Here is a 103,758-nt window from a genome sequence, read left to right as displayed (position 1 = left end):
AAGCAAAATAGTTTCTCCATAATTCTGAGTAGATGGGTTTCCAAGCCCCTTCCTCCTCAGCTCTTGGGCAGAAAGCAGCAGTCTGGTGAAGTGGGCATGGGAGCCTGGCTTGAGAAGTAGCCATTGGAATGCTGGTGAGAGAAAGGGAATCGGATATCCCTTCATGCTGGTTGCTGACCTCGTACTTCTTTCAGCCACACAAGGTGTATGATCACTGGAAAGAGCTCTCTCTTCCGGTTCACCATGCTGGGATAGCATGCCTTCTTCCCAGCCACAAGGAAAGACAGAGCCAAGAGTTGCAGAGGGAGAGAAGAAAAGTTCTGACAATCTGGTTTGGGTCTCTAGAGTCCTTAAGGTCACCTCCACTCCTTCCCTTCCCAGTTTGTTAGGTCAATAAATTCCCTTTTCTGATGAGCCATTTGAGTTGAATTTCTGTCACTTCAACTCAAGGAGTTCCTGACTGATGGAAGGACTTTCTCGCAGCCAGAGCTGTCCAAATGGGGGCTGGGCTGTCTCAGGAGGCAGCTGCTCCCCCCGCAGAGCTGGACAACCTCCTGCCAGGGACACTGGAGAGAAAATTTGGATCCAATGTGCCAGATAACAGAGAACATTTATCAAGTGCCAGGCGCTGACTAACCATTACCTCAGTCAATCCTCATAACACCCCTGTAGGGAGGCATTGTATCCCCCACTTTCTAGGTGAGGAAACAGGGTATCAGAGGGGCTCATTAACATGTCAAGGCAGCAAAGATCCAGGGTGTCATGCAAGAATTTTTTTTGTCTCTAGGACCTGTGCCTCTTCCTGTAGCTCAGAGATTCGAAGGACTTCTGCTCCCACCGAACCTCAAACTCGGCCACATCTGGAGGGGCAGGTGTACATCTGGTGTCTGCAGTCAGCTCAGCAGCTCCTAAGTAGGGCAGTCAATAGAGGCTCGGTGCTGTGTCTAGGTGAGCAGAGAGGCACACAGCTCCAGCAAGCTCTGGGGACAGCTGCCTGCAGAGGCATAGGAGTGGAAGAAACCCAGAGGAGGGAGGGGGCTCTCTCAGGAGGGGGCAGGCGAACATGAAGTTCCTTTCCTCCAAAGACCTGTGAGGGGCTTTTCCTGTGTCAGATGCTTTTGGAAATCTGATGGAGCCCATGGACCTTCTCCTAGACACAAACATATGTGCAGAGAAGTATGTGATGTTCTGTGCACAATTTCAGAATCTTCAGAGAGCCCCCCCCCACCAGAGAAATGCATGGGACCCCAATAGCTCAGCTAAGAACTTCTGATCAAGAAGTATATAAATGGCTCAGGGGACTGCTCCTGGCAAGTGGGCCTCCCTGGTGGAGCAAGAGGTTAAGACCTATGAAACTATCCCCAACCACTGCAGCACGAGTTCGATCCCCAGCCGGCCAGGGAGCAACCCACATGGTACAGCAGACCTATCTTGCAGCCCGCTGCTCCCCTCAGCAGCGCATTTCAGTCAATCTGCCTGTTCTGTTCCCCACTCTGTCTCTGGTGAATTCTCTCACCCCCCGCACCTCTGGCTTGTGCCCCAGCTCTTCTATGCATAAATAAATAAAGCTTTTTTTAAAAATGTGGATTTGCCAAAGCTGATTATTTTAACCAGCAAGCCAGTTTGGGGATTGTGATCAATGTTTTTGTCCCTTTTCCCTTAAGACACTGCCCCCCAGCATTTGCTGACCCACATCTCTCTGACCTTCATGGTGGCTCCTGCTCAGGGGAGGTTGGAGGGGTATCTGATGAACCCCCACAATCTGGGGAGAGGGCAGCTGAACATTCCCACATCACTTCTCAGTTACATCTACCCCAAGCTGCATCCCCATTACCTTGTCAACCAATCCATCCTCCCCCAAGTTTTGTGAGCTGCAGAGTGAGACCCATGGCTATTATTCCCTCCAGGACCCAACAACTAAAAAAAATACTCACAAAGTGAGAGCTAGAACTGTATGGCCAACAGATAAACCATGCGTGGCCATATAAATTAAAGTGAATTAAAGTCAAATAAAATTTAAAACTCAATTCCTCTACCAGTGCACTAGCCACACTTCACACACTCAATAGCTGCATGTGACGAGCAGCCCTGCATTGGACAGGGCAGCGACACATCGTTCCCATCACTGCCGAGAGTTTTGCTGGACAGCACTGGTCTCAACGGACAGATTTCAGACAAAGACATAGAACCACAGCTGGAGTTAGGCTGCCTCCATTCACATCTGTATTCTTCCATTTGCTAGCTGAGGATTTGGGGGAAACTCCTCACTTCTCTGCATTCAGCGTTCTCGTTGAAATAGGAATGAAAACAATGATACCTGCTTCATAGGCCTGCCATGGTCACTAGACAAATGTGCGACACTTCAGTGTGGTGTCTTACACATGAGCCGACAGCTTATAGCTCCAGTTTGCCCCTGCAGATTCACACCCTGCTCTTCACCCTTGTCAGTCCCAGGAGCTAACCTTTGTGGACTGCATCAGTGGCTCCTCGCCCTCTGGCTTCTGGTTGGACCTGCCCATTGGAAGGCATCAGAAAAGACTAGAGGGCAGGGAAGAGAGGTGTGGGTATTTTCTCTGTGAGGCCCCCATTCCAAGGCCCTGAGGGTGAGCTCTGTGCCTCTCTGAAAAGCCACAACTTCTGTGAGGTGGCCTTCTCTGGAGAGCTCCTCACTCCAGTTTCCACTATTTGTCCTATTAGGCCTGGAAGGGTGGGGGGTGGGGTAGCTGCTTTCCCCTGTTTCTCAATGGGGTACTGTTCTGTCCCTATTGAATTCCCTTTTTATATTGTTTTTCGACAGTTTATTGAGATTTCCTCCATGATCTGGTGTGAATGCCCCCTCCCTGTCCAGGTTAGCAATCCTGCTAGTACTAGAAGGAGGAAGAAGAGGCTCCTGGAATGTTCTCTCGCCCTCTCTGTCTCTACCTCTAAACTTCTCCAGAAAAGATTGCATTGCAGAAGCTCTCCAAATGAACAGGCTGGAAGAAATGGCTGTGTGGGCTGAGGAGGCAAGAGGGATGAGTTGTTAAAGAGGTGGCCAGTTGGCAAATAGGAGGCTCTAGAATGAAAAGAACAGAGAGTGGTGCTGGCGAGGATGGGAGGGCCTGCTCCATACCATCCCCGCCCCCCCACACTCCCTCAAAAGGACAGTAGGTCCTTTCCTTCCCAGGGCCTCCTTTCGGAGCCTAACACCCCCTCTTGAGCCTCCCCACCCCATCTGAGCAGCCTGTCACACCTATCTGTCCCCTTGGCCTCTGAGGTGTGACTCTTATCTGGAGGCCTGAGACCCTGGAGCCAGCGGCACTGTCAGGCAAGGAGACTGAGTGGTGAGGGAAAGGTGTTGGGGGTGGGGGATGCCTCTGGAAAGGCTCAAAGAGGGATATGGGGAATGCCTACTTCCCACCCTAAGCTCCCCCCAGGCTTCACCCCGAGTTGGGCTAAGTATTCTCCTCCTCTGGGCACCCAAAACCTCGTTTAATTTCCTGCCTCCTCTTTGGCAAGGCACCATCTAGTGTACCGCTGTGTCACCAGCACCTAGCTACTCACTTGGCACGTGGTAGGTACTAAGCATCGAGTAGGTGCCCAACCAATATTTATTTATGAGATAATTGCCCCCCCCTCAAACACACCCCAGGGCATAAGGTTCCCAACCACACTGGCAAGGAAAGGCTGGGAGGCAAGAGGCCTAAATCTTGCTTTAAATCCACCAACGAGTAGCTTGGGACAATCCCTTCTGTTCTGGGACTTCAGTTTTCTTATCTGAAACTTGGACTCAATTGGACTTGATAATCTGTAGACAGACTTCTGAAGTCATGACTAATACACAAATGATTAATACATAAATGATTAATACATAAAAAATTTGGATCACACTCACAAACCTTGGCATCTCAGCCTTTCATTTTTACTCATGGCCAAGCACCATAGGTATTTTTATCAACATGTCCCTAATCTAAAAGAGTGTTTCATCTCATCCAGTCATGTAGCCTCTGTGCCTACAAAATTAGGTAATTGATTCATTCACTCTCTCACTCCCTCACTCATTTGTTTATTCAACAAATATTTATGGAAGGCCTATCATGAGTCAGAGATGAATCGTATGTTTCTTGCACTGTCTGTGGGAAGCTCAGCAAGAGCTAGCAGAGCCCAGAGATGGCATGGAGTCTGCACATGGGCATGAGGGGGGCATCAAGGGCTCCCTCCCCCCATCACCTACCCTCCTTCACTCCTGCTGTCCAGCAGAGCCTCTGTCCTGGGGTAGATATCCTTTCTGCACTGGGCAGAGGTCTGGATGTCTGACAGGCTTCCCGAGAAGCAGGTGGTGATATCTGATTCAAAAGCTGGAAAGAACTGAGGACAATGGAGTACCCAGACCTTTCCAGGTGACCCAAAGGAGACCCACTCGTAGCTACCAACTACCCCCCACCGCACGTTAGCCCAACCTAGGTAGGAAGCACCATTAGTTTTGTCTGCAGCAGGTTGACCTGGAACAAGTCTTCTGAGCCCAGAAATTGCCCCAAGAGCTTTTCCTGAGTCAGACTCACTGAGACATGGAGGATGGTCCAGGAACCAGGCCGGGATGTGGTGCTCATGATCCAGTTCATCCTGGAACACATCCAGTGCCCTGATTAGAGTGGGAAAGGTCTTCCTCGAAGTGCTAGGTTCTGGTCTAGCCATGTGCCTTTCCCCCAATTAGCCATAGAAGCTGACTCTAGCAGCATCCTCTCTCATCAGCGGATGTGATGAGATGAGATGAGATGAGACTACCCACAGTAGTCTGTGGGTGCAACCACTGATTCGTGCAGAGCAGCAAACAGGTATTCACATAACCAGTCACAGCCACTGCAAACCCTGGGATAGTTCAGCCTTTCTTCATTTGATCTTAGAAATAAATGGGCTCAGGGTAGGCTGCAGGGTCAGGAGGAGAAGGAAGTTTCATTTATGTCATCTGAACTGAAGGTGTCAAGGGTGGAGGGTGGCCAGTGAAGCCCCAGATGTCAATATGCTGGCAGCTCCGCCTGGAAATCTTCCCTGGGTGACCATGGAGCAGCCCTGGGCTAGGTGCTAAATTTGGCCAGGTTGTTTTCCCTTTGCAAAGGGAAGCTACTGAGCACCCTGGAGTGAGTGCACCCTCATGCGTAGGTCCTTTGGTAGACCCTTCCTTCAGGCTCAGGTGGGGCCCCCGGTTGCTTGGCCATCCTTAAAAAAAAAAAAAAAAACTTACTAAAAAAAAATGCAAACACTTCGTAGAAAACTTAGAAAATAAAAGTAAATAAAAAAAACACCCTTAATTCCACATTCTACCACCCAGAAATAGTCACTGCTAACTGCTATATATTCCTACAGTCTTACGTCTGCCCATGTGTAAACACATCACAGTCTTTTTAAAAACCTGAATGAGTTTATACAAGTTGTCCAATTAACACATCCTGAATATTTTTTCATGTCATCAAATTTATGTTTACATTATCATTTTGAATGGCCATATACTCTTTTTTTTTAATTTTTTTCTTTTTTTTTTTATAGAGGCATGTTTTTATTTATTTGTTTGTTTGTTTGTTTTGTTTATACATGCACTGGGTACAGTCAGAAGCGCGGGAGGGTGAGAGAATTCACCAGAGCCAGAGCGGGGAGCAGAGCAGGCAGAAGGACCGAAGTACACTGCTGAGGGGAGCAGCGGGCGGCAGGAGAGGTCTGCGTGCCATGTGGGACCCTCCTCCGGTGGCCGGGGAGCAGCCGGGGATCGAACCGGTGCCCCAGAGGCCGCGGGCAGCTTCGCAACCCAGCGCTCAACCGCTGCGCCACCGGGGAGGCCCTATGGCCATATACTCTTAAATGAACCTGTATTATCAAGTTGGGGCATCAATAAGATAAATATTTCACAAATATTTATAATAACCACTCAAGTCTACCCGAAGTAATAAGAAATATCTCTTTCTTGGATCCTTCCTCCACCCTGGATTGTTGAAGAAGAATCAGGATGGAAGAATCAGGATGGAAGGCACCTGGGCCTCTGATTAGCTGTGGCTTCTGCTGCCACTCCAAGGGGGTCTTTGTAGAACCTGGTCCTGCGCAGTCTCAGCATCTTTGTCCATCACAGCAATGTCCTCACGGATCCACATTTCTAAGGGATTTCTAAGGTAGTTCTATTATGGACCAAGATCCCAAAGTCTTTGCAGCCCCAAACCAATACTAGTCAGAGCCTGCCAGCTACAGGTTGGCACTGAGTGGGGATAATCCCTGTAGGTGACCACCAGCAGACCTCCTTCATAACCATCTCAATCCATCAGAGAGAGCCTAGTCATATAGCTCCCCAAAGGGAACGGATTAAGGGTTTCTAATCCTTTCCTTTTGAGGCTCTCTGCCCCATGCAGATATTCTCCCACGCTTTTCAGTAATCATCCTTGAGATGTTAAATGAGTTCCCTTGTTTGTAACTCAACTTTTCGTTGGTTTATGGTGCATTCTTTGATTTGCCTCTCATATAAGGAAATTTCCTTCTCTTCTAGACTAGAACTTTCCTTCTAGTCTCCTGAAGGTCGTTGATATCACTCTTTTCCACTCCTCTATCCCTCTTTATATTATTTCTTCTGTATCCTATACCTCCAATCTCTCCCTTTTCCTCCCCAGACCATCTCTCAAACCTAGAAAACCAACAGACTAATAAACCCTCCTACAACTTTCATTTCCCTCCAGCTATGATCCGACTCTCTCCTTACGTCTCTGGACAAATTTCTAAAAAATCAACCTACTCTCACTGCCTCGACTCCTCAACACATACACAACCTGGGCACTTTGGCCACTGGCCATTTTCTCAGAGGTCACCGCTAACTTTGGTTACCAGTGTCCTGGTTTGCCATGAATAATCCTGGTTTATCCCTATTGTCCCAGAATCTTCTTCAAGTGACGCCATTTCTACATTTAGTGAAACGGTGTTCTTACCACTCACAGCCACAATCAGCTCAAGCCATGAGTCCATCAAGCCAGTCTTCCCAACCTGGCCTTTAGGCCAGCAACACTGGCCTTTAGGGCTCTGCCTTTCCTCAACTTCCCTCATCCCCCGGCTTACGGAGCCCCTCTCTGCTGATTTCTCACATCTCCCTTCTGCGTGCCCTCGCATCCCTTGTGTTCACAGCCCTCCCCTCAAATGCTGTAGCTTTGCAGGTTTCTGTTCCTCTCATTTAGCATTTACTCTCCCTCTGAATTTCATCCACACCCACTGCTTCAGCTCATCATGCCCGCCTTCGCCCTCAATTCAGTGCAAATCTAAAGACTTCTGGGAATCATGGTGGCTTAAATGCAGGTTTACAAAGCCACCCTCCCCAAACTTGACAGAAATGAACAAAAAGAAACAAAAATGAGAGAAAAGGCTGCACCAGGGCTGAAATCATAGCATGATTCTTCTCAAACACAAAAGAAGACTTAAATAGAGACAGGCTCCTCTTGGAGGGGAAGCTGCCATGCTATAAAGATATCTATTTCCCTTAATTTATAAATTCAGCAAATCCTAATCAAAGTACAAACATGATTTTTAACACAATCAAATAATTTTATAGTTAATCCGGTAAGAAATAACGAGAAGAATTCTAAAAGAGAGAAGCAATAGAGAAGAGAAACTCCATTTTCCTTTTTAAAGAGATGATAGTATGTCACGGTAGTTTTTGTTGGGGGGGAGGGGATGGTATAGGAATAAGAATAAGAAACAAGTTAATGGAATACATATAGAATCTAGAAATGTGTATCTGCATAGAGAGAGAAATTTAGTTAGGAGAAAAGAAGCACGCGCTAATAGAGGACAGATGGATGATATATATAAGTGAAAACTTATTTGCAGACAAGAAAATTTAAGTATTTCTTGAGGTGAGGAAGAGCCCTTTAAGTGTGCTATCTAGGCTGGAAATCATGAAAGAAAAGGTTGATATGCTTTGCTATATAAAATTTTCTGCATGGTAAACACTCTATAACAAAAGTTAAATAACAAACTGGGGGGAAATGAATATTTGTAGCAATAAATGATAGAGAAGGGAATACGCTCCTCAGAACAGAAAATGTGCCTTCAACCATAAAAAAGAGGTAAAAACTGAATGGAAATGGGGAAAGGGGATGAACAGAGCTTGCAAAGCATTATTTGCTTCATCAGCCACTCTGTGTAAAGGCAAGGCAGGGAGTTGTCAGTTAGAGGAGCAACAGAACACAAATGCTATCAGACCCTCCCAGTCTGTGACTATAAATAAAGTTCCGTTGACATCCATAACGCAAAGTTCCTGCTGTTTCTCTTCTTGCACCTACAGGACCTCTGCCCTCCTCCTCCTCCGCCACAAGTATTTCTGGGAGTTCCAAAAAAGGAGCACACATATGCTGAACCATCACCCCGTCAGCCACAATCCCCATATGGCTTCCCTGGAATTCTGCCTTTCTTGTCCTAGTTCAGAGATGGCTGCCAGCAAAGCTACCGGGACGGTGACCTGTGTGTGACTCCTGCTTCGAGGAGGTGTCCCCTTCCACAGCTCCCGAAGCACCTTTCCTTGGAACCAGAGGCTCCAGGTCCTGAGTAGAGGTGCTCAGTGACTGGCCTCTCTGCTACCACTGAGAGAATGAATCCAACTCAAGAGGAAGACAGAGGAGACAGCAAGGAAAGCTGAAAGGGCTGTATTACTTTCCTCTTGTTGCTAAATCTAATTACCACAAACCTGTTGCTTTAAAACAATACACATTTATTCCCTTACAGTTCTGGTGACCAGAAGTCTGAAAGCAGTTTCACTGGGTTGAAATTAAGGTGCCAGCAGGCTGTGCTCCCTTCCAAGGAGGCTCTAGGGGAGAATCTGTTTCCTTGCGCTTTCCGGCTCCTAGAGCTGCGCTCCTCGTATTCCTCGGCTCAAGGCCCCTTTGCTCATCTTTGGAGTCAACAACAGAGCCCCACCCTCCACGGTCACCCTGCCTTCTCACTCTCTGTCACCTTCAGTCTCCTTCTTATAGACACTGTGATGTCTGGAGGACCTACTCAGATAATCCAAAGCAGTCTTCCAAGCTCAGGATCTTTACTCACATCTGTAAACTTCCTGTTGTCATGCAAGGTAACAGTCACAAATTTCAGGGATTAGGACCTGGCCATCTTTGGTGGCCATTGCTCAGACTGCCACAGGGTTAGATATCTTTTCATCATCCTTTCAACTGCTTATCTCCCTTCCTCCTAGCCCCAGGCCCTTCACTGGCTAAAGAAATTATCCCCCCCACATATTTACAGATGCAAATAAATGCTGATATCAGGAAGGGATGTTGTCCACATCAGGAATGTCAGAGTCCAGTCTGGTAAGTCAAGTGCCTGTAACGGGTCAGGTCACCAGTCCTGGGTGTACATGGAGAATTGGTGCCAGGTGAGCGTCACAGAGCTGAGGCTCTGAGAAGCTCAAAGCAGCCCCACCAAGTGATCACTAAGATCACCAGCAAAAAGTGGGTTTGGGGCACCAACTGACTTGAGTCCTCCTTCTCTGGTCCATGGCACCAAGTACTGAGAGCTGCAGCATCTTCTCATTCATCACCTTGACCCTCTATCATCATCACCAGCACTGCTCCTTCACCAACAAGCTGAGCTCAACCAAGGCTGGAAAGAGATGAACATGGGACATAGTTTCAGGTTTATGTCCAAGAATTGACATAAAGAAAATAACCTGGGTCCTGGCCAGAGCATCGGTGGAGATGGTCCCAAGTGGAGAGATGGTCCCAAGATGAGCGTGCATAATCCATCTTCCAGGAGACAGAAGCAAGGAAGTACTGTGGAATGGGGTCTGCCTCTAAGGACTGCCTTTCTAATGCGGGGGTCAGTGTCTGAAAGTTACCTCCACAATCATCAACAACTAACATCTCTATAATTACCATTACAACCATTAACAAGAGTATGGCGGCCACCAAAAGCAGAGAGCCTATGAAATGGCATGTGTGTGGAGTGCAAGGAAGGTGCTGGTGAGAGGGGATGTGGAAGAAGTAATAGCAGTCAGGCCGTACAGCAGCTTATTTGCCAAGTTGGGGAGTTTGAACTTTATCCTATGGTCAGTAGAAGTCGTTAGAGAGCCTTAAGCAGGCATGACCAGATTCACATTTTGGAAAGCCACTCTGGCAGCATCATGGGTAATAGATTACAGTTAGGCAAAACTGGAGGCAGGAAGGCCCATTAGGAGGCTGTTGCTATAGACATATTTGAGAGATATTTATGAAGGAGAAATACCAAGGCTTTTGAGTGGATTGGATGTGAGGGTATGGAGGGAGGAGTCAGGAGTGAGGCTCATGTTTCTGGCTTCAGCCACGGAGAGGATGGAAGTGCTATTCATTTGAGTGGGAAGAACAGAGGGTCTTTGGAGAAGATGATGTGTGTCAGACATCTGGAGTATGAGAGACTTGTAAGACATCCAAGAGAGCTGAACAAATAGATCTGGAACCCAGGGCCTGCATAAAAGTGTACAGGGAGAGAGATGAGAAAAAAAGAAAGCAATGAGAAAAAAAAAGAGCAGGCAACAGAGTCAGGAATAACACCAACAGGTGAGGAAGCAGCAGGGAGGCCCTCTTCCTCATAAAGGAAACCAAAGACCAGTCAGAGAGGTAGAAAGACAGTCAGAAAAGTGTGTATCCCTGGTCAAGGGAAGGTGATGTTTCAAAGAGCAGGGGTCACCAGCAGTGTCACATGATACTCAGAGGCCAAGTGAACAAGGAACCCGAGGTAGATATGGTCTTCTGAAGACACAGTGCAAAGAAAGTCCAGGGGTCAAAGAATGAGTGGGAGGTAGGGAAGAAAGCAAGTTAAACCCTTTGAGAAGTTTAGATGTGATGGGAAGGAGAGAAAGGGCAGGTAGGCTTTCAGAAGGACCTTTTTTGGGGGGGATAAGACAGGTTTGATGAGGTTTAAATGCTGCGGGAAAGGATCCTGTTGGAAAAGGTTGAAAAATTGGGAGAATTGGTAACTGATAGAACAGGATGAAGACAAGGTAGAGAGGGAAAGATAATGGACTTGCCAGCCAGCACTGAGGCAGGTGAGAGAATGAACTTGAAGAAATGCAAATCTGTGTGGCTGTGTGATTTTCTCAGCTGCCACGGGAGGGCCGCTGTAGCCATGAACCTCAGAAAGGGTCAGTAATTGGTTTAATTCAGAGGCTGGTGTTTCTAGGTGGACAAACACTAAGGACCATGAGGTTGAGACAAGGGAGTGGGAAACACTGGCAAGGTGAGGATGCGGTGGTGGATCTTGGAGACTACACTGGAGAAGAAAATGATTAAGCCAGGAGGGGTTGGGGGAAGACAGTTCCCTTTGAAAGCAAGAGTGAAAGGAAGCTTGGGGGGATTCAGAGACTGAGGTCAGACTGGGGAGTCTGCATTTCAGATTTCACTCGTGGAGCAGTTCTTGGTGGTGGCCAAGGGGTTGGGAGGCTGCATTGAGGAGTTGGAAAACCAGAATCAAGGTCCCTCTGTGAGGTCAGACCTGAGTGAGGAGCAAGCCAGGTGAGAAGGATCCCTGGGTGACAGCCTCTCTGTCATGGAGGGGCGGCGGAGGAGATGTAAGGTGATACAGAAGCAATGATCTGTTGGACCCATAGAGAGTAAACACCTCACTTCCTGACTGGGGAGTCTGGAGGAAGAACTGTTTGTGACCCACGTGGGCCCAGGGAGAGCCTGATAGAAAGGTACAAAGACAACCATAGTCCTTGAGATAGTTAGAGCTCTTCTTGGGAAGAAAATCATGTCCAGTACATCCCCAGTTCCTAGAACCCAGCCTAGTGGCTAAGGTAGGGGGCATAGAGCAGATGAATTCCAAAAATGGACTGGAGGGATGCTTCCCTGTAGGTTCTAGCCTATTCCAGTATGTGGACCCTTTTTCACTGAAAAAATGTCCAATTTCAAAACTTGAAAATATATCTGAAACAATATTGATTGTGATTGACAGAGTTGCTAATGGTCAGCAAAGTTAGAGACAGGGTCAGAAGCAACTGCCAGCAAACCCTGGTTCTTCCTTTCACTCTGGGAGCATGGGCAAGTTCCTCAAGCTCTCTGAGCCTCCATTTAATCGTCTATAAAATGGGGATAATACATACCACTTACCTGGCAGGGCCCGAGAGAGGATTACATGAGCTAATCTGTGCTAAGCACTTGGCATGCTGCCTGGCATGAGCTAGCTCTTCATAATGTTAGTTATCATCGTGACTATGAATTCAGTTACACTTTAAAACAAATTTGTGTTTTATTCATCACAATAGCACCCACACATGGGGGAAATGGTTGTTCGTATGTGTGGAAGGCGCATTACTTATTCAGTCAGTAGGCTGTGCTTGAGGAGGCTGTGGAAATGCAGAGACCTCTTTACAAGAACTTGGAGTCTCACAGGGGTTCTTGGTCAGTCCAGCTTGACACCATCTCACTGCATGAACTGACCTCTCCCCAAGGCAGCAATCATCCAGGACACTGAGGTCCAGAGAGGGCCAGGAACTTACCTGTGCCAAAAGGAATCATGGCAGAACTGGGGAACCGGCCTCGCTCACCTCCCTCAGGCTCTCTTCCTCTGGCAGCTCCAGCCTGTTGGCATTTCCACAAATGCCTGGGTCTGGCTGGGCCCGTGTGTTTGCTGTGTTGCTGTTGTCACCGCCAACTGCTCTGTCGACTGTGGGAGCGTGGGCCTAGGCTGCAGGAGCTGTTGTCCCAACTCTGATTGTGGTTCCAGACTTAGCCACATTTCTGTCCTAGCCTCTGTCAGAACCTTTGTCACAGTCTCATCGGTCCCTGTCACAGCCTCTGTCACAGCTCCTGTCCTATCTGTCACAGTGTCTATCATAGCCTCTTCAGCCTCTGTCATAGCCCCTGTCAAAGGTCCTGTCACAGCTTTTGTCATGGTCATTGTCACAACACATTGGCCTCTGTCACAGATGCTATCATAATCTCTTTCACAGTTTCTGTCACATCCCTTATCACAGCCACATCACAGTCTGTCACAGCCTCTGTCACAGCCCTTGTCACAGCCTCATCAGCCTCTATCACAGTCCATCATAGCCTCTGCCACAATATCTGTCACAGCCTCTGTCACAACCTCTATCACAGTCCTTGTCACAGTTTGTCACAATTTCTGTTATAATCTTTGTCAAGCTCTTGTCACAGTCTCATCAGCCTCTATCATACCCTGTCACAGCCTCTATCATAGTCCATCACAGCCTGTCACAGCCTCTGATACAGTCTCATCAGCCTCTATTATACCCTGTCACAGCCTCTATCATAGTCCATCATAGCCTGTCACAGCCTCTGTCATAGCCTCTGTCATAGCTCCTGTCACAATCTCTGTCACAGCCCTTGTCACAGTCTCAGCCTCTACCATACCCCATCACAGCCTCTATCACAGCCTCTATCACAGTGTCTGTCACAACTCCTATCACAGTCTCTGTCACAGCCTCTGCTACAGGCTCTGCTACAGTGTCTATTGCCCTTTCCTTGACTCTGCCTCTGCTCTGGACCCTGCAGGGTGGCCTGTGGGGCACAGCTCTCATTACACAGCGGAACTGTCTCTCTCTGGAAGGCGTCCAGCGGAAGGCTCATGTAATAGCAGGTTATCCTGATGTGCAGGGCTTGTGGGAGGGAGGCTGGGCTGTGGGGCCCCTACAAAAGATACAGTTTGCAGGGAGCTGGAGAGCAGACTCCCAAAGCAGCAGCCCACTCCATGTGCCCGCAGAGGTCAGGGGACAGGTCCCTGGTTCCTGCCTCTGGCAGGATGACTGGCTGGATTCGTAGCATTGCTTTAATCTTCTTGACCCCACTGTGAGCTTTCAAGAACAGATTCTCTGTCTCATTCTTTTCTTGCTCACATATTCAGAGCTGAGCACAAGGCTGGCTGTCCCCAAAGTCCTGGCCTGTCTTAAATGCCTAACCACCAACCCCTCCCAACTGTTGTCACCCACCCAACCCCCTCCTAAGTCCTTGTGCTCTCTGTTGCCCAAACACCAGGGCTGCAGTGTCCTAGGCTGCTCCCTGATCCCAGTGCAGGGGTCCCTCTGCTGTGCTTCCTCTCCCGGTGCCCTTTGCCTGGAGTGTGTGGCCTCTTGCGCCACTTCTCCCAATCACACATGCCTTCCTCAAAGGCGGATTCAACCACAACTGTCTCCCTCACCCCCTCCTCTCTGCTCTTCCTCCTCCTTCCTCTGTTGTCTAGCCACTTGTCTATAGCATGTGACCCTCGACCGTGGCTTATAGGAACTTCTATGTTTGCCTTATTCTTGTCACAGCCTGGAGATTAGGGGAGGGCTCTTTTTGCATCACACGTAGGCACTCCATGAGTTGGCTACATAAATAAACGGGTGAATGATTGAACAAATAAAAAGAATGAGGTAAAATTGGGGGAAGAAGAAAATGTGAATATATGGAAGTTGGACTGAGGGCATAGCAGGGAGGCCAGCATAGGCAAAGTTTGACAGAGGGAAGGCGCTGTGTTAGGGCTGAGCTGGGTCCATTTCCCAGGCCACCCTGGGGTCCCCAGAGTAAGCCCCATATCTCCACCGCTCCCTACTTGCCTCTCCGCACCATTGCTACCACCACCCTGCCCCTTTTGCCAGCCTCTTCCCTCTCTCCTAGTCCTTCCTGTCTCATCCTTCTTTCCCTCCCTACCACCTCCACCCAACTGTTGAAACCACCCCTAAGGCCCCTGTCTGAACTCACTTCAGCCGTGAGCGATGGTGAATTCCAGATTTGGAACAGAGGAGTCTCTGCTACTTATTTCTTGGCAGTCAGCTCAGCCAGCACCTTGGGGGCCTCCCTCTACCCCAAGTGCCTCCCTCTCCCTCCTGGCTCTGATTCCAGGTGGCCCAGACGTCCTGGAGCCCCAGCAGGACACAGAGACACAGTCCAGGCCTGGCTCAGCTGTCAGCACATTTTTCTCCTGCCTCCCTGGGAAGAGGGGGGCATGATGTCCTGGCCAGGGCCTTGGCACAATCCTGCAGCAACAGCCAGGAGTGCAGGAAGGGGCAAGAGAGTGAAGAGAACAAGGGCGATGGAGCAAGGACTGGCCTGCCGATGAAAAGGCCTAGGGCTCTGCTGGGCTCCAGCACCTCACAGGTGGGGTCTTGCACAGAGTGGGGTGGGTAGCAAAGAGGAGAATACACTGCCTAACACATCTAGATCCTGAAGAAACCAGGCAGAACAGAAGAGAAAGCAGGTGGCAAGCCAAATAGGAAATTAAGCCTGAAGAACTTTCTTTCACTAATGCCTTACTGTCATTGGGGGAAGGGCGGGTGTGTTGACTCCCAGTGATTTTTAGAGTCAGAGTCTGGGGGTGGGGATGTTGGGAGAAAGGGGATCAAGGGACATAGTACCTGCCTTCCACAGGGACAGCAGGCTTTCTCCCAGAGCAAACTAAAGGCAGAATTTTGTGGTCCCTAAGGTGGCCCCTTACCTTAGCCCTATTCTCTAGCCCTGCTTTGTTTACCACTGAGAGAATACAGCAGGCCTCATTCCTGCTAGGCTACTCTACTCACTGTTTCTCCATAAGAAACACACACACAGCAAGTGCGCGTGCGAGAGAAGACGGTTCACTTTCTGCATCCTCCAGGAAGCCCACCTTGACCACACTCAGGAGCACCGTTGCTCTTAGCTTCTGAACCACTTACTCTGACCCTCGATGATAAACTTCTAATGATTTTTTGCTGGGCCACCATTCTGGGAACTGCCCGAGCTAAGGCATCTACCTTCTCAGCCTCTATCCATGTGTTTTTGTGCTCATGGATGGTCACCCAAGGGCTTGGCAAAATCTGGTTGCTTCGTTCTTCCCATACATTGACTTCCAACCAGACTTTCTTCCTATGTGCCCCTCCCCCCTTTCTAGTTTCTTCATCAGGAAGCCTTAAGAGAGGAAATTTCAGGGAAAGGAGCTGATTCCATTGTTCCTCCTAGGACTCCCAGGTCCCCAGGCTAGGACTCCCAGCAGAAATTTCTGATTTCTCTGTGTTGCTGATTCAGCACATAGAGGAGGCCTGCCACAGAGCAGAGCAGAAGGTACAGTGGGCAGGACCATATCTACACGAAACAGAAAGGAGAAGTTGCCCCTGTGCGTGGTAGAGGTCTTGAACAGAGGATCGAGGGCATGGCCTTTGAGTCAGTTCCCCTCTGATCCCCCTTAGGCAAGTGCTCATCCCAGAGAAAAGTATGACTGCCTCCCCGGACACTCACCCCTGGGTTTATTAGGGACAGAGAACTCAAAGAAAGCAATCCTGTATAGCAAGACATCCTTTCTGTCTTTTGAAGAAACATTCTTTTGTCAAAAGCAATTTTTAAGATGGATAAGTGACCTAAATCAGATTCCAGAGGTAGTCTCCTCTTCCATTGGCTAATGCAGGGATTATTCAGTACTCCATCTCTCAGTGTTTATTGAGAACTTAGTACAAAAGAGAAACCCTACTAGGCACGTTCATTTTTTCATGTAGTCTTCACAGTAACTTAAGAGGTATGTAGTGTCAAACCCATTTTCCATATGAGCAAGACCGAGGCTTACAAAGACAGTAAATGACAGAGAAGTATTTAATTCTACAGCTTTTGTTTTCTAGTCTCATGATCTATTGTTTACAGCAGGGGCTCCCAGACTTTTGGAATTCACAGACCAGTAACATTTAAAAAATGATTTTTGGGAACAAACACAGCACCCTATGCCAACGTTTTATTTAGCCAAGGACATAAAAAATACCATCTCCTCGCACTATGATTTCATAAAAGGGCATTTTAACACAGAAAGTATGGCAAAGATATAATGTTAGACTAAAAGACTGTCTTCTAAGAAATGACAGTTGGCAACCTTCCCCTGGAACATCTCTATTGTTCTGTCTCTTTTTTGGTTAAATTTCAAGTAGAACTGGCCAAAACCTGGGCGTTGTAGAATGCAGGACCCACTGTCTTACCCCAGTGCTGTCTATTCACGCATAAGCAATGCCCTCAGCCCACAAGCAAATAAACAAGCAAGACTTTCCCATTCCCCTCTGTTCATCCAGGTCTCATTAAATCAGGTCTGAGGTTGATATATAGGATCAGCTACACCCCCACCCCACTCCCAGCAGGTCTTCTGAATCTCATTGATCTTCAGCATCCCTTCCAGGGAAGGAAGCCCATCTGCCAGTCCCTTCTCTCTTAGACCCAGATCGTCTCTTGGTTTGCATTCTAGGAATGTACACACCCTCCAGCAGCCCTGCAAGAAATCCATCTGTTTCCCACCAAAGCTGAGAGCCATAGTTCTTTTCCCTTTCTAGATGCAGAGACAGGGATCCCCCTCATTGAGGTCCCCAGATCCTGTCAATTATGTTAGCAAATAAACTAGAGCTGACCCCAGACCTTGTAGGTAGTGTTGGAAAGGTGAGACCATGAGACCTGGTGGAGAAATGGGGAAAACACCGAGTGTAGGGGCTGTTTCCTTTCCATTCTTTACCATTTCTCTGCCTTTATTAATAAATGAATTATAAATTACAATGTTCTGGATACATGATGCTCACCAAACTTGATGCTCTCCTCCAGGAAGTCCTCCCTAGCTACTCCAAGCTCAGTAAGGTCCTCCTCCTTAAATCTCTCTTTGATTGAGGCATGATTTAGTACACATTGTGCTCTAGTCTGGAGTTTTCTCCTCTTTCCTGAGCCTAGTTTCCCTACAACTTGTAGTCCACCAAAGGCAAGACCTGGGTCTCTTCCTTCTCTGTCCCCCAGACTTCTGGAAGACCATGGCTGTCCATTATACTTTCACATGGAGACAGGAGAGGCCAAGTTGCTGAGTGCCTATTTTATTTAATAGCCACTTCTACACCCAAGGGTGGTCCTAGATGGTCCTGATTGGGTGCTGCTAACCAAATTGAAGGTAGAGAAGTAATAGAGGGGGAGGAATTAAGCGGCCCTGACCTGTGACCACAGTATCCCAGGAAGCAGAACTTTGGTATTCCCCTCCATTTTCTTCCAGGGTCCCAGTCACTAGCTGACTTCCAGGGTCCCCCACTAGCTGACTTCCAGGGTCCCCCACTCATTGGCAGAATTGACACTTATTGCCCTGCTCTCTATCCACCCTTGTGTTGATGCCGAGGACTCTGAGATGAGTTGGACTTGTCTTACCATCAGGGAGTTCAGTCTTGTAGAGGTTGCACTAAGTAATCAAAGATCAGGTTGACAGGAGATTGTGGGTCATGACAAATCAAAGGGGGTCATGGCCAAGGAGAGGGTTCCGAAAGGAGGGGATGCCTCTACCACGGCTACTGGAAAGTCTGTTTAGGCTGGCTTCTTGAAGCTGTATTAGGACAGACTAGCTCCCAGCCAGATACAGAAGAAACCCTAAGAAGTGGTTTCATGGAGGTCTTCTTCCTGTGGCTGGCAAACAAGGGCAGGCAGAGCTCACAGACGGTTAAGAACACTCCTTCTCAAGGATACCCAAGGACATTCAGGGATTAGGCCTTCCAGCATCTGTGCAGAGAACTGTCAGCTCAGAACTGCTCAAAAGTAGAAATGCCAGCTAGCGGTGATGTCATATCCCAGCCATTCCCTCCCCCCATGGGAGGTCCTGTGGTTCAGTGGATAGAGAGGAAAAGTCCTGCTACCTCCTCCACCCACCCTGCTCTCAAAATTTCTGCTCTGATTGGAGATAGTCACAAGTGGGCTAAGAATGCAATTTAAAAAAAATCCTCTGAAGAAAAAACTTCATTTAATCCTCATAGCAAAGCTAAGGGACCTTTCTGACTCCCTCCTATCAGATTTTGCTCAGCCTCCAGTTCAACATTAATCCAAAGCCCAATCTTCCCTCTAATGCCTCCTACCCATTTCAGAGCTTATCTGGGGCACTGGTCCTGGCAGCATCTGGGTACCCTCTGAGCCACCTTGTTGACCCTCAGTTGAGAAGCAAAACCACCAGGGCAGGGAGGAGGGTGGGTGTCTGGCAACCTGGCCTGTGTGGATTGGGGTAGGGGGAGTATCAGGCAGTCTTAGGGTGCTGAAGAGGAACAGAGTTCTAGCTTACGCTGACTTGGTGGAATATATCCAAAAGCCCAGAGTCTGCACTCAGACAGAGGGGACACACAGCTGGCCTGAGGGAGGTGGGGAAGGACAGACACATAGGGAGTGGGGGATGTGCAGTCCCTCGGGGGTAGGCGAAGGCAGGGTGGGACAGGAACTCACCTAGTTTTGGCCCATACAGGGTTGTCACATTTTGGAATAAAAACTCACGGGCTAGTGCTAGCTAGTTTTAGAGTGCCAGCTCATCAGAGCAACCGGTCCACTGGCTCCCGTTTGTTGCCCACTGGTCTCAGAACACCCGTTTTGGATTCATCCCTGGAGAGGTGCGTGCCAGGAACGTACTCGGCATGTGGGGATGCTGCAGGCACATTTTCCTCGAAGTCTTCCATCGAAGGGCTGGGTCCCACCCGAGTGCCCTGGACGTCTCCGAACGAGTGCCCCCCCACCCCCCCCCCCAAGCCCTCTTTGCCAGGTCACTGCGACGCTTGGCAGAAAAAAGATCATCGGGGGATTTGCTCCCAGCAGATGTCACAGGAAAACCCTGGGAGCAGCCCCGACGCAGCGCATTTCTCAGAAACCCCCTCTCCAGGCGCGGTGCGGGAAGGCCCGCGGCTCCGCGTCCAGACGACCCGCCCGCCTCCCTGGTGGAGGGTTGGAGACTCAGCTGAGAAGCAAAACCACCAGAGAGAAAGGCTAGACCTGAGCTCAGAGAACGCGATCAGGAAACCCCCCGCCCCTGCCACCCTCCACTATCTCCCACTACCCCCTCATCTTGGGGTGGGGGATTCACAGCAAAGAGGCAGCCCTGGACTTGGGGCGCGCTCCCAGCCCTCGGTCCATGGAAGGCATCTGCGGGCCTCAGATGAAGGGCGCCTCTCCGCCCAACTCCCAAAGTCGGGCGAGAGTCCCCCCGGGGCTCGCCGCGGGGCCCGCCCCCTCGCCCCCTCGCGGGCCCCCACGCCCGCGCCGCTGCCCCTTTAAGAAGCCCAGGTAGGCAGGCCGGGCTGCGGGCGCCGCTCCTATGGCAACCCGCGAGCTGCGGCGCTTCATGAATATTCCGGGGCGCGGGAGCCCGGGCGCTGCCGGAGGGCGCTCCGGGGGAGGCGGCCGCTGATGTAAGCCCGGCGGGCCGCTGGGCTCCGCTCGGCTGCGGCGGGAGCCCCGGGACGGGCCGGCCGGGCTCGGCCAGAGTCCGCGGGGCGAGCTCGCGAGCGCCGGCCGCGCGGCCGGGACGGCGGGACAGACGGACAGTCCGCCGCCCGCGAGACGCACGCCCCGGAGGCGCGCGGGCTGCGCGCCCGGCCATCCCGAGGGGCTCTCGGAGCGCAGCGGCCGCCGCGCCGCGGCTCCCCGCGCCCATTGTTCCCCGCGGGGGCGGGGCGCCCGGAGCCCGGCCGCGCGCCGCGCCCCTGAGCGCGGGAGGAGGGAGCGCGGGCGGGACCGCGGGGTCCCCGCGCCCAGCCCGGCTCTGGGAGGAGGCGCCGCGCGCCGCGCCCGGGCACCCGCAGCCGGACGGGAGACTCCGGGGGCGCGCCCCGGCATGGGCGCCTGAGGCGGCCCCGCGGCGGCGAAGGACGCGTCCTCGCGGGCGGACAGACCGACGCGCGGACCTGGAGCGGGTCCGCGGCGCCGCCCCCGCTGCTCGGCCCCCGGCGCGGCCCCGGCCCCTGGAGCGATGGACAAGCTGCCGCCGTCCATGCGCAAGCGGCTCTACAGCCTCCCGCAGCAGGTGGGGGCCAAGGCGTGGATCATGGACGAGGAGGAGGACCCCGAGGAGGACGGGGCCGGAGGCCGCCAGGACCCGAGCCGCCGGAGCATCCGGCTGCGGCCGCTGCCCTCGCCCTCGCCCTCGGCGGCCGCGGGCGGCGCGGAGCCCCGGGGCGCGGCCCTCGGGGCGGCGGACGGCGAGGGGCCCGGCCGCGGCGCGGGCAAGTCCAGCACCAACGGCGACTGCCGGCGCTTCCGCGGGAGCCTGGCCTCGCTGGGCAGCCGGGGCGCCGGCGCCGGCGGCGGGGCGGGGGGCGGCGGCGGCCACGGGCACCTGCATGACTCCGCCGAGGAGCGGCGGCTCATCGCCGAGGGCGACGCGTCCCCCGGCGAGGACAGGACGCCCCCGGGCCTGGCGGCCGAGCCCGAGCGCCCCGGCGCCCCGGTCCCGCCCGCCGCCTCGCCGCCGCCGCCCGCCGCCTCCTGCGAGCCGCCCGCGATGGACACGGCGATCAAAGTGGAAGGAGGCGCGGCCGCCGGCGACCAGATCCTGCCCGAGGCCGAGGTGCGCCTGGGCCAGGCCGGCTTCATGCAGCGCCAGTTCGGGGCCATGCTCCAGCCCGGGGTGAACAAATTTTCTCTGAGGATGTTCGGCAGCCAGAAAGCCGTGGAGCGTGAGCAGGAGCGGGTTAAGTCGGCGGGGTTTTGGATAATCCACCCCTACAGCGACTTCAGGTAAGGGGGCCCGGCGGCGGGGATGTGATGTGGGTGCCCCGAGTGGAGTGGAGTGGCGGCAGGCGTGCTTCCTCTCTCGGCCCTGCCTCTCAGCCGGAGTTAACTTTCCTTCCTCGGAGCTGGGCGCTCTGGGAAAAGTGGGGCGCTGCTAGGCTCGGTGGCACCCCCAGATCTGCTCCATCAGCGCCGGGAACTTTGCTCAGTTTCTGTCCTCATCTTCTAGGTCCGGGCCACCGTAGAGACATGCTGAAAAGGTGTTCTGAGCCTGGCCTAGTCCCACCGCCTGCAGCCAGACTAAGGCTTTGCCACCTTCAGCCATACATCCACCTCCCTCTTCTGGGCTGCCGGGTTAGGATGGCCATCTGAGAGGCAGCTCCAGATCATTCAGCCTGCAGAGCAGGGCCACAGCGGGAGACAGACCTCTGAGCAGCGGGGCCAACTCCTACAGTGCTGACCCCAGACATTAAGATCTGCCTTCTGGTGCCCTGGAGAGCTACAGCTGGGGAGGGAAAATTGGGCCCCTGAAGGGCTGAGGTCCCCAGGCCCAGTGTAAAAGTCCTGTGCCCCCCACCTTGTCCCTGGGCCAGCACCACATGCCCAGTGGTGGGCCAAAACTAGGCACCCTGGGCAACCGGCATTGGGACTGACATGACATGATGACCTTGCTAATAATAGTGGTCAGTGAAGATACCTGGTGTCTGGACTGATGAGCTGCTGTCCTGTAACCCCAGCCTCATCCAGTGCTCCATCCTCACTCCGGGGACCCAAGCTCCAGCAGCTGCTAGGTTTCTCCTGGGTCATCCATTGGTTCCCAAACAGTGTGACTGCATGTGGTTAGGAGGGACGTTGCCCCCTCCCCCATCACCTGAGTCAGATGCCACTGAACAGCAGATACCACTCTAGGTCATGGGGATTTCTGTGCAAAGTGAGAGATGGTGATTGCCTATGAAGTTGGGATCAGGGATCCCCCTAAATCAGGTCTAGGGGTTTCCCAGTCCCCCCTGGACTTTCCTGATTGAAGTGAGGGTCTGGAAAACATTTACCTTTTTAAACTGGGTTTCATTCATCCATTCATATTCTCTCTCTCCCTCTCTCTCTCTCTCTCTCTCTCTCTCGCTCTCTCTCTTTCTCTCCCTATATATAGATATGTATACACCTTGGCCCCTATTTAGCCCCCTTCTCTGCTGGTCTGCCAATATAAATAAGCATTTTGCAACCCAGAGCCCTCCTTGCAAACTCCCGGGAAGCTAGATTGGTAATGAGAGCAAAACCATTTTCTATCCAATGAGCGATTTCATGTGCTGGGCATGACCAGTCAGGCAACACTCAATGGCTTAAAATAGGTGGTGAACAGAGGCACCCCCCCCCTTTTCTTTTTCAAAGGGACTTCTCTTTCTAACCCTAATATTCAGGGTTCCCATTCCCAGAAGGTGGAGGAGACCAGAGATTAGGCCAAATAAGGCCATAGTCTTCAAGTTATGTGAGCAAATGTGGACCCTGCCCTCAGGAGTTGTGGCTAGTTCCCTAGGTCAGGGAACATCTCTTCCAGTCTTCTCTGGGGACCGAGGATCCCAGCCTGAACTAGAACAGAGTTGTGTCTCCTTCACTGCCCTGGAGGTTCTGGGCTTCTCTTTTTCCCTCTGAATTCCTTGGGGGTGGCTGTAGGTAGAATGCCATGTCAATCACCTGAGACTGTTTGAGGGACCCGCCCTTCCCATGCTCAGTACCCCTGTCTTTGTTGTCTGAAAGCCTCTGTTCAGGGTTCTCATCACCAACTCCATTGCATGGGCTGGGGTGGGGTACTGCAAAGCCCTAACCCCGGGCAGGCCTTAGCCTCCATCCACAACAGGTATTGATCAAGCACCTACCGGGAGTGGGACCCTACCTTCCAGGTCTCCCCTTACTTTGGATAGTAAAGGGCAATGACTGGGATAATTGCATCAACAGGGACCTTCCCACCTTCCTGACTCTGTCCAACTTGGCATGTCTGTCTGCGGTTCCCCTGCTGCAGAATCCCCCACTAACTGCAGGCTTCCCGGGACACAGCAAGAGGGAGGATGGTGGGAATAAAAAGGGGTAGATGCTGCAGGATTGATAGATGGGCAACAGGAGAGAGTCATGGGCTTTGAATTTCAGGTTGTACCACAAGCAACAGGGACTGGTAGGTGGAAGCACACGTCCTTATGCACAGCCTTGTCTGGTGCCGGGTGGGGTGTAAGGAATGAAATCCAAGAAAGACCACCTGAGTGTGTGTGTCTGGAGGGGCAGTGGTCCTTGCCTCTTCTGTCTCAAGGCCAAAACAACTGGCCTCATCTTCAGAAGGTCAAAAAGACAAGGACCTGGCTAAGGCTTCGATGCTTTGAAAATCCAGCCTCACCCATTCCCCGCTTACCCACCATCCCAAGCCTCAGACCCTGGAGTTTCAGTCCCTGGCCTTGGGGCTCTATATGGAGCCAATCCCCACTGCTCATCTCAGTTTCACAAGAGCTTCTGCAAGCTTTGCTCAGGCCAGTTGAAGATTTATTCATCATTTTGACGGGCAGGAAGCATTGATCCAGCAGAATTGGTTTAATAAAGAATCGCCAGCAAACCATGATAGATTGAGTTTGTGGTTTGGAGTTCAGGACTCGCTGTCATGGGCTGCTTCCGGCCTCTCCGTCCCTGGGGGAGGAAGGCTGGGTGCCTTTTTCAAGGGCTTGGGGTGTGCTGTGCTCTAAAGGACCTGAACACTGTGGACCACGTCTAATAATAGGCTCTTCTTGACTGCCTCTGCTTCTCGGCACCCCTCCATCCCTTCCCTCATACCATGCCTGACTACCCCAGGGGCTGCTCGTTTGCCTTTTGAAACTTGTGTTTAAATTTTGGTGAGGGAGGAGGTCAGGACACAGAGCCCTTTGGGACATTGCCCCTGGGCTCCCACCTAAAGCTGGGTGGGCTCTTGGGTCCTGGGTGGGCCCTTTCTTTCTAATGAACCCTGTCCTGGGAGCCGAGCTTTGCAGTGGGGAACTGGAACAAATAAAATGTAGTATCTCTGTGATCCTGTTTTCCCAAGAAGAGAGAAGGGGGAAGGAATGAGGACCCCCAGTAAAGATGTCGCTGATTCTGTTCCCAGAAACTGGTGCGGCTGTCAAGCATCAGGCTCAGGGGGGTGGCCTGCATGTGCGTGTCCAGGGATCTGCCTGAGCAGGTGTCTTGGGACTGTGTAAATGGACATGGGGACTGGCAGGGAAGTCCTTGTGTGGGGTGTCAGTTCTGAGAATACTCCTGTGACCCAAACTCTTGCTTGGCCTTGGGAGGAGGCAGACAGAAGCTTGGCTCTTCTTAGCCCTCTGCCCTTTTCCTTTCCTAACCCGAACCTTCTGAATCTGCACAAAGGGAAGGGTCCTTTCCTTCGGGAGAGACAGCTGGGCTTTGAAATCCTAGGAAGTGGACCAATGGCTTCACTGCTGCTAGGGGTCACCCGAAGTTCTGCTTCTCCTTGCGCCCAGGCACTGCCGCTGTTCATCGCATGTCACTCCCCAGTCCAGTGTGCTACGGGGCAGTGGGCCTTCTGGAGCCTTCTCTGAGCTTTGGTTTCCCCACCTAGAGCGTGGAATCCTGCGGCTCTCACCATGTTAGGCACGGATCATACAGTGTGGTCACCCGTGAGGTGAGAGACCCTGTGAGCTGGCAGAGACCATTTGTGACCCCTACCGCCCCTGCCCCCACTGCTTCCTTCCCTGGGCCCTGGGCAGACCAGGCTCTGTTCCTGTTCAGTGGTTCTGAACCTGTTTTGCATCAGAGACCTCACTGAAAACCTGCTGGAAATTCTAGTCTCTGTCTTGAAAAATACACGGTTATCCAGACACACACATCATGCCACTCAATTTCTGAGGGTGGTGGTTCCCGCATTTGAAGATCAGCTGGGGGCTCTAGGTTGTGAACCTCATTCTAGACCATTCCAGAAGAGAATCTTGGCCTGGTAGACAGGTGCTAGTCTTCCATGAAGACTGACCGGGGATCCATCTGAAATCTGTGGCTCTACCTCCCATTGCCAGCAAGATGGAAATGAAAACAGGGACAGGGGGCTGGCGGAAGGGGTGCAGAGTTAGCCACCTAAAGAAGGAAAGGAGCTCAGCTTGTGGACTAATATTCTCAGTTTCCTCAGTCCTGCTTCCATCTCTTCTCCTTCCAGCCCTATGTGGGAAGGACTATTCAGGTAAGAGGTGCGAAGAGAAAGAAGACTACAGTTCGGCTGTGGGCCTGGGGGTTCTGGGGCTTCTCCTTGGATGAACCTTCTGGGGGCCTTGGCCCAGGAACACTGCTTTTGCTGTCAGTGTGGATAGCCAGGCTAAAAGGAGCTGCAGGCCGCAGAGCCAGGAGAGGGGGAAGGGTGCCTTGGTGCAGAGGGGAATTCCAAGGTGAGCTGCCTGGGCGGTGCTGTCAGCTGGCACAGTGGGCAGTGAGATTCTCCACTGAGAAGGACTCGCCCAACCTGACAAGTTTAGGGCCGGCGGGCGGAGCGTGTGCTGCAAAGACCAGCACCCTCCCATGTCCAGGTGCTCTGGGCACAGAAACCCAAAGGGGTGGCGGGAGGTGCTTGGGAGCGAGGGTAGGAGGGCAGGACCATACATTACCTGGGTAGGGAGGCTTGGAATCCCGTTCTCCCTGTTGCAAGCCCTGACGAGGATGGAGACAGCTTTCTCCCCTGCCTGGCTCTGCCCCATTTATTCCCTTAGCTGTTGTGAGAGGCAAGGCTTTCGGGCTGTCGGGTCGTCTGGCTCACACAGTGCCTGTGTCTGCCTGTGCATCTGCTCTCCTTCCCGGGCGTTAGGGCCACCTGGGTCTTCTGGGATGTCTGTCTCGGGCCACTCCACTCCGCCAGCATCATCCTTCTCTCCCTTCTGGCCACCTCCAGGCATTTGGCCGGAGCTCTGCGTTCGCTGTAACGTAGTGCTTCTCACACCATCCTGCCTCGGCCTCACCTGGGATCTTGTTAAAATACAGATTCAGGGTCATGGATCCGGCAAGGAGGGGGCGGTCTGAGAGTCTGCATTTCTGATCAGCGCCCAGGTGATGCCAAAACTGCTGGTGCCTAGCCCAGGGCTGTGCTCAGAGTGCTGAAGTCCAAATCACGTGCTTGATCCATGCTTCGCCCTGAGCTCCGGAGGGCAGAGGCTCTGTCTTCCCTTGGCCTACTGTGCTGAGCCCCAGAGGTCAACTTACAGACTTGAGGGGTGTCAGATTCACAGTTCCTCCCTCCCTGCGTTGCTGCTTGAACCCTGCTGACCCTGGATGCTGGAGTTCGGTGGGCAAGGGGAGGACGGGAAGCCAGAAGAGCCTCATGAATCCGTCCCAGCCCACTGCCTCGGCAGCTGCTTTCCCATTCGAAGGGCCTGAGGGGCAGGCCTGACCGAGCAGAAGGGGCAGGAGGTGAAGTGACCACTGTGCTGCAGTGAGATTTCCTGGAAGAAACAGATGTTGCCAGTGAGAGAATGCAGCAGTGACGGGGGCTGGCTGGGAGCAGGACAGAGGATTCCCAAAGGAGTAGTGCTTTGGCACCTCAGTGGAGGTCAGGGTGTCTGAATCTTAACAACCCCCTTCCTCACTCCAGACCCTACCTGGCAGCCTCCCTTGTGTGCTGAACTTCCTTGTCACCTCTCTCTGTCCCCTCTCACCCTGGAAGGCACCAGCCTACATACTGATGACAGGGCTGAGAAGTGTCATAGCAGCCCGAGTGGCCTTATGCCTGCCATGACACTGGCTACCATGGGGGATTTCATCCAGAGCAGAAGGTCCAGCCCCAGTTCCTGGGGGTTTGTCATATAACTGAGGAGACAACCAGCTTCTCTCTCCCGCCCCTCCCCAGCTCAAGGTCTCTCACAAAACTGCTGCCAGTTGTTAATTAATGAAAGGGCTACTGAGGCCGGCCAGACAGTCCTGCTTGGGCCCAGGCAATGTTGAAGAATCCGCATTTCCCGGCCAGATCGAGCCATGGGGAGGGCAGGGGCATTGCCTTGGCTTCTGAGAGGATGTTCTCTGCCAGCAGGGTTTCTTTACTGGAAAAGCATTGCCAGGGCCCAGAAAATGCGATCAGCACCCACCCAGCACTCAAGCAGGAGGCAGCAGAGAGGTGGTGAGCTCCCCGTCTCCGAGAGTACACAAGATGAGACAGCAGTACTTAGACCAGAGGTTGCTAAGCAGCATCCCATGGACGAAAAACAGCACCAGGTGTGTCCTGTTTGGTCAGCATAGTGTGTCATAGCAAACCTGAGACAATGTTTTAAAATGGAAAGCTGTAACATAAAAGCATGGCTTTGGGGATTCTCCAGAAAAATGGTAAATTCTGATAGCCCCATATTCCTACCTTGCCGTAGGGGGCTAGAGCAGGCTAGAAGATGTCTCCTTTTAGTCTCGTTGCCTGCAGCCCCTACCTGGCCCTATACCCAGACACATCACTCAGGCACATTTAGCTGCCTGGCCCCTGTAGGCTTCTGAGTTTACATCTCAAAACTCAAAGCAAGGGACATGAAGACTAGGTGGACTCAGTCCAATAACCACCACGCATGAGCTGTCTGCTATGTGCAAAAGATGTTGCACCTTGTATTTAATTTACTCTTCACAATGGCCTGAAAATTAGATTCTATTATCAGTTGACAGATAAGGAAACTGAGGCTCTGACAGGGAAAAAAAAAGATTTCTCCCAAACTGCACAGCTGTGAAGTATCAGAACTGGGACTTAAACCTGGTGTCAAGAACTCTAAATTCACGCTTTTGTCCCTGCTCTTTCCTTCCTCTGCCTCCTTTTTTTCCTCCTCCCCCCACCTTAGTTAGCTTTCAAAAGTTAAATTATAAAAGTAATTCAAGAAAACTATAAAATGATTTGAGTAATTCAAGAAAAATTCTTGAAAATGAGAGCTTTACTGATGATGTTTGACCACACGTAATCTGGGAAAAGAGCTCAGAAAGAGAGGCAGCCGGCCAGGGCACATCTATGGGGTCTCAGAGCACCAGATCTGGAGAGGTCCTGGTGAGTTCCTGGCTGAAAGCCTTTATTTATAAACGGGGAGCAGAGGCGCCGAGAGGGGACAGGACTCCCGCAAAGTCATAGAATAAGTCCATGTCAGAGGCTAAGCCAGCGCCCAAGAGGCGCTGCAAAGGTGTTAAAGCTCTGTAGGGAGCCCGTTTGCTCCCTACCCAGAGGGCTTCCATGGAAGGTTTTCCCGAGTGGTCTTGTCACTGGAACTTTTTCTAGTCTCCCAGGCCCACGCTTGCATTTTGAGTGGTATGTACAGTAGTCCCCCTTTAGCCATGGGGCTATGTACCCCAGTGGGTGCCTGAAACCACTGATAACACTAGACTCTGCATAGTGTTTTTTCCATATATATATATATATATACACACACACATACATACATGTAATAAAATTTAGCTGATTAATTATGGACAGTAAGGAATTAGCAATAATAATACAGTAGAACAATTATAACGGTATATATTCTCTCAAAATATTTTATATAATGTTTTGGAACCATGGTTGACTTCGGGTAACTGAAACTGCAGAAAGCAAGACAATGGATGGAGGAAGACTACTGTATTTTTAGAATACTGTCTTAATTTAAGCACATCCAATGAAAGTCAGCGTCTGAGGGTACAGACCCCCAGTGTGGGGCTGCCACTCCTGAGGACACGAGATCTCGTCTTGCTGCTGCTTTTCCCCATGGGGTCCTGGTAGCGTGGAATCACATCTAGGTGCCAGTGGTGCTCCTGTTCCGAGAGGGGTGATTAAGGTTCAGAGGAGAAGGGGACAAAGAATCGGCGACCCCTCGTTCTGTTCTCTAGAGAAATAGGTGGCCATGCGGTCTATTCGTGACATCCTCCAGGGAAGTGAGAACGTGGAGTCTGTTGTTTAGGCTGGGGTATGAGCAGGATCAGCACTCAGTGTGTGAACAGGGTCAGGCCTAATGTGTTCTAGGGTTGAGGTTCAGTGTGCGGTTAGGGTCAGAGGTCAGTATGTGAGCAGGATCAGAGCCAGTGTGTTTCCAGGGTCATGGCACAATGTGGGAAGGCGCAATCTGAGGCCATGATCTGGGCTCAGTCTATGTTCAGAGTTTAGCCTAGGCCTATGGGAAGTTCTTGGTCTGCGGTCAAGAACTGGAGTCCTTGAGCAAAGCCTGCAGGTCAACCTTCGTGCCTCCCGAGGCACCAGGCCTTGGGCCAGGGTGGCGGTGCTGCCCACTCCCAATGTGGCGCCCTCCCCTTTAGGAAGCCCTCGCTGCCTTTAAGCTCCTTGAGCTCCTACACCTCTTAGCATCTGAGCCAGCTGCCTGTGGTCCTCTCCGGGAGGTAAAGTACAAATTATAAATAAACAACGGTGCCACCACCTCCGAAGCCAGAGCCGCCAAATCCCCCACGTGACCACTCCCGCAGCTCTGCTTTCCCATTGTTTGGGGCTGGAGTCTGTCTCTCAGGCAGGCAGCGAGCCCGTGGCTTGGTGGGGCAGCCATGGGAGCTGGGCAGAGAGGTGTGCTGACTTGGTAGAGGGACACCCAGTACCCCAGTGTACCCCCAGCTCTGGGCTCCCACAGATTGCAGAACAAGCAGTAGGGCCTTTAGGTCTGCTCACAGCAGCGGTGGGGGCCTGATAATTGGCTGCTGATGATTTTGTGTCTGTCTAAGCATTTAGCCGTGTGGGTGGACGTGTTATGTCTGTGTGAACGAGGCTTTCAGAAATTAATACATACGCAGGGTTGGCTAATAATTTGTCTTCTGGGCTTGGGGAGGGGCACATAAAGTGGGTTGTGCCCCTGTGAGACTATATGGGCCATTCCAAGACTGCTTTCACCCATTATGGAGGATGGGGTGGGGGGCGGTGTCACTACCCACCGGCAAAGAGGAGAGTAGGATTTCAGCTCTTTTGAGGGTCTCAGGTCTGGTTTGGGGGAGGGCAGACAAAGGGTAGAGCAGTGTAGATTGTTGTTTAGGGAGGGCTTCTTGGAGGAAATAGATCTGAGCTGGATCTGAAGGAGAAAGCTGGTCTGTACAATTTCTTGGAAGCAGGTGTCGGGGAGCTTGAGCTAAGGGGTCTCCTTGATGGTTGGGTTTTGGCAGCCACTGAGGCAGCTTATTTAGAATCTGCCTCTTGTGACCTGCATGCCTTAATTTCTGCCCTTCACTGCTGGGGACTCTGACCGTGCTGCCCTGGGCCTTGCACCCATGCTTCTGGGGATGCGCGCATGAGAGTGTGTGTGTGTGTGTGTGTGTGTGTGTGTTTCTCTCTGGCTCTCATTCTGGGTCCTCGCAGCCCAGGGGAGCTCTCCCGGTCCCTGGGCTCTGCTGCACAACCTCTGGGAAGACTCCCTTTTGCAGAATGAGGCCGGAAGGCAGGTGTTGCCGCTGCAATAATGTCACTGAGCGTGTGGCCTGGAGCCCAGAAGTAATTACCCTGCAGTTCCCCGTTGGAGGCTAGAGCAGCCCCTGTCGATGATTAACGTGAGTCCCCAGCCACTGAACGCCAAAGCGAGCCATGGGCTTCTCCCACCCATAGTTCATCAGAGGACACGAGGCTCTTATTCCCTTTCCCAGGAACAGAAAAGACCCTCAGCCCCCAGTTCTCATCAGTGCCATTGGCACCTTTTAGAGGAAACTGGGAGCAGCTGGGCTCTATCTGTGCAGCACCCAGGCTGGCCCATCCTGAGCTTTCCTGTCTTGTAACTGCCCACCCCGCCCTCTCTGAGTTTGCCCTCCCGACCCTTACCCTGTTCTGCTATGTGACCTCAACAGAGTCTTTTCCTTCTCAGCGTCCAGGCTCAGAACTCAGTCTGAGGCTGCAATGAGAGCAAAACTAATTGGCCAAATAGGTATTGAACCTGCAATCCTGACCCCATTAGTACAAATTGAGCCGGCGGGGCAGGGATGGCGCTGCTGACAATCGCAGAGTGATGAGAATCTCCCTCCCTCTTCCCTGAGACTGTGGAGACCCAACCAGGTGTGTGATCCTGGAGTTAGGCAGCTCCTGTGGTCAGGGATTCCTTCCCTATGTGCCTCTTTCTGCTGAGGCTTTGCTAACCCTTAATCCAGGAAGGGGACAGGGGTCCTGAGCATGCGTGTGGTATTGGTGGCGTCTATTGAGCACCCCTCCCCCGCACACACGTCAGCTCAGGGCCTCTGCAGGAGTGGGTTTCTTTTCTTTATTCCTGCGCATTGTGCCTAAGGACTTACACACAGAAAATGAGCTACAGTGTCACTTTCCTGCAAAGGGCCTCTCCCCTGTTGTCCTCTAACCACCTCTCCCAGGTGGTACCCGTTCCCCCTCCTGGAAGCTCAGACCTGGCCTTAGAAATGTTCAGATGTATGGATCCATGTCCACGGGTCACACTGGACACTATGCTTGGAGGAGTCCCAAGGGACAGATGATTGACTTTGGCATTGGCAGGGGGAGGAAATGTGGCTCGCTGTGACATCCTGGCCCAGGGGCTCTGAGGAGCCATCATCCTGCCGTGTTGTTCCGCAGTATCTGGGACAGAGCCGAGGGGACTGGCTATGAGTAAGAAGCCAGCTGAAGACCCTGCTCTGTCCTGTCTAGCTGCGTGGGCTGAGTCAAGGACTTGCGACCCTGGGCCTTGCTTTTCTCATCTGAGTGTGCAACTAGAGAAGGGCTGGGTTTTAGCAACACCCAAAGTCACAATTTGTGGTCCCAGAGTGACCTGGGAGATTATGTAATTACGAATGACTGGGCCTGCCTGGCCCTGGGTGAGGATCCAGGTAGCTGTAATTTTGGGGAGCCCCTAGATGATTCTGCTTCTGGCACTTAGAAGCCAATGAGCTTGGATGCCCCTAGGCCCCTTCTGCATAAACCGCCTGCAGTTTTCTGATTGCATTACATTTGCCTTAGCCTGTCGGTGCCCCCCAGAACCTTGGGGTGATATATGGACTCCCCTGCCTCGCATCCACACCTGTTCCTTATCGGCCCCCTCTAGGGAGTCATTCCCCTTTTTTCATAGGTTGTTAGCAATCAGAATCATAAAACTCTGGCGCTCACAGGCCCCCAGGGAACATAGTCCTTGCTCAGTGTCCTTGTCAGACTGTGCATTCCGGAGAGCAGTGATACTGGCTTGTATTCTAGGAGACCCCCATCCAGCAAGAAGGGGCCAAGTAGACCCTCCCCGATCTACGTTTAGCTCCCTCTGGTGGGGCAGCCCTCCCGTAGCCCTCCTCTCGGCCCAATGCTGCTTGGCCTTGTCCAGCCCTGCCCCCAGTCCACCCGGTTTCCTCCTTACCCTGATGCGCCTTCCCGCAGAAGCAGGTGAGCTCTCCTACCTAATTTCCCCTGAGCTTGCACTCAGGTGCTACTCCACAGCAATATTCTATTTTTGTTCCATTCTCCTGAGTGGGGAGAGCCATATTTGAGCCTTTTTCCTTATCTGTAAGCAAAGTTCTCTAACCACTAGTCCCTTCCCCAATTAGCTCCAGCTGGTCTTATCAGCTGAGTGAAGCACAGAGAGGTTAAGCTGCTAGCCTGAAGGAACACAGCATCAAAACAACTTGGAGTATTGTAGGGCAGACATCCCGCTCTGTACAGTTTGTTTGTGCACATCTGTGTTTTTGAGCAGGCTCTTAGACTGGGTGTCACTGTGCATGCACTGACCTCCAGAGGGTCTCAGCCCATCAGCGAAGCAATGGACTGATATCTCAGTGTTCCTTAGGGCCAGCCCCGTGCTCAGTTGTGCCTTTGAGAAGGTGCACTCACAATCTCTTCCTCTACCAGCCTCATGGTTCCCTGTGTCCCTAGAGGAGTCCTTACTACTCCATCTAGCAGTCAAGCTGATCCCCCTAGGTCTGTGGGTAGGGGCTGGGTGCAGAGTTCTCTGAGATGTGCACTCCTCCCTTGGCGAGCTGCCAGCTGGCCTGCTGCCCTTGCCTGGCTTCTTTAGCCTCTGCACTGCAGAGATGCATGCAATCAGCATGTCTTTAGAGATTATCTAGCTCCATCTTCTCATCCTACCATTGGGGAAATTAAGGTAGGGGATGTGAGAGGTACAGACTTTCTCAAGGGCACCTAGCAAGTTAGAGACAGAGATGGGACTAGAACCCATGACTCAGGCTCAACCTAGAATCTTTCCACTATATAGTGTGGACCTCTTTCTGTAACCACGGTGCTGATCTTCCTGAACAGTGGACACATGTAGGCCCCTTCTCTTTGGGACTTTCATTCCCAGTAGGCCATGCACCCCCCTGCTCCTGTGTTCACATTCTCCTTTAGGTATCCCCAGCCCATGGGCTGCAGAGCCAAATGACTCCTCTTTCCCCTGCCCCCCACTGGTTTATGGCCTCATGTGCTCATGGAGCTGGCCTGGATCATCATTTCCCCTCTGGGGTGAGTCTGTTCATCCCCAACATAGGACTCCACAAGGCTAGACCAGGCCATACACCTCAGGGTCCCCAAAACTCAGGCCAGGATGTGAATAGTAGTAGTCACAAGACTAATATGATGGTAAAGACCAGCATGTACCAAATATTTATACTATGTAGAATATTATATTACCTCTTAGAATTTTCCCAGAATCCTGTGAAGTGGGGTTAATGTTCTTATCTGGCACATGAGAAAACTAGTTCAGAGAGGTCAAGTGGTTTGTCCAAAGCCACACAGTCAGGTATTCCAGCACTAGCATATGTACCCACCATACTCTCTGCTATAGCCTGGCAACTCAGAGTGTAGTCCCTGAACCAGCAGCCTGGGCATCACTGGGGAGCCTCCAGATGTCAGGGCCCACCCCACATCCAGGGAATCTGAGTCTGCATCTTGATAAGACCCCCCAGATGATCTGTGTGCATGGTGCAGTTTGAAAAGCACTGTGCCTTGTGACAATGGGCCACAGAAAGGGAAGGGCGGGGAGGGGAGGACAGGACTCCACTGGGCATAGCCGTCAGCCCATCTTCTCCTTGGGGAGTGGCTGAGACTAGCCCCTGTGGTACCGTGAAAGGCTAGGACCTCAGCCCAGATAGAGCCACCTGGAAAGAGGCAGCAGGAACGGGTCATCTTGGTTTGGATCTTCAGAACAGAAATAAACTTTGTTCCTCAAGTAATTGATAATCATTGTAAAAATATTAGAAAATAAACATACACTAAAAATGGCAGCCCCACCACAAACTAAGCACTAGATGCCCTTGGTTCTGAATCTGGCTGCTTGCAAGGCAGCCCCAGGCAGCCGAGGGAGCAGCTACCTGGGAGCCCTGTGATTCTGAGTCAGAGATTTTGAGGTGGGTTAAAAATAGAGCCCTAGTGGCCAGGCGGGGGTGGAAGGAAGAGAGCAATTTATCTATTGTAGGGGGAGACCCTGGGGTCAGGGAGGAGCTATAGGGAAAGTCGGGCAAGAAGAGAGGAGGGGGTGAGTGGGTAGTCCCTTCGGAGACAGAGCTGAAGGCTCAGCCTGGCCCAAGATGATTGAGTGAGGTGCACTGGGAGACTGAATGCCGCCCAGGGCACAGGCAGGGAGGACTTCTGCACACCCCCACCTCGCGCTCCCCCAAGCCAGCAATTCCTTTGCGTAGATGTAGGGTTGTGAGGGGGCTGGGCTCTGCCTCAGAGAATGATAAACAGGAGCCTGGACTGGTGGGGGTGGGGAGAAATGGACGTTTCCAAGCAGCTTTTGTGGTTGTGAGGGAGGGAAGGCAAGGAGGTGTCCACGTGTGTGTTCACACGTGTGTTGTGAGCAGGCATGTGTATGATGCTGAGCTGGTCTTGTTTGCCTGTTACACCTGCCCTTCACACGGCCTCTCTGTCTTCTTCATCGACCTCTGAAAAATCAGCTTGTCCTGACCACCATGCTATGACCCTGGCCTCGTAGGAGCCCCTCATCCCACCACTTAGCAACATCAGTGCTAATATTTTAGTGTCCTTTTTTTTTTTTTGGCAGTTTTTTCCCCCCTAGTGACAGTCTTCAAGTCGCTCATCCACCTAATAAAAAGAATTTTTACAGAGATACCCCCTACCTGACCCTAAGTGATCATGTCTCATAAAAGGAAGAGAAACTTTTTCTGCTCTTTGGAAGCACCCAACAAAGTTCGGGGATACGCCTCACTGCCTGCTTCCTTACCCTTTACCCCTCCACTCCCGACCTCCTGGACCTCTGCTAGGCCTTTTTGGGAGAATCCTTAGAATCCCCACTGAGGGGGCACCCCTAATGAGGGGGCATGGTATGCTCTTCCCCCTGGACCCATGCTAGTCAGGCTGGAAATTATCATGGCTTTGTCGAAGTCCTTCGGCAGAGTGTCCCCCACCAACTTCCCCTCTTATCCCACTCACCCCAGCCCCCATGCTTCTCCTGGCCCATCTGTTGTCCATCTGCCTTCTCCCTCTCTTCCAGCTCCCGTCTTCCTTCATGGAGACTTTTCTACCATTATCTTCAGCACCAAGTCGGGGCCATCTGCTGATGCATGTTGCTGGGAGTCTTAGGGGTTTGAGTGGTTCAGTTCTTCCCCAATCATTGGAGGCCTTGAAAACTGTTGGAGTCAAGGCCTACATTTCATTTAGCTTCGGCTGGGTCTCTGTCCCCTTAACTTTTGGTTACCGTGGCCTTCCTCAGGCATTCACTCATCCCACCCACCCATCTATTCATTCACATGCTTGTTAGGACCTAACATGTCAGAGTCACTATGCCAAGTGCAGAGTGGAGGGACCACAAGAGAAATGGTCAAACATGCAGTTTCATTTAAGTGTGACACACATACTGTGCCTGGAAGCACGTAGGAGAGGCAACTGACCAGATTCCTGTGACACAAACAGGAGAAGTGATGCCTCCTCCCTACCAAGAGGCTGGGGTGGTAGAGGACAGTGTGTGGGGGAGAACGCATGCCATGTTGGAAGCACTGAAAGTTGCTGAGTGTGTGGGGGGCAGGATGTGGGAGGGAAGCAATGATGAGAATCAAGGCAAGAGGAGGAGGCAGAGCCCAGATCAGGAAGGACCTTGAGGATGACAGTGAGGAAGTAGGATTTTGAAAGTGTGGAAGGACTTTGATCTTGGCGAAGCATGGAGAGGTGAGACCCCATCCTGAACCTTGAAGTATGTGGGGTCCTGAGAGAGCCAGGGCCCAGGGGGGAAGCTGCTGGAGTAGGCTGGGTGTGGATGATGAGACTCGCCTTATACCATGTGAGTGAGTATCAATAGGTAAGAGAGATGGAAGAGTTAAGGATAATTCCCAGGTTTCTAGATTAAGCCTTTGAATGGCTGGTGTACCACTGACTGGGACCAGAAGGGTTTGTGGGGGAACTGTTACATATGGTTATGTCAAAAGTAAGGTCCCCATGGGACATCTAGGTATAGAGGGTTAGTTGGAAACAAGGGCGTGTCACTCGAGAGAGGTCAGGTTTGAAAGCCAGCAGAGTGAAGAAGCAATGGGAAGGCGGGGCAGGGGATTCCAGACCAAGGATCTCAAAGTTTATCCTGTAAGTCACTCAGGGAGAGTGCACAGAGGAAAAAACACATTAGCATCACTCAGGGAAAGAGGAGCCCCTCCAAGGGAAGGGTGAGAAGAGATAGAGGGACAGGAGAAGGCCCAGCAGTGTGGGGTGTCTCATGGAACAGATTGCAGCGTTGGAGGATGCTGAGGGTCAGCGAAGAACCAATTGGAAATGTCTATTGCGTTTTGCAGTGGGCGTGCCTTGGGGTTGAGAGGAGTGTGGGGGCAATGGGCGTGAGAGAGCATGGACAGTGACCCCTCTCAGGAATCATGGTTTTAAGGGGAGAAGTGAGAAGACTGGGGGATTTGGGAAGTGATTTTAAATTTTAAGTGTAGAGAGCTTAAAGGCAGAAGCTGACAGGAAAGAACCAGATGAGAGATTGAAGCTACAAAAGGAGAGACTAGATTAAGGTCCCTGGGTAGGAAAAAGGAAATGGTATTGAGGTGGAAGAATGATCGATTCCCTTATGACTAGAGAAGGAAAAGGAGGTGAGGGAGAGGCAAGCAAAGTGGGAGTTTGGGGGCAGAAAGACAAAGGAGACATTCTGATGGCTTCTCTTTCTGTGAAGTGGAAGGAATCTACTGGGAGCGAGAGGGAGGTGGCCATTTCATGGCCTTGAGGAGCTAATTCCAAGTAGCCAGTGTGGAGAAGGGGAGGGAAATTTTAGGAGGGTCTCCTGTAAGGGTAGGCTGGCATAATGGCAGGCTCAGCTGAGTGCAGAGGCATAAGGAGTTAAGGTATTTGAATATTTAGTAGGGCTGGTCTGAAGTCGTGGGATTTGCTGCACAGTCCCATGTAAATATGCAGAGGATAAAAAGGCTGCAATGAAAGGAGGTTAGCACTGCTCATCTGAGATTAGAGATGAAGCAACTGGAGACGGGGACATGGACCAGGGTCTGCTATTGGATGGGCCACAAACGTGGAGAATCAGGGCGTCAGGCCACTGAAAGGCTGGGTGCTGTTGGGTTGATGTGGGGAAGTCGCCCAGAATAGTTAGCAGGATTTAGAGTGGAATGGAAGGTTATGAACCAGTACCAGCAATCACCAAAGTCCCCAAGGGTGGCAGATGGATGCTGGATGGATGGCCGGCAAATGACAGGATGCTCAAAGGATCTTGTAGGCCTTTCTGCTACAAGCAGGAGGTGGCATCAGTGTGGCAGCAGGAGGATGCTGACCCCACTCCTGACCCTGAGCTACGTGGGGCTTCGGGTAGAGGTGTTCTTAGCACACAGCCAAGTTCACTTAAGGGAAGAGGTGGAGTGCCATGGAAGAGAGGAGAAAGGCTAGAGAGTAGGAGGAGGCACAGAGTTTGGGAGAAAGTACCACTGGATTTATATTCCTGTAGAGTGGTTAGATGATCTAAAGTCTTATTAGTTGGGTTTGAGTTCTTGATCCACCACATATAGCAAATTTCTTGAGTTATGCCTCAGTTTCCTCATCTGTAAAATGGGCACATAGTATCGACTTCACAGGGTTTTGTGAGGATTAATTGAGGTAATCCATATAAGGGACTCAGATTAGTGCCAGGCAAGTAGTAATACCAACTGCTACCCTCCATCCTCCATTCTAGTTATTTTCATTAGCGCTTTGGGTAGTCATTTGTACTGGACCTAAAAAACAAAGGGATAGATCAGGAACATGGGGGACACCCAGTTCCCTCCCTTTCTCAGATTTGACTCCTGGATTCTTAGGTTCTAGGATTTTTGTGGGGACTGGAAGGGAGTCAGGTAGTTCGTGATGAGAGGGTGGGATGTGACAACTGCTAACAGATATTCTGCATGGCTAGGCAAAATTAATGGCGAAGGAGGCCATTGAACTGAACCTTGAATGAGGGAAGGGATTTTAAAAGATCGGGGTTCCAAATGCCCAAAAATAGATGACTGGATCAAGAAGATGTGGTACATATACACCATGGAATATTACTCAGCATTCAAAAAAGATAAACACATGCAGTTTGCAGCAACATGGATGGCACTGGAAGGGATCATGCTCAGCGAAATAAGCCAGAAAGAAAAAGAAAAATACTGGATGGTCTCACTCATAGCAGGAATCTAGAAAACTTAAATAAGGGACCAGGAAAATGAATAACTGTAAGAAAGTGAAAATCAAAATCAACAAACAACTATGAACCAGACACACTCTATGGGGAGTGGGGGGTGGGGAGGGGAGGGATTGGGGTCAAAATAAGGGGGTTGCAATTGTATGGGGAATATAAAAATAAAATTAAATAAAAAAAAGATCGGGGTTCAGGAGGCAGGGATGGTTCTCAAGAAGAGAAATAAAGATGTGGATGGAGATGGGGCCAGAGGGTGGGTGCTTTGTTGGCTACTATGGAGAAAGTGGGAGAGTGAGAGGAGGCAGGGGATGACATACCCAATGAGCTCAAACTTTCTTCTGTAGTCAGTGGGGTCCATTAAAAAGGTTCAAACAAGGGCCTCCCTGGTGGTGCAGGCAATTGAGCACCACACTGTGAAGCTGTCTGCAGCCTCTGCAGCGCGGGTTCCATCCCAGCTGGCAAGAATCCCACATGGTGAAGCAGACCTCTCCTGTCTCTCCCGCTGCTCCCCTCAGCAGTGTATTTCATTAGTCTGCCTGTTCTGTTCCCCGCTCTGTCTCTGGTGAATCCTCTCACCCTCCCGTGCATCTGGCCTGTACCCCGGTTCTTGTATAAATAAATAAATCTTTAAAAAAATTATCTTCCTAAAATTAAAAAAAAAAGGTTCAAACAAAGGATGATGTAATCATAATACTGTTTAGAAAGATCACTCAAAAAACATGAGACGAGATGGCAAGAGCAAGAGTCCAGGTGAGGACTGATGAGAAACTGATCAATGTTTGTATTCAGGGCAGATTCAGAAGCCACCACTGAAGGTACCAGGCAAGACTGTCACTGCTTGGGCTGGGGGAGGGGTAGGGGGTGAGGAACAATGCTGGGGCAGGTGGCAGAAAGCAGTTGAGGATAGCTTTGAGGTTCTCAGCTCAAGGGATTGAAATGCTGACTGCCATTCAGCTTTGAGGAGGAAGATGCTGAGTTCAGCCTTGAACTTGTTGGATGTGGGAGACAGAATGCTCCAAGTGGTTAGTGGGAATATGGGTCTGGTGCAAGGAGTGATGTCTGAGTGGGAGTGTGGGGATGGGGAGAGAATACAAGGAAAAGATGGGACCATGGGTGTGCTGCTCACCTGGGAAAAAGCTAGGGACCCTGGCCATTAGTCACTGTAGGGACGCACGTGTGTCTGGGACAGGCACCTGCCCTCAGGGAGCCCAGAGCATTCCATAGCCAGGAGATCCAAAGCCAGGACTCAGGCTGAGATGAGGTTCAATTGGTCAGAGGCTGGAGAGGCAGAAACGCAGGATTTCAGCTGAATCTGGAATACACTTTAATGACAATAAAATGACATTCTCTTTCTTCCAAATGACAGGTGTCCCAGTAGATATCATTTGTGTCAAGTATGTGTCATGTATGCAAATCGGTGTGCAAGGAAGGATGCATATGTGAAAATGAGGGTGAAATTAATGGGAATGCATACATGAGAGACTGAATATAATATATTCATGTGTGTATATGTACAGGTACATGAATGTGCACCCAAGTATAAGAACATGTGTGTTCAAAAATAAGCATGAGTAGATGTGCGCAAAAAGAGGCTGAAGGAGGCCATCCTTGGTCCAGGATCTCCAGTTCTCCTGCCTCCTTTTTATCACCTTCTTTTTCTTAAGTTTCCAGGGAAGGCGAGTACCCTTTGCTGGTCCTTGAGTTTCTGAATTCAGGGTCACAAGCCTCCTATCTTCTCCCTCAGCTCCTTTGAGGCCTTTCTCTCAGACCAAATCCTGAGATGTTCTAGGTATCAGTATAAAAGGGCTGTTTGACTTTTTCCCATCCCTCGTTCCTTCTGCATATGGGACCCACTCCTCCAAAGTTCACCCATGGGTCATGCCTCCTGCTGACAGGCCACTTACCTGCCTGGATGGGACTGTTGGTTCAGGTAGAAGAAGATCCAAGATTGAGAGCAGGCAGACCTGGGCTGTACCTGGGAATGGGCCTCCATAACCGAGCTGGTGTACTGTTGGCCAGGACTTCTCACAGTTGAGAGAACACTGGGGAAGAGGAGAGAACCTGGCATTGGAAAGATGGAGGCTTTTGATTCGGGCATGTGCCAGTTCCAGCATGTCTTAATCTGACTGTCCATTGCTTCCCTGCCAGGGTCTGACACCCACCACCATGGGTAGATACCCTAGATTGTGTGATATATTCATGAATGATTCTAGGGGTAGTAGGTGCTAGGGAGCACTGGACAACCAGCCTGAGGCTTTAGAAGTGTTACTATTCCCTTCTCTGTAGTCCTCAGTTTTCCCTTCTGCAGGATGGGTGCAACTGTGCTTGATTGCTAATGACCAGGGTGCTTTTAGTACTTGCAAGTTGTGCTACTTCCCCAATGCAGGAAGTACTTCAGAAAGTCCAGCATCAGGAGGATAAGTCCCCTCGAAACCTCCATGCAACCTTCTCTTCTCCTCTCTTCTCTCTAGGGTGGGAGACCTGGGTCACATCTGGTATAATAGGGCTACCTCCCCAATGTGATGCAAAGGTGCCAAAAGGGCTTCTCCATCTCTCTATATCCCACTGAAGTGGCTAAAATGCCAAGAGATCAGACTCTGGAACTGCACGGACCTTTCTGAATTTGGGTTCGGCTCCCCACTAGCTGTGTGGTCTTGGGAAGGTACTTCTCTCTGAGCCTCAGTGTCATCACCTGTAAAATACAGACAATAGCAGTCACTTTAGTGCTAAGATGTGAGGGTTAAATGAAGTAATGCATGGAAAGCACAAAGTCATACATGTGAAGTGTTTGGGGGGGAGGGTCTCCATTAATAGTCTTTTAGACACCAAGGAGTCCCTAGTGAAAATGCCAAGGGACGTTAAAGAATCACCTGAGAGGCTTCTGGTCACTAAGATTGGGTGTAGAGAGGAGCCAGGGAGCTGAGGATGCCAGTGGGGAGGTTTCCAACTTCCCCCTGGCTGGGTCAGCAGTATGTGGCTGGCAGGCGCGCCAGGAGCTGTCCGAGGTGCTGAATATCACTTTTCTTATTTTCCTTTTTAACTCTCGCCAGGCCCTGCTTTCAGAAATCTGTGCAACCATCTGGCAAAGAGTAAGGAGGGGTAGTCTGCAAGGCTAAGGGCAGTTCCCAATGCCAGTTCCTCTCACCTCTCTCAGGAGCATGTTCTGGCTTGACCCTGATAGGTCACCAGCAGCCCAGTTACTCAGGCTGCTGCTTGGGACACTTTCTTACAGCGCTGCCCAACTTGACTTCTGTCTAAGCCTTGTCCTTTTACTGGGCCATGGGCTCCCTCATGTCAGGGTATCTGTCTGTGGAGGTAAACAGGTTCTGTTGTCTGATTAGACCTGGAATATCATAGCCCCTGACTTCCATCACTGGCTCTCTTCCTTGGAAGATTTCATTTCCTCCCTTACCTCTTTATTGTGAATTTGTTGACTTTAATTAATTTATTCATTTAATAATTAACTAGGCATGGGTCAGAGCATTTACAAATAATTAATTTAATCCTTATAACAGTTCTGCTAGTTAGGTCTTGTTTTTATCCTTGTTGAGCAGATGAGGAAACAGGCATGGAGAGATTAAGTGACTTGCTAGTAAATGATGGAACCAGAAATTGAACCCATGTTGTCTGATTCTGAGCACCTGTGCTTCTTCCCACCATGTTATGCTGCCATTTGAGCAGCTCTTGGTGGGGGCTGGGATAGTGTTTTACGGGGAGGATTGCTCCAGTGTTCCGACCCCCACCCAGATCAGGCACCAGAAATATCTCTTAGCATCTGGAAACTGATGATGGAGACAATTAGTCAAAATGCAAGGAAATGGGTGTTTTTGCCTCATGCAATTTGGTTTTATGAAGACCACTAAATGCAAACATTCTCCTGTTAATTACTGTCTCAAATTTGGTGTGTAATTGAGGGAAGTAGAAGTGGGGAGAGTGTGGAAACCCGCTGGAGTGGCAGGCCTGCCCAAGTCAGCATTCCCAGCCGCCTTGTGCCTGCTATGTTAATTTTAGAAACTCCTCCAGCCTGAGTATATTATTAGCTTTATGTATATAGGGCCACAGGGCCCCCAGTGGCCTCTCTCTGCCACAATTTTTTTTTTGCTTTGTTTTGTTTTCCCCAAGAGATGAAATGAATAGGGATGACGGCTGTGTGTATACAGGGGTGTTTGCATGCTGTGTGTGTGAATGGGGATACCTGTGTGTGGCATCTAATGAGTGTCCACAGCTGCCTTTGAATGGTGTGCGTGCAACTGAGTAGGAGTGTACACAGCTCAAAAGCACCCCATAGAAACTGAAACCTTCCAGTCATTAGCAGGGTGTGCTGTGTTCTGTGTAGTGGAGTGTGAAGACTGGAGTGGCTCTCAAATCATAGGTTAGACTCTGCCAGATGGCATAGGTGGACTGGGGTTAGTTAGAGAAGGAGCGGTGAGTTGGGAGTAGCTGAAGTTGACTTCTTGGCATCAGCCGTGGAATGAGAAGCCTTAGTCTTTGAGGCCCTGTCTGGAGGTCCTGAAGGGCTTCATTTTCACAGGAGCTGACAGAAGCTGCCTCTCCAAATGCCCTCCCTCCCTGAGCTGTGTGATGTGGGACAGCCTCTCACCCACCTTCAGTGAAGCAGGCCCTATCTGCTCCTGGAAGCTTAGCGCCATTTTGAGTCTGGCAAAGAAAATCATTCGCCTTGATGTGTTTTCAAACCTGTAACACTGCAGGAAAGGGCACTTTGGTTCTGTGGTGGGATCCTCTGGAGGCTCAAGAAAAGCTTGTCTTCCAGTCCCTTCCTCCTGACTTCCTTGCAGTAGAGAAATAGAGATGGCTAAAAGGTTATTTCTCTTGGGAGGAAACATGCTATTTCTGCCTGACTTATTACCTTTATCTATCATAAAATTGTCTAAGTGAATAGCAGAGGGAAACAGCAAGAATTTGGCCTGGAGGTCAGCACTGGGGTGACTGGTGCTTAGGAGTGGTCCCTGGGAATGATTGACAATACTTTCTGCACTGGGGTCTGTGCTACCGTCTGCTGTCTCCATAGTCCCAAAGGGGCCCCCTGTGTAGGAGATAACTCTATGCAGTTGAGTTATCTCACATTGCTCAACCTCTCAGAGCCTTTGCCCTGAGCACCACTCTCCACCTGCCTCAGGAAACACTTGCAGTTGCTTTGAAACTTTAGGAGAAATCATTCTCAAAGCCCCATCTGGTCTCTCTCCACTGCATTGAGTGATACCTTACTGGTGCCTAAAGTCCCACTGGGGCCTGAAATCCCTTCCCCCTTGAAAGATATCACTGCCCTTCCCCAACTCTATTAGTCTGCAAACCTCTGGGGGTGGCGGGAGCTTGCCAGACATTTTCTTATTATTGGGGATAGATTAAAGGGAGAAAGCTGCCCCCCCCAATAGGCTGAGTGGGAGAGGGCTTCAACTCTCACTGCATAAAGGGGAAACTGAGGGCCAGAGTTGGGAGGGCACCCTCCTGATGTCACAATACTTCAGTGACAGAGCTGGGCTAAAAGTGGAGCTTCTCACCTGCTGTTTCTCTGGAGCTTCCCTGCTCTCTGCTCACAATCTGTGACATGTCTACCTGCCAGCCTGTCTCAGGCCACATCTGATCCTTAGGGAGGTTAGGGCAGGCTGGGGTGGGTGGGGGTGGGGTAGAGTAAACTGCTTCTGCCAGTGACACAGCCTTTCACTTCTCTGTATGTCATCATTTGGTTTTCTGTGAAGCTCTACTCTCGTGGGGCATGGGAGTGGGAGTAGGAGACTTGTGATTAGGGAGGTTGTGGAGGGCAGGGAGAGCTTATCCTTTGTGAAGGAAAGCCTCTTTCAGTGTGTGTTCCCTCACACCTGCCAGTCTCTACATCTGCCCTGGTACCTGAGTGCCTGTTTACTGCAATGTCTCAGAACTCCCCAGACTTCTCCCTCCCACCTTGCCTTCTCTCCTAGCATTCTCTTTTAGTCTGTAATTTATTCTCTCCTCTGACAATTGACCCCTGTGTCCCTGGGCAGATTTTACTGGGACCTGACCATGCTGCTGCTGATGGTGGGAAACCTGATCATCATCCCTGTGGGCATCACCTTCTTCAAGGATGAGAACACCACTCCCTGGATAGTCTTCAATGTAGTGTCAGACACATTCTTCCTCATCGACTTGGTCCTCAACTTCCGCACAGGGATTGTGGTGGAAGACAACACAGAGATCATCCTGGACCCACAGCGGATTAAGATGAAGTACCTCAAAAGCTGGTTTGTGGTGGATTTCATCTCCTCCATCCCCGTGGACTACATCTTCCTCATTGTGGAGACACGCATCGACTCAGAGGTTTACAAGACAGCCCGGGCCCTGCGCATCGTTCGCTTCACCAAGATCCTCAGCCTCCTGCGCCTCTTGCGTCTTTCCCGCCTCATTCGATATATTCACCAGTGGGAGGAGGTGAGTGGTCAGACCCAAGCCTCTTGGGGGAGAGGTATCTTCCTCCCAGGGTGAGTGAGAGTAATCTCAGAAACTTGGATAAGGGCTGTTTAACAAAGAATAGTAATTTCTTGATTCTTATGTGCTAGATACTGCACAAAGCACTTCACATGCAGTCCATTTATGTCTATGACACCCACCCAGGATATCGCATAAGCACATTTCAGGTATTTTTACCGGAGGATACCAAGAGAAAGATTAAGTGATTTACACAAGGGCACACAATAGTAGTAGGTGAACCTGGAACGTGAACTTAAGCCAATGACCCTAGAGCCTGCACTGACATTGTAGGGATTGCAAACTCATAATCCTGGAGGGGCCAGAGAGGACTGTGAATGCTGAAAAGAGCAGTGGAAGGCAGTGTGGTGGAGCAGGAAAAACATATCTTCCATCTGTATTAGGAAGCGACTACTCAGCTCTAGCCTGGGAATGGGCCCAGGATTGTGAAATATACAGCCTTATCGTAAGAAGCAGAAATTTGGATTTTTGTACAAATTTTGTTGGCAATCATGTTAGGGTTGTTTTGGAAAAGATCCTGAGATGAGGATTTGCATAAGAGTAACAAGGTTGGAGGGGGGAGCATCTCCAGGAAAATCTGTTATGAGGTTGGGAAAGAGATGGGGAAAGCAAGGGAGTATGACATCAAGCCAAGTCCCAGGGAGGGTGACGCTGAGGACCGTGTATCTCATACTTCAGAGTTGTCCCAATCAGGGCAAAGGAGTTATAATTTTATATCTCGTTACCTGTCAGTCACTGACTCAGGGCACTTCAGCTCAGGTGCCAGCAGGCAGAGGGTTCCCAGAGGGCAGTCTGGGGCAGCCTCTGACAAAGAGCAGCAGGTGGCAGGTGCTGGCCATAGGGAGTGCAAGCACCAGGGAGCCTGGAGTTGGGTGTGCAGAAATGGTAAAGGGATCCTCGGGGCTCTGGGGAGAGCGCTTGCTACAGAAACGACATAGACAATTGCAAAAGAACTGGGCGCCCTAACACTGTTCGGAAAAAAGTAAACTCATCCCTGGGCTTAATGCCGTCTCTGAGGGAGGAGGAGAGGACGGCCATGGGCTGGGGTTTGAAACAAGCTGGTGACCTTGCCAAGCATGCAGTCCACATCCATCTGCCACCACCCAGCTACACCTTTTGGCCACAGTGGCAGGCATGCCAGCCTGGAGGTACATTGGGAAAGGAGAGCACATGCTCTGCCAGAGTGGGCTGTGGTCTGGGGGGAGTGGCTGCACCTTCTGTAGAGGTGCATTTCCCACTGGGACTCTTTGCTGCACTGCTGGTCTCCTGGTCTCCCAGACCTCTATGTGAGTGGGTGAAGTCCCCATGCTCAGGATTCGAAGCTCCTCCACCCTGGATTCCTGCCAGCAGCAGCAGCAGCAGCCTGGATCCTAGCATGCGGCACCCATGGCTGATGGTTGAAGCACTGGCAGATTGAGGTCAGAGGTGTCTTGAGCACCTGTGCCGCAGAAGTGCCTACACCTGCCTGGCAGAATCACTCCATGGCAGAAATTCTCCTTGGCTTGGAAAATGTGCTTTATTCCTGCTGACAGGGAAGGAGCAATGACTTGCCCAAGGTCACGCAGTAGACAGACTGCTGGCAGAGCTAGAACACAACCCAGTTAGTGCTCTGAGCTCCTCCCAGCAATGTGGCAGCCCTGCCTGGAGTAGTGGAATGCTTGGGGCTTTGGAGAGTGAGAATGACACATGTGAGCCCAGTTAATATCTTAGCCCCTCTGTACAGTAGTGGGTCCTCACCTGTCTGAACCTCAGTCTCTGAATCTGCAAAATGGATATAGGTGATACCTTCCTCACTGGGTCATTGTGAGACTGAAATGAGGTGATGTTTGTAAATCCCTTAGTATGAACCCTGGTGCAGAGAATCTTTTCATAAATGCCCCTCCCCCAGCCCAATTGTCTTCATAACCTTCATACTTCCACAGCGTGTCTGCTTTCCTCAAATGCTTTTACCCATTCTCTCATTGGTTCCTTGGACCTACATGGCAAAATAAATAGGGTAGGGCTTATTATCCCCATTTGTCAGGGGAGGAAACTGAGGCTCTGAAGGGTTACCTGCCCTCGTGGTAAACTTTTTGACCTGGGCCTCCTAACTCCTGGCTCCAGGCACTCACACTTTCTCAGAGAGCCTAAAGAACTTTGATTCTACTCTAATTCCCTGTGTGAGGGCTGAGTTCAGATGAGACTGGAAAAGCACGCAAGGACCTGCTGGCAGGTTGGAAAAGCATGCAAGGGCCTGGTGGCAGGTTGGGGTGAGCAGTTCCCTGTGACAGGCTGACTCTGAGGCACCATGGGGCATCTAGCTGCAGAGAGCTGTTGGCATGTGGGTCTGAGCTCAGGGCTGAGCGGGGATGGTGTCTACAGGGACAGTGGTGATGGTTGGGGCCACGCAGAAGAGGAAGAGCGTGTCTTCGTCTCTGTCCCAAGTGGATATGCAGGAGCATTTTTGGCTCCTCAATCCCCCAGAAACCCCCAACCTTCTGTTTGTCTTGGACCCATGACCCATGTCATTTAAAGCAGAGATGGGCCACTCTTCCCTTCTCTGGTATGGTTTGTGTCTCCAGCCCTGGCCCCCTAGGGGACCAGTCCTACCTCCCCCCAACCTTAGGCCTGGGCCCTGACAGCCAGTGTTTGGTGGGACTTGGCAGTGTGGCCAGTGCTGGGCAGGTGGGCCCTGGGGCAGGGCTAAGAGCTTCTCCTTCCGGGCCCACACCATACATCTGGGAAAGGGGTCCTATCCCCTCCAGCCCTCTGGTGTGACTGCCCTCAGAGCTGTCTACAAGTGAAAAAGCAAGCTCCTGTGGTCTTTCCCTGGGGACAGACAGAGGCCCCGGGAGGCTTCAGGTCAGAGAGCTGAACTGAACGTTGCCACCCCATCATGTGGGCAGGAGGGAGATCCCGGGAGGCCAGACAGATTGCTGCCCCTCCCCCCTGCTCTTATCTCATCTAGCAGCTGGGGAGGAAATTGCTCTGAGCTGGTTTCTGCTGGGCACTCCGCCCAGCCAAAGACTCCACTGGACCCCTGGGATTGGATTTGGGGTGTCCAGCTGGCCTCAGGAGCTCTGTCTTCAAATACTTAATGGACTATCCCTGCCCTGGGGCTCCTCCTAACCTCACCTCAGCCTAGAGCAGCAGTAGGGAGGCTACTGTGAGGCCCAGATTCAAGGACAGATAAGGAGGGAAGTATTTAATAGAGAAAACCTGCCCTATCTCCAACTTACTGCGTGAGTCTTTCTTTCTTCAGGGCCTCAGTTTTCCCCCACTGTCAGACTTGTTCCCTGGGCTTCTGTCCCAGCCCCAGCCTCCCTCAAGAGGACACTGTCATGGCCCTGGTTGAGGGCTGCAGAGTCGACCTTACATGGAGAGGACATGCTTGCCCAAAGTCCCCTGGTGACCTAGAGATGCTAAGTTCCTCTCCCCAGCTCCGCCCAGCCTTTCTAGTTCAGTTCCACAGCCTTGGGTGGCAGGTCTCAGGGGTCAGGGTCATGGAGGGTCTCTGCAGGTGTAGACCATCGTCTCGGAGGACACTAGCCTCTGCCTTCATCCTGGGTGATCTAGGTCAGCAACTTCCCTCCCAAGCCTCTCCCAGCCAAGCCTCTTCCCTCCCTCTGAGGTGCGAGCTTGTTATAGGCACGGAGGCTATTGTTAGAAACCTTGGTCGCCCCCCTTCGGATGTTCCCCTGCAGGGCCCAGCACCCCAGCGACCCATCCCACAAGCCTCTTTTTTCCCTCAGCAGCCTGCTGGAGGAGCAGCAGGAGGAAAGCTAGAGATGGGTGCGTAGGCCAGGTGACCCACAGCCCCTCTCGGTCTCCTTCCCCTGTGGGCCTTGGTTTTTCCACCCCTCTCAGAATCAGGATTTGGCATCAGTGGGAAGGGGGGCCAACACAGGAGTGATTCTGTGGGGCAGAGGTTGGCCCTCTTGCCAGGCCTCAGGTAGGGACCCAGCGCAACCTTCAGTCCAGCCCCCTCCAGAATGTGCCCAGGGTCCACATGCACACCCCACTTTCTCAGGCTTTGTTTGGCTTGCTGTCCTCATGGCCGCTCATTTCTGAGACACAGGTAGTAGTTTATTCTTCCCAGAGGAGAAAATGAGGCCCCAGAAGGCCCTTTACCCAGGCCCCAACTCCAGTTTCTGATCTTTCCCCAAGACTGAGAAATCAACTCTTTGTTTTAGGGCTGAGGAAGAGAGGGAAGGAAAGAAAGCAGTGAGCACTTGAGTACCCAAGACAGCCCTGGGAGCTGGCAGTTATTAGACAATGTACAGAAAACTAAGGAAACTAAGGCTCAGAGGGAAGAATCCCCTGCCCTAGGTAGAAGGTATGTCACTTTATGGTCAAGAAACTTCCCGAGGGGTGAGAAGCCAGCTTGCCCGAGCACCATGCAGGGGGCACTAGGCTACCTTGCCAGCAAGGCTTGGGCAGGGGTTGGGGGCCTAGAAATGAAGGTACTCAATCCCCCACAGTCAGAACCACATCATAAAGGGGGGTTTTGATGAGGTATAAAGAGGCAGACAAATATTTGCGCAGCGTAGCTGACTTGCAGTGGCTGGTGGCCCAGCCCACAGCAGGGCATGGTGTTTAGCAACCTCTCCCAGCAACGTCCAGCCTCACTCTCAGCAACCACTGGTGCCAAAGAGCGTTGGGGGAAGGGAAGTACCCTCACTAGCTGGGGTACCTTCCTAGTGTGGATGGATGTGCCCCAGCCACCTTTTCCCTGGGAAGCACAGATTTGGAACTCTTGGTGCCTGTGTCTTGGCAGTACCTGAGCACCACCCACAGCACCCTTCACCGCTGCCCTCCCTGCTCCAACAGGTGTTCCCAGCACCTGCCTCTTCAGCTCAGTGCCAGCTATACCAGCACCACACACTCTGAGGATACCTGAGTCTTCATATTTCTGCCTTTCACACCCAGAGTGATTTGTAGCAAGGAGCAGTGGCTGTAGGACAGGGAAGTCTGGGGCACTTTCTAGAAGTGGCCTGAGTCTTCCTTTAGCTTCATGTCCACTCATTTAGTCAGGCATACATGCATTTTAGTCAGGCAATCAACAAGTGTGTCGGAATGCCCGTGCATGCTAAGCACTGAGGAGTAGAGTGACAACAAAGACCCCTGCTTCATGAAGCAGTAGGAAAGTAAGTGAGTGCCATTTTAGATAGTGCTGAGTCCATGAAGGAAATAAATGGGGGTCTTGGTGGGGGAGGGGAGCACACTAGCTGCTTCACTCAGAGGGGTCAGGAGTCTCTCCGTGGAAGTGGCATTTGAGTCGGGACAGGCTGATGAGTGGGCGCCGGGGAAGGACACAGGCTGCTGGAGTAGCAAGCCCAATACCAAGGCGCCTGGGTAAACACCGACTGGCTGGGAGCGTTCAAAGCCTTCAAGAAGGCCAGGGTGGCCAGAGGTGGTGGCTGGGGACGAGTAGGGAGAGGAGGGGTGAGCAGAACACTGAGGGCCGCAGTCATGGGTTGTGCTCTCAGGGTGATGGAAAGTCATGGAAGCTTTCGGGTGAGGGGGTGTCATGGTCTGACTTTCCTCTTTAAGGGACATTTGCATGTACTTATTTCCAAATGGATTGGATGGGCAGGGAGCTCTGTCTGGTAGGGACATGATGAGGATTCTGTCAAGGTAAGTGAGACAATATTGTATTTAACAATTTGTCACCTTGATTTACAACTCTAAGTATCCAGACCTGTGGCATTCTATTTGTCCTCCTGTCTTGCCTGCCTCCTTTTATCCCCAACTAAGTAAAGGAGAGCATTACTGCTAATACAAATTAATCATAGAGATTAATTATTATTAACAATATCCCAAAATTTGTAATGGTTTGCAGCGAGCACTATTACTGACTATACCCAGGACTAGCATTTTAGATGTATAACTTCATCTTTTTGACAACCCACTCAGGCAAGAATTTTTGTCACCATTTTCCAGATGAGGAAATACGACCAGAGAAGTTCACAGACTTTCTGCAGGTCACACAGCTAGAAACCATGTAGGAACTGGGTCTGGAAGCGTGGTCTTCATGACCTTCGAGCCTGTGGTTTTGTGCTGCTCCGAGGCAAAGCCCTCTGTCCCTGAGTAGGTGCTAAGCGTCTACAGACAGATTTAGAGAAACACAGTGCCCCTGGTGTGACTGCAGACACCACCCACCCCTTGCTCCCCCCTGTCCCCCACCGCCATAGCCTCAGTCTGGCTGACTCTCCTCCCTGTTGTTGCCCTCACACCTGGCAAGCTGACCAAGTGGTTTCTCTGCCCTTTGGGACTACACAGAGCTCCAGATGCCCTTCATCCTGGAAGGCTGGACTTTTCATGGGAGCCCCCCCACTCCATCCACACAGATCCCAGCAGGCATCCCTCTGGGGCCCTACAATCTGTGGTCTGCTTTTCCCAGGGCCTGGCCTGATGCCTTCCTACCTGAGCCACAGCCTGGCCCTGCACTGCTGGGCCTTCTGCCCAAGCGTGTGCAGAGCCACAAGCAGCTGCAGGCGCTGGCTGGGAGGGGGCACCCAGCTATCTGTGCCAACCTTTTCACCTCTGCTGCAGATCTTCCACATGACCTACGACCTGGCCAGTGCTGTGGTGCGCATCGTGAACCTCATCGGCATGATGCTGCTGCTGTGCCACTGGGATGGCTGCCTGCAGTTCCTGGTGCCCATGCTGCAGGACTTCCCGGACGACTGCTGGGTGTCCATCAACGACATGGTGGTGAGCACCAGGATCGCCTCACTTGTGCAGGGAGGGGGCCCTTAGGCACGGCCAGACAGAAAGAGTAGACAGCTTGAAACTCCCCAGTCCCAGCAAGTGGGACCCTGAGATGCCACCCCTGGGGCTCAGGGCTCCTGCTCTATCCAGGGCAGGTCTGTCACAGTCAGAGGAGGTGCTGCTGCCTCCACCTTCTTACAGCCCCCAGTGCCACAGGAAGCCTCCCTATTTGGCCTTAGTTTCACGCAGGGGACTCAAACCTGGAATCCTCAGATTAGAGCAGGCATGGCAAAGTAGGGCTGACAGTTCTGCCCTCCCACTTCTCTCCCTCAAGGCCAGCCAACCCTCACAAGGGACTGCAGATGCTATAGGCACTGCGAGCAGCACAGGTAGCCAGCCAGGTCACACTTGGCTACTTGGGTCACTTTCTGTTCCATCGCAGTGCCCAGCTGTTCCCCTACCTCCCATCTCCTCCCTCCCCCACACCCTTCACCAACCAACCCCCTCACAGGCACATCCTAGTTGCAGGGATGGCAGGGATGGCAGGCAAGATGGAACCTAAGCTCCCTCCTGGCCCCTTCAACCCTGCAGGTGCAGAGAGAATTTGGAATCACAAGCCATAGAGCTGAGCTCCCCAGCTGCATTCTGGACAGGGTGGGATCTAGGAGACTTGCTCTGCGTCGGGAACCCCTGCCTACCTAGTTCTCCCTCCTAGTCAATTTGGTTCAGTCTGAAGGCTAAATCCCAGGACCCCAAGGGAGGAAAAAAGGCTTTGAAAGAGGTGAAGGAGACCCTGAGGCATCTTTCAGCATCAAACAGGCCTTTACCAAACAACCTTTTGATGAGCTAAGTGTAAATGAATCGGCCATATGGATTGAATTTCCGGGTCCCCAGAGGCTCAGCAGTGAGGCTAGAAGCCCTGACTTGAGGCAGCTGAGACTCCCCAGGCCCCCCAGGTGGGGAGCCCTCCCCTGGAGATCATTCCCTCGAATCTCCCGCCCTGTTCCGGACTAAACCACAGGACTAGTTCTGTCTGTGGCTACAGGACATCCTGTCTGTTCAGGATGGTCTGAGTGACCTTTGAACATGGCCTTCCTCCAGGTGCCGAGAACAGCCTGGTGGCCCAGGAAGTGCTTAGGGCCCCTGTGGGTCAGGCATTAGTGTGGTTTCCACATTGCTAATGCACTCCCCATATGAGCAGAGAAGCACTGGGGAAGTGGCCAGCACTAGGGTTCATCTGCGCTCCTGCATTTGGGATGGGTGTGTGAGGTTGAGGGTGGCTGGCTGACAGGTGCACTGAATTCTAGAGCTGGCCCTTGCGAGCCCAGTGAGGGGGCTCCACACTGAGCCTTTCTTGAGACACCTACTGGCTTTGGAGACAAAAATAGCCAGAAGCCTGGCTCCCTCTCTCCATCCTCCTGCCCCCAAGCTTTGTGTGTCCCAGACATTCCATCTCTGGGGAAAGGATAACTAGTGTCCTCAGCCCTGGACAAATGCAAACAGGGATAATGAGGTGAGTTAGCTCCAATGCCTTAACTTTTGCTCGCCCAGAATGAGGACAGTGTGTTTGGCTTGTCTGCCAGAGCTTGTCCCCCCAGGGGGAAGCATATCTGGTTTTATAATTGAGGTCAGTGGGGAAATGGGCTTCACTTGGCAGTAGCTTGGGGGAGGAGGGAGGGAGAGCTATTCCAGAAAGCAAAGGACAGCAGGGTGGCCTCAGCCTGGGATCTTTGCTCCTGAGGAAGCTCCCAGGCTGTTGCCTGGGAGCTGAGAGGTCAGATCAGGGCTAGGTTGCCTCCCATCCATTTGCTGGGGCTTCCTATCTGATTCCTGTCCCCCATTGCAGGAGAAAGTCTCAAATGGGGGATTTACTCTGTCACCACGGGTGGCCAGTGTGACCCTCCCTGCCCTCTACCCAAGGTTTTCAGTCAACAGCAAAGTTGGGAACCCTGGATTCAACCACTGGGAAGGAATTAGGTTGAGGGGTGGGAAGTGGCAGGTGACACGAGTGTTAGTGAGAAGAGCCTACCCTCTCATCGTCCTGAACCCCATTCACACACACCCCTTGGATCTGTCTGTCAACCTGTACATCTGCCCACAGAACAATTCCTGGGGAAAGCAGTATTCCTATGCCCTCTTCAAGGCCATGAGCCACATGCTATGCATCGGGTATGGACGGCAGGCACCCGTGGGCATGTCGGATGTCTGGCTCACCATGCTCAGCATGATCGTGGGCGCCACTTGCTACGCCATGTTCATCGGCCATGCCACTGCCCTCATCCAGTCTCTGGACTCCTCCCGGCGCCAGTACCAGGAAAAGGTAGGGTGGAGAACTGTGATCCACAGGGCTATCTCGCTCTGGAGAACCTTCCCATGGGACCTTACCACAGGGAACACAGCCAGTGGGAACCTGTCCGGCCCTGTGATTGGGATCCGGCTGTGAGAGACAAAGGAAGGGGGGTGCCCTCTAAGGTGTGAACTACTTCACCTCCCTGGCCTTTACTCTATGAATGTCTTTTTATCAGTACCCACCTTGCCCCCTGCTGGTGTGACTCTCTCCTGACAGGGGACTTACTTCTCTTCCCTGCGCACAGTCCTTTCCAGCCTCCTGCCTCCCCCAGTCTACAAGGCTTCCTATGAGCACTGAAACTGAATCAGTCTCGTCCTTCTTAAGAACCTCAAGTCCCTCCATCATTGGGCTTTAGCTATACTTTTTTTTTTTCTGTTGTATTTCTCCTTTCCATCAACAATTTCCTCAAACAAACAATCAAAAGAAAGCCCCAGGCAGCAGCCTTTCTGCCTGCTTGTTTCTATGCTAGTGTCCTTTATTTTTCTCCCCCTTTTTTGTAATAAACCTGCCCTAAAAGGAAAAAAAAAAAACCCACATTATTTATGATTGCCAAATCCACTTCCTTATCTCAGCTGACTAAGTTCAAGTTCACCAAGGCCCTCTGCCCAGCTAAGGCCTCTCAGGCCCTGGTCTAGCTCGTCTCTCAGCACCCATGACAGTTGTCACCGCCATCTGGGCTTTGCCTTGGTACCGTTACTGCACACAGGGTTGTTCTGTTCCTTCTCAGGCCAGCCCTCCCCGCTCCCCTTGGCTGGCTTGTCTTCTCAGAATTCACAGCTGGGTCCCTGGTGGCTTAGACCCGCTCTCTGTTTCTCTGCTCTTCTGCTTAACTAGTTGTTACTGTTCTAGCCCCAGCCCTGCTCTCTATCCATCTCTCGGTGGTGGGGCCCAAATGACATAATCAGCCCCCACCTTCTTTCCTTGGCTATGGACTAAATGAAACCTCCCTGAACACCCCAACCTCATCATGTCCAAAATGAGAACACTCTCCCAAGCTCTGAGCTCCTGCCCAGCTTGTTAGTGGACACAGTAACACAGGCGCCCGGCCAGACATCGGGAGCCATGCCTGGCGTCTCTCGGTCATTAATGCCTCCCTCAGAACATCAACTCTTTCCCTTCATCCAGGCGCCTCTGCCTGGGCCCACAGCAGCTTCCTCACCAGGCCATGACTCGGGCCTGGAGTCAGGCTGCCTGGGTCCCCAGCCCAGCACTTCCATCCACGGGCTCAGTGAGGGGGCGCATCTTGTGTCATGTCCGTGTGCTCCGCTGGCCCATCTGTATGGTGGGGACAGTGTGAGGACTTATATCATGCGGGGTGTGAGGAGTGGGCCATACCTGTCAAACCCTTAGAACTGTGTTGGCACAGAGCAAGCTACTCACTGAGCAGGCTCCACCCTGCCACGCTCTACTCCACTCTCCACAGTTAGGGTTGGCATTTACAAAACATAAATCTAAGACCATTCTTCTACTTGGAGCCTTTGCATTGCTCCTGGGTGTGGATTAACTCCTAAGTGTGCTCTCTCAACCTGATGGTTAAGGGTGTGACCCAGCCCCTGCCCTTCTCATGTACAGGGCATGCCTGGTGCCTCACTGCTTTCTCGCTGCCTTGCCAGACCTCCCACCTCTCCCCTCCTGCCTCACGGCCTTGGCATAGAATCCAGCCTGGAACACTCTTCTCTTCTTTCCCCCTGGCCACCTCTGCATGCCTCAGCCTAAACTCCTCTTTGGTGAAGCCTTCTGGGGTCAGTCAACCTCCTACCTACCGTGTGACCCCGAGGTCCTCTCACTCTCCTTCACCACACCTCACACTCCTGTAATTATGGAATGAATCCTCGGGTCCTGATTGTTTCAGGTCCGTCTTCCCTCTACAGGGCATGGCTCTGTGAGGACAGGACGCTGTCTTGTCCTTTCCGTGTGTTCCCAGTGTCTGGCACACAGTAGGGCTCAGTATATATTAACTGGCTGCCTGCCTGCCCCAGGTGCTGTCCACTGGTGGGGTAGCTGAGAGATGTTGGCCCATGTCCCATGACACTAAGATCCAGAGCCAGGGCAGGCCGAGAAGGTCAGGTAGGGGAGGCAGAGGAGGGAGACCATGGAAGAGAACTCTAGGCCAGCCTTCATGATGAGCATGAGCTAAGGTGTGCAGAAAGGTGGTAAAGAAACCAGCCTGGCTAGAACAAAGGCTTCTGGGCTAGGAGGGAGGGGGCTGCAGTGGGGAGGGAGAGAAAGAGCAGCTTAGAAAGACCAATGTCGGGCTTCAGCATCCAGCCTGTGACCAGGTTAGCATTCCATGTATGAGCAGGGCTGGGCTCAGTGTGTGGGCAGGGTCAGATCTCAGTGTGTGGCCAGGGTCAGATCTCAGTGTGTGGGCAGGGGCAGGGCCAGGGCTCAATGAGTGAGGAGGGCCAGGAGTCAGTGTTGAGCAGGGTGGGCGCTCTGAGACACAGTCAGGGGTTTGTTTAGAAAAAGCATAGGGTTTATTCTAGGGCAGAGTCAAGCTGCTTGTGGCTCCTCATTTGAGACTTGTCTTTATTTTAATCTTTATCTAATATCACTGAGTCTTACTTCACCCATAAATCTCTCTTAAATGTGTTACCTCCCCTCTGCCCTGCTATTACATGTCACTTGAACAACAACCTCTGCCCTGTCACCGGACCCTGCTTCCCTACCCCTGTCGATTCTGCACGCATGAGGAATTCTCTAAATTCCTTCTTCTGGCTGTCCCTGCACAGTGGCTGCCAGCCAGGAAGTCACTGTTTGCTGGGTCCAGGCATAACTAAGCCAGACAGAGACCAGGTGGGCTGGAAGAACTTTAGGAAAATTCACTCCCAGCCTTAGGAAAATTCACTCCCAGCCTTAGTTGCCCATTGGCATCTCTCTGAGCCCTGTGTCTCCATCTCTTGAGGGTGCTAATATATGAAAATCTGTTTGCTTATTTCTGATTATTCCCGCGGTATATGAGTTATGGGAAAATCTCTGTTACTGCCTAACCTGTCCCTCGCCATGCTCCTAAGGTGCCCCATTCTCCCCCCCCCCCCCACCCAATCCAGAGATGGCTGGAGCAATGCCTGCACTTCACTCTTCGGGGGAGGGGAGCAGGAACAGTTTTTATTAGAGCCTGGGCACTTAAGTTCACAAATATCCTGTTCCCAACTTCTGCTTAAGGTCCCAGCTCTACCCAGTGCCTCCCCTGTGCTGGGATTTCTCTCTCCCCCTCCCTCCCTGCCCTCTGCTTCTCTTTCCCTCCCCGCTTCCTTTCCTTCCCTTTCCATTTTCATTTTTTATTCCCCACCCTCTTAACCTCTTAATTGTCAGTGTCTACTAGTTTACAATCATTTGGCTTTGTCAATTCACTTGCTTTGTTTGTTTATATTACTCACATATGTGAAATCTTCCAACATTTGCCTTTAACTTTCTGACTTACTTTGCTTCACATTAATCCCTTCAAGTCCTTACAATTTGCTGTAAATGATATTTCATCTTTCCTTGTGGCTGAGTAGTAGCAATCTACACACATACACCAGGACCTAATTTAATAAAGAAAGGAGCCTCTTTAACAAATAGTCTTGGGAAAATTGAATACCACATCTTCTTTTCCAGTCCTTTATCAGTGAGTACTTAGGTGCCCGTGGCCTACCTACTGTAAGTAAGGCTGCAATGAACACTTTGGAGCATGTAATTTTTTGAGTTGTCTATTTCATGCTCTTTGGATAGATACCAGTGGCATTGCTGGATCATATAGTGTTTCCATTTTTTTTAGCTTTTTTTTTTTTTTTTTTGTGGGACCCTCGCCGGCGGCCCGGGAATGAACCTGCACTGCAGAGGCTGCGGGCAGCCTCGCAGCCCAGTGCTCAACCGCTGCGCCACCAGGGGAGGCCCAACATTTTTTAGCTTTTTAAGTAAGTCCAGAACACGTTCCAAAATGGCTGCACCAATTTTATATTCCTACCAACAATATTTTGGGGTTGCTCTTTCTCCATATCCTCTCCAACACTTGATGTTGGGAGTCTTTTTGATATGTGACATTTTCACAGGTGTGAGATAATCTCTCATTGTGGTTTTGACTGGTATTTCCCTCATTAAAAGTGTTGATGAAAAATTTTTTCATATACTTGTTGACATATGTATCCTCTTTGGATAATTGTCTGATGACATCTGCTGCTCATTTTTAATCGGGTTGCATGTTTCTTTGTTGTTCAGTTGGATGAGTTCTTTGTATACTTTGGATATTGGTTGTGTGATGTGTAAATATCTTCCCCCACACAGTGGGATTTCTTTTTAATCTGCTAAAATGTTCTTTCAAAATATAAAAAGCTTATTAATTTGAAGTTGTCACAATAGCTCATTTTTGTTTTTATTTCCCTTACCATATTTGTTGAATGCCCAGGGACACCTCTATAATTGATGTCATGAAACATATTGCTAATGCTCTCTTCTATGAATTTTATTGCTATAGATCTTATATGTATGTCTTTAATCCATTTTGAATATATTTTGTATGTGAAATTAAAGAGTGGTCCAAATTCATTCTTTTACATGTGGTTGTCCACATTTCCCAATATCATTTGTTAAAGAGACTTTATTAAATTAGGTATTGATGTATGTGTAGATTTATTTCTATGCTTTCAATTCTGTCCCATTGCTCCATGTGTCTATTTTTATTCTAATACCATTTTTTTGTTGTTGCTTTGTAATACAATTTAAAAATCAGGTAACATGCCTCTTTTTTTTTCCCCTCTCAGAGTTGCTTCAGCTATTCAGGATCTTTTATGGTTCCATTTAAGTTTTAGTACTTTTCATTCTATTGAAGAATATCATTGGAATTTTTATGGGGCCTTGCCCCATTATAGGTCAATTAAATCAATATATTGTTTTTAGTAAAATAGTCATTTTCACTATATTAATTCTCCCCATCCATAAACATGGAATATCTGTCTTTTTCTATATCTTTTAGTAGTGTCCATAGTTGTCAATCTATAAATACTTCACCTCCTTATTTAAGCTAATTTTTAGGTATTTATGTGATTGTAAATAGAATTTTTTCTTCTCATTCATTATATGTAAAAATGAAACAGACTTCTTTTGTGCGTTAATTTTGCAACCTCCCATTTACTGTAGTTGTTTATTGTTCCTAGTAGGTTTTCAGTGGAATCTTTAAGTATGTATGTATGTAGGTAGGTATATATGTATATATGTATACATACATAATATTGTCTGTAAATAATGATAGTTTTACTTCTTTTCTACTCTGGATTCCTTTCCTCTGGTTGTCTGTTCTAGCTAAAATCTGGTTGTCTGACTGTTCTAGCTAAATTAAATGGAAGTGGTAGCAGTGGGCATCTTTGCCTTGTTCCTGATCTTAGAGGAAAAACTCTCTGTTGTTCACCATTAAGTATTACACTGACTGTAGTTTTGTGATACGTGTTTAGGTACATATGTTTAGATACATTCTTTCTGTTCCCATCATGTTTAGAGTTTTTGCCATAAATGGGTGCTATATCTTGTCAAATGCTTTATTCTCTTCAATTGATATCATAGGTTTTTGTTCTTTCTTTTGTTCATACAGTGTATTACATTAATTAATTTGCATATGTTAAACCATCTTTAAATTCCTGGAATAAATCCACTTGATTATGACATATGATTCTTATAGGGTATTGTTGAATTCCATTTACTAGTTTGTTGAGCATTTTCACGTCAATATTCATCAAAGCCATTAGTCTGTAGTTTTTGTTTTTGTTATGTCTTTGGTTTTGGTAATTAGGGTAATGTTGGCAACTTATACTGTGTTATGGAGTAGTAGTCCCTCTTGAATAATTTTCAAGTAATTTGAGTAAAATAGGTATAAGTTCTTTAAAGGTTTGATAAAAAAAATTAAAAGATTTATTTAAGATTTATTTATACAAGAACCAGTGTACAGGCCATTTGCGGGGGAGGGTGAGAGGATTCACCAGAGACAGAGTGGGGAACAGAACAGGCAGACTGACTGAAATACACTGCTGAGGGGAGCAGCAGGTGAGGCAGGAGAGGTCTGCTTCGCCATGTGGGATTCTCCTCAGCGGCCGGAATCAAACCCTCACTGCAGAGGCTGTGGACAGCTTTACAGTGTGTCTCTCAACAACCTGTGCCACCAGAGAGGCCCTTAAGAATATTTATTGGGTCTCCCTGGTGGCACAGGCAGTTGAGCGCTGCGCTGTGAAGCTGTCCGCAGCTTCTGCAGTGCCGGTTCAATCCCCGCTGGCCTGGAGCAACCCGCATGGCGAGCGGACCTCACCTGTCTCCCCCGCTGCTCCCCTCAGCAGTGTATTTCAGTCAGTCTGCCTGTTCTGTTCCCCACTCTGTCTCTGGTGAATCCTCTCACCCTCCCATGCATCTGACCTGTATCCCGGCTCTTGTATAAATAAAATAAATCTTTAAAAAAAAAAAAAGACTTATTTATGTATGCAAGCTGGGGTACAGGCCAGAGGTGCAGGGACGGTGAGAGGATTCCCCAGAGCGGGGAGCAGAGCAGGCAGAAGGACCGAGGTACACTGCTGAGGGGAGCAGCGGGCGGCAGGAGAGGTCTGCGCGCCATGTGGGACCCTCCTCTGGTGGCCAGGGAGCAGCCGGAGATCGAACCGGCGCTGCAGAGGCTTCGGGCAGCTTCGCAAGCCAGTGCTCAACCGCTGCGCCACCGGGGAGGCCCCGATTTTATCTTCTTAAAGAACCAACTTTATTTTCATTGATCTCTTACATGGTCTTTTCTATTTTATTTCTGCTCTAGTTTTTTATTATTTGCTTTTACTAACTTTTGATTTTGTTTGTATTTTTTAAAGTTGCTTTAGTTGCAATGTTAACTTGTTTATTTAGGATTTTTCTTGTTTCTTAATGTAGGCTTCTATTGCAATTATCTTCCTTCTTAAAACTGCTTCACACACATTCTAAAAGCTTGTGTCCTTATTTTCATTAGTGTTCAGGTATTTTAATTTCTACATTAATTTCCTTTGTAGCCCAGTGGTTATTGAGCAGCATGTTGTTTAATCTCCATGTGTTTGAAATTTTTTCCCCAGGTGTTTTTTTTTAATTGTTGATTTCTAGCAATATGGTATTATGATTAGCAAGAATGCTTGGTATGGTTTCAGCCTTCAAGAGTTTATTGACAGTTGTCTTATGTCTCAACATATGGTCTATTCTGAAGAATATTCCATGTGCATTTGAGAAAAATGTATAAATTGAGATTTGGGATAGAATGTTCTGTAGATATTAAGCCTATCTGATCTAGCTCATCATTTAAGGCTATTGTTTCTGTATTTATCCTCTACCTTATTGATCTGTCCATAGTTATAAGCAGGGTGTTAAAATCTTTATTACTGTTCTGTTGTTGATTTCTCTCTTTAATTCTATTAATTATTGCATTATCTATCTTTGTGCTAATCATTTGGTGCCTATGTATTTATAAATGTTATTTTTATTGTATTAGGCCCTTAATCATTATATAATGTCCATATCTGTCTCTTACTACCTTTAATTGGAAATCTATTATCTGATATAAGTTGAGCAGTTATTGCTTTTTTTTAACTATCATTTGCTTATAGGATTATCTTTCAGCCTTTTACTTTAAGGCTGTGCTTAGCTTTTGTAGTAAGATGAGTTACCTGTAAACAACAAAGAATTGATTTTGTTTTGTGATACATTTGGCCATTCTATACTTTTTCATTGATGAATTGAAGCCATCTACTCTTAAGGTGATTATTGAAAGTATGTACTTACTGCCATTTTGTTGGATTTGTTTCATTTTCAGTTTGTCTTTTGACACCTTCCTTTTATTGTTTTGTTGTTCATTTTCATTGTCTTATGTGTTACACCTATAGATTTAGGCTTGCAAATTATACTGAGACTTCTGTGTGATGGTCTATACTTGTGACCTATTGCATAGTGTAGAGGCAGGAAGGGGCACTGAGCAGGTTTTCTGATCCAGCAGACCGGGTAAAGGAGGACTCAGAGTCCTCAGTGGCTTTTGCAGGTCTTTCATTTAGATTTACCAGGCATATGGCAGGCAGGGGTGCTGGGGGGCCAGGAGGCTGGCAGTCCTCCCAGCCCCCAGCAAATCCTCACTCTATCTGGGCTCTCTGGCGTTCTCTCTGCTTCTGTTATTCTCTCGGCTTCCCATTTATTCTTGGTTATGCGGGCGTCCCCGCAATGCTGCCCTTATAAACTCAGTCTCTCAGCCCAGGTGTACCCACTCAGATGCCCGCCATCAGGCATGCATTCAGGACCACAGGGTTCCCTCATCTGTCCTAATGGCGGGAGGGGAGAAAAGTCTGATACTTCTTCCCTACCCTACAGTCCACCCCCTCAGGGTTTTCTGCCAGACAGTCTACACAAGTCACATACGATTCTCTTGGCAATAGAACACTGCAGCCATGACCCACAAAAACAAATAATATACATCACAATAGAACAACAAAATACGTAAAATACAACAGAACACAAATAATTCCAGGCAGGGCACCAACCTAGTGGCAAAAGACAATTATTGGCACCAGCAGATGAGCCACCACATCTGCTGCCGAAGGCACTGCTCATACGAGGGAGGGGAGCCACTCACGGCATCTACTATAACATGCCAGGAGCCGTCAGGCTTCCTGGCCTCTGGCTGTAGTCTCGGCTACAAGCCATACACCGCATCCACCCCCAGGATGCACTCACTCTGGGATTGGCGATTCTATTCTGCTGTTGAGGGAAATCGCCAACCCTCAGGGTTTCTGTCTGCGGTTGCTCCAACACTCAGCTTTCATAGCCACCAATGCGACACGCAGACCCCTGCACTCAGGCCAACCCACTGCACAAGCACATGGGTCGGGGATCCAACTCTACATGCGGCCTCTCTTGGGTCCCCTCTTCGGCTTGGGCTCCACCCCAAGCCACGTTCCCCACCCATCCCCCAAGGACGGGTTCCTCAGCTCCTCACCCTCACTCGAGAACGAGCAGGACATCACCCAGAGGTGATTTGATGAGACTCACTGGCCTTCCTCAGCTTACTTAGTGCTTAAAAGCCACTCAGGGCTTCCCAAACTTAGCATCAGTACCAGCTTTTGCCTTCTCAGTTGACTTTCCTCTGTCTGGCTGCTGGGCACACACAGGCTGCTTTTGGCCATCAAGGCATTCTGGGCACCCCCAGATTCCCATCTCCTGGGGTGTATAAGCAATAGCATCCTCCCCCAGGGTCCCAAAAACTTAACTTACCAAAGTTCCTCCCTCTTCTGGCGGGATTGTCAGTCCAAGTCCATCAGTCCATTAGGCCTCTTCCTTGGGTCAGCACTGGCGAGCTCTGAATCGTGGTCCTCTTTCTTTCCCCATCGATTCTGCTGCCTCGGCGGTCTTGGGCTGGTCCTCTCAGGCATCTCCTCCATGCGAGGTCTCGTCCCGCAGCTCCCGGACCGTGTCCATCTCCTGTGCCGCCATGATACCTCCAGCGTCGTCACAGGCAAACAGTCTGTTACTCCTCAGTCCCTCCAGGTCTTTGGAGGGCTCCATACCCGTCTGCATGGATCATCCTGCCGACTTACACCAATTGTAGAGGCAGGAAGGGGCACTGAGCAGGTTTTCTGATCCAGCAGACCGGGTAAAGGAGGAGTCAGAGTCCTCAGTGGCTTTTTCAGGCTTTTATTGGGATTTACCAGGCATGTGGCAGGCAGGGGTGCTGGGGGGCCGGGAGGCTGGCAGTGCTCTCAGCCCCCAGCAAATCCTCACTCTATCTGGGCTCTCTGGGGTTCTCTCTGCTTCTCTCGGCTTCTGCTCATTCTTGGCTTCTGCGGGCGTCCCTGCGACGCCGCCCTTATAAACTCAGTCTCCCAGCCCAGGTGTACCCACTTCAGGTGTGCGCCATCAGGCATGCATTCAGGACCACAGGGTTCCCTCATCTGTCCTAATGGCGGGAGGGCAGAAAAGCCTGATACTTTTTCCTTACCCTACACATAGTTTGTTCTCAAACTTGTTCCAATGGTCCATATTTTTACTCTCCTCCTCCATGTTGTATAATTTTGGTGTCTATAACTTTTAGATGAATTGTGTTATTATAATAGTCCCTTTAGTATTTATTTCAAGACCAGCATTGTGGTGATGTATTCTCTTAAATTTTGTTTTTCTCCCTCCTTGAGTCTGCTGGTAGGAAATCTTTTTTTCTTTTGAGGAATTTAAATATCCCTACCATTCCCTTATTGCTTGTGCTGTTTCCACCAAAAAGTCCACGGTCTGTCTAATAGGTGCCCCCTTATATGATTGTGACTCTTCTTTTTTTTTGGGGGGGGGGTGCTTTTAGTGTCCTTTCCTTGTCACTTATTTTTAGTGATTTTATTAGAATATATCTTGGGATGTGTATGTTTGAATTTAGTTTGTTTCAGACTCCTTGGGCCTCTTGGATCAGGATATCTGATTTATTTCCCAGAATAGAGAGATTCTTAGCTTTAAATAATTTTTCTATGCCCCCCCCATACACACACACACACACACACACACACACACAAATCTCCTTCTAGGAACACCATGGCATGAATATTGTTTCTTTTTAAATTATCCTGAGGAACTGTTGTACTATTTTTGTTCTTTTTTTCTCTCTGCTGGTCTATTTGTGTGTTTTCCACCACTCTACATTTAAGCTTGCCGAGTCTATTAGCTACTTGTGTTTGTCTGCTCTTGAAGCCCTCTGTTGTGTTTTTAGTTCATTTACGGTATTTTGTAAATCCATTAATTCTCTTTGAAATGTTCTCATGTTTTTTCTATTCATGTTGTATTCCTGCTTTTGTTCATCCATTCTTTTTCTTATTTCAACAAACATTGTTATTACCTTAAAACCCTCATCAGGCCAGTTATGCAGTTCTGCTGAATTTGAACTTATGTGGTTTTTTTTTTTTGTTTTTTTTTTTTTGTTCCATCACTGTGATTTGTTCCTCTGTTTCTTCATCTTTAGTTTTTATGGCTTGAGATAAAAAGCTCTCTTTTTGTTTTGGTGGATTGATCTTGTATTACATTTACACGCTGCAGGATATAATTGTAGGTTGTTTACCCAGGATCCTTTTGTATCTATTGCTTCACAGAAGCCTCTGCACGCCTCTGCACCTGTTCAGATGGTCAGAGCCCAGGTACCGGCAGGGGGTAGGAGATAGGAGCTGAGATACCTCCAGGGTTTCTGGAGTTTGCTGCCAGTGAGGACCAAGAGTTCAAACCGCCTGAGAAGTCATGGATGCACAAGTTGGCTTGGGGAATCTTCAGTGACTCCCTCTCTGAGGCCAGTTTCTCAGTTAAAGCATCCTGAATAATTTTGGGCTAGTTTCAACCTCTCAACTAGGGCTGAACTGTGTGTGCATGTTCTGAGATCAATAGGTTTTTTGATTGTTTTTTGTCAGGGGTGTGGGCCAGAGCAGAATGATCTGAGAGATGTTTTTTCACACTGCGGACAAGCTACTGTCCTGCTTCTGATTACAGGCAAATGAGGGGTATGCGTTTCTCGAGGTTTGCATGTACCTTCCATGAAAAACTGCCTTCCCTGCAGGCCCTTCTCAATCCTCTCAATAGCCATAGCACCAGGAGGGGGCTCTCTTTGGGACAGAGTCATGGCTGGGGTTAGTTCTCTTGTCTTTCAAGTATAGAGCCTAGCCCAGGAGTGCTCGCTCTCCCAGGTGATTTGCCAGGACCCAGGTGCTTTGCACACTGGTTGTCAGCAGTATGCATAGTTCGTGGTTGCTTCCCAGATTCATCTGGTAGAGCTGAAGCAGCTGTTTTGCATTGCATAGTTTTCAATGTAGAAAGGTGCCTCTTCTGTAGGAGGAACAAATGTGCCAGCAGCCTTCCCTCTGGGTTTGGGTTCAAGCCAATAATCACCACACCAGCAGTTACCAATACTGTCCACTGCCCTCAGATTCTCCTGTTTAGGGGTACAGGGTGTTTCACCTCCCAGCTCTGGTTGCTGGGTTGCTATCAGGAAGGACAGCATTGACCTTTCAAGTGTTGATCTACTATTGCAGTATTCTATCGCCGGTGTCTGCTTCCTCCCACTCCTGTAGTTCTACAGAAGGAGACCCTCTGTCTTGCACACCAACTGTGCACACCCTCTCCAGTGCAGTCCCTGGGTTCTAAAGTCCCTGATGTGGGCATGAGCCATTCAGTCAACAGTAAGAGAAGCTCCATATCACAGCAACCCTTCCTTCTCTGGGTTGTGCTGCCTTATAAGACTCCAAACACAATTAAATTTCAGTTTTTCCTACCCTCTCTGTCATGAAGTCCCTCTTTATGCATACCTGGTCATCAGGTCATTCTCCTGGGACCGCCATTATCTGTATTTGTGTATAATTTGGTTGTAAATATGTGGAAGAGGTGAGACTGAGACCGGCATCTTCACTCTTCAACCATCCTACTGGACTCTTGTGCTCTTCAACAAAATACCCAGTTGCAACAGGGCCATATTTGAATACATGCCATTAGATAGGCAGGCATTCTGGCTTAGCCTCCAGTCCCTCTAACACACTGCAGCCTAATCCTGCTGCCTAGGCCAGTGTGTCACCACTATTAAGAAATAGCTCCTCCCACAATGGGTGAGGCTCTTTGGTCTGCAGCATAATTTCCATAGATAGGGGAGAAAAGACTGACATTCAGAGGAAACTTGATCAACCTCCTCCTGGCGTTTTGGCCTCCTTTAACCGCTAGCAGGCACAATGAGGAGCCCCCACAGGATCCCCAAACCTGCACACTCTAAATGGGTTCTGCCATCTGCCGAATACAGACAAAGCACACACTTAGTGTGAAAGAACTTTAATAGGATAGTGTGCACAGAGAGAAGAGAAGAGAAAGGATATAGTTTCCCAATGAAACACCAGGTACCCATCCCCTCATGGGTACATGTCCAGCCAACCAGGTTGGCCCAGAGCAGGGCTGCTGAGGCCTATAAGCTGGCCACAAGTCTAAGTCACCTTCTGCTGAGGAACCATAGGAAAAGAGAAGGGGTCAGATACGTTTGGAATGGAAGTTCTCTCACCCATGTCTCTTCCAAGTGTCTCTACATCTCTGTCTTCCATGTATCTCTGCCAAGTCCCTCAAGTTCCTGGTGCATGCCCAGAGCTGAGAAACAAGCAGGCCTTCTTCACACATCTCTCTGTTCCAGTTGTCTCTTCCAAGTCTCCTTCTTGCTGCTTAGCTTCACACTTCATTAGGTGGGGCAGGGAACATGGAACCTCCCTTTTTCATGGAAATTATACCCTGGGATGTAACTGGGCTTTGGACAGTCCCCATTGTCCCCAGCCACCTCCATGATATTCAACACGGAGAGGACTCAATACTCTGATGGAACCCCTCCTTCACCCCAAGCAACTAGGAGTCAGGGTCATTGCTTGGGGTGCAGAGTAACCAAACCCATAACAACAATCTCAGTCTCAAGGAGCCACAGTCGACCAAAAAGATCCACAAAGTTGACTGTGAGCGTGCTCCTCCCAGCAGGACTGAGGCCGGGTGGGGACAGGTCGGGCAGTGGAGTGACTGGCTGGCTTGGAGGTGACAGCCCCCTTCTCTCCTGGGCCTCAGTACAAGCAGGTGGAGCAGTACATGTCCTTCCACAAGCTCCCACCAGACACCCGGCAGCGCATCCATGACTACTATGAGCACCGCTACCAGGGCAAAATGTTTGACGAGGAGAGCATCCTGGGAGAGCTCAGTGAGCCACTGCGTGAGGTGAGCTCTGTGCACCAGGCAGGGAGGGGAGCCAGACTTCCCTGGCTGGTGGCTCCCCTCACTTCCTTCTCTGTTTTCCAATCCCCACTATCTGGGGAGCAGGAAATCATCAACTTTAACTGCCGGAAGCTGGTGGCCTCTATGCCACTGTTTGCCAATGCGGATCCAAACTTTGTGACATCCATGCTGACCAAGCTGCGCTTCGAAGTCTTCCAGCCTGGGGACTACATCATCCGGGAGGGCACCATTGGCAAGAAGATGTATTTCATCCAGCATGGCGTGGTCAGTGTGCTCACTAAGGGCAACAAGGAGACCAAGCTGGCAGATGGCTCCTATTTTGGAGGTGAGGTGGTCATAGAGAGGGGAGGACAGGGGAACATAGGTTGGAGAGACAGGGGGGGCTGACAAGCATTTCTGCCCTTCATGGTCATTCCTGGAGGTGTCCGTGAGCCAGTAAAGGGATATGGTCCCCTAGATGGGAAGGACAGGTTGGCACCCATTTGGCAATAGGGAGATGATGAGGTGGTACCGATTGTAGTTACAGCCCAGGAGTGGGGCCTGGTGAATCTGTCAAGCTTCTGTACCAGGCAGTGGAAACCAGGTCAGGGTGGGGGCAGCAGGCCCTGTGGAGTTTGCAGGGAGCCCCCTACACGCATGCGCACACTCCTGATGTCCTCCGCAGAGATTTGCCTGCTGACCAGGGGTCGGCGAACTGCCAGTGTGAGAGCTGATACCTACTGCCGCCTCTACTCGCTGAGCGTGGACAACTTCAATGAGGTGCTGGAGGAGTATCCCATGATGAGGCGAGCCTTCGAGACCGTGGCGCTGGACCGCCTGGACCGCATCGGTGAGGGGTTAGGCTGGCTAGGGGTGGGCTGGAGGGCAGCTTCCCTGCGGCCCCCTCCCGGGGCTCCCCCTTCTCTGGCCTGAACCCTTGCTTTTTTTTTTAAGATTTATTTATCTCTGTATACAAGAACTGGGGTACAGGCCAGAGGTGTGGGGGGCTGTGAAAGGATTCACCAGAGACAGAGTGGGGGACAGAACTGGAAAATTGACTGACATCCACTGCTGAGGGTGTTATGGGGCAACCCTGATATAAAACCTGTTGCCTGGCTGTGGGTCCTCACCCGCGTGCTTAAGAGGGACTTATTAATACTCCACTACAGGCATACACAAAAGGTTAATAAAAGGTTTATTTACAAGGGAAAAGGAAAGAAGGAAAATGTACAACTCAGGGAGAAGATAGGGAAATAAAGTCTTTAATGCGTCCTACCCGATCCGCTGACCTGGAAATCCAAAGGCACTCTCAGAGCTGGCCTGAGAGCCAAAATGGGGGAACCCCCTCCAAAGCCCACGTGTCTGGCTTTATACCACACCTGGCTGCTTAACCCCAGCCACCTTACCTTTGGTGGGGATGGGATTTGGAGTTCGCAGTGTCTTTGGCTTTGGCCTGGGGTGGGGGTGGAGTCCACAAAGCCTGTATGGAATTAGCTTTAGGACATCCTTTCCCGCTAACAAGGGGAGCAGCGGGTGAGACGGGAGAGGTCTGCCGCGCCATGTGGGTAGCTCCCTGGCTGCAGAGGCCGCGGCCAGCTTCTCAGGTTGCGTCTTAGCCCCCGCGCCACCAGGGAGGCCCCTGAACCCTTGCTTTGTCTGGCGTCTAGGCAAGAAGAACTCCATCCTCCTCCACAAAGTCCAGCACGACCTCAACTCAGGCGTCTTCAACTACCAGGAGAACGAGATCATCCAGCAGATCGTGCAGCACGACCGCGAGATGGCCCACTGCGCTCACCGCGTCCAGGCGGCGGCGGCCGCCACGCCCGCGCCCACGCCCGTCATCTGGACGCCGCTGATCCAGGCGCCGCTGCAGGCGGCCGCGGCCACCACCTCGGTGGCCATCGCGCTGACCCACCACCCGCGCCTGCCCGCCGCCATCTTCCGCCCCACCCCGGGCTCCGGCCTGGGCGGCCTGGGGGCCGGGCAGACGCCCCGGCACCTGAAGCGGCTGCCGTCCCTGATCCCGTCGGCGCCGGGCCCCGCGTCGCCCGCCAGCAGCCCGTCGCAAGCGGACACCCCGTCCTCCTCGTGCTTCCACCTCCAGCAGCTGGCCGGCGGCTCCGCGCCCCCGGGGCTCAGCCCGCTGCGGCCCGCGCCCGGCTCGTCCCCGCCGCCGCCCGGGCTCGGCGGCCCCTCCCCGGCGCCCACGCCCTCCGCCGCGGCGCACGCCGGCTTCGGCCACTTCCACAAGGCGCTGGGGGGCTCCCTGTCCTCGTCCGACTCGCCCCTGCTCACCCCGCTGCAGCCCGGCGCGCGCTCCCCGCAGGCCGGCCCGCCCCCGCCCCCGCCCCTGCCCCTGCCCCTGCCCGGCGGCGCCCGCGGCGGCCTCGGCCTCCTGGAGCACGTCCTGCCGCCCCCGCCCGCCGCGCGCTCCCCGGCCGCCAGCCCCGGGCAGCTGGGCCAGCCTCCGGGGGAGCCGACCCCCGCGCCGGCCGCCGGCCCGCCCGGCACGCCAGGGACACCCCCGCGGCAGCCCGAGCGGCTGTCCTTGAGCGCCGGGGCCTCCGGGGGCGCCTCTCCCGTCGCCGTCCCCCCGCGAGGAGGCCTCAGCCCCCCGGGCCACAGCCCCGGCCCCCCGAGAACTTTCCCGAGCGCCCCACCCCGGGCCTCCGGCTCCCACGGTTCCTTGCTCCTGCCCCCCGCTTCCAGCCCCCCGCCCCCGCAGGTGCCCCAGCGCCGGGGCACGCCCCCCCTCACCCCGGGCCGCCTCACCCAGGACCTCAAGCTCATCTCAGCCTCGCAGCCCGCCCTGCCGCAGGACGGGGCGCAGACTCTCCGCCGGGCCTCGCCGCACTCCTCTGGGGAGTCCGTGGCTGCCTTTTCGCTCCTCCCCAGAGCTGGGGGCGCGAGCGGGGGCAGCGGAGGCCTCGGCCCCCCCGGGAGGCCCTATGGTGCCGTCCCGGGCCAGCACGTCACTCTGCCTCGGAAGACATCCTCAGGTTCTCTGCCGCCCCCTCTTTCTTTGTTTGGGGCAAGAGCCGCCTCTTCTGGGGGTCCCCCTCTGACTGCTGCCCCCCAGAGGGAACCTGGGGCCAGGTCTGAGCCCGTCCGCTCCAAACTGCCGTCCAATCTATGAGGGGGGCTCCCCCCCTCCCTCTTTTCTTTTTTCTCCTCTCTTCCTTCAGGTTTAACTGTGACTAGGAGAGATACCGATACCAATACCAATTATCGTTTAAAAAAAACCCACTCCAGAAAAACAAAAGACAGCAGAAAATAACCAGGTATTCTTAGAGCTATAGATTTTTGGTCACTTGCTTTTATAGACTATTTTAATACTCAGCACCAGAGGGAGGGGGGAGGGGGGCAGGCAGGGCCCAAATGCAGAAGCCGTGGAAGGCAGGTGGGGCCTGGGGCTTGGCAGGGGTGGGATGATCCATGTTTGGGGTTCCTAAAGCAGACCTGTCATTGTATTTGTTTTAGGGCGACAGCCACCACCAAGCCCTGAGCATGAGCTTGAAACCCCACTCCTGGGGGGTCATCTCATACCCTGGCAAGGGCTGCCCTTGGCCCTGTTCCTGAGGAAACTCGGTCTCAGTTACCTGAGTCCTTGGGAGGACAGGCGGCCAGGCCCTGAGAGTCTTGCATTTTTTTCTACTGCAAACTTAGCAAGCTCTTATATGAATATGTATATGTATATGTATGTAAGTTGTGTATATGTATAGCTATGTAGTGCTCTGTAGAGCCGTGTAGACAGCTGCCCACATGTGTGCACATGTGTGTGCAATCTAGTTTAACCCCCTGTTGCCAGGACACCCAGGTCACCTTACATCCAGCAACACGCCTTGGTTTGTAGGCTGAGCTCCAAAGGGTCTGGGGGAAAGAGTTCTCTCTAGTCCTCAGGGAAGAGGACCCAGGACCTCTCACCTCTGATCTCAAAACTAGTCCAGCCCAACCTCTCACCACATGGAAGCAGAAGACTCCAGGCTGTGCCTCTCCTTTCCTGTGGGGCCTCAAGCACATCCCTTCACCTCTGTGTCCTCAGTTTTCCCATCTGTCTCGTGGGAGGTGAGGGGAACTTCAATTTGAGTCTGCTCCGTGCCAAGCACTGGTTTAGCACTTTACACACACTAACTCTTTCAATTTCACAGTGACCATGTGGTGGAGGTACTTTGATTCTTCCCATTTCACAGATGAGGAAACTGAGTTTGGGGTAATTTTCCAGACTCTTAACTAGGAGTGGCAGGGCTGGGACTGAGCTGAGATTGGAACCCTAACCTAAAGCCAAAGCCTGTGTTCCTCCCATCTGAAAACTTGAGATGGACTGAGCCAGAACCCATGCACAGGACAGGGACAGGAGCCCCAATTTGGGAGGCAGTCAGACCTGGACTTGAATCCCAGTACTGTCACTTCTTAGCTGTGTGACCTTGGGTAAGTTACCTGACTTTTCTGTAGAATGGGAATAGTTATGGTACCACCTCACAAGGGTCTATGAGGACCTGATGAGAAAAATAGTATATATGAATCACCCAGCCTGGCACACACACCATATAGTAGGTGCTCAATAAATCATATTTCTTCTTTCCCTTCACGTGCCCAGCCCATTGTTCCAGCAAATTATAGGGAGACCCCAGGGAGTTTTGAGGGCTCTAGGACTTATTATCTCAGGGGTCAGAAGGTAGTCTGGGTCTCCCTAGGGGGTCTAAGGAAGCTGTGGGGTCCATTCTTGAGATGTGGGCAAGAGTTGGAGAGAGGGGACAAGAGGGGAGGAAGGAAAGGCGAGGGAGAGAGCCAGTGGGGTGGAGTACTGAGTGGGAACAAGAGTGAGGTGGGCTGCGAGTGTGGAGTCGGGGTCTTTGGGAGGAGATCTGCAGGCTGGGTGGTGAGGAGGAAGGCCTTGGATGACGGGGTGAGGGAACTGGCCTTGATTCTGAAGGCAGCTAGGAGCCACCAAGCAGTTCCAGAGTGGGGAGCAAGGTGAAAGCAAATGAGCTGCCTCCTGAGGCATAATCATCTCTGACAAGATCCTTCCAAAGCCAAGATTGGTGTCTGTCCCTCTGCCAGTAGGGCCCAAGGAGGGTTGAGTGCCAAGACTTGATTCATGAGGAGGGCTGGTCCCGCCTCATTAATGCAGCATCTTCTCGTACCTCCAAGCCAGAATATTAGCAAGATCCAATTTTATCCTGAGCTGTCCTGCGTGAGGAGCCGATATCTCTATAGATGGGCTACAGAGAGCGGAGGCAATAATCCAGGAGAGAAGGGGACAAAGGGCCCTAGGGTCTTAGAGAAAAACTAGAACCTGTTGCGCCTTGGTATCCACCGGGCAGGAGAAGCCCGTCGGACCCATTCCCTGCACTGGAAGGATTTATACAGATGCTCCTAGCCCCCAGAAGGCAGCAGCACTTGATCCAAAGCCAGTCTAGTTCTTGGAGAGCGGGGAGGGGACCAGTGGAGAGTTCAGAGGTGTGGGGAGTGAGGACCTCCCCTCCTGCCTTCAGGACCTGGCATCATCACCACACACACACACTCTCACACTCACACACATTTTATAAAAGTTCTGGCCCAGCCCAGCCACTCCCCAGAGACTGGGGAAGCCGGGTCTGGGCAGTGGGCCCTCCCATCCACAACCCCCCACAAGCAATTTTGGAATCTTCCACTTTTAAAACAGAAAACGGCAAATGGGCCGTGTTGTATATTTTATTTAAATAAAAAAAATTCCAGCAGACGCTGCCTTCTTCTAGGGACCAGGGGCTGGGAGGGGGAGTGAGCTCAGGGAGGAGGCCTGGACAGGAGTCAGGTTGTGGAGGGTGGGGGACATGGCCCTGGAGCATGTGTGGAACCTGCGAGCTTCAGAAGCCTGTGCCCAGGAGCAGGGGGCAGAGGTGCAGGGTGTGCAGGGGTCTACCTGAGGATGCAGGCGGGCGCTGTTCTTGGGCTGGTAAGAGTCTTTGTGAAGGAGGGTGAAAGGGAGAGCGTGATCGTTTTCTAGGGAGGTACGAGCTCCTGGTTCAGATTCTTCCCACCCCAGCCAGGTCCAGAGGCCCTCCCTAAAGAGGAGGGTCGTCTGCATGCCCATGAACCTCGGCTGGATATTGAGAGATACCACCACAACCTGCTCAGAGGGGCCCCGGAATCTGGAGGGTGGAAGGTTGGGGAACCCACCCTGGCTGCAGAGGGTTCCCACAGGCCCTTGGATATATTGGGGTCGGGAAGCAACGGCCTACCCTTCCCCCTTGCAGTCACGGGCGGGTGTGAAATCCTAGGGGCTCCCTGTGCAGCGCAGGGAGTGCCCTGTCACCCGCCACCCGCCAGAGGAGGGGGAAGTCCTCAGAATAGGACAGGGAACCCAGTCCCCATCACTGATTACAGAAGTGGATGCTGTTTCCATGGTTACTGGCCTGGGAGTCCCGTTGCTAAGAAGGCTGCTTGGCAGGCCTGGCGTCCCCATGACAACTGCCCCCTGCGGCCCAGGCAGTGGAGCTCCCTCGGGGACCTGAGAGGGAGAGCAGGGGCAGCCCCAGCTCTGAAGGCTCTCCCGGCCCTGAGCAGGCTTGGACCTGTCCTTTGGGGCTCTGGGGAGTCCTTTGCAGGCAGTGAATATGATGAAGCACTTCCTGTGGGAAAGATGAGCTACCAGGGTCCAGCCAAACCACCAGGGCTGTGCGGCCACCCACCGCCCTGCCCGCCTCATGCTGGGTCCACACCAGGGTCCTACACAGGGCCTTGCTCTTCCACTGGGGGCAGGGTGGGTGTGCTGGGCAACACCAATCACTATTTTCTCTGTTCTCTAACTCCAAAAGGACACTTAGTGAGCACCTACTGTGTGCTGGGCACTTGGTGCTTTCCTCTTATCTCATTCTATCCCTGTAACAACCCTAAAGGGATCTGAATTAGCCTCCATTAGAGTGAGCCAAAGGGCGTGGAGGTGCAAAGAAGGTAAGGAACTTGCCAGCTAGAATGTGAACAGCCAGATCCTTGAGACTCAAACCCTTCCTGCCCCTTCCCTTCGGTGGCACCAAGGACCAGGTAGTAGGAGCAGTCTGTCCCTGTGCAGGCCAGAAAGGTGTGTTGTCTGTAAAGAATGAAAAAGCAATAAAAATGACTAAGTGTTGGTTTGCTTTCTCTTATCTTTCACCATCACTATGTGCCAGCAATTCTGAACAATGCGATGATAAAGTGTTCCTCCCCACCAGGACAGACAGCCCCCCAAATGCTGCTGCACCCCATGCCCAGCCCCAAGGGAAACCTGCTATGCTTGCTTCTGGCAGAAGACCCCCCTTCTGCCTTAGTAGGGGTAGGCCAGATCATAATTTTTAAAAGAACATTTTAAAAGTTTAATAGTTTCTTCCCAGCTGCTGCTCCTCGCACTTCTCGGCCAGATGGTCTTGTGCTGGTCCCCACTCCCCTCGGATCTCTTCCTCTGAGCCACTTCTTTCTCCACGCAGTCTCCTCCTCCACAGAAGGTGTCACATAAGGTTGTCGATGAACTGGCTGTGACATCCAGGCTGAACAGACCTCCTTGGCTTTGGGGACCCCTTTCCCCTCTGCTCCACCTTTCCACTCAGCCTCCTTATAAATACTCTTTCTCTTTGAAAGTCAGTGCCCCTGGGCCCCCATTTTCTCACTCTGCACACCTGCTTCCTGGAGAAACCCCCCCGGCCATGGCTTCCCTGTCTGGGTGAGTGCCTCCCAGATGTCCCCCCTCATTCAGGATCCTCCATCCCCGGAGCTTCCTCCTGGTCCTGTTGCTGCCCCCGCGTGGTTTTCTCGTCCTTCGCTGGTGGACTGATCCCGTTCCCTCTTCCTGGAGTTTGCAGCGCCCCACGTTCCGTGGCGCGTGCCTTCCCACCCGCTCTGCCCACGGCTGAGCTCGCTCCCTCAGCTGTCTTTCTCTGGACGCTGGGGCATTTCATACATAAGGAAATAGAAACAAACACACAATAAATACATAAGTAAGTATATAATAAAGAAGACGTTGAAATATGACAGTCATTTACCAATCAATCACTCAGCTTAAAAGCTCTCCCAGAAGGAACGTCTTTGCAAGTATCCCTCTCTCGCGCCAAGAAAAAACACTCATCTGAGCTTTCTAGTCATTCCTTTTCTGTTCACCATACTTTTACTACAGAAATAAAATGTGTCTAAACTCTGTGTTCCGTTGGAGACCAGGGCAGGGGGGTGAGGAGTGAGAGTAGCTGCCTTTGTGGGGAGAGGATGTTATCACAATAATGTTCAGAATTGCTGATGCGTGGTGAGAACAAAAGCAGACTAACTTTTTATTGTCTTTTATTATTACTTGAGATTTCCTTATAAATATTGCACCTTTTGTTGCTGGCATCAGGGGTGGGTCATATCCCCCTCCACTGTCACGCACCTTTGAACATATCTGTAAATCGTTGAACTTCACATGAGTAGTACCAGACAGTAGGTATTCTTTAGCAACTTGCCTTTTCATTCAATATTGCAATTCGGAACCCCTGTTGATGCACTGAGCAGCGTTCAGTCATTTTCAGTGCTGTCTGGCATTCCAGTAGATGAACAGGTCGCCATTGCAGATATATTTTTCTGCAGACAGATAGTTCAGTCAATTCCGGATCTCAGTATTACAAACACAGTTACTACCAAACGTTTGTTTTTGTGGCTCCCAATAAGATGAGTAAAAGGATCTCCAGGCTCTGTGTCCAGGAGTGGAATAACTGAGTCCTAAGGTGAATTAATCTTCACTTTATAAGACAACGCCAAACTGTTTTAAGTAGTTCTAACAATTTACACTCCCACCTGCAGAGTCTGAGCTACTCTTGCTCCACATTTTAGCCAATAATTGGTATCATCGGACTTTCTTATTTTTCCCAATCTAGTGATTTCTAATTGTGTTTTAATGTGCAAATCCCTAATGACTCATAAGGTTGAATGTTTTCTCATATATTCATTTGCATTTGTGTTTCCTCTTCTGAGAAATTTATTTCATGTACTTTGATTTCTGACTGTGGTTGTCTTTTTATTGGTTTGTAAAAAATTTACAAACACACATCTGCTGAGAAAGCAAATCCTTTGTTCCTTACATGCATTGCAAATATCTTCTTCCTGTTATTGGCTTATATTTTCACTGTTTTTTTTTTTTTGGTGTTCTTTAATGAATAGACATTTTATATTTTAATGAGGTCAAGTTTAGCAATACTTTAAAAAAATGTCTGATACTTCCTTAGTGCCTTTTTGCTTATTTAAGAAACCTATTTTACTCTGATGTGATAAAGATACTCTTCTATGTTAATGTCTAAAAATGTAAAGTTTATTTCTCATATTTAAGTCCCTAACCTACCTGACCTTAACTTTGGGTATGGTGGCGGGACATAGTTCAATTTCATTTTTGCCCCATCTGGACAACCAATTGTCCTTACTTATTTATAGTGACATATGCCATATCTGGATCTATGTCGAAACTCTCTATTCAGTACCATTAGCTTGTCTATTCTTGTTCAAACAGTATACTGTCTTAGTTACTATAGCTTTACAAAGTATGGATCTATCTAGTACAATAAGTCCATCTTCTTAAGCAATGGCTTGGTTATTCTAGTCTCTTCGTGCCACCATATACCTTGTATAATCAGTTTGTCTAAGATGCTTGAAGAACTCAATGGGCTTCTGATTGAAATTACATGAACATTATCATTAATACTTGTAGTCCTACGGATGAACAGGGTATAACATTTCCTGCATTTGGGTTTTATTTAATGTCTCTTGTCAATATAATCAGCACAGGCTGTTGCAACAGAAAAATTTCAATGATTTAGCACATTGAAGATTTCTTCCAGCTCAGGTAACATCCCCTGCAGGCCAGACAGCTGTGTTCCTTACTGAGATTGCCCTGAACCCGTGGTGTCCCAGATCACTGTGAGAGGAGAGACAACTAGAAGGGAAGACTGATTCTGAACTACTGTTCTCTGGCAACTGACTCACCATTTACTCTTATATTCTATTGGAACATGGCCAAAATGTAACTGCAAAGAAGGCTAACATATGCAGGGGGACACATGGAATATTTGTTGCTGAGGAAAGATAAACTGAGGCATATCAAAAATGTTGAGTTTATTGGAGCAAAAAAAAATTCAAATTAGGCCATGCCCAAACAGAAGTGGTTACAGAGCCCTCCACAGACAGGAACCAAGGGAAGAAATACATAAAGTGGGCACACAAAGAAAGGAAATTATTTGATTGGCCATAGCTTAAAGCTTAGTTGATTCTTTGCAATTGGTTGTTTTTATCATTTTGATTTCATAACCTGAAAGCATTTACAGGCTTGATTTTGGTTCACTTACAAAAACCACCCAGGCTTAGAGCCACATCAGTTTAATAGTTTCCTTGTTTAATTATTTTAACATTCAGTACTGTCTGTCAAATCTTTCAAGATAGTTTTATTGTTTTCATTATGAAGGTTTATACATTTTATTAGATTTACTCCTAATATTCTGTATTTTGTTGCTTTTCCTAATTGTATCTATTTGTCATTATCAAGATATAATTTATATATAACAAAATTCACCAATTTTCAGTATATAGTTCAATGAGTTCTGACTAACTTACATAGTTCTATAACCTCCTCAACAATTAAAATCTAGAACATTTGCATCAACTCTCCAAATTCCCTCCTGTCCCTTTGTAGTCAATCCCCTCCTCCTACTCCTGACCCTTGACAACCCGCTTTCTGTCACTAAAGTTTTGCCTTTTCTAGAATTTCATATAAATGGAATCATAAAGTATGTCATCTTTGGTGTCTGGTTTCTTTCATTTAGTCTAAAGCTCTTAAGGTCAGTCCTTTGTGTGGATATGCCACAATTTATTTATTCACTTACCCACCGATGAACAATTGGACTGCTTCCAGTTTGGGGCTCTTACGAATAAACCTCCTATGAACATTCATCTTCAAGTCTCCATGTGGATGTGGATGTGGATTTTCATATATCTTGAGTAACTATCCAGGAGTGGCACTGTTGGGTTATACGGTAAGTATATATTTAACTTTATAAGAAACGGTCTGATTATTTTCCAAAGCTGGAATTCTCCTGTACATCCCCCCCAGCAACTGTATGAGATTTTCAGTTACTCCATAAACTTGTAACACTTAATACTGTTAGCCTTTTGTTTTTACCATTCAAGAGGGTGTATAACGTTAATTCCGGGTGAAAATTTACATTTCCATAATGAATAAAGATGCTGAGCATCTTTTCTGATGTTTATTTGCTACCCATATGTATTCTTTGGTAAAATGACTGTTCAAATCTTTACACATTTGTTTTCTTTGTATTATTAAATTATAAATAATATATTCAGGACAAGTTCTTTATAAGATATATGTTTTGCAAATATTTTCTCCCAGTTTATGGCTTGCCTTTTTATTTTCTTTTAAAGAGTAAACTCTTAATTTTGATGATGCTCATATATATACATATATACATTTAGCTAGAATGTATTCCAACTATTTTTTGTCAACAAGAAACATGCTTCGTATGCAAAAACATATAAATTGAAAGAATGTGAAAATATTAGCCAAAATAGACTTGAAATACTATCCTAATATCAGAAAAAGTAGACTTTAAGATAAAATTGTTACTAAAGACAAAGGATTTTCTAAATGATAAAAGGGTCAATCTATCAAAATTTAATGATTATAAACATATATGTGCATGTGTACACACACACACACACACACAAACACACACCCTAACAACAGAATCTAAAATTCATAAAGAGGGCCTCCCCAGTGGCGCAGCGGTTGAGCGCTGGGTTGCGAAGCTGCCCGCAGCCTCTGCGGCGCCGGTTCGATCCCCGGCTGCTCCCCGGCCACCAGAGGAGGGTCCCGCATGGCGCGCAGACCTCTCCTGCCGCCCGCTGCTCCCCTCAGCAGTGTACTTCGGTCCTTCTGCCTGCTCTGCTCCCCGCTCTGGCTCTGGTGAATTCTCTCACCCTCCCGTGCTTCTGACTGTACCCAGTGCATGTATAAACAAAACAAACAAACAAACCAGCAAACAAATAAATAAAGCATGCCTCTTTATTTATTTTTTTTTAAATGAGAGTAGTATTTTATTTTATTTTATTATTTTTTTTAAGATTAATAGAGGCATGTTTTATTTATTTATTTGTTTGTTTGTTTTGTTTATACATGCACTGGGTACAGTCAGAAGCGCGGGAGGGTGAGAGAATTCACCAGAGCCAGAGCGGGGAGCAGAGCAGGCAGAAGGACCGAAGTACACTGCTGAGGGGAGCAGCGGGCGGCAGGAGAGGTCTGCGCGCCATGCGGGACCCTCCTCTGGTGGCCGGGGAGCAGCCGGGGATCGAACCGGCGCCGCAGAGGCCGCGGGCAGCTTCGCAACCCAGCGCTCAACCGCTGCGCCACCGGGGAGGCCCAAGCATGCCTCTTTAAAAAAAAAAAAAATAAAATAAAATAAAATTCATAAAGAAAACCTGACATAATAGAAGGGAGAAATAGAGAATTCAATAATAATATATGTAGACTTCAATACTCTACTTTTAAAAATGGTTAGAGCTGAAATAAATGAAATAGAGATCAGAAAAAACAATACAGAAAAACAGCAGAACTGACAGTTAGTTCTTGAAAAGATTCAAAAAACGACAAATTTTAACAACTGATCCCATAGGAGACCAAGAGCTAATTGAGTCCAATTCCAAAATGATGCAAAATAAAATATATATATATATATATATAGGTAGTCTCTTTGCAAAACGCACATTTTCGTATAAAGTGGACATATGCAGTGTTAGAGTGCTATGAAACTCCTAGTTGAGAAAGCATTGTTTTTCTGTGATAATTACAACTGTGGAAGACAACTGCCATTTTGAAACTTCCCAAGTAATTTTTAAATTTCTGTGAACAAACTTGAAGTTGCAATTTCTTTGATTTGACAATCAATAACTTTAACAAATATCAGCATAACTGTTTAGGAAAGCTTTCATACGCAAATGTTGTGAGTGTACTTCATCAAGGGATCAAAATAACCTTGTAAATTCTATGTTAAAGAAAATAAACTGGCTACTTGTGACAACAAAAAGCCACTCTGCTGAAAACCAGAGAGAGAGAGTCAAAATGTCAACATCAGGAATGAAAGAGGGGTTACTACGACCAAACTTTAAGGGGAAAAAAAGGAATATAAGGGAACATTACGACAATTGTATGCTGAAAAATTAGATAATGTAGGTAAAATGGACAAATTCCTACCAAAACCGAATCAAGAAGAACTAAAGGATTTAAATAGACTTGCAACAAGTAAAGAGATTAAATAAGTAATAAAACATCCCACAAAGAAAAGCCCAGGTTCTGGGCTTCCCTGGTGGCGCAAGAGGTTAAGCACAGCACTATGAAGCGACCCAGAGCCTCTCTAGCATGAGTTCAATCCTGGGCCCTCCAGGGAGCTGACCTACATGGCGCAGCAGACCTCTCCTGTCTTGCCCGCTGCTCCCCTCAGCAGTGCATTTCAGTAGATCTGCCTGTTTGTTCCCCACTCTGTCTCTGGTGAATCCTTTCACCCCCCACACCTCTGGCCTGTACCTCAGTTCTTGTATGCATGAATAAATAAATCTTTAAAAGATTATTATTTAATAATAATAATCTTAAAAAATCTTTTAAAGATTTATTTGCAGCGTGGGGCTGTGACATGTGAAACCTTCCTTACCTCCACCCACGACCAAAGTCCAGACAACAACTGAATGCTCTCACTCACTAGAGTTTGACACACCTGCATCTTAATAACAGGAGCAAATGCTGCAGGTTAAGGTTTCATACTAAAAATTCAAGAATAATTCCCTGACTCAATGATAGCCCCACCTGGTATTATACATGTTGCTCAACCACAACAACAGGTTAAGGCTGGCAAGAGACTGTCTAAGACATGTTGGCTGAGGAGTTGGCCTAGGGGAGATCACTGTGGATCAACCCCACGTGACTTGGGTACACAGCGCTGTAGAAAGCTTGAACCCTTGAAGCTCACTGGAGACAAACAGTATCCCACTGCCCTAGTTCACCAGGCAAGTTTTTGAGTGAACACAGACAGTGTGCTTGGCCGTGGGAGGGAGTGTCCAAACAGCAGCATGCTTGTTTTCCTTAAGGAGCTCATGGTGTATTGGAAGAGACAGAAATAGGAGCAAGAACAATCAGGGGCCTGGATAGTGAGGCTGGGTCTTCAAAGATGAATAGAAATGTACCAGGTAGAGAAGGCAATAGTGAGAGGAGGCAGGGAGGCAATTTGAAGCAAGGGGAATAAATAGTACAGCTCTGACAACATGGCTTATTCTGCAAGTGCAAATTGCTCTTGTTAGGGCCGAATTTGGGTAAAAGTGCAAGTTATGTGGCAAATGAAAGCAAAAAGGCAGACAGGACCACCTGGAGCTCTACTCTGCAGATGGGGCGGGGGAGTTAATGCACAAGGTTGAGCAGGGGGAGAGATCTCAGATTTGAGATAGAAATCTCCATAGTTGTGGAGGCTGCTGGTGAGGTTACGACAGGGATGGGGAGGGGGAGAGTGGGGGAAGCTCATTGTGTTTGAACGAAGGAGTTTGCCCAACAGAGGACAAAAAGGAGCCACCTTGGCATTTGAGAGAGAGAGCTGCAGGGTTTGCTGAGTAATGCCATGGGTGTGAGGAAAGAATGCATGCATATTTCTCCTTTGAGAGGTCATGTTCTCAGACTGCAGACCCACCCATTGCAGGGTGGGGCAGGGTGGGGGGGTGTGGGAGTGGGGAAGGGGTGGGCAGAAGTACGGAGGACAGCACAGTGTAGCTCCAGGACGCCAAGATGGAGGGTGTGGAACCAGAAAGTCCTTGCAACCCAGACAAAGCTGAGGTCAGTCTGCCTCTTCAAATCTGGATAAGGCTGATTGGAATTCACATTTCTTGGCCTATGAAAAGTCCTGTGCCCTCTGCTCACCCCAGGATTCTGCTTTAGATTCTTTCGGTTGCTTCTGGCTCTGAGCTCCTGCTCCTGGTGAGCCAACTCCATTATGGCTCACCCTCACCAGATTCGCGGTCCATGCCCGTGCTGGCCCAAAGGCCCCTTTGTCTATTGGGGGAGCAGCCAGCAGCTCTAACCAGGCCTTGGGCACAGGCAGATGTTATATGACTTTGAAGTCAGAAGGATTTACCTCATGCGAGCGTAGAGAACAGACAGCAATAAGTTACCTCTCAGATCTTCTCATTTAAAAAAATTCCTTTAAAGCACCTCAGGGGCAGCCCTTCCCACAGAGCCCCCCATTCACTTGGTTTCTTGTTAATCATACCTGGTGCCAGCACTACCTCATACTTCCTCTAAGGTACAGCAAGAGTCTCCTCTGACCCTTCTTCTTCTACTACCTTTCTTGTGCTCAGTTCTAGGTCCACCTTTTCATTTCCAGAATCCATCAAATTCCTATTTGAGTGAAATGGGAATTGCCATGAATATCACCCACTTTTCTTAGAGGGTAATTGTAGTTTTAGATAGCATTTTGCAACATTACATACTTCAAAAATATTATGAAAATGTATTTTCTTTCAATTACTGTCTCTCCCCTCTGCCCCCGGCGAACGTCCTCCTTTGGTAGCTGGGAACCCATGATGAAGGGTCAGCACCTGCTGTGTGTGAGTGTGTGTGTGGGGGGCTTTGTGTGGGTAGGGCTGGCCCCTTGGGTGCCCTGCTTTTCCACCCTCTTCCTCACCAATGACGGTCTATTTAGTGCTGCTTTGCAGGCTTTCCTGAAGACACCACACCCCTGGCAGGAAGGTGGCTGAAACTGAAAAGGCTGATGGACTGGGGCAAGAGGGCAAGTTCACCCCAAGACACAAAGGACCACAGCTGCTGGAATGGAGGATCCTGCCACCAACCCCACGGGCACCTGGTAGGATCCCTCATGGCAGGGCGGTGCGTGTGGGGAGCCTGCCAATGTGCTCCAGGCCACGAGTCCCCTGTCCGCCCATCTGGGAGACAGGCTTCTCTGGGGTTAGAAACTGCTGGTGGCAATAGGCATTTAGTAGTAAGAGATTATGTCCCCACTGAGTCCAGTCTGGTGGAAAAACTCAAATGCTGTAAAGAGTGGCGAGAGCGCCACCTAGGGAGGCAAGCAAGGCTGGCACTGAGGACTCTGGGCTCTGGGAACAAGAGTGGCGTTTTGTGTGCGAAGACGGAAGCATTTCACAAATCATTCCCTTGGCCTCAATCCTGGGTGCACACACTGCGGGAGCCTGGAAGCTGAGGAGAGAGCAGACTTCAGCACTGGGGCCCCAATTCTATCCTGAGCTCAGAGGGGCACGGTAATGGGATATGGGTTTCATAAAGTACACTCGGTAGGAGAGCAGGTGTATCCCGGGGCCGAAGGAGCAGTCGGTAAGGTGGTGGGCCTGTATCCAGCCCTCACTCTGTTGCAAACTCATGAGGGCCTATGACTGCTGTGTTCCCCACTATCCTGTCCTCAGACAGACCCTCATACACTAGGAGAACTCCTAGTGCTATGGACTGAGTGTTTTATTCAAAATCGTATGTTGAAATCCCAACCCTGGCTGGAATAGATTAGGAGGTGGATCTTTGGAAGGTGCTTAGGTCACAGATTAATCCCCTCATGAGTGGAATTAGTGCCCTATTAACTCTGGAAACCCCTCATGCCCCTTCCACATGTGAGGACACAGTTTACATCTGTAAACCAGAAAGCAGACCTTTAGCAGACACCAGGCCTGCTGGTATCTCAAGCTTGGGTCTCTCAGCTTCCAGGCTGGTGAGAAGTAAATGTTTGCTATTTAAGCCACCCAGTCTATGGTATTTTTGTTCTTGCAGCCTCAGATAAAGCACAGAATGAATGCAGTGGGAGGTGAGGCAGCCTGGGTGAGGCAGGGCTCCTGGCAGACACCTCCTGCCAGGGTCATGCACCAGCAGAGGTGGGGCTGGGGCAGGCAAGCGCAGCCTAGTGTGGGGGCGCAGTCTGAGTGCTGACAGAACGAGCTACTGCCCGGGAAGCTGCCACAGCAGGACTTGCCCGCACACCACACAGGAGCAGGTCTTTCCTGCTGGGGTTACGTGGCTCTTTCTGACAAGGGTCACCTTCGATTCCTCAGGCTGCTCGGGCCCAGAAGGGGAACAACGGTGATGGGGACAGGGCTCACCCTCAGGGCTGGGAACTCTGCCTCTCCTGCAGCCTTCTGCCTCACCCGTCACTCCCCAGGGTGCCCTGCAGAACTACAGTTTTACAGTTGTCAGGACAACATGAAGTCAACTAGGGATGGGCAACAAGGGACCCCAAGGTTCTGTTTTCTTAAGGAAAAAGGAAAATAAGTCTTTGACCAGAGTTTGATTGGATTAAAAAAGTGTATTGGATTTCCAATACTAAATAAAAACATGAAATTGTTTTTTTAAAAACCATAGAGTTTACAGCATCAACTACAGAAAAGGCCAAACAGGTGTGTACAGAAACCAGTCCCCAGCAGTCCTCCAGGCCCCCCTCAAGCAGGCAACAAGGCAACACGCACATTTGTTCTCAGTCCTCCTGAAGGAAGCTGCTGAGAAGCTGATCAACTAGGACATTACAAGACACACAATGGTTTAGTTTCAAAAATCACAGGAAAATGTAAGAAAATGTATTAAATTGTGAAAAGGTGCAATACAGAATAGTTTTTTCTTAATTTTAAAAAATCCCCCAACTTTGAACAGTTAGTTACTTTATTTAAAAATAGGCCCTCCCCACCCACCCCAGTTCTGTGGCAGTATCCAGGTCCCAAGGCCCTGAGGTAACAGAAGTGTCAGGGTTCATGGGGGGATGCCCCGAATACCCAGCATGTTTCTTTGGGCAAAAGGTAAGAGACTTTCTGGGGAATCTAGCCCACCTGGTGTCCAGAGTGCTCTTTTCAGATCAGTTAAGTGCACTGGTTTTGCAGAACCCTGCCTGCACCATCCTCTGTGACGGTCAGCATTGCACGTTTTATTGCCCCCCCAAATAATAAATAGAGTTCATCTCCTAGAAAAACAAATGTGTTTTAAGACCTAAAATGGGAAATAACCAATGCACCAAGGCAAGTGGCCTGCCAGGGGCCCATGGGCCTGGGGCAGGGAGGCTGGGGTACCCACTGGTGGTCTCTGCAGCTGGTCCTTTCTTGGGCACAGAACTCTTCTGGGGATCTGTTGAAGAGTAAGGGAAGAGGCCTGAGGGTCAATCCTGTATTCTTTTAATAATATATTCTTAGTATTTAAAAAATCACCTCAGCTCCTTACCTTTTGAAGAAAAAGAACACAAGAACTATTTGTAAAGGCAAAGGCTTCTGCATGTGGCCGGGCCTCTCAGCAGCTCACAGAAGCCTCCTGCCGCCCTGTTGGAATCTGGGCTGAATTGGGTTTCAGATATAGAGGGGGCAGCTGCCTCCACTGTCCCTCTCTGCTGTCCTCTCCCCTGCTGCTTAGAGAACAATGTTTGGAAAGAGGTGGGGTGCCTCCCTTGTGCTGCAGCCTGCCTCCCTCATTCCTGCTGATGCTTTTTCTGGAGGGGTGCTGGCGCATGGACGGAGAGCTGGACAGGCTGAGGACAGGGCCCAGAGAGAGCAAACAGTCCCGTGTGGAAACCAAGTTCCTTCCTCATCCTCCAGTTTCCCCTGAGGGAACACGGAGCACAGCAGGCCTTTCTCTCTGACTTCCCAGGAGGGAAGGCTCTTACCCTGCCCTATCACTCCTGAAGCTGGAAGTATAGAGCCTGGCCCCTGGTACGGACATTTTTATAGAATCTGACCAAGACATCAGGGTAGCAAAATCCTCAAACCCACAGACTGCACAGAAGAGTTTGACTAGATCCAAATGAAACTCCAGTTGCAAGTGACAATAGATGGGCATGCCAGGAAAGAACAATAAAGATGCTTCCATTCTCTGCAGGCTTCTGGAAGAAAGTACAATGACTGATACATTCACAGCACCTCAGCAGCCCCTCCATTTCCTATTACCAACGCCCCCCAACCCACCCCCACCCCAATACTGAAACTGCACAGAAAGCAACAAACAAGTCTTTTCAATGTTACATTTCATTCAAATAGATCTGTAATCTCACAGTGATGAGAGGAGAAAGTCAGGCCTTTAATAATTATAATAAAAAAATAATAAAAAAGTTTACAAACAGCAATGCAACATTTCCTCCCCCCCTCAAAGTGATGGATTAACAGCTGGTAGAGGATGCAATGACTCGGAACTAAAAAACAAAAACAAAACCAAGCCAACCCCCCTGGAAAAACCCACACTGTCAGTGACCTTCCATATGCAATTCAACCAACCGGTCAAATGTCAACCACTGTAGAGAACACCATGGATTTCCTTGGGTTTTGATGGTTTTTCTTTTGAAGGTAAAATAAAATAGGACACAAATAAAATTGTACATAAATGCCAATGTCTACACTCCATAAAGGCGATGCAGTCGTAGCACGAAGACGCAGCCTGACCACAAAGTGAAATGTAGGTTGCCCTTCTTGTCTCTTCCCTGGACACAAACTCTTGGCCCATGGTGCCCAGTCCTGCAGGGTATCAGCAGGCAAAGGGAAGCTGCCTCGGCACAGGCTTCTTCCAGGCCAACCAGGAGAAGGCAGGTGGCCAGGCCTGGAGCGGGCCCCATGCAGAGACACTGGCTGGCCGGCTTGCTCACTCTGTGTTCTCACGCTGTCCTCTCGCACTCTGTACAAGTCCTTGCTTTCAAGGCGAAGACCCAAGACTTTGAGACTCAGGTCTGGAGTCATGTTCTGGTGAAGGGCGTCATGCTGTTGTGATGGCGTTTAGGTCCTTCATTAGTCCTTCCAGGTGGGCCATCTCTTTGGTCAGCTCATCTGGTTCATAGCTCTAGGGAAAAGAGAACACTGTTACTGAGCCGACCTGAGGAGCTGACGGAAGGAGAACCCAGGGAGAGCGCTCAGGCATCGAGAGGCCAGTGGTAGAACAGCCCTGAAAGCCTGGGACACCAAAAGCCTGCCGGGTCCAGAAGGCAGAGACTGCTAGACGTGCCCCGGTGACTAGGGTACCAGGCTGGCAGTTACTCATCAGCAAAACACCTTTCTCCCAACACATGGTCCCCAGGTCCTAATAATAACCTCGTAGGTCAGAAGCCTCACTGCCCACACCTTGGAGGGCACATTGATAGTCAACACAGTTGGTGTGTCACCTGTCTCTCTGGGCCCAAAGTGAGTCCCGTACCTGGAAATATAGATGCAGAATATCTTTATTAGAATCTGAGAGTGAATGATCAGGAGAGACCCTGTGGATTTTTGTCTTGAGAGTAACTATTCAAGTACCTTCCTCTCCAGCATCCCACTCAGAAAAGGCCAGGAAGTGGAATGGCGCTGAGAGAACAGGTGGATGATTCAATCCAAGAAAAGAGGATCAGATGCATAGCACAGAACTGAAAGGAAGGCAGGTGGGTGGATGGGAGAGAAAAAATTCACTAGCTGGCCTGGTTGGACACGCTGATCTGAGATTCACCAGGGTGGTGAGATAGCAGGCTAAGCCCGCGGCACCATCCCTGGCTCAGAGGAGATGCTCAGTACACGGGTACTGAGTAAGTGACTGCTCCACACTGCTGGTGGCAGAGCCTGGGCCAGCAAAGAGTACAGGCCCGACCAGCACACTCCTGTCTTGGGACACACTAGACATCTGGCGGGGCTGATGGGCCTGTGAACTTACACTCTCGGAGTCTTCCAGCATCCGTGTGGTCTCCTGCACTTCAGGGGCACTGGGAACCACCACTGGCATAGGAGGCCGGCTCCTTCCTAAAGTCCCAATGGAGGCCGTCTTCACCGAGTGAATGTGATGGTTGAGAGCTGAGGGGAAAGGCACCATTAGGGGTGTGGGAAGTTTGCTTCCTCTAGACTTCAGGCATCTAAGGTCCAAATGTTGCTTCAGGGTGAGGGACACACACAGACCCAGTGCAGAGATGATCTTCTAATGGGACGGGAAGAGGGAGAAAGCAAGGAATCCCAGAGACAGAGACAACATCCCATTTGGTTTTAGAAAGCTAACGTCCTACTTTAGGATTCTCAAAGTGTGGTGGTTGTGGACAGACCCCTTGCAGAACATCTGTGAGAAATTCCTTTTTTAATAAGACATTTTTTTTCCTTTATACAAAAGTAACTGGGTAAAACTGCTGAAGCCTCAGCACAAATTAAGGTAGAGGCACCCAACTGCTGTCATTCACTGATGTAAGCCTGCAGCTTTTAAAAAAAAAATTTTTTTTAAAAAAGCAAATTTAACTTAAGATCCTTAATGAAGTAGTAAAAATTATATTAAATCTTGACCTTGATTACATGTTTTAAATATTCTATGTGACAAAATGGAAAGCATGCATAAAGTCTGATGCCATCTCAAAAAAGGCATCTGTGATCGTCTGAGTTGTGAGCTGTGTTGCTTTTATCATGGAACATCAATGTTATTTCAGAGACAGACTGACTGACAAGCTAGTTGTTCGGGCCTGAGCATTTGGTGGACATTTTCTAGAAAGGGAGTAAAGTCTGTCCCTTCAAGGAAAATAATGGACGACATTTTTTTGGCCAATGGTAAAATCAAGTTTCAAGTGAAATTAGAAAAACCTGTATCTGTCACATGAGCTTGAGACCGTCCCGACACACACTTACAGGCTTTGGTGTTATGGCTGAATGCATCTGTAGATATTGTATAATGAATGTATCAAGAATTACAGGATCTGTGTAACTCAGGTCACTTTCCATGTGACCAAAGTGTGATGTTCCATATCATGCACTCAAAATAAAAAACAGATGGAATTCCATGGGAGAGGGTACAAACAGCTCATGGATATGGTTTGACTCCACATTACAAACTGTTATTTATCCTAACATGATAACAGCTTTATTTTTTTTCTTTCCAAAGTGATGTTTTTAATCTGTAAAGAGGAGGTTTGGTTTCCCAGTCACATGTAAATACTACAGCACATCCTGCAATACTACTACTTTACTATCCATTTTGATTCCCTTTTATTTCTTCAGTTGAGATTCATGCGAAGTACTGGATAACTGCTTTATTTTTAGAAAAATTAATAATCAAAAAATTTCCTGGCTTTAATTTCTAATATAGTAAACACTGACAGATATAGCTCATGTGAAGAAAAGCTCTTCCGTGGTCTCATGAGCTTTTAAGAGTGTAAGGGGGTCCTGAAACCAAAAAGTTTGAAGGACCACGGCCTTATCCTGAAACCAGCCATCCTAATAGACACCAGTGTGGAAGCGTAGGGGAAGAATGCTTGCCTTTGAGGTCAAGGGACTTTTGTGGAGCTGTGTGGACTCAGGGAGTCAACATCCCTTCACTAGGCTTCATTTCCCCATCCTAAGGCTCCCTCAGGTCTTGGCCTCCTTAACCCTTCTCCAACCTGCAGGGATCTTATGGAATGAAGTAATTATAGGAGGCTGTTGCTCACGCCCAGTCATACTGCTGGATTTTACCACCTAGCATGCTGGGTAAATTACCCAAAACATTATTCGAAAGACAAGTCCTTGCTCCCCAACATTATTCTATGGCTCAAATGAATCCCCAAAGGAGGCTTCTCAACACTCCCTGAGTGGGACAATAACACTACTCTAAATTTCTGGGGTGAGCAGAGAGGATCATTTGCTCTGCCATTTTTTGTGACTTCTGCCAAAGCAGGAGGTGTCGCTGTCCTCACTCACCTTGCTGGGATAGTAAAGGTGTGCTTGGCAATGCAGGATCATAGGTGGGAGGTCCGGGGGGTGGGATGGCTGGCACGGCAAAGCTTTTCAATGGGTGGGAAGGGCGAACGTGTGCTGTAGGAAGACTCTGGCCTGAATCTTCCTCTTGGGAGCTGGCCAAGTAAGAAGAGCTGGTAGCACCTTCAGGATCTTGGTGATCAGTACAGCACGTCTGAGACGAGGAGGCCGGCATGGTGTCAGTGCTGGGGGTATTTCGAACAGATTCTACAGTGGGAGAGTCTAAATGTTAGCATTTCTTTTGTCATTAATGTAAGCATATCCCAGGGTTCTGGGGCTACTTCTAAGTTAGCACAATAAGCAGTGGGGATCAGTATTAGTCCAAGGAAACACAGTTAGTTCCATTGCCAAGGTTAAGGATGGACTAATCCTCTGAAAGTCTTAAACAATTTTGTCAACCTACTGCTGGAACTTTTTCACCTACACAGCTAGGTGGATATGATTGTATTTTCCTCAGTACTTACTATGGAGCACACATAAAGGTTCCCGAAATTGAAATGTAAGTAAGTACAAAAGTAAATTAAAAATCTCACTCACTGATTGGTAGTCTTAGAGATAGGCCTTTCAAAGACAATGTATCTAGTCACCAAGGCTGGCTAGGTCCATGACAAGCACTAGCTGTGTCTGTGGGCCTGGTGGGCACTGCAAAGGGGGCAATGCCACAGGCCCAGCATGCCCTCCAGGGATTGTGCATGGCCTCACGCCCAGCCACAAAGCTCAAGTATGACCTGGATAACCAAGCAGTCCAGAGAACTGCAAATCGTTTTAAAAATCACACCATATGAAGGGTGTTTTGGTCCAGAGAAAGAAAGAGGAGATTAGTAGGGGCAGAGATGGTCTGGAAGAGCAGTGTAGTGGACAGCAGACTCTAATTTTGGCGTGCTAGCTGGGTGAGCCTGGCAATCACTGTAGCTCTCTGAGTCTCAGTTTCTTCACATGGAGAATAATACATAATTCACTGAGGTTTAAATGAGAAGATGTATGAAAAGTGCTGAACACAGTGCTTGAATAACTGACAAAGTTCTTTGTAACTGACAAAGTGCTTACTCTGAGTGAGTCACTACATTTAATGTACTCATTCAGCTCATTCATTTCTCATACTAATGCAGAAGGCACCAGGAGGTTATGCCATGCCCAAGGACACAGGGAGAAGTGATGGGGGCAGGAAACTGAATCTCTTCCCCCTCACTCCCACAACTGTGCTCTGAAGCACCTCACACTATGCTTGTCCATGCCCAATATCACCCATCCCTGACCCTGCAGGGATAAGGCCCACCCAGGGAGGCCTTTCAAACAGTGTGAGCTGATGCAGGCCACCTTCCCCATCCCTGAAGCAGAGCCTGGAGCACTAGCTCTGGACAATAGACTGCACCAGGAAACCTGAAGGAGAGCTGCCTCTGAATCCTAAAGCTTTCAACCTTAAGAAGGAAAATAAATCCTTAGTAGTAAAGCCCGAGCACCCTGCAGAAATCCCACCCACTTCCCTGTCTTTGCTGCTAAGTGAGCAACTAATCTGTTCCCCTGGGCTCTCAGGAGCCAGGTCAGGTCAGTCAGGAGTGCTGTCTCCTTAGCTTAAAGTTCTTGGGTGCCAAGGATGAGGGACTCAACTGTTGAAAGTATGGCTATGATAACCCTACAGATCTAACTCACTTCTCACCATCTGAAGAGATGGGCTGAGGATCTCACTTCTTACACTTGCTCAAGGCAGCCACTGCATAGTTGGGAGTGGCTGATCCCCTCTGTGATTCTGGTCTAGGTGGAAATTGCTTAGAGAGCTCGGGTTCACACCCAGACCCTGTCACTGCACTGGCAGATATGTCATGTTGGCTCTGGCACACAGGGCCCCCTGCGCTGCCTTAATTTGGTGTATGACTTTCTGAGAAGCAAAGAGATGGTGGGAAATGTGAAAAAGGAAAATAGGATTGCCTATGTGAGTCACAGCCCTGGCCTGCTGCCATAGTTCAGGGCCATTTTGCCCAACTCCAGAGGGCAATATGTACACTTCTCTGTGTATTTTCTGTGAAGGGTGTGCCCTGAAGTGGTGCAACAACATTGGCTGATGAAGAAAACTATGCTATAGTTTCTACTATGCTAAAGCTTCTACTTTGGTGATGGGCCTACTTTCTAACTGACTTATCTTTCAGAGTTGTTTAAGACACACAAGTTTACAGTGGCCAAGGTCCTGGACAGGTAGATAGTGCTCTTCCTGTGTTATATGGTGGCGACAGTGTAAAGGCCCAAGAAAAAGGCCCAGCAAATGGTCTTTAGAGCAAGGACTCTGAGGCCAGGTTCTAATCATTTCCAACCACAGGTTCAAGGTTTGTGGTAACACTGAACTCTGGATACACAGAGCTTGGAAATACAATGGTAAAAGAAGTCTGATTACATCCAGATACTTGCTCTACATTTCAAATCCATCTATACTGAGCCTGTTACTAGCTTTATCTTCTTTTATCCAATCATCAAAGTGAAGAACCCTTTAGTACTGAAAATCATTACTTCATCTCTCCACTTTCTGCCTAGGTCCCTATAGAAGGGAACTGTTACTAACACTAGGCCATTAGGATGAGGGCTGGGTGGGAGCTGCCTTGTTTCCTTCTAACTTTACCCACTCCGAGTCCAGGAAGAAGAACTAATCTGATTGGTTAGAACATGCCATAGACTCAGGCAGGGCCCCATCCTCGTGAGTGAGAGTCCTCTGCCCTTAAAATGGGGAACAGAGGACACAAAACCTGCTTTCTACAAGCAGGTTTGGAGGTTGTTTCTGGGTCTATTCTGCTTGAGACTATGTCTATGGTCTAGAACAGCTGTCTTTTGTGTAGACCATGCTTCCCTAAAGGCAGGATTCCACACCTGGAGGGAAATAGTAGGAAGGCTAATTTTAGACATGAGTCCCAGCAGTTTTCTCCAAGCCAGGTCCAAGTTTTGGAATTAGATAACTTTGGGAATTTTTAGGGCCTTAAAGCTTTGATCTACATCTGATGTTTTGGGTGTATTTATAATTGATCACAACTTAAAGGAGAGGGGGATGTTCTTGGCAAGCCAAACCTTTGGCATGAAATTTTAAAATGAAATTCACTTGAAATTCTTCCCAGAACCACCCAAACTCAGTTCTACTAATAACACTGTAACTACTAATCGATGAGTTTCAAATGATGGAAAAAGAGTATGCTGTATTTATAAGAAGTTACCAGATTTGCACCTTAAAACTGAAAGTATAGACATTAACTTTCAGTTAAGGAGGAACAATAATATTTGTTCCATTTACTATTGCCTCTCCTTCTCTATTTCTCCTTAAAACCGTTTCGTTAACACTGTTTCGTAAGATTTCTGAATTGGGACATGTTTATCTGGCAACATATTCTTTAAGCACACTGCAGACTGTTAGGTTAATCTATCCGGTTTGTGTGTGGACGCTCTATGCCTGTGCAGCCCTTTCTAATTTCAGTAATCTACTAGGTAACCCGAGCTTTATAATGTGCACAGACTCATTGAGGCTGCCGGCCCAGTTGCCCCAGATATATATACCCCCAGATATATATGTGCACAAATATGTGAGTAAGACCTAAGGTAAGAAGGACTTTATGGTTGCCCTACACCCCTCCCCACTTTAGGACGATTATCAGGCAAAGGGACCTTTAGAGTCTGAAAATCACCCAGAATGACTTTGCCTTTCAAATTGGAAGATTATAAAAATAAACAAACTGAAAATAAGACTGAATTAAGATATAAGTTGATGGAACAAGACATGGTTAAGTGATTATAGCTATTGTGTTTATAGGCACATAGGCACTAAAATTATACCTCACAATAAGCATTTAAAACTTAGGGAGAAAATGGAGTGAGTTTTATAGAAAGAAATTTGAGTCAATAAAAGAAAAGTTATGATAAATATGTGACACTGAGAAAAATTCCAAATCCTTCTAAGCAGGGCAAGTTGTTCCCATTTCAGCTGGCCAACTCTGTGGAGTGCTTTCCACCTGGGCTGGTCCTCATCTCTCACCTGTGGAATTGGCCCTGTCTGAAAGGGACATGGATGTGCCAACGGGCCATGGGCTGCCCGGGTGGTAGAGATGACTGCGAGCTGGAGAAGCGAGGCTGCTGGAGTGGAAATGATGGTGAGGGTTATCGAGGGAATGGATGGGATGGGCACTAATCACAGCTGTGAATGAACACAAGACAGAGAAATGCTTAACATGCTTGCACAGACACACACGTCACCGCTGGTCACCCACCCCCACCCACACAGAACCACCACTCCCTCGGCTTTTGGCGGCAGCTGGCTGGATTTGGACAATTAGCTACGGATTTCACATTTGTTATCAATAATTAACATACTTCTATCGCATGTTTTTCTCTCTCTAAAAATCTATATAGTAAAAAAATATGGAATACATACTAAAAGTCTTACAGTGATTATCCTGTAGGGAAGAGTGGCCAGGATTTAAAAAAAAATTTCAACATCAGTTCAATTTGTTGAAACACACAAACACAAATTAAATATTATATATGCATGCATATTCCCTACCACAAAAAAAAAAAAAAAGGAAAAGAAAACAATGGTATTAGCTGGTATAATACTTTTTTTTTCCCTATACTCGTTTTCTAAGTCTTCTACAATAAACATGGATTACATGAGTGATTCAAACGATCTATTTGAATATGTCACAAATATAAACCCAAACCCATACTTTTTTTCTCTGGCTAAAAAATAGAAAACACTTCTTGGGCCTCCCTGGTGGTGCAGTGGTTGAACGTTGGGTTGCGACACTGCCTGCAGCCTCTGCAGAGCCGGTTTGATCCCCGGTCACCCGGCAAGAGTTCCACATGGCGCGCAGACCTCTCCTGCCACCCTCTGCTCCCCTCAGCAGTGTACTTTATCATTCTGCCTGCTCTGCTCCCTGCTCTGGCTCTGGTGAATTCTCTCACCCTCATGCGCTTCTGACTGTACCCAGTGCTTGCATAAATAAATAAATAAATGAATGAATAAATAAATAAATCTTAAAAAAAAAGGGAAAGAAAACACTTCTTCCAGTGTATTCCTAATTTTCACTTTGCATTTTCTTACTTTTTGAATGAGGCAAACAAAAGGATTCATGCTAAATGAATAAGCAGCTGTTTAGTTGCTTCCATATCTTATAGAACTTAAATGGTTTGAACGCCTATGGTCCAGTCTAATACTAAAAGCAAGAAACACAGTCCATGACACCATCTCTTACTGCTGCCAGTTTCAGGGCTCAGTCATATCCATTCACATTTTAAAATATAAAACTTTCCTAATTGCCTCTTTTCTTCCCACATGGGTTAAAGAACTCAATTTACTGCATTTAGCTACTGAATGCAATTTTTCCACACAGATATTTCATATACAACTTTTTGTAAAGACAAAGCACTTCTTTAATGAGGCTTCATTATTGATTCCTGAGACTGACACTAACAAAATTAAACAGTTTGGGTGTAAACTTTGTACACCCTTAACATAGCTGTAGAAACAGAGTACTTAAGATTAAGATAACCAACTCTAAGCCTCCAAACAAGCCAATAGGCAGGGCTGAGTAGGAACACCGACAATCTTCTCTAAGCAAGGACTTCACGAACTCCGTGATGAAATTTAATTGGCCCGTGAAGTATTCTACTAAAATGTCTCTGGGCTTGTATGGAGTCACACAATATTACTTTGGTGAAGAAAAAATCCCAACCAAGAAAACAGATGCCTTCATCTTCCACTAATTTTGGTTTTAGTCACTAGCAAGCAAGCAAGCAGGTGGTAGACAACTAGGAACCCTGGAGTTATTGCTCCCTCCTCAAGACCTAGAAGTTCCCTACTCTCCGGGACCAAAAGACTCAGGTGGTTTTTTGGAGCAAAACACAGCCTAGCAAAGCTGCCTGAGGAGGGTTCTCAGGTCAGTTTGGGAGTTAGCATCTCCTTTAGGAAGATGGGGTGCAGGAGTTTTCAGAGGCAGATCCCTTGGGATCGATGTTTTCCAGAATTAAGGTTAGAGAGAACAAACTTGATTTTCACCCCGGAAGTGCAACCTGAAAGCATTCTAGGCATAGAGGACCCTCACAAAGGAAAAAAAAACAAGTAATTTCCAGTCTTTCCAAATTAAGTAAATAAAAAATAACAATGTGAAAGTGCCTGCCTAGCTAGAATACACTCAGAAATCGTTAGCTTTTAGCTGAATCCAGTTCTCTGTAAGAACTGGATCAAACCTCCCTCTTTCCTAACAGTGCTCAGGCATTCAAGGTTGGGATAGGTAAAAGTGGATACAAACTCTAGGGAATTCTAGCTTGTGAAGAGGATGGTAGTCATGTAGGGAAAGGGGTATCTCAAAACCTGAAGATCACAAGTATATCTGGGTACCTGTTTGCAGGTTATTGAATTAAAAGATTCCACTCATGCACCTAACTGTTGTAACATGAATTAAGTATTATATTCTCATGCATATTCCTTCCCTACCACTACAAAAATAAAACAGAAAAAGATGATATCTTACTTTTTTCTTAACATATTCAAAAGTCAAATTTTATGTTTGAAATATAGGCTGGTTCAGGTAAGAGCTAAAGTCTTAAAAAAACAAACAAGCAGTTCAGTTACCATTCTCTTATAAATCAAAGCAACTGGAATGGATTACTTTATTCTTTTTGAACATCTATAATTTCAAATTTGGAGGCCCTGTCCAGGGTACCTCTTATAAGTGGAAAACTACAGCTTTTCCTTGTATGCTTTCAAGAATAGGCTTCTTTTCATTATAGACTCTAAGCAAAAACTACTTTGTGCAGAAATGACCTACTGTGGAATATATCCACGTCTTTCAAAGCTGACTTTTAGAATCTATTATCTACATGTGAGAGCAGTGAGACAGTGTGTGTGTGCAGACATCTATGTGCTTGGAGCTCTACTGTCTTCCCAGTACAGAGTGCCATGGAGCAGCTCTTTGCAAGTAGCAAATCTGTGATTATTTAAATCTCTGTCACTTGTTGACAGAAAGATGGCTGGGAGTTCGGAAATGAGAAGTATTTTAAGAAATGAATGAAAAATTCAAAAGCTCATTTAGGTCAAATTGAAAAGAGATCTTTTAGGATTTGATGCTTTCAATATTTGAATCTAGTTATCTGAGAGTATTGAGGCTTACTGGCCCACTGTTCTACTTAGAGCAAGTACTCCAATTATCAAATAGTTTTAAAACTTGATACGGGTAGGCAGGTTGCTTCTTATCACTCTAGGATGGTAGAGGGGACCACTCTCATGCCACTGTGCCAGCTAGTCTGATAAGCTTCTATAGCTTGAAAACAGGACAAGGGAAAAGATGCAGTAGTTTGAAAAAAGAATTGGTTCATCCCACTGCTTTTTGGTTTTCATACATGACATTTACCTTATTTTGAATTTCAAATATTATTAAAGGATGCTAGGTTATTCTTATCACAGCAAAGCATAGGTCAAATAAGGTAGGAGAAACACTGCTTTTAAAACTCCATGCTGTAAATCTAAAACTTCTTCTACAATAGAAAAAAAAAATCCCACAGGTGCTCCCCAACACAAAGATCCCACAGGTGACAGGAAGCCTAAGAGGCACTGTGACACCCAGCTCCTCAGCCACAGCCTGGAGGAATGCTCTCCATCAATCCCATAGAGATGTCATGCACTTTTAGGGAGACTGGGTACACTCCCTATTCCTGGGAGACCAGGGAAATTGGCTTTTTAGTTTATTTATGCTAAACATAAGCAAGCTGGTCTCAAGAATAATATTAATTGTAAAACATGGCAATTGCTTGATATTTCTTTCCCTTCAAGGTGCCAAAGCTTTGGGACATAACCTACTGTGTTAAGATCAAGTGAAGTCAAAAGGATCATTCACAACTGTTTCCCAACATGAATGGATAGATTGGCAGCACTGGGGGAAAAAGCTTTTAACTTACGCTGGGGTGGCTGGGAGTCAAAGGGCATCATCATTTTTGGTCTCATCCCCCGTCTTCCAGCCAGCGTAGACATGCTGTCCTCTGATTCATGCCCTAGACATCAAATATGGAAGTTACGCACAAGCATGTGCCCTCAGTGACTGAGCAGCCTCAGCAGTGACCTATCTATAACGGGGGACTGAGGATTCACAAACACAATGAGGATAAGGCGCTTCTTCAGGAAGTGAAGTAGAGGAAAAAGATCATTACTCATTACTGGAACGCCTGTTAAAGAGTCAGTACAGTTGACACAATGCTGCCTACCATGCTTCATGGGGTGTCTGTAAGAGCATCTGCACCAAGAACATTCTGAACACTGCAATGACAGCTGGATTCCAACTGCAGGGCTAAAATGAAATGTGAAGACATGGGCAAGTTTCTCTCAAATGCTGAGGATCAAGTTGGTGAAGCATGATGTGAAGCCTAAAACAGCTAAAATGTTGTCTCTTCTGGGTACAGAACCATTCCCCCATAAAGGGTTAGCTATTCTTCACCAGATGTTGACCAAATTCCATAACATACATTTCTTTAAACCCAACCTCATATAGGAACCACGATATTTAGACAACCTTAGGAAATGCAAAATGATTTAAGTGAAAATAATCTCTCTAACATTTGGGAAAAACCTGCACCTCTGTATGAATTCCGTCTTTGATGTATATTGCTGTCCATGGAATTGTCAACTGGTGTGATATCTTGAGAGTTACGAGGAATTGGAGTATCAGTCATGATGGGGTTTGGGTCTGGAGATTTATCGATGGGTTTCAGCTCCAGTCTCTCATGATGGATCCAAAGGTCTGGGGGTTTGACATCTTTCGAGTTCCCTTTGTACTTGTGGGAGCCATTCACAGATTTGCAAGCAGCTCGTTTCCTAAGCACAAAATTAAGAGAATTTTAAAAAAGTAACTCTTCAGAGTTATAAAAGGCTTATCCTTTTGAAGGCTGCTTCAAGCAAAGTCAGAAACTTAAAAACAAACAAGAGAGGAAAACAGGCAAGAAATTTACTTCTGGAAACAGCAAATGTATTTCTGCTTTGTCCACACGTATTTGGAGATACATACAAGGGCATATTTGAATTCTTTCCTGTGACTATTTTTTTGAGTATCTACAGATTAGACAGCATTTTAAAATCAAATGAGCTCTAAACCAAAAAGTTTCCCCACAAACTTCCAATCAATAGAGAATAGACAACATTAATTAGAAATATAGCAACAGAGTAAAGGTAAAGGTGGTGGCTTATGAAAGAAGAACCCCAACTAGAACTACCAAGTGGGCAAGTCAGGAATGGGAATAGCAGCATCCAGTTCTCCGTGCCTTAGTTTCTCCCTTCCCTACTCAGTAAGCAGTTATTAGGTACCTATACTACTCTATGTCAAATCTTGTGCTGGAATGCTATGTCCTCAGTATTTCTGGTCACACACGCAGACAGATATCAAGCTATTATTTTAAAATCCTTGAGCTTAATAAAACACCAAGCATTATAGTAGGTTCTTAACAGGTGAATATAAAGTAGACAGGAAAAAGTGATATTTAAACAAATGGATGCAGGGCAGAAGGTGCCTTCTAGGTGGTGGAATCAGCTTATGTGAAATCCCTGCAGTATAGAGCAATAGTCTGATACGCTGGAAGGACTGCAGGGAGTTCTGAGTGGTGGGAACAGAGTGAACCATGGGGAGAATGATGCTGGAAAGAGAGTCTGCCATCAGACAGAAAGTGCTCTGCTGAGAGTCTGAAGTTCCCTCTCTGAGTAGTAAGAAACCATTAAATGGTTTTAAGGAGGTAAGGAGATCAATTTTGAGATAAAAATTTATACCAACTGTAGTGTGAAGAATGGATTTCAGGGGTGGGATTCAGAAAAGGAGACCAACTGGGATATCACATGATTTCAGGCAGGACTGATGGGGGCTTAGTATAGTAGGAATGGAGGAAGAGGCAACTCTGACAGTTATTTAGGAGGCAGAAATGACACAGCTTGGTGGATAAATGTGGGGTAGGGTGGGAGTAAAGTAAGGTAAATGCTGATGCCAAAGGTTCTGTTTTAAGTCATTTACCAACAATGGGGTTGAAACATGTTTGACAGATAAGCTGACTAATTCTGGTTTGGACATGCATGTGCTTCTGAGCCTAGTCTAGAGGAAATGCTGAAGAGACAACTGGGTATGCAAGACTGAGACTCAAAAGAAAGAGGCCTTCACGGGAGACAGAAAGATAGGAGTAGCTAGGATGCAGGGAGTAAATGAAGCCATGGGAGTAGGAGATATCACTTAGGGGAAATAGAGAAGAGTGCAAGTCTATGGCAAGTCCCTTAAGCATGTCTGCATTTGATGGCTGGACAGACAGGAGGGCTGTAAAAAAGAACATATATGCAATTACAGAATATAAGAGAAGAGAATGTTTCAACAAGGAAGGAATAGTTGATATCAAGCACTGTTGAGAATTTGGCTTTAGCAATAGGAAAATCACTGGTGACCTCAGCAAAAGCAAAAGTGATAGGGGCAGAATTTAGAAAGGATTGAAGCATGATTAGATAGTGAAAGTATGAACAAGTTGAGTGTAGACCAGTATTCAAGAAATTTTGTTGGGATGGGAAAGACAAGGAATTAGAACAGCTAGGGACAAGGAACATGCAGTAGTGGGAGGGTTATAATTATAACTATTTCTAAAGATGTAAGAAGTTTGAGCACACTTATGTGCTGAAGCATGGAGTCAATAGAGACTAAGAGGTAAGCTGTGCTGGGGAGAGGGATAACAGCAAGTGCGAGGTCTTAGAAAGAGGGGACAGTGAGATGAGGATAAATGAGGAACTGGCGTTGGACAAGAGGAAGTATACATAGAAGGGAGAGAAAACAATTAGTCTCAATGTAGAAGGACCTTTAGATCTGATGGTGGTAGACTGAGGTAGTTTTCATCTGATGTTGGCTTTCCCTCTCTTCATGGAGGAGGTCATCTTCTGGGAGGGAGCGGGTGAAAGAGAAACGTGCTGAGAAGCAATGAAGGGCTAGACTTTATATGCTGTTAACTTTGAGGCTATAAGAGTCTATAAACAGCTACCATTGAAATAGGAGATATCCAGGCATCAGAGAGGAAGAAAGTAAGAAAAGCTCACTTACATTTTTCAATGGTTGATGGAAAACTTGGAAAGCAGGTCACAGGGAGATGGAAGGGGAAAGCCCTGTGAAGACTTGACACAATTTTTTTAAACAAAGAGACTCAAATCTGCAGGACTTAAAGCTTCAAATACAAAGTATAGAGTCTATTATCAACCCATTTTCCCACCTCTAGATCTGGAGACTAAGTGCTTTATTTTGAATTTTAAATCTCCCAAAGCACTAAGGAACTGCCATTTTAAAAATGATTCCTTAAATAAATATCTCAAGATTTCTAAAACAAGATATAAAATCAAGTTCACAGAGATAGATGAATTTGAAATGCCATGACAAGAAGCTAGCAGAATATTTTTTTGAGTAGAAAAAATGTAATCTTTGAAGTTTTTCAAAGAAACCATTTCTATAATCCAAAGTAGACAGGGAGAACAGTAAAAGGCAGTGATCAGGCTTACAAAAGGAGCCCCCATTTTCTTGGACAAGTGACGGTATGAAAAGAAAGCTATTTCATTCGGGCAAAAGAAAGCTCAAAATCATCACATAACCGATATAAAATGATATAAAGCGATTACTAGCAGCAGTTACAGGGTAGCTTGTTCATGTCTTTTCTATTAAAAAAATTTATTAAGTATAAGCATGCTTGTCTTGAGCAGACCAAATCTGACGAATGATAACAGACATGAATTTCTTTCTCTCTTAAGGGGCAGCTCCTCCATCTTATGATCTTAAGGACACTACAACCAAAGTTTTGTGTTTTTGTTATTAGGGGTAACTCTAATATATATATATTTGTTATGTCTCACTGGCCAGTGAGTGTAATCTAGGGTCAAGAATTCTGTCAAGTTTAGGAGAATAAGCTGCTGTCACCAAGTTCTACATTACTAAATCTCCTCGCTGGCTGCTCTATGCAATCAGCCACTAGCCTCAAACTCCCAGAGGAGTTCAGAGCTTTCAAGCAGTTTCCCTGTCTGTGAATTTATGTCTATACATGATTGTTTCTTAACTCATTAAATCAATACATCTCTAGCTGCCTTACCCCAGTCAGTCCCAACCTCAGCTTTTACATTTGGTAGCACTTTAAAGTGCTTAAACTCAGATTCAGAATAAAGGCCTATGGTCTGCTTCCATCTCTGCTGGCATCTGTCCTGTGAAGGAGCCTGCAAACTCGTCACACATATTCCTGTGTGCCTGGCTCATTGGGTGTGTGCAGACAGCACTCCGCACCAGCCTCCAGGATGCTGGACATGTCCATACTCCTCATCAGACCCCCTTCTCTACCTAGCTCTGTAACTGGAGAGGCTGAGTTAAATGAACTGCATCTACTTAGCAACCCTACCCCTGGTTTCTGTTGGGTTGTTGCCATTAAAAGGTACAGGCAGGAGCCCGGAAATAGGAGGGTTTTTCTCTCTTAAGGAGCAGCTCCCTACTGGGTTAGAAGCTAGCAAAGGCAACATTCCTAGCACCAGACAGAGTTGTATTCAGGAGTTCCCTCCTATTGCTTCACAACTCTGAAAACAGCTCTCTTCTCCAGAAAGAATTTTTGCCCTTCTAAGCTTAAGGGCAACAGTGGACTGCAACTGCTGCTGGCCTCTGAACTTCCCTGCCTGCTGCCCCCTGTCCCTGCCTGTGACTTACTGGTCCCTTCAATAAATTCACTCCTCGTGAGTGTGCCACCTCTTCTCCAGGCAGAACCCTGATTGATACATGTTTATAAAAGAAACCATTCTGCATTTTCCTTAAAAATATTAAAACAGCCCTTTTCCTGAATTTTATGCTTTAACTTCGTGTACCACTCCAAATACAGAAGTTACATAGAAACAATAAAAATACACTCCAAGTTCATG

The 103,758-nt window shown here is 49.0% G+C and overlaps 2 protein-coding genes across 2 annotated transcripts in view; one reads left to right on the top strand and one right to left on the bottom strand.

Moving 5' to 3' along the window:
• Positions 1–20,655: 20,655 nt before the first annotated feature.
• On the top strand, positions 20,656–71,343 carry HCN4 (hyperpolarization activated cyclic nucleotide gated potassium channel 4; the record flags this gene model as incomplete). The annotated part of the gene is made up of 8 exons (XM_084240551.1): positions 20,656–21,422; positions 44,917–45,340; positions 51,932–52,093; positions 54,192–54,410; positions 67,992–68,138; positions 68,241–68,481; positions 68,821–68,985; positions 69,803–71,343. 8 exons carry the CDS (start codon positions 20,656–20,658, stop codon positions 71,269–71,271), a joined length of 3,594 nt encoding a protein of 1,197 aa, XP_084096677.1. The 3' UTR covers positions 71,272–71,343.
• Positions 71,344–87,879: 16,536 nt separating this feature from the next.
• Positions 87,880–103,758, bottom strand: part of NEO1 (neogenin 1) — a gene marked incomplete at both ends in the record, with an annotated part of 179,080 nt that continues 163,201 nt past the window's right edge. Inside the window, 7 exons of the mRNA XM_084240180.1 lie at positions 87,880–87,963; positions 88,801–88,937; positions 90,795–91,058; positions 94,855–95,013; positions 98,772–98,864; positions 99,443–99,681; positions 99,816–99,915. Of these exons, the coding sequence (XP_084096306.1) occupies positions 87,880–87,963; positions 88,801–88,937; positions 90,795–91,058; positions 94,855–95,013; positions 98,772–98,864; positions 99,443–99,681; positions 99,816–99,915 (1,076 nt within the window). The remainder of the gene's footprint in view (positions 87,964–88,800; positions 88,938–90,794; positions 91,059–94,854; positions 95,014–98,771; positions 98,865–99,442; positions 99,682–99,815; positions 99,916–103,758) is intronic.

The sequence above is a fragment of the Talpa europaea genome (genome assembly GCF_964194135.1).
Source record: "Talpa europaea genome assembly, chromosome: 8".
NCBI lineage: Eukaryota > Metazoa > Chordata > Mammalia > Eulipotyphla > Talpidae > Talpa > Talpa europaea.
This window is presented reverse-complemented; position numbering and strand designations above follow the sequence as displayed.